Source organism: Drosophila pseudoobscura, chromosome 4 (assembly GCF_009870125.1).
Source record: "Drosophila pseudoobscura strain MV-25-SWS-2005 chromosome 4, UCI_Dpse_MV25, whole genome shotgun sequence".
Classification (NCBI taxonomy): Eukaryota; Metazoa; Arthropoda; class Insecta; order Diptera; family Drosophilidae; genus Drosophila; species Drosophila pseudoobscura.
Genome location: NC_046681.1, coordinates 4,589,540 through 4,722,500, shown reverse-complemented (window position 1 = coordinate 4,722,500; position 132,961 = coordinate 4,589,540). Strand labels below are relative to the sequence as shown.

The 132,961-nt window shown below is 41.4% G+C and overlaps 15 protein-coding genes and 4 long non-coding RNA genes across 30 annotated transcripts in view; 11 read left to right on the top strand and 8 right to left on the bottom strand.

The window, feature by feature from the left end:
- The window catches only part of beat-Ib (beaten path Ib), a 68,119-nt gene extending 61,188 nt beyond the window's left edge, over window positions 1-6,931 (bottom strand). The window contains exon 1 of the mRNA XM_001356146.4: window positions 6,244-6,931. The gene's annotated coding sequence lies outside the window, so the exon portion shown is untranslated. The remainder of the gene's footprint in view (window positions 1-6,243) is intronic.
- On the top strand, window positions 1,390-2,144 carry LOC26533268 (uncharacterized). The gene is made up of 4 exons (XR_001451420.2): window positions 1,390-1,630; window positions 1,691-1,795; window positions 1,867-1,894; window positions 1,962-2,144. It is a non-coding gene; the product is annotated as an uncharacterized lncRNA (long non-coding RNA).
- On the top strand, window positions 4,308-5,039 carry LOC26534214 (uncharacterized). The gene is made up of 4 exons (XR_001451421.2): window positions 4,308-4,510; window positions 4,571-4,675; window positions 4,747-4,774; window positions 4,842-5,039. It is a non-coding gene; the product is annotated as an uncharacterized lncRNA (long non-coding RNA).
- Window positions 6,932-17,269: 10,338 nt separating the features above from the next.
- Window positions 17,270-18,835, bottom strand: LOC6902673 (serine/threonine-protein phosphatase 2A activator). Its single transcript, XM_002133153.3, has one exon. It carries the CDS (start codon window positions 18,718-18,720, stop codon window positions 17,365-17,367), a length of 1,356 nt encoding a protein of 451 aa, XP_002133189.2. The 5' UTR covers window positions 18,721-18,835; the 3' UTR covers window positions 17,270-17,364.
- A 12,853-nt stretch (window positions 18,836-31,688) lies between these two features.
- LOC6902674 (retinoid-inducible serine carboxypeptidase-like) lies at window positions 31,689-32,597 on the bottom strand. Its single transcript, XM_033379715.1, has one exon. It carries the CDS (start codon window positions 32,595-32,597, stop codon window positions 31,689-31,691), a length of 909 nt encoding a protein of 302 aa, XP_033235606.1.
- A 6,030-nt stretch (window positions 32,598-38,627) lies between these two features.
- On the top strand, window positions 38,628-39,488 carry LOC4816478 (dynein light chain 1, axonemal). The gene is made up of 2 exons (XM_001356149.4): window positions 38,628-39,282; window positions 39,338-39,488. The coding sequence occupies exon 1, from the start codon at window positions 38,708-38,710 to the stop codon at window positions 39,254-39,256; it is 549 nt and encodes a 182-aa protein (XP_001356185.1). The 5' UTR covers window positions 38,628-38,707; the 3' UTR covers window positions 39,257-39,282; window positions 39,338-39,488.
- A 14,842-nt stretch (window positions 39,489-54,330) lies between these two features.
- LOC26532218 (uncharacterized) lies at window positions 54,331-56,610 on the top strand. Of its 3 annotated transcripts, none has more exons than XR_004469485.1 (4): window positions 54,331-54,521; window positions 55,502-55,842; window positions 55,898-56,290; window positions 56,348-56,610. It is a non-coding gene; the product is annotated as an uncharacterized lncRNA (long non-coding RNA). The 3 variants fall into 3 exon arrangements; XR_001451424.2 differs by having other exon boundaries at window positions 54,333-54,521; window positions 55,915-56,290; window positions 56,348-56,544; XR_004469484.1 differs by lacking the exon at window positions 54,331-54,521 and adding an exon at window positions 55,385-55,425 and having other exon boundaries at window positions 55,915-56,290; window positions 56,348-56,544.
- Window positions 56,611-64,367: 7,757 nt separating this feature from the next.
- Window positions 64,368-65,085, top strand: LOC6902675 (uncharacterized). Its single transcript, XM_002133155.3, has 2 exons — window positions 64,368-64,735; window positions 64,792-65,085. Exons 1-2 carry the CDS (start codon window positions 64,460-64,462, stop codon window positions 65,023-65,025), a joined length of 510 nt encoding a protein of 169 aa, XP_002133191.2. The 5' UTR covers window positions 64,368-64,459; the 3' UTR covers window positions 65,026-65,085.
- Window positions 65,086-68,709: 3,624 nt separating this feature from the next.
- Window positions 68,710-121,318, top strand: beat-Ic (beaten path Ic). 7 transcript variants are annotated; one of them, XR_001451425.2, is made up of 9 exons: window positions 68,710-70,080; window positions 86,737-87,137; window positions 110,658-110,869; window positions 112,438-112,573; window positions 112,843-112,976; window positions 115,650-115,772; window positions 115,856-116,042; window positions 117,897-119,637; window positions 119,745-121,318. XR_001451425.2 is itself a non-coding variant. In XM_033379762.1 (9 exons), the coding sequence occupies exons 3-9, from the start codon at window positions 86,942-86,944 to the stop codon at window positions 118,658-118,660; spliced, it is 1,752 nt and encodes a 583-aa protein (XP_033235653.1). In that variant the 5' UTR covers window positions 68,710-69,815; window positions 69,884-70,080; window positions 86,737-86,941; the 3' UTR covers window positions 118,661-121,318. The 7 variants fall into 7 exon arrangements, 5 of the variants coding, with proteins under 5 accessions (XP_033235653.1, XP_002133194.2, XP_015036773.2 ...); XR_004469116.1 differs by having other exon boundaries at window positions 117,897-119,977; window positions 120,043-121,318; XM_033379762.1 differs by having other exon boundaries at window positions 68,710-69,815; window positions 69,884-70,080; window positions 117,897-121,318.
- Window positions 71,337-71,961, top strand: LOC26533795 (uncharacterized). The gene is made up of 4 exons (XM_033379767.1): window positions 71,337-71,428; window positions 71,486-71,600; window positions 71,655-71,865; window positions 71,945-71,961. Coding segments are annotated over exons 1-4 (345 nt in total). The 5' UTR covers window positions 71,337-71,411; the 3' UTR covers window positions 71,947-71,961.
- On the bottom strand, window positions 72,629-73,453 carry LOC6902677 (male-specific sperm protein Mst84Db). Of its 2 annotated transcripts, XM_033379766.1 has the most exons (2): window positions 73,145-73,453; window positions 72,629-73,108 (listed from the first exon to the last, which is right to left on the bottom strand). In XM_033379766.1, the coding sequence occupies exons 1-2, from the start codon at window positions 73,193-73,195 to the stop codon at window positions 72,767-72,769; spliced, it is 393 nt and encodes a 130-aa protein (XP_033235657.1). In that variant the 5' UTR covers window positions 73,196-73,453; the 3' UTR covers window positions 72,629-72,766. The 2 variants fall into 2 exon arrangements, with proteins under 2 accessions (XP_033235657.1, XP_002133193.2); XM_002133157.3 differs by having other exon boundaries at window positions 72,629-73,452.
- Window positions 74,116-74,567, top strand: LOC26532665 (keratin-associated protein 17-1). The gene is made up of 2 exons (XM_015181289.2): window positions 74,116-74,465; window positions 74,537-74,567. The coding sequence occupies exon 1, from the start codon at window positions 74,263-74,265 to the stop codon at window positions 74,443-74,445; it is 183 nt and encodes a 60-aa protein (XP_015036775.2). The 5' UTR covers window positions 74,116-74,262; the 3' UTR covers window positions 74,446-74,465; window positions 74,537-74,567.
- On the top strand, window positions 74,537-75,039 carry LOC4816373 (uncharacterized). The gene is made up of 2 exons (XM_001356151.4): window positions 74,537-74,642; window positions 74,705-75,039. Exon 2 carries the CDS (start codon window positions 74,730-74,732, stop codon window positions 74,970-74,972), a length of 243 nt encoding a protein of 80 aa, XP_001356187.3. The 5' UTR covers window positions 74,537-74,642; window positions 74,705-74,729; the 3' UTR covers window positions 74,973-75,039.
- On the bottom strand, window positions 75,267-75,807 carry LOC4816387 (male-specific sperm protein Mst84Dc). The gene is made up of 2 exons (XM_001356150.4): window positions 75,650-75,807; window positions 75,267-75,595 (listed from the first exon to the last, which is right to left on the bottom strand). The coding sequence occupies exon 2, from the start codon at window positions 75,574-75,576 to the stop codon at window positions 75,391-75,393; it is 186 nt and encodes a 61-aa protein (XP_001356186.4). The 5' UTR covers window positions 75,577-75,595; window positions 75,650-75,807; the 3' UTR covers window positions 75,267-75,390.
- On the bottom strand, window positions 78,374-78,997 carry LOC26532618 (uncharacterized). The gene is made up of 2 exons (XR_001451428.2): window positions 78,823-78,997; window positions 78,374-78,758 (listed from the first exon to the last, which is right to left on the bottom strand). It is a non-coding gene; the product is annotated as an uncharacterized lncRNA (long non-coding RNA).
- On the bottom strand, window positions 90,365-91,286 carry LOC117183985 (thioredoxin-like protein 1). Its single transcript, XM_033379765.1, has one exon. The coding sequence runs from the start codon at window positions 91,266-91,268 to the stop codon at window positions 90,402-90,404; it is 867 nt and encodes a 288-aa protein (XP_033235656.1). The 5' UTR covers window positions 91,269-91,286; the 3' UTR covers window positions 90,365-90,401.
- LOC26533507 (uncharacterized) lies at window positions 109,660-110,296 on the bottom strand. Of its 2 annotated transcripts, none has more exons than XR_001451429.2 (4): window positions 110,271-110,288; window positions 110,145-110,215; window positions 109,878-110,076; window positions 109,660-109,825 (listed from the first exon to the last, which is right to left on the bottom strand). XR_001451429.2 is itself a non-coding variant. In XM_015181290.2 (4 exons), the coding sequence occupies exons 1-4, from the start codon at window positions 110,279-110,281 to the stop codon at window positions 109,704-109,706; spliced, it is 411 nt and encodes a 136-aa protein (XP_015036776.2). In that variant the 5' UTR covers window positions 110,282-110,296; the 3' UTR covers window positions 109,660-109,703. The 2 variants fall into 2 exon arrangements, 1 of the variants encoding a protein (XP_015036776.2); XM_015181290.2 differs by having other exon boundaries at window positions 110,145-110,223; window positions 110,271-110,296.
- A 2,940-nt stretch (window positions 121,319-124,258) lies between the features above and the next one.
- LOC26532508 (uncharacterized) lies at window positions 124,259-126,552 on the top strand. Its single transcript, XM_015181291.2, has 3 exons — window positions 124,259-124,808; window positions 125,525-125,695; window positions 126,428-126,552. The coding sequence occupies exon 2, from the start codon at window positions 125,537-125,539 to the stop codon at window positions 125,669-125,671; it is 135 nt and encodes a 44-aa protein (XP_015036777.2). The 5' UTR covers window positions 124,259-124,808; window positions 125,525-125,536; the 3' UTR covers window positions 125,672-125,695; window positions 126,428-126,552.
- A 102-nt stretch (window positions 126,553-126,654) lies between these two features.
- BicC (protein bicaudal C) lies at window positions 126,655-132,720 on the top strand. Of its 2 annotated transcripts, none has more exons than XM_001356152.4 (9): window positions 126,655-127,042; window positions 127,108-127,157; window positions 127,905-127,974; window positions 128,060-128,139; window positions 128,210-128,536; window positions 128,610-128,735; window positions 128,813-129,194; window positions 130,195-131,418; window positions 131,850-132,720. In XM_001356152.4, exons 1-9 carry the CDS (start codon window positions 126,691-126,693, stop codon window positions 132,095-132,097), a joined length of 2,859 nt encoding a protein of 952 aa, XP_001356188.2. In that variant the 5' UTR covers window positions 126,655-126,690; the 3' UTR covers window positions 132,098-132,720. The 2 variants fall into 2 exon arrangements, with proteins under 2 accessions (XP_001356188.2, XP_033235899.1); XM_033380008.1 differs by lacking the exon at window positions 131,850-132,720 and adding an exon at window positions 131,490-131,696.
- Window positions 132,721-132,961: the final 241 nt, after the last annotated feature.

The window sequence follows — 132,961 nt, the reverse complement described above, 5'->3', positions numbered from 1 at the left end:
TGTCCTTCTTGTTAATATTGCACTTTGAAACCTTACAGAATAAAAAGATTTTTTAGCTGTCAGTATTAATAGGTTGGTTTTTTTCCTTAAAGTTTTAAATTCTTGATACTGAACAGACGTTCTGTAGCGTTTCCATTTGTTATATGCTTTGTCCCTTAATGATATATTGTGTGCAATACATTGATTGAACCATGGATTTTTCTTTTGTGCAATCTTTAATTTACGCAGTGGTACGAATTTTTCATAAAGACATGTTATGTGAGCTCGTAGTTGTTCTACTTGAGAATTAACATCATCCATGTCAAATATTATATTCCAGTCATATGTATTGAATTCGTCATTAAGTTTGGTAATGTCAATGCTCTTAAAATTTCGGTACCATATGTCGTCGTTAATCTTTTTACAATTAAAATCATAAGTCAGGAAAAGTAGGTCGTGTCTGGAAAATGTTGGGACAGATAACTGATCATAAAGAACGATTTTTTCTTTATCATTGACAAAACAAAGGTCCAATAATGTACTTGCAGTGTTTGAGAAATGTGTTGGTCTACTATTATTCGAGAAGGAACAAATTAAATGGAAACTGCTATGCAACTCCTTCCACCCGCTTACTTGTTTTCTGTCTTTCTCTCACACTTTTCGTCGTGAATGTGTGTGTCCATTGGCGGAGGGGAGCCATACTGAATGAGCATCGGGTATGCAAGTTAACGGACCCAATTCTATTGTGCTCTTATACGAGTTTTAAAAAATCGTTGGCTTTCTAAGACGAAAACAATTTCAATCTTGGGCCTCCGCCTAATTGTTTTTTTCAAGATATACATAAACAATCTCAATCTTTGGCTCCCACCACAAGCTCAATATTTGGCTTCCGCCTAATTGATTTTTAAGATATACAATCTCGCACACGGCTATCTTCAGATTCTGCACTTTGAGCATTTTACAGTTCTTAATCTTTTGATGATGAAATCCAGTATTCGGGATGGCGAAATCAATCGGGATGTTTATAGACAAATTATTATCGAAAGGGATTGACGATGCAAAGATCAAAAAGTTCAATTCTGTCTTGATCCAGAAGCGAAAACGAAAAGTCGACCTAAAATCTAAGATCGTGCAAACCCTTTGTCCGGAATCCTTTGTAACCCTAAACTTAAGTCTATATCTGTCAAATTAGAAGTAAAAAAAACCTTTTTAAAAACGCAATCTGCTACCGGAGTTATTTAATTTGCATGTAAAATGTCGTGGCCCTACAACGTTCCACTCGCTTATTAGTCGGTAATCGAGAAAAAAAAACTCAGCAGGCTTTTGTTTTTACAATTTGGGTAAACGAAATACAACTTTTCAACATCAAGTAGGCACTGACATATGTTGGAATTCATTTGCACACTGTGAAGCCTGTTGAAATATTTAGTTTGTGTCGGGAGCTCAACCGGAGAGCAGCTCCGAGTGAAATTAAATTTTTCGTTTTCTTTTCGGAAAAAAATTATCAAAATTCTCTATTTTCGGCTAGAAATAAGAATAAAGTTTTAATAGAATTAAGAAAAAAGTTAAGCCATAAAAGTTTATCGAGCAGCACACCCTTTTCCCCTCGTATACCGTCCCCCTCCCCACTATTCTTTTTAAACCAACTCGAGTGAGTGTTAACCGAACGATTTTGATGTTGAATATAACTTAAAACCCTCTATACCACCAGATTTTCTACAACAAAACTACAACGAACAAATCTACTACGAGGATACACTGCATAATGCGAGATAGCGAGTACATACATACATAATACCCACTTCACCAACCGAAAGTGAGTATTAATGGAATTATATCGGCGGCAAGCCACTAAAATTATGTAATTTCTCTACTCTTATCTGAAAGCACGAGTGACGCGCTACACCAAAAGAATGTGAGTACTGATGGAATGGTTTTAGTGGCCAGCTATTAAAAATACATAATTTCTCTCCTATCTGCAGGTAAGACGCTCCTCTTAACATCCCGCAATCATAATATTGCTGGAACACGATCACAATACAAACAGGAACAGCCTTTCAACATCCTTCTGTGACTTCCTTTCCTGAAACTTTTCAACAACGCTTGCACACTTTTGTACTACATAAAAAAACTTATAAATATAAAACATTTTTACACCGAAAAAATTGTGTTTTATTCAATCTAAAGAGTTTGCTTTAGGGGTACACAAATGATGGAACATGTTAATTAACCGAAATTAACAGAAAAACAGCAAGAAAACTAACGAAATCGGGATCTAAAAATAATGCTCATGGAAATGGTGATAGAAAAAAGCCCATACATACAAAAATGAAAGCAAGTCAGAGCCAAGTTTCACATTAACTTCCGTAGCTCATTAACTCGTCGTTGGCCCAGAAAAGAAACGGGGCTGACCAGATGGAGTATTTATTTATTTAAATATCCATGTAAACTGCAAAACTTAAAGAATTTTAGAGCAGACCTGGTGAAAGATATAAAAATACACTTTTTTGTATCCAAAGATGGATCTACAAACAAGTTTAGAAACAGAATTATTCTTCTTGGTTGAAAATCAACACCTGGGAAAATATATGTTTTTTTCATCGGAAAATTTTTGGAAAAGTGCTGCCAAATATTGGACGATTTTGAAAATTAAAAGCGCACAGTCTTTTTCGATAGCTCTAGATATCTTTTGTCTATTAAAGAAGGCAACACTTTTAGTCGTCAACCTAGACCTAGTGAAAGTGGTAGTTTCTGTAACGGCCCTCTATGGTACCGAAAATAAAATGTTCTACTTATATGGTAAAAACGCCGTTTGGAGTAAAAACTTGTCAAAACCTAATGTATATAATTTATTTTTGGTACTGGAAAACTGAACTGTAGTATCATCATGGAGCCTTTGAATTATTTTACTTTTCTTTTTTAGCACCAGTGTACTTACGCCGGATGCAGAATATGGTGGATTAGTCATTCGTAACGACAATAAACGGTTAGATTCCGGCAAAACTAGCTGTAAAACACATTGAGGCCATACTTGATAATAGACCAAGATACCTGAACTATACAAGACGACGTATATTCTACGGAGCGGCTGAAGCTCCGATCAGCACAGACAGGTAAACACAGACGGAAACCGGAGAAAAGAAGTGAACGGCCATGGTCCCAGTGCAAGGACAGAAAAAAATAAATATAATATGAAAATTTAATATTCTAATGGAAGTAGCACTAAAGAACTTCAGCAGATAAAGCAATGTTTGTATACAGAGAACATTCGATTTGTCAGACCAGAAAATTAGGAATAGAAATGATCGTTTTATTGAAGAAGATGAGTCTGAAGCCTGCAGAAGATTGGAAGGTAGTTCAATTAAAGTTTCGATCACCTACAGATGATAGATGGTTTCTATAGATTAAGTCGCTTAAAACTATTATTAAATCTCATGACAGCCACAAGCACAAGCCAGAGGTTCTTTGACCCTTTCTGACCCTTTAGCCAGCCCGGTCCTGAGTGGTACCGTCGAAGCACAAAAGGATACGTTCAGTAAGAAAGTTCAACATTGGCAACAAATTAAATTTAATGATGTTTGTTGCTGGAAGCCAAAGAGCTCGTGGAACAGCAACAACAAGTAGCAGGAGCCAAATCAGCCGTCGAGAAGCAAAAATCATAAAAAGGCGAAACAGAGAAATTGCCAACTCTGGCAAATATTTGCCGACTGACGCTAATGAACTTGAGCATACAAATAGGCCACGAGCAATGGCCAAGTCTGGAGATTGGTGCAGAATAATTTTCCCAAGAAAACTCGCTCACGGTTCGGTTCTGTCACTGGCTTTGATTAAAGAGCTTTCCCTTTTTCAGCTTCCAAGAATTTCTCACGAATATGATAAAATGGGAGCGAACACCAGAAGAAATAGCAGATATAAACGAAAATTGGCTGAGTGAACCGGTAGTGCACAGTGGGGCATGGCATCGGAGGCTTGAACGTGTTTACACAAAAAATTTCTTGCCATTGATTGTAAGAGTGGGCGAAAGGTATGTCAACATTTCTCCTTTCTCGCATGTGAAGCGCTTGGGTGCCTCATTGATCGAGTATGGCCGCAAGAGTCAACAACTCCTTTGATACGCATACACCTCTTTGCTGGTCGGTTCCGAAAAGGTCTTTATTTGCCCCTGGTCCCGTTGGGGCTCGGGAAAAAAACACTTAGCAGGCTTTTGTTTTTACAATTTGGGTAAACGAAATACAACTTTTCAACATCAAGTAGGCACTGACATATTTTGGAATTCATTTGCACACTGTGAAGCCTGTTGAAATATTTAGTTTGTGTCGGGAGCTCAACCGGAGAGCAGCTCCGAGTGAAATTAAATTTTTCGTTTTCTTTTCGGAAAAAAATTATCAAAATTCTCTATTTTGGGCTAGAAATAAGAATAAAGTTTTAATAGAATTAAGAAAAAAGTTAAGCCATAAAAGTTTATTGAGCATCTCACCCTTTTCCCCTTGTATACCGTCCCCCTCCCCTTATTCTTTTTATACCAACTCGAGTGAGTGTTAACCGAACGATTTTGATGTTGAATATAACTTAAAACCCTCTATACCACCAGATTTTCTACAACAAAACTACAACGAACAAATCTACTACGAGGATACACTGCATAATGCGAGAGAGCGAGTACATACATACATAATACCCACTTCACCAACCGAAAGTGAGTATTAATGGAATTGTATCGGCGGCAAGCCACTAAAACTATGTAATTTCTCTACTCTTATCTGAAAGCTCGAGTGACGCGCTACACCAAAAGAATGTGAGTACTGATGGAATGGTTTTAGTGGCCAGCTATTAAAAATACATAATTTCTCTCCTATCTGCAGGTAAGACGCTCCTCTTAACATCCCGCAATCATAATATTGCTGGAACACGATCACAATACAAACAGGAACATCCTTTCAACATCCTTCTGTGACTTCGACTTCTGTGACTTCCTTTCCTGGAACTTTTCCACAACGCTTGCACACTTTTGTACTACATAAAAAAACTTATAAATATAAAACATTTTTACACCGAAAAAATTGTGTTTTATTCAATCTAAAGAGTTGGCTTTAGGGGTACACAAATGATGGAACATGTTAATTAACTGAAAGTAGGTCAGAAAACAACGTAATCGTGGTCTAAAAATAATGCTGGTCATGGAAAAAAAGCCCATACAGAAAGCAAAATGAACCCAAATATGCAAATAAATTTGCCGGCAAAAATGGAAGCAAGTCAGAGCCAAGTTGCACATTAACTTCCGCAGCTCATTAAGTCGCTGTCAGCCCATAGTAGACACGGGGCGGAGCAGATCGAGCTGGAGTATAGGGCTGTCGAGAGGGCGAGAGGGTTGGTGGAAAATGTATGAGAATTTATGTGACGCCAACTGGACGACAGGCAACCATGGGGCAGGCCCAACTACGTCCCTCTCAAATCCGTCTGTGCGAAAACAGAAATAAAATATTTACCCCATGTAAATTGTGGCAGACTGGCAGGGCGGCCCCCTACAGCTCTATGTATATATAAATATATATCCAAATAGATAAATCAGCAGAGGGCGCAAAAAATTGCTGAAAAGGTTCAAATGAAAGTGTCGTCGCTTTAAATGAGAGCCCGGGAAAACGTCCAAAACAAAGTCGGAATCTGCGCTCCCCCATTTGGCCTCAAAGTTTAATTAGGCCGTCAGCCTTATTTTTTTCCGCTGGTCTATATAGGAAATGCCTTGAATTTGTGTGCTGTTTTTTTTGCGGGGCGAAGGTCATGGGATGTCTTGCGGGCCATGGGGCAGGGCGGTCAAAACTAATTAGTGGCCATTTTGTGCGCGTTTTCAGTTTAATGAAATTTTAATATGAATTTAATTGAAATACTGTCGGGGGAGGTTGTCCATTCCCTTCGGGTTGTGTGACATTGAAATATTAATAAATATCTGGAAAGCTCTAAAGTTAGTATTTAAGTTTACAAAGGGAGTACATTGCTGGTACGTTTTTAGAGGATCGTAGGATGAAGAGATTTTTAGAAATACGAATAACAATCTGGGCGTATGCACATCCTTTTACTTTGATGGCCACTAAGAAAAGCGATTTGTTGATCTATTTTTAGTCTTCTTCTGTGGACCAAAAATCCCGCCGAATCTTGAAAAATTTCCATGCTTCAGTCTCTGACAACAAAGCGGGAAATAATGGATATTAAATATATCCTAACCACTTTTAGCACTTCACGAATTAAATTATAGAATTTTGTACTTACTTGCTTTGACCTAATCTTCTTCCCAGAGAAAATTGCAACCAATTTCGTGTGGTCTCTTAATGTTTCTGACTATCTGTGTATCTCTAATCTCCACACTGCACTGTCTAATTAGAGGCGAGAGTGAATTGTCAGCAACAAATACCCGATGGCAAAAAAAAAAAAAACAGCAGATTGAACGAGTTTAATTTAATTTTCAGTTTCGCTTTCTACAGTTGCTTGTGTTGCGGATGCTTATGGCAGTGCCCCTGGATGCGGCAGTATAATTAAACACACGCGCTGCGGAAAACGCCCGACGAATCGACGCAGCGCCTACGAGGAGGTGCTGAAGAGCAGGCGAAACCGAAATTTATGAAAAATGCATGAACATGGCTCATACAGTCCGTCGGTAATGCAGACACACATACACACTGACCGATTATGCCGGAAAGCTTCTTAATACTTTTTCGTTATTGTTTTCCACGAGTTTAGGGGCTGCGGGGCTGCTGCTGCGGAGGGGACAATGGTCCTGGGCTCTGAGTGTGCCTGAGATCCAATTCGTTGCACGTTATCAATGGAACTGCTGATTTTTCTCGCCATCGTCGCAAGCATCGCCTCAGAATGGGATTTTCGTATGCCCGGCTTACCGCTCGTCGTTCGTCGGCGCTCTACAAAATGATGGTCGGTTTTCTCGGTCGCTTCGCTCTCTCTCAATGGCGATGGCTCCTGCGCTCAACTTGACGAAACTGCCGAAGAGCTGAGAATATTCTGAAAGAGAGAAAGCTGCAGAGTTTCCTGGGAAATTTAACGGTTATATTTTGTTTAAATTTCGTTTGCATAGGCGCGATGTTAGGTTTAGCAGTATGTTAGCACAGCAGGAGCAGAAAGAATCAGAGTCATTTGAAAAGCATTTATCCCGTCTATTAATAATTATTTTCATTAAAATACTTTTTTTTTTATACTTTATCTGAAACAAAACGCTCGCATTTTGTAGTCTTACACAGAACAAAAATACGATTTAAAATCTCCCATAGCGATTCGACTTGCCTTCAATCAGTCCCAAAACTGTTAAAATATTGGGAATTATTTTCATAGACTTCGAGTTTAAGCTTTAGGAATTTTAGGAATTTTGATTCTTTCAAATATTATTTCATGTCAAAGTTTTACTTATTACTGAAACTCTACAAACAATATTTACTATAGAGGAGTAAATACGTTGCATATTCTATATTTAGAAAGTATGAGAATATTTTATTAACTTATTGTCAAGTTCTTACCACCAACCACCATTTTGTAATCGGGATTTTAGTATTTTTATATGAACAAAACCCGAAAACCCTACGCGTTGATCTATTTGTGTGTTTTATGAATGGGAAAAATATTATCAGTAAATACGAAAATTTGGTAAATTTGTATTAGTTTTTTTTAGTAAACAATGCCATTTGGCCGTCGTACGAATACAGCAAGAAGCATGCTTAATAGTAAAGCATGATACCGAAAATGTGCGTGTGAGCAGGTCTCAATTGCGTGAATCTCATTTACCACCAGAACCATTGAACGGCTTGTTCATGGGCACGGATCAGCTAATAAAATTCATTATAGTGTTTTTATACCGTCGGGAACCAATCAGATGGGTCCGTAGCGTAGAGGTTCACTTTATACCGTCCGCCCTGGAATGGGTATTCAATGCCCATTCCATATGATTATATGTTAATCAAGCGTAGGTGTGATGTATAATTTGGAATAGGTGGAATGTTTTACCCATCGGTCCGAAAATAAAGTACAATTGTTTTTCCAACAACAAGCATGTTTAAATAATTATAATTGATTAGCTTAGGACCTCCATACACGAATCTTTTGCCAGACACAACCCCATCCTCTGACGCCACTCTGCTCAAGACCTTTTTCCTCTCTATCTTCCACCCTATAGGGGGAGGAGTGGGATGCAGTTCAATTAATTGCTATTAATTACGAATTATACATTTAGCGCTTAAAACCGAGTCAAGGAATTAGGAACATGTAAGCCAACAACAATGGCTCCCACACACGCATTACAGGTAAGACAGGGTGGTAGAATAGACACCCACACCTATGTAAATACACCGAAAAAAATTTTTATGTGAATTAATTTGAATTATCTTTGTTAAAATTTGTCTATAGCAATCGCTTGGACAATTGAAAAATATTTATTAAAGTCTCATATCACTCATTACCTAGTGGAAATTTATATTTTTTCTGAGTGTACAAATATGAAAGATTCTTCAACGTTTCTCGCTTCATAAACACAGAGCACACATACATATACATATACCGCACACACGAACCCACGTATTTAAAGCGCTGAAAATCTTTTATGACACGTTATTAGTTAGCTCCAAGGAGAAGAGAGAAGGGGCGGAGAGAAGGGGGCGTATTCCGGATGGGGTGTACAGAGAACGGAGGGTTGGAAGGAGTACGAGTGAAGAGAAGAGACCAAGACGGAAGGCGGAAAGCGAGACGTTTAATATGCTTAATGTAATTATGAAAATCGCCTAGAAGTAACCCCCTGCCTGCATACAAATGAAAGCGTAATTCATACGAGGACTGAAGAGGTATGGGAAAAGCCTTGTCTGCCATAAAAAAATAATAATATATTCAAATGTTGTTATTGTCGCGGTACATTTTGAATGGCTTTAAAGAAAATAGAAGTCTACGAATTTATTGTATCATGCTCGGTATTTAAATACAAAAAAAATGCTCCGCAAAAAGTTAAATTATTAAATTAAACGATTGTATCTAACAGGATCCATTAAACAGCTGAGCTGAACGCCCTAGTAGCTAGTGCTCGAACAGTTTTTAAGTTAAATTACTATGCAATAAATAAAGATACAAAGTCTTCTGGGCCGATCGTTTACAGAGCCATGGCAACTCCAGACATAATAAAGTGAATCTGAGAAAATTATTGAGATACAACCAGACAGACAAATGGAGATGGTAGTGTCTCAAAAAGGTTTTGAATTCGGATTCCGCACATGTATTTTTTTTTTATTGGCTCATTTGAAGCCTCGTCAGCCTCCATCAAAATTAACTAATTGAGCATTCGTGCGGAGGGGAATTGTAAAGACTACACAAAAAATTATCAAATAAATTTAAAAGCCATATTTTTTGCATACTTTTAGACTTATAGGCACGTGCAGGCGCTAAAACTTTCCATGGAAAAATCTTCTCCATATTCATAAGTCAATTGAAATTTATGACACAACACATGCCACCAGCATCCCTATACCCACAAGCTCCGCCCAACGGAGCAAATACTTTGTTTATCTGAGGAAAAATATTTATATACGGAGTATAAGCACCCAGCCCCCTGCAGACGGGCTTGCTGTAATAATTTACAAAGCATTTTACGCTTCGCTTCGCCTGCCATCTGCATTAGCCGCAAAGTCAGTTCCGAGGAGAATTTCGGAGTGAACAAATAAATATGTTTGCATAATGTAAGCATCCTTGATCTACGGTCTGTTTTTTGTCTCCCACGTGGCTCAGGTTTGTGTGGTTCAGTGAGGTGAAAGTCTGAGCGATGGTATGGGGATCTACGACGTACAAATATGCAATTAGGATGGTCAATTAGAATGGACAATTATGAAGGAGAAGTGTCAACTTATTTTTGTGTACAAAAGTCACGGAACTGAGTATTTGGTGATAGAAGAAAATCTCATACCTTTCATCTCATTATAAATCTTACTTTTACGAACAATTTTCCTTCAAATAATTCAATCCTTATTTCACACAACAAAAACAACCATTTCTTACAGTAGATATATTTATTTATTTGTCAAATCTCTCTCCAGGCCAAAGACAATCGACAAAGTTCTAACCAAGGGCAATGCATCATTTTTATGGCGAAAACTTTAGAACTGCCTAAGCGCTTAATGTGCCCACAGCACAGAACAAAGAACTTCTTAGCCTGTGTTTCCACACACACACACACACTCGAACAATCGCGCACACACGAACAGAACACAGAGCAACGCAGTAACAATGAATACTCCGTTTCCGTGCAGAACCCCCCAAAGGATATTAACAATAATCTAACCAAATTAACCCAAAGCACTAAAGTGTAAGTGACATTAAGTTAATTTTCGTGTGCGCCACAGAGAAGAAGAAACAAGATGGTGGAAAAGTGAAACAAAATAAGTGGCAATAGCAAAACGGCAGAGCGGAGCGTCTGGGCAGAAGCGGAGTGGAGCTGAACAAAAAAATATAAGTTTTTTTTGTTGGTGTCCTTGTTGCTGTTGGTTGCATCAACTGTGCAAAATTTCCCACGAGATCAATCAGCCACAGGCTGGAACAGGACAAGCAGCATTGGAGCATTGGAGCAGAGGCAGTGGGTGGGGGGCGGCAGTTCCTGTCTCTCCTTGTTGTGGTTTTTGTTGCTATTACTGCCTTTTGCAACTTTTTCCCCTTTGTGTAACTTTGACCTGCTCTTCGTTCAGTCTTCCTTCATTCATTCTTCTTTTTGTTATATTATCTATAAGTAGCAGCAGCTTCTTCTTCCTTAACATGCCATGTACTGATATTTTTTGTCTTTCACCTTTTGGCATTGGCCTTTGGAGTGTGCACCTAATGAAGCGGGAGTTGATGAGGCAACTTGGGCTGTAGCAGTTCAGGGGCGTGCAGCTGTTTTTGTTGCAAGGAAATGGGGGCCTCCACTATTACTTATGAATAAGAGTGGGAGAGGAAAAAGAGCCTAATCGGCTTAAAAGAGAATGTGCGGAAAAGTGTGTTGAACTCTCTTCCAAACATTCAAAGGGAGTACAGATTTAAACTTTGTTTTTCTACGAGCCTTTAGATGTACTAAAATCTTTATATTTCGAGGGAATCTATGCCATCCCCTAACAGTACCCGCCACTGTATACGGCTATCCCTAAAAATCAGCCACCAAGTCGACCCCAGCCAAAGCTAGTCTTTCCATTAGCAGTCTCTCTAATTGTCTCTCTGGGAGAATGTGGGTGCGTATGAAGGCTATCTAGGGCGATGGAAAAGAAATAAGCCCGGAAAACTTACCCCACGAAAACCTTGAACCCCTGGACACCACACACACTTGATTGATTAATGGATGTCAACCGCCAGCGGAGGTGACAAGTGGCCAAGTCAAGTTGAACAGGGATTTGCCTCCACTAAATGATGTGCCAAATTAGACACGGCCTGGAGGGGCAACGTCGGGGGCTAGGCGATGACTCCAGGGCCTGGCCAAAAAAGAAATTGTTTGCAATAAACTGTCAGAATGGCGTCCGGCAAATGACAAGAAAATGGTTGCAAGTTCCATTTGGGGTTGCTCTTTTTATTTGGCTCTTTCTGCGCTGTGCTCGTTTCTCGTATGCGGAAACATTTAATTTTGCGCCCCAGTTCGAAGAACAGAAAGGAGGTGGCTGTCATTGCAAATGTAGAGTTTCTTGCACAACTTGCACTTCCGTCTACTTTTGCATTTCCGGGCAGTGTCCACCTGCCCGCCCCTCGGATGGCACCCACTCTCTATGGGGCTCAGGGTCCATTGCGGATGTCCGCGTGGCAATTTTAATGCAATTTTTATGCGCCCGTTTTTGGCTTCCGATTTTTTATTTCATTTTTTCCTTTCGGTTTCTCTACCTCTCTGCCTCTATGTCTCTTTTGCAACCATTTACTTTTTATCGTGTGCCATAATAGCAGTTTGTTTCTCTGCACGTTGTGTTTTGTGGCCAGACCGGTGGAAACCTTCGGGTGCAAACCCGGAAACGTGTGCAGGGACTATGTTCTGGTATCCTCTTTAGCGGATGTCAGGTGTGTTTGGAAGTGGGAATATTTTTCCAGCGCTGGACCCGCGTCTTGGTTATGGTATGTCGAGATGTGCAGCTTTGAAAATCACAAGGAACAAATGGATACTCGTATTCATAGGGACATTAAATGCCACCAGCAGGCTGATAATCTTCTGTACAAATTTAACTTCTTATGCGAAACAGTTTCCACCTCATGGCAATTTTAAGTGCTTATCATTAGCGGGTTCTGATCTATGTACGCGGGGCACGGCTCAGAATAAACCGAGAGAGAGAGCGGGACTTGGTGACCAGTTCCTCTTCGGCCTCTGTGATTACCGTGGGCAGCACACAGTAGGATATTCATTATGTTCATAAAGGTACATAGAATATCTTTCATACGGACTCGTACTTTTGCCCCTGCAATGTGCTCTTTGTGGGCTACTGATGTGATGTTGAATCTTTTGCCGCCTGTTTAATATCTTTACTTTCCTGATTATAGCATTGAGTGCAATCTTCAAGCTCAATTTCAACCATAATGCGTTACTGAGCAATTGTGAAATATTTCCATTCAAAACTTTCAACCTTTTGCCGAAAAATGCAAAAGAAAAGCCACCAAAAACTCTTGGAGTACATTTTTCAAAAAATAAAACCATTTTGCATGCAGCAAACCGCAAGACAATGTTGAAAACCAAGTCCAGTCTCCCCCCAATCCTTTTCTCGTGCTGCCTTTCTCAGTTTCCATCGGAAAGTTTTTCTTGTTTCCAGGGAACCGAAGGAAATTTTCTGTAAAAAGGCATAATCGACGTCAGCAAATGGCTAGAGCAGTAGAATAACAACAGCAGTACAGCAGCAGAAGCATCTATAAACAGTCTAAAATACAGTTAACAGAGGGAGTTGGCCAGAGAGAAAGAGAGGGAGACATCTAGGATAGTAGACAGCAGCAGCAGACGTCGAACTTGAAGCCATGCAGCTCCCGGCCCTCTCTGCCCTGGCAGTAAGTAAAGGGTTACTGGGTGGGATATTCTCATAAAGCAAGCCCCTACACGTCAAAGACTCCTTATTGGGTTGGACAAACAAGGCTTTGCCATGCCGCTCGCTCGCACTGCTTCGAAGGGTGCCAAACAATTTTAAAGTTTTGTGGTTACTTAAGCCCTCGCCATCGCCATCGCCCTCGCCCTCTCCTAAGCTCCTCTCGTTTATATAGGGTACTCCCGAATCCGGAACAGTCCACCAACAGCTGCCAATGGTGCAAACAAACCAAATGCTCAAGGCGGTATTTTAAAAAGCACTTTGCGAAGGCCAGCAAAATATCGTGGTGGGAAAGGGTATGGTTACGCCACAGGGGCAGGGAAGTTGCCTGGGACAAGTGTGGGCTTCACGATGAGAGGGCCAACTGTATGTGAACAAACGACATGGGTCGGGCCTGATAGTAACAAATTTGGAAAATATTGACAAGCGAAACCCCGCGACGTTGTCGGTGCATAATTTAATAAATCAATATTTTATTAGTTGCACAATATGTAGGCAGCTCTTGGCATAGCGGGGATTCGCGGAGGAACAATGGCATAGGTGAAACGATTCCGATAAATTTCTGGACATATATGGTACATCTTATAGAATACTTATACTGAATACAGATTTAAGGTCTATTTGAATAGTTTCTCGTTTTTGATACCAGGATATGTATATATATTCATCTCTACTGCAGCTGCATGTATCCTTTTACTTTCGGAGGAAAGCCTCTGTGAAAATGCTTTCAAATGTGGCCTGCAAGTTAATCGGTGGAGGAAGTGTGGGGAAAAGTGCTGGTCCTGTTTTCTTGTTGCTGTTGCTGGTGGAGCCTTACGCACTCAGCAGAAATGCTCAACTTGCTGCTTCTTTCATTACTTATTTCTTTATGACGCTAATGTCCTTAATTCGTCAGTGTTAACCTAATTTCGGAGAGAAGGAATACGCAGCGGCGAGGACAGGCAAACGGAAAATAGAAAGAATTATGCCAAGAAAGTTTTCTATTTTGTCGCAGCGGGCAAAAGTTTTGCGGCCACTGCGACGACGACTCGAATCGGCTCGGCTTGACTCGACTCTACTCGACTCTATTCTACGTATCCTGGCCAAGTCCTTTGTGCGCCACTCGCTGTTTGTCCGCCCCTCTCTAGCTCTCTGGTGGGTTTTGTGTATGTGTTTTAGTGCGCATTCCCAAAGGCCATATAAATCATAATAATTTTGCAATGTAGCAATGGCCAAAGAGCATCAGAAGAAGCTGTGTCTGAAGCTGTGGCAGCACATCCTTGTGGCATGTCTTTTATTTGCTACGTGTTGATGTCCTTTTGATGGCACTTCTCCTTCTCTGGCCCAACTGCTTTCTCTTTCTCTCTCTCTCTCTCTCTCTCTCCCCTCCTCTCCATATCCACGAAAGCCCCCGGGGGCAAATGACAGCCACGCAAACCGCCAAGCGACCGTCCGTCGTGTCGTCGATGTCCCTTCGCTCATGTCCTGTGCCTGCTTCTGGTCCTAGTCCTGGTCCTAGTCCTGGTCCTAGTTCTGGCTCTGGCTCTGCCTCTGATTGTGGGCCTCTTTCTGTGCGTGCGTGCGTGCCGCCCTGTATTTGTAATTCCTGGCAGCATGTCCAGCATAAAAATATACTTAAGTGATTTCTCTTGATTCACTTACATAGATTTGGGTTACATTTCTGTTTCTGTTTCTGTCTTCTCTCATTTTTTGTATTTCCGACGTTCTTCTTCAAAGCAAATAAATAATTTTTATGATAGGATATGTCCTATCCCTCTATCTCGGACAACCCCAACCCCTGTCTCATCTGACTGATCCTTCTGGCTGGCCTTCATTTAATTTCGCTTAAAAGCGTCAAAAGTTAAGCTGTAATCATTTAAATGATTTATTTAGCTTGATTTACCATATCCTTTAGATCTTTTGCTTGGCTTGACATTTCCTTTTTCGGGCCAAACCAGAACCCCAACCCCAACCAGTGGGATAAGCATTTTCCTTCCATTTTCCTTTTACTCCGTCATTGTCCTCTCCGGAGATTTATTTCACGTTGAGTTGGGGTTGGAGAACATTCTCAATCATAATTTGTTGTGGCGTCGAAGTGATTATAATAGATTTATATGCATATCGGATGCAAAAGGTGGAATTTTATGTTTATTTTGTGGGTCGCCTCGGTCTGGAAGACGCCGTCCGATGAGGGTCATAGGATCAGGGTGGGACTTGATTCGGCATAGGGTTGTTTAATTTATGATTGTGCAGGGGGCGAGTCGCATCTCATGATTCATGCCATGAATGGGAGACTCGTAAATAATGGAGAATTCTATTTTAAATACAATTTAATTTATATTTTGAATTTAAGGCATGTCTGACAAAGCCTTAAGATCTTAAAGGGCAGAAACAACAAGTAAACGGGTTATTATCTGTTTGCTTATTTGTGCACATATGTATATAAATATATACATACAAATATGAATTGATGTGTACCTTAGCCAATTAATTAGTTCCCAGCCCTTTTATCTGCTTACGTTTGCTTAAAAATGCAAGAATGTTATGTGAAGAATCACTTGGATTTTCGGAATACTTCGAAATATAGAATATATGGATATAGAAAACGGCTATAGCTGATCATTACTGAAGCATACATTCGTTTCATAAATACACACTAAGAAATAACATCGTCATAAAAAGAAGTGAGTCAATTGATTCCACTTCCTCTGTACGAGTTCATTATGCATTCAGTCCCATCATCGATATTCCAATTCGCATATTGAATTCCCAGATTATTCCCCGACTTCCTTCCTTCATTAATCTCAAATGGCGGAAATCACTGTTCAATAAATGTGCAAAAATATTCAACAAATGCGGAAAACAAGAGCCGAACAGCTGAACGCTTATCCTTGACCTCAGATGCGGGCTCGAAGTCATTAAGGGCCTTCTGCTCTGCTCGCAAAAATTGTTTTAATTGTTATTTACTTTTCTGTTTTTCTGTCCGACAGCAACAGAAGCGGCAGCAGTGCTAGAAAACGACGCTAATGACCAACTTTTGGCAAACGAAAAACAACAAAAAATGCATAGCATGCATTGCAGGCCCGATCCTGTGCCCGTCCCTGCCACCGCCACCGCCACACCACTGCTCCAGATCCCTCGGATGGCGCTGTTGTCGTAGTTGTAGTCGTCGAAAACACTCAAAACCCATTAGGCAACACTTTATGCTTAGTTTGAAGTTTGGGGGCACAGAACACACAAAAATACCAGCAGCAGAAAAGAAAAGAAATAAACGAAAAGAAGTAAGCCCGAGGCGACTGTAGGGCCAAGTGAATTTTGCATATTAGCAGAGGAGAGGATGCCATTGAGTGGGTTGGATGAATGGGGGAGAAATATGTTTGCTGGTGCTGGAAAAACGTTGCTCAGTTTCACAAGAGAACCTACTACTTAGCCATGCTGCCAGGATGACAGGGTGTGGCTGGGATGCATTTCAAATGCAATTGCAGTACGCGACTGCGACTGCGACAACGACAACGACGGCGGTGGCCAGCCCGCACACCCACAACACCCACCCAACGAAAAGGAGGCGGGCGGGGTATTTGAAGCAGCTGCTGTAGGCGTTTCGTTTACATTGAAAATTACCCTACTTACAGTGTTGACAAACGAGCTGACTATGAGCGCCCCAAGAAGATGATGACGACGAATGAGAGTCGGAGGGGACCTAAGCGATAGTGGGATAAACGGGGGCACCATCTCAGCTAAGTGACGAACATTGGTCATAGCCGGGGCCGGAATAAAATCTCAAATAAATAAATAAATTTCAAACATTTTATCAAAAAATACTTAGAACCAATAACTTGATTGCCGAGTAGATAGATACTCACATCTGTTTAATGTAGAAGACCACACCAACTAAAGCTTATGGAGAATAAAACAGGTATTCTGTCAGTAGGATTTCAAATATTTAACACTTTTTTAACCTTGGCCACAACCTAGTCCATGCGGAGGAATTGAACAAAACGTGCTTCCATACATAAACTTCAATATACTATATACATCATTTTATATCGAATTACGATATGATTTTCACATTGTTTCCAGTCTTACGATCTACACGGCTCGTTGCATTTAAATTATAATCAATTAAATATGAATGAAATAAAACAAAATAAAATATTATTCCGTTTAAATAAAATGTTGGAAAATACGCCACCCTTCTACAAACAGACGGTATTCTAATATCCCAACATTTTTCACACGATATTTCTCGCTCAGACGGAATACACAGCGAATGTATTTCAAAATATGATTTATTATAACAGATAGGTATGTACATGTGTAACGTATAACAAAAATATATATTAATTCCTTTGGTCGGCTAATGATTTTATTTGGCCGTACTAGAGGACGATGAGGACGATGAGGACGTTGGACCATCGTTGATAATCATCGCATCCGTAAAAAAAACTGTTGTACTCGTATCTGACTCCTCCTCCTGGTCATTGCGGCGCCGGACTATCCACAAAGGATCGTGCTCGTCATCATTGCTGTCCGCATCAGTGGACTTCTTATCGGAAAAGCCAAAGAACAAGCTGGGCTGCATGCTCACACACTTGTGGACTGGCGGTGCCAATTTCTTATTGGTATCTGGCTTCTGCTCGGAGACGTCTGCCTGCTCTTGATGGCGCATCGAACTCCGACGATCTTCAGAGTATCGATTCCCCAGATAAGCACGCGGCACCATGCTCACCGACGACACGCTTTGAAAAGACATGAGTTCACAAAAAATCGCGTTCTCAACTGTTTCGAATGAGGAGAGCACGTTCGACACGTAGGCGCGCTCGATTGCCCCGTAGACCTCCGGCCAGGTTGGTACCGACAGAATGCACCACAGCTGAAAGGCCACCTGGTTCAGCTGGAGCCCTCGAGTCTTCCGCAGGTGGTCGATGACCCCTAGCAACATGTAGTCTTGCCGATGAGCCTCCATCTCCAGCTGCATCTCGCTCTCCATCGGGGAGAACGGCGCATCCAACGAAAGCTGGGCTGATCCCCAAATATAGGGAATCACGTAGTAGTCGTCCATCGAGCACCTTGAGTCCTTTGTTAGCGACAGCGAGTAGGTCAGGATCAGGCGGCGCACCAGCCGGATGTAGCGGTGGAAGAGCAGCAGGGCCGCGGCTACCGTATCATCAGCGAATAGGATGCCAGCCCTGAACAGACCGCAAAGGAAGAACAAGAACATTAGCTCGTTGCCGGGACCAAACTCCAGGCTGCTCGAGCAGCCAAAGGAGCGCCGCAAGTACTGTCCCAGTTCGTTGATGTGCTTGCACTCCGGCTGTACTGCCTCGTCAAGGACCGAGAAAACGAACTGATGCATTAGGCGCATCCAGTTGCGGTAGGCGTTAGCATTGCCCTGCTGGGCCGTGAGCCAAGAATGAGCGCTTTCAAACTTGGGTGTATTCTCGGATAGGAGTATCTCCAGGCCGTCGAAAATATCGCACAGTCTACGAACCTTCTCCGACACTGGGAATTCGCTGCTCAATTTCTTGCCCTGTATGGCCATGCTGGTGTTGTTGATGTAAGCAATCGTATCTTTGTAGGCCTGCGAGCGAACCCAGTCGTCCATATCCTCAAGACATAGCACCTGCCTCTTCGGGCCGTTCTGCGCTAATTGGGTGGCATGCAGCACTTGGGGACTTGGGTCGCTCACATCGTACATTCGCTTGCTCGTTGCTTCCGTCATTGTGAAAATACGCACCCCTTAACTCCGGATCTGGTTTTGTTGATAGTTTTTTTAAATTTTGGAAAAACGATGCTTGTGAGCCGTATGCCATGACCAACTACAATCGCATCGAAAATGGAAATCTGTAAAATAATACTGGTCTTGGAACTTCAGGGATTTAGTTTTTGAAATAATCATTCAAAGAGAGACATCGCTGTTGAATGGTCATTCATTGAGAATGAAGTGCACACTGTTTTTACTTTTCTGTGAGAAACTCTAGAAGCCGTGATAGAAACCACCAAAAATGTCAATGTTCAGACTATCCATCTTACACATGCAGGTATATTTTATTTTCCCCTCTTCAATCCCCAGATTTTCCTCCGAATCTCTACCGTTACTAAATAAAAATCCGCGTGACTTTTGTTAGATCACCATGTTACAACGTTATTTTGATCACGAGTATCATTATTATTACTTCTGCAGCATCAGACATGCTCAACTTGGATTTCCACTCAAACAGATCGACCATTGTGCGCTGTCGGTTGTAGTGGGTTAAGTACTTCAACCGCATCGCTTTGTGGTGTCCGCCTGCCGGACCTATTAACATAAATCGAAAGGAAGGCCGCGATGACTGAAACCCAATTCGACTCTTCCCGACTCCTTTGACACTCGCAAATCACTCAACGCCGTGATAGATGTATCCAGCAAACGGCCTTGCTTCCCATTTTCCCACCTTCGGCCCTCCCTTTGCTCCATGACACGTCGGTAGCCGCAGCATCGTTTAACGCAATAGCGCCAACTATAAATTTTAAATTAATTTTGAAGTGCAGCCGGAGCCAGAGCCGAACATCCCGGAAAAGGCAACACATCAACGGAATGGGGCTGGGCTGGGATGGACTGGATTGAGGAAAGGACCCTCGAAGTGACGACACACACATGACACTCATTTTATTGCACGTCAGTCGCCTCAACTGACAGGCACGGAGCTTTCAGCTAAGGGACACGGGTCTCTCACTCCCTCTTCACCAGTCTGTCTCTGTGCGTAATATACCCTTCCAGACGGCATTGACATTGTGACCAGATGTTTGAACGCACTGATTTTACCAATTGTTCGTTTTATTCGTTTATTTTTATTTATGACTAGCATCGACTAGTTCAGGCTCTGTTCACAATTAACTGGCTGCGGCTCAGACGATTTAACATTGCTCTGCGCCATAGACTGGTTAATTTGTAGCATAATCCACTCGGTAGTCCCGTCCTGTACTGGTGGACGAACTGCTTGAGCAACGCGCCCCACAGCAGCGGCACGGACAGCGGCTCGGACAGCAGCACGCTTGGCCCTTATGCGATAGCTGCGTTGAAAAGGCATAATCTGGAGATTGCAAAAGGCTCAAAAACATTTTCATTAGAGAGAGAAGTATCGCTCACCTTAAATTTTTTCATCTCAGATTGCAGAAAATTCCTTTTCTTCCAGACTTTCTCAACTTTGTGAGACGTTAAGAAAACCTTATGAAGTGAATGCCTTTTTAGATAGCAAATACATTAACACAGTCTTGTCATAGCCTACTTTACACTAGGGTTGCGTCATGCGTCTTGCCGAAGGTGCACATTATTTTTTGCGAAATATTTGAGCATTTTCGCACTTTACAGCACATTTTTTTATATTTTGGATTATTAATGACAATAACAGCAAAAAGCAGCAGACCAAAAATAAAATTTTCGCACTAAAACATTTTTGTGAACCCGTGAGGCTATAAAGACACTGCCAGATCTATGGGAAAAACTCCCACAAACTCTAAATTTTTGTTCGTCCGTTTCCGTGTCGTCTTGAATAATTTTGTGATTTCCAAAATTTTGTTGGTTTTCTAGTCATTAAACACACAAATCAGCTATTGATATGACGAAATAATGACGCGCCTTCCAGTCGTATCGCCTATTCTGCGTGATTGCGTCAATTCCGATATCGATAGAAAACAATCGGCAGTTCAAAAATTCTATTACACTCACTTTCCAACACTGACACTCTACAACAGTACAGCTTGTCTGCAATAGAACAGTTTAAATTGAAATCAATAAAATATTGAAAGGTGTAAAAGACAGTAAAACTAAGATAAGAAATATAAAATCTCCTGCCGAAATCTCGTAATAATACCACAAATAGCGCATCGACTTTATAGGCTAGAAGAATTGTTACAAGATACACAAATATTTATTATTTATCAAATATTTATAATCATTTGGCTGTGAGACAAACTCTGCCTCTGTTTAGAACCTATGTGTGGGTACTTCAGGGATATCCTGTATTTGAAAGGGTATTGTGTGATTCGGTATCTTCGGATGACTAGGCTGTATATCTCGCTTTCCTTTTTCGGTCTTGTTTCGATGACGACTCCTGGCTTCTGGAACACTTTGTTGTCTGTCATTACAAGTGCATAAATTATTGTAACCACATTTGGAGGAGACAGAGACACAGACGGAGACAGTGGCGGCTGCCATTGAGGACGGGCGGTTGTTCTTGGCTGGCCGTTGCAACAGTTGCCAGTTTTCAGTTGCTGATGCCGCTGATGACATGACAAAATATTTTCCCAACTGACTTTTGTTCGGCGCTCTCTTTCTCACCCTCTCTCTTTTTCTCTCCGAGGCGTCTGCGTCCCGCTTCGCCGCAAATGTTGCTTTTGACTTTGATGCCAAAGCCACGCCAAATGTGTCACTCACCCACTGGCCCAGCCACTGCACTTCCCCTGTGACCTTTGTGCAGTGGATGTCAGAAGGAGTTACGGATACGACCGAGTGCGTGTGTGTGTTTGCGTGAGATGCAGTCCTCCGTCTCTCGCTTTTTGTGCATTTCATTGTAGATTCTATCATTTTCTACTCGCATGCTTCAGCGATTTTTGGAATTTTCAATTTGTTCAGAAATTTTTGCAACAACTCCCAACCCGTTCTGCTCACTCCCGTCGACCCTTGCCACCAACCAACAAGAATTTATTGAGTTTTTGTAAGAAACAGAAAGGGCTGCATGTATGTAGGTAGGAGATCTATCTGTAATCCGTGGGTGGTGAAAGCGGTCCATGGGTTACGGAACTATTTTTGATCATAACAAAAAGACTGAAAGGTTTCCAAAGAAAATGATATTTTTATATTTTTCCTTGATGACATGCCGGAGATGAAAAGCCACACTGGGAGAGAGTAAAGCGGGCACGAGCGTGATGCAGGAGAGAAATTTTCCGATCAATTTCCGCAATATCCATCATCAGCCATATGGCTCATTTAGCGTTAAAATTGCCATTAAATCTTCAAACTACTGAACAACCGATATGTATAAATTGCAAGATTCTCTGCAATGGCAAAAGTTTTGGTAGCCTCCAAAATTACCATCTGTGATTGACTTATGCTTTATAGTTCTGAATCAAATCGTTCTTACTCTCCATTCATTCAAATCTGCTGACTGTGTTACAAACGAGGACGAAGCACTAATTATCCACCTTCATTTTCACCTTGGATGGCTTACCACCGCACAATTTGCAACTGCGGGCGGGCTTGGCTGTCATTATGCTTCGAAATCTAAAAAAAAAACAAACCATACTGGTCAGTGAAGTAAATCACGCGACGATACTCGTAGGATTCCAAAGATAATGAGGGGGAACGTTCTGAGTTACTGCTGCGACCGCAACTCTAAATTTATACCCGATACATAGTCAGTATGGCTACATTAAACGACAAAGAGTGCGTGCGAGAGAGACAGAAAACAGTCTGAACGTGTCGACGGACGCTGCGTAGCCACTGCAAATTGATTTGTTACTTCTGGCTATAATAGTAACCCGATCTGATTCGGATTCGGCAAGATTCGGCAATCTGGTACATATGGGCCCCTTCGGGGGCGGAAGGCGTTGGGGCGAATTTTTGAAATAGACTTGTGCAGGTTCGATATCATAGGAATGTGGATAAAAAGTCTGGTTGGACTAGCTCTTATAGTCTCTGAGATCTAGGCGCTAGTGTTTTACGCTAAGCAAAGCCGGCTATGGTACGTGTGTCTTAGAGAGAGACAGAGCGAGAGAGAATGAAATTGTTTATTTGGTTCTGTCTATAATAATTATACGATCTGGTTCAGATTGGTCTGCGTTTTCTGTTCTCCGTATCTTTGAAATTGTAGATGGCACGGATTTGCGCCATTTGTAAGGGCGGAAGTGGGCGGGGTAAAGTTGTGAAGAGTTCTTGTAACAGTGACATACCACAGAAGTCCGGATATGAAATGTCGTTGCTATAGCTCTTATAGTCTTTGATTACTAGGCGCTGATAGGGACGGACAGACAGACAGGGCTCAATCGACTCAGCTATTGATGCTGATCAAGAATATATATACTTTATGGGGTCGGATAATGGAAACATGTTCATCACTTTTCAGTTTAAACGCCTCTAAAATCTTTAAAAATTAATCAATCTTTGAAATTTTTTCACATAAAAACAAACACAATAATTTTAATTAAAAGAGATCGGTTTGTAGCATTTTCAAAAAATTCAATACATACATTTTTAAACGGGAATCTCCCAACAACAGATTGTTGCTTTTAATTCACACCTTGATTTGCTAGCAATATAAGACAAATTGACTGCTTTTTTTTACAATATTTTTGAATTTTTCCTCGCACCTTATTCAACTCAAAGCTAAGAAAATCTTAAAAAATTTGTAAAACCAAATGTGGAAATTACCAGAAACAATCAACAATCATCTTGGTATTTGACACCGAACTCTTCTAAAATAGAAGTTCGAAAAATACGCAATTTGTACATAAGTATCCAGAACATCTAAAGAACGACCACGTCTGATTACAGACAGAGACGCTCGTGCTATGGAGCATGTAATGACCAGCAGGATGAAGTCACCACCAAAACAAGCTACAGCGGGTGTAAAAAAAGCTCTGCACATGATCGGCCTGACAGCGGCAGTTCAGCAGAAAAATAATGCCATGTCTGCAAGGAACCTGGAAGATTGGAAGTAGGTAATGTGGTCAAATGAGACCAAAATAAAAAATGTTCAGTCAGCTGGCAAGCTAAAAAAAAGCATCAGATCAAAGAAACTATGAAGCATGGAGGAGATAGTCTTATGGTGTGCGGCTTCTTTACTTTGTGGAATGTTGGCCCATTGCAATGGGCAATGAATCGGTTAAAATCGATGGAATAATTTAGAAGGAATTTTTAATTTTTATATTTTGAGAACATTTTTTTTTTTTAAATGTGACTACCCCAGATCGGTGACCACGATCCAGAAAGACGGGAACCCGAAGAACACCACTGAAATTTTACTTAATGCAGTGACTTGCGCAAAGCCCAGATCTTTCGGTTATAATCAAAAAACTGTGGACAAAATACGATTCTGAAACAAAAATTGGATGAGTTTTTTGACCGTGTGCAGACGGAGTAGCGCAAGATTTAAAAATTAGTCTAGAGTATGCCCAAACGCTTTTAGAGTGCAATAAAAGCTAAGGGCCATTGGAAAAAATACTTTAAAGAAATACTAATTTCAAAAATTGCAAACGTGCCAAAGGTAGCACATTAACTTTTTTTTGGAAGCCTAAAAACTCTTAAGGAAATTGATCTCTTTTAATAGAAAGAAATTTTTTTTTCAGTTACTAAGATTGATTTATTTTTACAGGCGTTTAAACTAAACAATGATATGTGTCCATGCACGCTAGCCACTGTACATAGTTTAGTGCAATCATGTCTTTCTGACACGTGATTATTATATATATCATTTTATTTCTCTTTGAATTATTATCCAAAGTACTAAAGATAACATTAGATTTGTATTCATTGTATCAGCTAATCTGTAATACGACATTAATTTTCTGTTAGGCGGTACACAATTCGCCGGGTTTCTTTATTTATTCTTTTATACAGTTATGGGTGCATCTCTATTAATTTTCTAAATAAATTGACCTACTATTGTCCGGTCAATTAATTCACCCACTCGAAACCTGACCTCTGACTGTTGCCAACCAAATACCAAAATCAAAACTCAATTTGGCGAATGCCAAAAATAACTTTCATACTCATTCAACCAAGCCTGAGTTCCGAGCTGAGCTCCGTTGGAAATTTATTGCCGACCCAGCAGAACATAAATTTAATCTAGATAAATAAATATTTTTTGGAAAACTTCTGTCAACTGAGATGAGGCGTCTATATTTATATCCAAGTACGAACCGAATTCGAGCCCCGCCCCCTACCATTCCAGGACTGTCAATAATAAGATGCTTGATAAATGCTTGGAAAATATACGCAGAAATACTTTACATGCGAATTAACGCCATAAATTGTGGTGTCCGAAGAAACAAAGAGCCAGACATTTGTTGGTCCTAACTCGAACACTCACACCCACACACGTACTCACGCGCAACACACACACTTACGTTTGTTGGCCTAAGGAAAAAGTTTGATTGGAAAACACATTTGTGATTTATTTGAGCAAACATTTAATAAATTGAGCTCGAAATATATTTATTTTAGGTGACTGTGTGGGCTTGTACGGTCCAAAGAATTTTGCTTTCATTTTCCCCGGAAAAATAACTTGATTAAAAAACCGCAAAAACCTATCGAGGGCTCGAAATGACCGCAGCAACTGTTCAAGGTCCAAGAAGCCAGCTTCTTCCCTTTCAACCACAATGTTATGGCCGCCGCAATCCGATGTGTAATTTAACACGAAATGGAAAGCGATTGACGAGCCTGTCTGTGTGCGTGAGACCGTGTATATTGGTTGACTAGGTGCTGGTCCGAGCAGCTGAACCACACACCTGTGCGCGCGCTAGAAGCCTCGTCCTTCTTGATGTACGTTTCCGTGCTGGGGAGCTACCGCCCCAGGGGAAGGGGACCCGCCAGCAACACTTCCAGTTGAGTTTATTGATGTAGATGGGGTTTATGGGCCAAAACCATATAATCCCCTGGGATTTGTCTTAGTTTGGGCCTGTGCGTCCAATTTTGGCAGGGAAGAAATATCTAAGAACATTTACATGTGCGTCAATACATTTCCTGACGTTGTTGATGGTATTTTCAACGCTGAAGCTGTGTAGTGATTTTTTTACAAACACATATCTCATATAGTCTTATGGTTCAGAGTCTGTGTAAGTTCCTCAATTAGCATTAGTTTTCTATACAATAAAGCCTGGTAGCATAACGTCCCTACAATAACTCCCTCTTATGTACCAGGCTCCAGTGAAATCTCAATCTGACCTCATGAAATGACTGCCACATTTTCTGCAGACATTTTCGATTAAAATGCGTTGCATACTTTCATGCGCATACTCACACAACCACACCACTCACGCACACTCAGCCAGCCCCGCAGGCACATACATACTTCCATCAAGGGCTTCCGCTTGGCCCGATCCACCAGAAGAACCCCCTTAGAGAATACAAATAATTACGTTTTTTGTCTAACTTTTTTTTGGTGTATAGTTGGTCTTGGTCCCTGTCTGTGTCTCTTGGTTCCTGCTCCTCCACACGTAACTTTTCAATGGGTAAAACTTTTTGCATTTTATGTGCTAGGCCCATCCGCCCCCAGCCCGCAGCCCGCAGCCCCCAGCCCCTAGCCCCCAGCCCCAGCCCTTAGCCATCCTTTGCCCGGACAATTCACACACAGAGAGCAGTGCATAAAATGTTTGTAAGTGACGTTGAAATTGAGACACTTGTCGCTTAATTGTTTTTCGAGCTTCCATATAAAAAACGATACCGAAGAAGGGACCTCCCCTTCCCCTTCCCCTTCCCCTGGCTTTCTCTCTATACTCGTGCTCGTTCGAGTATTTCTACCTATTCCCGTGGCTCTCTCCCTATGAAATAGACAATTGTTGTTCTTGTTGCCGTTGCCTGCTGAGACGTGCTGGGGAAATTGAAAAGGGATTTGCCTTTTGCCTTTTTTAAGGGCATCATTTACACTCCTTATTCTGGGGGCCTGGCTCCAAGTTCTGTTCTGCTCTGTCCGCTCTGGTTTCGTTCTTGCTATTTCTGTTTGCATGACTTCATAGCGTCGTGTCTGTGGGGGTGTGGCTTCGGGTCGGAATGCATTTGCTGTGGTTACTTGTCTGTAGATTATTTTAAGTAATTATCAAGCGATTTGCGTAAAGGTCTTAAGTGTTCTCAACTTCTGAAGAGGTCTCTGATGATGACGACGACGATCCTGGCGATGAGAACAACTGGCCATGAATTAAAAATGTAAATTTAAGCAGTTAAGTGGGGGACAGTTGCATGTAATTGCTATGGAATACAGCAGAAAGTGCAGAATAGGACAACTTATATATTTTTCTCAATGATGAAAGGACGCAATCAAATCGCAGCTGTAAAATGTTTTAAGAGGTGACCTAGAATCGATTTTTTATTATACCCGATACTCAAAATGAGTATTGGGGTATATTAGATTTGTGGTAAAAGTGGATGTGTGTAACGTCCAGAAGGAATCGTTTCCGACCCTATAAAGTATATATATTCTTGATCAGCATCAATAGCCGAGTCGATTGAGCCCTGTCTGTCTGTCCGTCCGTCCGTCTGTCCGTCTGTCCGTCCCCTTCAGCGCCTAATGCTCAAAGACTATAAGAGCTAGAGCAACGATGTTTTGGATCCAGACTTCTGTGATATGTCACTGCTACAAAAATATTTCAAAACTTTGCCACGCCCACTTCCGCCCCCACAAAGGGCGAAAATCTGTGGCATCCACAATTTTAAAGATACGAGAAAACTAAAAACGCAGAATCGTAGAAGATGATTATATGTTCTAGAGTGTAATATCTGAACCAGATCGTATAATTATTATAGCAGAATCAAGAAAACAATTTCATTCTTTCTCGCTCTGTCTCTCTCTAACACAGGTTTCATGGTCGGTTTTGCCAATTGCAAAATGTGAGTTCAACGATCTCAGAACCTGTAAGAGCCAGAGCAACCAAATTTGGTATCCACACTCCCAATATATCGGACCGAGACGAGTTGGTTTCAAAATTTCGCCACACCCCTTTCCGGCCCCACAAGGGATGAAAATCTGGGGATATTCACAAATCTCAGAGACTATTAAGGCTAGAGTAACCAAATTTGGTATCCGCACTCCTGTTAGAGCTCACTATAAAACGTATATCGCAAAATTTCGCCCCACCCCCGTTCCGCACCCACAAAGGACGAAAATCTGTTGCATCCACAATATTGCAGATTTGAGAAAACTAAGAACGCAGAATCATAGATAATGACCATATATATCAGATTGCTGAATCTGGATCAGATCAGATAATTTTTGTAGCCAAAAGGAACAAATCAATTTGCATTGGCTACGCAGCGCCCGACGTCACGCTCAGACTGATTTTCTGTCTCTCTCGCACGCTCTCTTTGTCGTGTCGTTTAATATTAGCGGCGTCTGCCGGAGGAGAGCCATACTGACTTAGTATCGGGTATAACCGTAGAGTTGCGGTGTCCGCAGCAACTCACAACGTTCCACCTCGTTAAATAATGCGGTTACTCTCGACTCAACTTTCCAGAGTGAAAAAACTAGTACCAGAAAAGACTGTTCCCATGCTGACGGCCGTATATGAATAGAATCTTATTATTATTGAATGCTCTTGAATATTATACACATATATTTCAAATTTTCTTGTTTACAAAATTGTTTATTTAAATGGGTAGCGTTATTAAAACCTTTTTGCTACTTGGTATTTCCATTTAATTTTTTCTTAGAACCGCTTTCGTCGGCTTTTCCCTTCAATTCCTTATATTTCCTTAGTTATAAAATGGGTAGAATCTGGTTTCAAAGGCTACCTTTCAATCGCTTTTTGCCATAATTGGTTGAAGGGATACACAGGTATAAAAAATTCTAGGAAAAACCTGTTTCCCAGAGACATTAGTAGTTTCCTACAGAGAATTCTGTGATCCTGTAACAATGCTCGAGGTTCGTGACCCTTAACTCTGTTCCCATTGTTCTTTGAGAGCACTTGCTGGAACTGTTGTATCATCAACCCACAAATAATTGTAGCATCCGAACAGGTAAACAGCGCTAGTGGTACGTCGGGATGTGATACAAGGTCAGGACTGGTCTTTGCAAGACCTAATTTCCTGCCTAAAACCTTTTGCTTTTTTTGGTCTTGCTAGAACCGTTGAGATCCTGTTCCTTTAAACCAGTTCTTAACGCTTCGCTGATCGCAGAGGATGTTGCAGGCGATCTTCTGAAACTGTTGTAATGTACACTATTTTCTGTTTCTGATAGCCTGTTCGTTTTTGTGACCTTGGTCACGCTTCATTGGCTTTCGATGATCTTCGATACACAAATCGTGGATGTGACCAGAATGGTGTTGACATGTTGAGTAGAAGAGATCTTCTTTCTAGTTCTTCAGATACTAATGGATACGATTCAATGATTTCCTCCCAACAAGAGCGTCCGCCTACCTGCCTGAATATCTGCTCTATTATATTATATTCTCTACGTGGATGATAAACTCTGCATCGATGTGCATCAGTTACCATATACTCGTAGGTAATACTGCTAACTGAAAGGTCCGCAGGCGAACCAAACTGTAATTGAATATAAATTGGGTGCACAATTTAAATAAATGATTGGCGCTAAAATGTACAGTTATTAAGGGTGTGCTTTGAGCTCAGCAGGTAATAGTTTAATGCACTATCAGGTTTGACATCACTTACTTGCGTTGGTAGTGCTTTTATTCTATTGAGGGTGCATAGTAGATACAATGCGACCAACTAAGAGGCTCTTTAGAGCGGGGGTCTAGTCGTCACGGTGAAAGAATATTATAAATTTTTTTAAAATTATTATTGGATATTTTTTGACAGCAGTGCCTTTAGGCAACAGTTAACTGAATATTTATTAATGAATATCAAAGGTATTAATAACCTTTCTTCTGTGGCTCTTTGTATACTTTTGTGCTTTATATGTAAGCCAGTATGCATTACATTTTTTTCAAATCACTCAACTCTACCTTAGGAGTATAATCACTCGTTGAACAAGGAAATTGTAAATTGGTGAAATCTACAGAGCGGTGATTGCTGACGGGTAAACGATCTATGGTCGGTTAACGATAACTTACCTAAGAACAGAAATTTGAATGAAATTTCATTCTGTTTAATTGTGACAGAGACAGAGAAAGAGAATGAGTGATTGTCAAGTTGGGGGCTCTCTGGGGTAGGGCTTGGGATCGGGTTTGACCAGGCTATGTGTGGTTTCATGTTGTATAACTTATTACGACCATAATTAACACTAAATTCCCCAAATGGCAACGGACAACTGTCAACTGCAAAATCATTTGCGGTCAGGAGCCGAAGCAGAGGCCGAATGAAACAAAATTCATGTGAATGCAGACTGCAGACTGACAGATGCTGATGCTGCTCCTACTCCAGCTCCTGTTCCTGCCACTGTTGATGTCATGTTGCAGGATTCGGTTACATGGCAGCTCAAAGAGAGTGCCGTCATCTCATCTTCGTTTCTGGCCTTCCTTCCTTCCTTCCTTCCTTCATCTCATCTCTGTACCCATTGCCCGTCGCTGCTGCTGACTTATGCGATGCGTCCTGCTGCAGCAAATTATAAAATGTTTGCCCTACTGCACTCTCCACATATCACCAGTCATGCCCTGCAGGGCCCTCAGAATCCAGTAAGCTGATGTGTCCTTATGCCGCATCCATGTCCACATCCTGCATTCGTTTTCCTTTATTTCTCCTTGTAATCAAATTAGCAAAGCCAAGAAGAATCGGGGCCACATCATGCGGCTGTAGCCGGGCGCAACCCGGGTCAGATATGGATAAAATAGTTCAGACTATGTAATATTAATTACGTTTTTCTTTTTAAAATTATATCCCCGTAACCTATCGCAATTTCTATGAAATATTCAAGGAGCATTTATTCCAAGCCGCACGAAAACAAATATACTAATTGATGGCACAAATTATGGCATGGCATGAGGACCTCTCCCTCCGAATGTCTCAGTTTCTCAGCAGAAGTCGGTTTCAATGCAGAGGCAAGCAGATCTAAGGTATCTGGCAAGTGCCCCTAAATCAATATAACATTGCTGCCGAGGAGGAGCTGCCGAGGAGGAGTAGATACCGAAATTTCATATCCCCATGGCAGTCCATTCCCGTTTCCTGCAACTCTCTCGACAGCGTCTGCATACATGCAATCGAGTTTTGAGTTACACAACCGCAAATAGACAGGGAACGGTTCCAGACGAGTCATCAGAATTCCTTGAGGGTTCTGGGTGGTCACAATATTCGACCAGCGGAGGAGTAGGAGTGTGGCAGGACAGACCGCCTCGTGTGTGGATTGTCTGACGTTTATGATTGCTGCAAACAAAAGTTACGATGACTGCACTTGAAATGGATAATTACGATGTGCAATATTTGTCTACTGTACTGGCAAACAAACAACCCACAAAGATCTTTCGCTCGGAGGGTAAGCACTATCTCAGAATAGAAATCGAACAGGAGTGATTGATTGCTCATTAAAACGTTGTCTTTAAATAATGCAATTCACTCATGAGAATCTACCGAATGAGAATCATTGCTCATTGTTTTACTGCTGCTAGAAGCCAATACCTAGCATAAATTACGGGCAAACTTAGTTTATAAATAAACCAAAAGATTTATTTTAAAAATTTTCCAATCGTACATGTTTATATCACCTCATCCAAATTGTGTCACAATCCTTAGGATCCTACTCATTGCTCTAGGATTTTCCACGGGCACACTATGACCTGCATTTTTCACATAAAACATGGTCAAATTCCCGCCTGTCTTCTGGAATCCCTCGATTCGATTCCCAAAAATGATGTCTTCCCGGGGTGCACTAAAATAGGCTTTCCTTTCGCTCCATTTCAGTTTCTTTATCCAGTGCATGGTGCCCAATGTAGAACAAATCAGATCCAGTTGACCCGAAATTATATTCACTTTGAGGGAAGTCCCGTCCAAAAGCTGGCTAACTGAATTGCAGAACAGGTTTGACATTGAAATTATCCGAATTATGATACTCAGATGATCTTACCAGTGGTCAGAGCGGGTTTCATGAAGTCGTTACTAAGCCTATCGAAGACAAAGTTGCTGGAACCCTCGAATTGGAGATTATCGCTGAGATTTAGGGCAATTCTGACTGGACCATTCATTATCTGGGCCTCACGAAGTTCTGTGCTCTCTTCAGATCGATCCATAAAGTTGTACAAACCTATTCTCTGAGCTGCTATTAGCCGCTGCACTATGAACATCTGGTTAGACGCATCGCTCCAGAGATTCCTTCTCATCAAATGAGCAACTTGGAGGGAAGCTGCATGGATTTTCTTATACATCTGTTCATCAACCGCACCGATTCTGAGAAGTATTCGGCCCCAGGACATTACCGAGTGCAGGGGGGAGATCCAAGGACTGACCAAGTTAACAGAGATCAGTTGGAAACAGATCTGCCCACGATTTTGTCCATCCTGCAGCTGGAGAGCAAATTCTGCCGCCACCTTGGCCCCGTAGCTCTGACCGAAGATGTGCAGGGGAACCTTCTGGAATGCCCTGTGTCTGCCATAGAAACCTTTCATAAAGCTGACCAGATCGCTTCCCAGTTCCCTGTTGTTCTCCGGGAATTTCGTATGCTCCTCCAAATAGCTGAAGCCAGTGCCCAGCGGCTGGTCAATGAAGAGTACGTTGAAGTGTTTTACCCAAGTCGAGTCACGCATCCGACTGTCCAAATCGATGGGACCCACTTCGGCTAGATTTCCATACGATGTGGAGGCTGAACCGGGACCGCCTTGTAGCCAGATGATCAGCGGTCGGTCAGCACAGCTCGGAACATCCCCATCTTTTGTGTAGAACAGCCAGTAGAACATGTGTCCTCCGGGCCTGACCTCGATCACGATTGAATGATTGCCATAAAGCACATACCATCGGACCTCCATGTGAAACTGGCCAACAAGAAGACGATGCAGCTCAGAGCTCTGCTCATCGTGAACTGAAATCGTTCATCTAAACTTTTGGCCACATTTGGACAAAGTTTGGCCACAGTTTGACCAAGTTATTACAAAATTATCGCGTTTCGATAATTGCACTAACACGGTTTCTATGAATATTTCGATTGTGTAATGGGCTTTTTATACCCGATACTCAAAATGAGTATTGGGGTATATTAGATTTGTGGTGAAAATGGATGTGTGTAACGTCCAGAAGGAATCGTTTCCGACCTCATAAAGTATATATATTCTTGATCAGCATCAATAGCCGAGTCGATTGAGCCCTGTCTGTCCGTCCGTCTATCCGTCCGTCCGTCTGTCCGTCCGCATCAGCGCCTAGTGCTCAAAGACTATAAGAGCTAGAGCAACGGCGTTTTATATCCGGACTTCTGTAATATGTCACTGCTAAAAGTATATTTCAAAACTTTGCACCGCCCACTTCCGCCCCCACAAAGGGCGAAAATCTGTGGCATCCACAAATTCAAAGATACGAGAAAACTGAAAACGCAGGATCGTAGAAGATGATTATATGTTCTAGAGTGTAATATCTGAACCAGATCGTATAATTATTATAGCCAGAATCAAGAGAACAATTTCATTCTTTCTCGCTCTGTCTCTCTCTAAAACACAGGTTTCATGGTCTGTTTTGCCAATTGCAAAATATGAGTTCAACGATCTCAGAACCTGTAAGAGCCAGAGCAACCAAATTTGGTATCCACACTCCCAATATATCGGACCGAGACGAGTTGGTTTCAAAATTTCGCCACACCCCCTTCCGGCCCCACAAGGGATGAAAATCTGGGGATATTCACAAATCTCAGAGACTATTAAGGCTAGAGTAACCAAATTTGGTATCCGCACTCCTGTAAGATCTCACTATAAAACGTATATCGCAAAATTTCGCCCCACCCCCGTTCCGCACCCACAAAGGACGAAAATCTGTTGCATCCACAATATTGCAGATTCAAGAAAACTAAAAACGGAGAATCATAGATAATGACCATATCTATCCGGTTGCTTAATCTGTCATATCATATTATGTTTATAGCCAACAGGAACAAATCTATTTGCAGTGGCTACGCAGCGCCCGACGTCACGCTCAGACTGATTTTCTGCCTCTCTCGCACGAACTCTTTCTCGTGTAGTTTAATATTAGCGGCGTCTGCCGGAGGAGAGCCATACTGACTAAGTATCGGGTATAAATGTAGAGGTGCGGTCTCCGCAGCAATTCACAACTTTCCCCCTCGTTCTATTTACTCTATAGGAGCGATCCGACTCGGATCGTATTTGATGTGTCGGTTTCTGTTTTGCTTTAGCTTGAACTTATGTTTTAACAACAATCTATTTATCACTTTGGGAGCGTTTAAGCGCAAATATATAAATATTGATATAACCCAAAGAAAAATTGAAAAAATGGTTCCGCTGCGAACCAAACTGACTTTTTATGATAAATCGGGAATACTCAAAATGAGTATAGGGGTATATCCGATTTGTGGTACAAGTGGATGTGAGTAACGTCCAGAAGAAAGCGTATCCGACCCCATAAAGTATATATATTCGGTATAAAAAGAACGGTCGTATTTCGAGCAACGAAGTTTTGATAAACGGCTGCACCTTAACCGTTTGCCATTCGATTTTTACAAACGATACCTTAGACGACGCCCAATTTATTTAGCTATGCCATACGAGCAAGGTATGAATTTATTTTGATTTTTCCTGAGGTTTGGAATTTGAAAGCTTAATATTTTCATGACGACAAGCGTAAGCTACAAAGTATTAAAAAAGGATTTATAGCTGAATTTATCTGCTTTGCAGAATTGTAAATATTAAAAAAAAAAAAATTATTAAACATTTTGAAGGCCCCATATCTATCATAAAAAGCCGGTTTATTTCACAGCGGAAATGTGGTGGTGCATAGAGTTATTTATACGTATAGAATGTCTAGCCACACACGCCCAGAGCCAGCTGGGGTCAACAAACAAACCACATTTTGGCACAAAACATTCAGTTTAGAGTCTGGTTAATATATGACCCGACTTGATAAGCGCTTTCCTTCTGCCAGATAACTTTTCCAGACTGCCTTGAAAACTGGAACCAGTAAACAAGCGAAAACTCTTCTACAATCTATCTTCCATCTTTTGTTATCAGACAATACCCTACCATGTTGTTTTTGCAATGGAAAAGTTTTCAATATGCAAAAGCTTCACCTACACTTTCTCACTCTGTCTCTCTCTCTCTTTCTCTTTCTATGTATCTCTCTCCCTCTCTGTGTCTGTCTATGTCCAGGTGTTTTATGGAGAAAAATATTTTCATACATTAAAGTTTTACGGAAAAGACAACAAGAATAGGAGTAGCCAACAGAAACTATGTGTCCTTGGTTCTTGGAGTCTTGTGACTTATGGAGAGTTACTAAAGGAAAAGGTACGCCATCTTGTTAAGTTTGTGTGCATTAGGTGTGACAGAGACCAACAAACATTGAAAGAGAGCGAACGAGGTGCCGGTGAAATATCTGGCAACACTTACAGGCATCCCGCAAGAGTAGGTGGCTCCGCTTTAATATTGCAAAGACAATTCATTTCTCAAATGGTCGGGCAAAAAATAGATATAAATGCATGTACGATTATATACGACATGTGCCTGGCTATTTAGGTGCTAGGATCCTGTTTGCCACCCTGTCTACGGAGCACACTCCGCTCCGCTCCTGTTAACTGAAACTAAACAGTACAAGCACGGCTGTCAACAACTGTAACATTTACCGCATGTCGTCCAGCTCGGCGCTGCATGACAGGACATGTTGTGGCTACTCGGGGCACCACACACAACTGGCATCCTTCGTCTCTCCTGCCTCGGTCCTCGTTTCATGGCAGTGATAATGCGTGTGTTCGTATGGTCGTATGGCCCTTTCCCTGGCCCTGGCCCTGGCCTGACTCAACTCCCAAAAAGGAGGACATACAGCAACACCGCTTGTCTAGCTTAATTGTTTAAATGCATTCTAAATTAGTTTGGGCTAAAATAAATGCTGGACCCTCCAAGACGTACTTGAATTACACAACAACCCAGAGGTCTAGTGGAGGATAATGAAGAGATTGCCATTTGATGGTTAACAAATTTTAATATTAATTTTTGAATGGAAAGTAAATTTCCATATCTCATTCCCACAGGAAAGTGGCAGTGCGAAGGTTTTGAAAAAGTCTGAAAAAGGCGGAAATTTCTGCAATCTGTCCCGAGATAACTAAGGTAAGTTCTCTTCATCTCCAGTGAAAGTATTCTTGACTTTTCTTTCAGTATTCCAGTATTCGCATAAGGGCTATGCGTGCAGCCTGGAGCAGTGGCGGAACGCCATCTGTGGCCCTCGCAAAGAAAGATGGAACAAACGGAGGACAGGGCCAGAGTCTCGACTACCGTTACCGCTCTCGTTAGTTAATCCGGGAACTACACTACAAGCGAGCGTTGAACTCTAGAAGAGACAAGCAAGCCTGTTGTTTAACGACCCGTCCAGTGAGTGAGGGCACATACAAAATACACACATTTAGACACTCAGATATTGCTGTTGTTGCTGTAGCCAGTTAGAAGCAGATACATACAAACATACATACACACATATCTTCTTGTATTCGTAGAACACTTGCAATCAGTTGTGCTAAAACTCTTCATATCAATACATACATAGATGCAAGCTGATCTAATTATTTATTACTGCTCTCCAGGAGAGAACGCTGAATGGTTGATTAGATCGAACCTAATTATATTCTCTTGTCTTGAATGTCTGCTTTTGGAATGGATATATTCGTTCTAGTGCAGTAGTATCTAAATCTGATATCTTCTAATATATACAATTCTTGTCTCACAAGCTTTGTTGCTAAACTCCTCCGAAATGGCTCGACCAATTTTCGTGAAATTTGGTGTGCTTATCGGTTAGGTGTGCGCATCGGCCAACATCTATTTTTTATCCCGATCAGACCACTCTTCGGGTACCTATGTCCCTTTTTTTTGGAAGGTCTTTGTTGCTAAACTCATCCGAAATTGCTATGCGCCAATCTGAGCCAATAAAACTTCGCTAATAGGGACGGACAGACGGACGGACGGACAGACAGACAGAGCTCAATCGACTCGGCTATTGATGCTGATCAAGAATGTATATACTTTATGGGGTCGGAAACGATGAATTCTGGACGTTACACACATCCACTTTAACCACAAATCTAATATACCCCAATACTTATTTTGAGTATCGGGTATAATTATCTTTGAATCATTTTGTAAAATAAACGCAGTTCATGCTTTCACGTACGTTTGTGTAAGATATTAAAAATACACTGTATTCTTAACCTATGGCTAACGAAAGCCAAAATTACTATACACATTTCGAATTTTTAAGTCTTGCTCTATACTGAATATACTTCAGAGTGTGAAACAATCATCAACCAGACAACAAGGGTTCGTTCGGACACTGATTGCTTGATTGAGCACTTGAGGGAGTAGCAAACCTCAAACCACACAGAGATATATATGTATAAGAGATAATCGAAGTATAGTTCTCTTGTAGAGCCAGTTTGGAGTCGATACGGCTCTATGGTCACGACTTTGGTTACTACGGTTCTATGCCCTTAGCGGCAGCGGCTTTTCTTTAAAAATTGGCCACGCCACCATCACTGAGAGCTTCCAATCTCCCAGTCCTAGCACCTCGTCGGGAGGCATAAGTTCGCTCTTGGCTGAATTCATAAATTAGAATTTGCATGCGATTGCAATATATGAATATGTGTATGTATTTGCTTGCTCTCTCGGTGTCGGTATATCAGTCTTTCTCTCTCCACTTGCGCCGGTTCTGCCGCTTTGAGCACGCAATTTATGGGATCAAAAAAATAACCGAAAATAGAAGAACAAAATATGTTTTTACCAATTTCTGGACGATTATCAAGAAAAATGAAAAAGTATGTTGGCCCAATTTTCAAAGTTTCTCTTCGTCGTTTTTGACCAATAAATTCTATAATTTATTGGCAGCAAATATCCTTATTTGCGATAGCAGCTGCAGCAAATATTTAATCAAAACGCTTCAGTTTAAAGGGAGCAAAAATGTTCGCTGGAAAACAAACAGAAAATTATTTGACAAACGACAGCCCCGACAGTACGCGGCTCCAGAAAAAGTGTGTGCCCTTAGGGGGCGCGGGGCGGACAGTGAAGTGTATTATCACCTCAAATATATGTAATAAAGTGCCGGAGAGGCCTCTGACACAAAGCAGATACTCCTCGCCCTCTCCACTCACTCCGATATACACACAGACAATGGCAAACATGACACAAAACGGTTGGGAAAAAGAATAGGTAGCATATGACAATGGGGGAGCAGCTTGAACCCAATCCCGAAACCGAACCAAAGCCCCAGCCTAAAGCCAGACCAGAACAAAGGCAAAAGCCAATGAAGTTATCATTGTGTGCCAGACAAGCGAACAGACGGCGCTTGGGGAGACGGCGGCACATACAAATAAATAAATTACACTTGGGCAGGAAATTCATCTACTTAGTCCCCGCAGGTGGATGACGCTATAGCCGATGTCAGTAACATATGTATGTATTAAAAGTTGAACTTGGAGATTATAAAGAAACAAAAACATGGTTTTTTGTGGGCCTTTTCGAAGGAGTACTGATACGAGATGCATGTACTTTGGTACAATAAGTTTTTATACCCGATACTCAAACTGAGTATTGGGGTATATTAGATTTGTGGTAAAAGTGGATGTGTGTAACGTCCAGAAGGAATCGTTTCCGACCCCGTAAAGTATATATATTCTTGATCAGCATCAATAGCCGAGTCGATTGAACCATGTCTGTCTGTGCTCAAAGACTATAAGAGCTAGAGCAACGATGTTTTGGATCCAGACTTCTGTGATATGTCACTGCCACAAGAATATTTCATAGTTTGATGCTCAATAGCAACATTGAGTCACAGCATAATTTTATAATTCAAGTAGACCATGTCTACAATTTCAAAAACTGTCAGACGTAGTACATTCCACACTTCACGAGAAGTATCGATAGAATAGGAAGCGGAAATCTAAACTATGTCGAAGCCAACAAGCATCAAGGACGCACTGTCCCGCTGGGAGGAGAAAAATAAACAGGAGGCCATTAGCGCCACTGATATTGGACTGCAATTCCAGTATCCGCCGATAGAGAAAATGGATCCTACCCTGAGCACTCTGGTGGCGTGCAACCGCCTGAGTCTGTCCTCGAACATGATCGAGAAGATCAGCGGGATATCGGGCATGAAGAATCTGAGGGTGTTGAGCCTGGCCCGCAACAATCTGAAGAACATCAGCGGCATCGAGTCACTGGGCGAAACCCTGGAAGAGCTCTGGGTCAGCTACAACATAATCGAAAAGATCAAGCCGCTGGAGTCGATGAAGGCTCTGCAGGTGTTCTACATTTCCCACAATCTCATCAAGGACTGGGTCGAGTTCATGCGCATTGCCGTCCCCCCGAATCTCACCGAGATCACGTTCACTGGCAATATTATCAGTGAGAACATGGAGCCGGCTGCCTTTGTAGCCGAGGCTATCCGTCGCTTGCCCAATCTGAAGAAACTAGACGGCGAACCAGTCATTCGCTAAAGACGCTTAAGGCCTCCGATGCCCAAGTGAGTGCTACATTTTCTGTGAGTCTAATTGTGAATCAATTCAACTTTTTTGCAGGAAAAGCGGTCCCAATATCGACATGGACAGAAAAAAACACATAAACAAAGAACAGAAACAGAAACAGTACAGAACACGGAGCACGGTATCCCACAAATAAGCAATGCAATCGAAAATAAAAGAGAGAACAATGTCTAACCCTTTGACCTAAGCCTGAATGTTTAAGCCGAATCTCCTCCGCCTTGTAACGCCCACAAAACAAGGCCAACGTCAGGGACCACACCACCACTGATAGCCTCTGTGTGTTGGGCATTTGTGCCAAACCATTTTTGCATTCAATTTCTTATGCTTTACAATTGAGAAGCAATGCGAGAATTTTCCAATTTTCAATGCACTTCTGCTGTAGCTGCTGATGAGCTCCATTGTTTTGCCAGCCTCCATTGATGCGTCCAAGCGAAAGGGCTTTTCTATACCCTTTTCTCCATACCCGTTGAGGGTATCTCTACTCTACTCGCTTTACTCTCATTAGCTATTTTGAAGTATTTTCTTGATTAGAAACGAGTTTCATGTAGGCGGTTCGCTCGTTCTTTTAACTGATTTCCTTGAGGAAATCGCACATTTCCTATGAGTTTGGTAGAGTGTTATTTTCATCATCATACTTGAAGTGATTCTACCGATTTTACCGAGCAAGAGAGAGACCAGGGCAAGTTCCATTTATTCAAGCTCCGGTGTACGGCATTGTTGTCTGAATATTTCCAAGTCGAAAAAGTAATGTGCCCATGGCTTTTCCTGCAACCTGCATCAAGGGGGCGTGGCCTGTAAGTTTACAGACTTTTCAGATTAAAGAGGGGGCAGAACGAGAACAGCAGTTGCTGTAATGAATTCAGTTCGAAGTTGTTGAGTTTTTATTAAATAAATAATTCAGAGTATTGGTTTTATTCAAATGCAGCAAGCATAGGCCACATAATCCATCAGCAAATAACAATAAATTTTTGATACCCAAACATAAAACCACAGATAAAAGTTCCCAAAAAGTGAAAACAATCGAAGACTCAGAAGTCGACTTGGATTTCCCTTCCGTCTGCCGTCTGCCGAACTCGTATTTATTTTCTGTGCATAAATAATCAACAAACACTGTGGAGGGAGATGGTGGACAGGGACAGACCGCCAGACAGATAGAGATTTTTGGCAAGCAAGCGACTAAACAAAATATATGAGAATGTGAGTTTTTCGTCTGCCAACCCAAAAGACACGAGATAAAAACGTTGAACAAAATCATAAAAACAGCAGCCAGGCAAAACCCAGCCAAAACACAAACCAAACCGAATCAGCCCAATTGCCAGAAACCAAAGTTTAATGATACTTTTATGTCTTTTCGATTTAACAACTTTTCTACTCGTACTATTGTTGTTGGTGGCGGTGGTGCTGCTGCTGCTGGTGCTGTTGTTATTTGATAAACAACAATATTAATGTAAACATGAAGGCCTGGCAATAGTTCGACGTTTTGGCAGACAAACAGCAAACGAGACAATTGTACAATTGAATGCACACAAAAATATTTTCGGCCAGGCGCAGACTAAACGGTTGGCTGATTAGGCCAGCAGCCGAAAAAGAGAGAGAAAGAAAGAGAGAGATTGAAATGGATTTTGAACTTAAAGTGCATCGTCATTTAAAAGGTCTCAGTTCCTAAATCGTAATATGAACCAGAGAGATAACATCAAATTTAGGGTATCATTAATTAAGTTAAAGGTTTCTTGATATCAATATATTCGATAGTACTATGAAAAGAGTACGACTATTAACTATCCCCGTATAGATGTACTTATGCAACAGACCTGAAGAATGGAATCAATGCAGTCCACTTGAAGGATGAGCTTACTTTCTTAGCGTCGGTCTTAGTTATAATTACGTTAGAGTTTCCTATAAGACGATGAATCTGCAAGACTTCAACAGTACTAGCAGGGCTCGAGGCTGGTTCTTGTTGGATTTTTTTTTGTTATTCCTTCTCATGGGATGGACTGATTCACTGATGTAATCGTTGCTATCAATGTTTCGTTATATTGGCCAAAGGCTTGCAAGATGTGATTTATATTAGAAAAATATATATGTAGATGCATTATAGTTTAAAAGAGAAATACATACATATGTTTTAATATGTTTGTCTACACAGATATCTTTGAATTCTAGAAAGACTTTGGATCCAGCTAATACTCGGATATCCAACAGATCCAACAGATACGAAATACGATCCAAAGAATGTAATTTTTCAGACTGACCGCAAGGGCAATGCACCCGATTGCTTGCCAGATAAATGGCGTCAAAGAGACCGATTAAAAAGGATCTACATATGTTTTGTTGAATTTCCTTAATAATTTTAGTTTTAATTGGACTCAATAGTTTTCATTTATTTTTTGAAGTAACAAATTCCCAAGAAAGTCTTTAATACGAGACTCGTACTAACATTTACATTATATATTGTATATTAAGAGCCGTTCTCCACATGTTCTCTTAGATTTAAAAAAATATTTTATTGCACAAATCTAAATGCCAAATGCCGAAGGGGTTGGAGTGGATGTGTTTGCGAAAGCTTATACCAAATTTACGTTACAAGTTTGTGCGGCCAGCCCCGGCTCTGGTTGTTCTTGTCCTTGTCGTTGGCAACTCTGGCCATGACAACCCCGAACCGAACTACAGCACTCGACTGCCCCAACTGTACTACCCAGCTGTACGGTACCCAGTACCACCCATGTGTGTGGGGAGTGGAGTGTGCTGGCGGGCTAGAAACTTGGAGTGGTTTTGCGCTATGGTTGCGCAATCGTCTGTGTTTGTGCTTCGGTTCTTGTGTCCGTGTCCGTGCTCTGGCCTGCTCTTGGGCTTGTTTTTTTACGTTTTGTTCACTTGCTGTGGTCAACGGTTGTGTCGGTGTTGCCAAAGTGTTGCCATATATTCTAAATATGTTGGTAAGCCCCTCCTGCTAGCCAGTTTCTTGGGAGTGGGGCTCGAGCTCGGGTTCGACTGAAAATTGCAAAACGTAAAAGTGGCCACAACGACAGTTAAACGCAAAACGGTCGAAAAAGCCACTTGGCAAACTAAACGCGTGATTTATGCCTCACCGATGATAAGAGAGAGAAAGGGTTAGAAAAGCAGGTGCAAAAAAACGAAGAGTGGAAATGGATATATGTAGATAAAGGTGTAGTCTCAGTGTCAGGCTGTTTTGAGGCGAAACGAGCTACGAAATGGTCAACGAAAAACAACTATTAATTCGTAGGTTTACTTACATTTAATTCTAGACAGACCAATTCAATATATTTGATATATTCCAGGGTATCCAAATCTTTTCATAGTTTCCGCAAGTAAATGCTCCTTCAAGGAAACCCACATACTTTCATTTGGTTTCCACACTCTGTTAGACACTTATAAATCTACACCAAGGTTACTTTGCTGGCAGTGGCATATCTTTAAGATACTTTAAGCCCAGCCATAGACACATGAAAGAGAGTGGCTCTGCCGATCTCTGGCATACGATTCCACATTCACATCTTGCGTCTGTCAAAGGAGCATAAATCTATTCAAAGTCTTTACGAAAAATCCAGACAAATGCCAGAGATTACAAAAAGATTTTGGGCAACATGATGCATGGGGCCTCTATTCTTTGAGCGGTAACATGTATGTGTGTGTGTGTGTGTGTGTGTGTGTGTCTATCCCGCACCACAAATGTAACCGGCCAACACATACAAAAACAATTAAAGCCTGATTAATAGTTGCAGCCAACAGTCGCTGGAGGTCCTACCTTTCGCCAAGTACACTCTCCCAACTGGCTCCGAGCCGTCCTGCCGCTGAGGCTGACTGAGGCTGAGTTATGACTTTTGCTGGCACTCGGCTCGGCCTGTTTAGCATACTTTTAGGCCTCAGACATTGTGGGCCCACTCTCTATTTCTCTCTCTTTTTCCCAGGTTTTGTGATGGGAGGCTCTCTCTCGCGCATAACTCAAATTGTTGTTAATTTCACAATGTTAACCCTTAAACCAAAATAGCGTCAGAGGCATAACATAAATTCATTTGCTCTCCCTACTCTCTCTCTCTTATTCTCACTCTCCATCTCCACGCACTCTGCACATCTCCATCTCCATCCCCATCTCCATCTGCATTCCACTACGGCAACATAGTATAAATCATTAAATTTTAATGCTTCCCAGGAGATCAATGAACATGACCGCAAATTATACTGAAGCGTGCTTTCAGGCGCATAAAAAGATTTCCCTGCATAAAATGCATTTCATTCAAACAAAAAAAAGGAGGAATAATAAAAAACTTTTTGGTTTGGAGTTGCATTTTGTGCGGGTGTCTGTATCTGTATCTCTGGCTCCGTCCATCGCAAAAGGGCAACAGCTCTTTAAACAGATGCAAAAAAATATAATTCGAAATGATAATATACTGGATGACTGACTGTCTAGACTTTAAGCGTTAACAGACGTGGAAAAAATATAATTTATCTAAAGTTTAAACGGAAAACATTTAAGCTTCTAATATACGAAGAAAAAATAATACATTTTTTAAAAATGTATTCTTTTATATTTGCTCAAAAAAACCTTAGACTAGAATTTGATGCAGATAGACAATAACCTCATGTTTTTATTGAATTAAATAATTGTGATAGTAGGATAAAATATATACCTTTGTATGTACATATATCTGTATAATTTCAAACGATATTTATATACAAATCTTTGTATAATTAGCAAAAATAATAAGCCCAAAATAACCTTCATAAGAGATTGCTGTTATATGTGTATATCAATTTATTAGATAGATAGATCTTTAAAAAAGTGTCATAAGAATGTTGATATGTATCTGCAAGTAGCTTGAATGGGGGTATCATGAGGAAGTATTACTATGTACTATGCATATCAGAATATCATTCAACGCGTGGCGTAACGTGTGACCCGGTCGCTGGGGCTTATATCGTGCTGCTGACGGTTCTCCGAGTACAAGTCGGCAATATCTAAATTCATTGGTTCTTCCTAATGATTTGATAGGAGCGACATGACCGATTGGATCACTTTTTGTACAGTAAGGTACAGAAAGGGTCCTCCTGTATATCCAAGCATAGGAAACCGTTGTTCTTTTGATGCGGATAGTTCTTTTGAAATTTTAAATCTAATTGAAAGTGGCCTCGCTGATGGGTGTGCCTGTAGTGCCGAGAATGGTGGCCAACCAGTGGCTGATGGCGTCCAGAACGATATTCATTTCTTTCATTTTTCGGTTCAGACGAAGGGAGGCTGCCCCGACCCGACGTGGAGATAGAGACAGCCGTTGCCCCTGCCCCAGGTCTCCGTTCTGTATCGCTTCAGCTGTGGCGATATGTTGAAGTGCACCGTCGACTGTAGACCTTGGTCGAAGTATCCGATAAACTTCAGGGTAGCGCGCTTTGTAGCAGCACTGGCAGCACGACGGTTAGTGATTTGTCGAAGAGGCATGATCTGGAAGACAGTAGAAGCTCGGAAGCTCTTGTATTGGGAGAGCATCATCGCTTACCTTTTGGTTTTTGTCCGAAGAGATTTTGAGGAGGAATCCCTTGTCACAAATAATTACATTAACATAGCGTGCTCTTACTCATGATTATAATACTCAGAGTAACAGAACGGCCTAGAATGGATCGTTTGTCAGCTACTATAAAATGCAAGGCAGTCTTTTCAGAATTTCGTAATGATATATGTATCACGGGGTATAGCGGAAGTCTCTAGAGATATTAGGCTAACCGTGTTCGACCACGGGCAGAGTGTCCCCTGCATTAAACACTACCTCATCTCTTTCGAGTTATCCCTCTGCAGATGAGTTCGGTTCTTTCGGTCGAACATATTTAATTATATTTAATCTGAAAATTCTACTAAAATTTAAGTTTGTAAAATCCAGTTGGACTTCCTTCAGCAAATGGCAGTATAAACTGCACTTCCGGCGCCTTAAAGCATGCACTACAAGATGCTACATGGCAAACAAACTCAAACATACACACAACGAGAGAGAGCACTCACACTTGTATAGTAAATCAAAAAGTTCTGGAGTGCCAAATAGAGGCGGGCGCATGGCACCCTCCCAGTCGGCCTCCACTTGTAGATACTTATTCCGACTGCATCTGCCAGACCCGCCACGCCCTCTTGCAGGAAGGCACTAGGCACTTCCACCAGCGCATTTGACATGAGAAATCATAAACAAGTTGTGCAAACTTCTGCTCGCTCGCATACATAAAACTCCATTTTGCAACAGGAAGTCGCTGACACACACACACACACACACACATACATATACACGTACACCCATACAGATGTTGCTGAAAATGTATAAATTAAAATTTTCGCATCGCGCGGCGGCCACCGAAAAGATGCGGCAAGGTTAGAAGGGGGTAGAGGAAGGGGAAGGGCCATAGGGGCAGAGGAATGCAGATTTCTGCATTTGGCTGCGGGACAGGGAGATAAAGAGAGGACGAGAGGAAATCCTGACTGACGTAGGGTGAGGGTATTCAGAGTAATTCTCTTCGTGGACTGTAAAGGAACTTCGAACTATATAAAATAAATAGGAAAATCAAAACCAAAAATCAAGAGGAAATATTTTTGAACAATAAATAAATATAATGTATTCAACAAACGTTGTTAGATTTTAGATAACCTTGGAAATAGTCTCACTGTTTTTTAAACTGGATCCCAAATAATTAGTTTTGTGAAATACATGATTCAAAACGTTTCCTTGAGATCATATCGGTATTATTTAAGAGTTATGTTTTCTTTTGCTTAGTTAATTAACTATTTTTGCAGCTATTTGTGCTTTTGAGAGCATCTCCGAGCCATCAGCATCAGCCAGCATTTCCTATTTCCTTAATTTTCATTTTGTGTTTGCTTTTCCATGTGTTTGACCAGAGTTGAGTGTGTGTTTGTGTCTTGCTTTTCCTCCTTACATAAATAGTTTTTCATATTTAAATATTAAAGTTTTTGCTTGGTTCGGTTCTTCATCATCTTGGGCAGGACTTGGCTGCTCCCTACCGATCCCCAAAGTCCGCTGCCCCACCATTAGCAACTTGTGCTATGTTTTCTGCATAACAATTAACTTCCGCTTTAAGATGGGGCGGAAGGGGCTCACAATCCTTCTGCTGCCGTATGGCGTATGTTTAATTTCCGGCATTGCGTATACTCCTTGTATACGGCATTCATGAGCGGCATTTAATTTCACACAATTTCGGATTAATTTCGAGAGGTTTTCTAAGCCTTCTCGAGGCAGCCTCTCTTTCGCAATCCAGAACTATTATTAATACTGTGATTAATTGTTGTGTCTCAGGAGCTGGCAAAAAGGACAATTTATTTTCACTGACAACAAAGTGTCACCGAGCTGATAAAGAGTCTGAAATTCGTCTTAGCCTGTGTCAATTTGATATTCTGGGCAAAGGCTTGGCCAATATTTGGATTTGGTTCTCATGGCATCAAAGCAAACACAGATCAAGAACAACCCGAACAGAGCAGGGGCCCAAAGGGGCAGGAAGATGGTTTGTCTGACAATTTGAGAATTGTGAATCTGCAGAATGCAGGCGATGGCGACGGCGAAGCCGATGGCAGCTGCTTACCACACAAATCTCTAGCAATAACAATCTTTCGGGTTATAAAATTCAATTATGCATATTCCCAGACACACGTGATACCAATGCAAACAGTATCCCTCGCACAGATACTCATACCAGTACACCACACATCTGTAGCTGTAGCTGTATGGAAACACTCATTCTACGAGTATCTAGCTCTGCCTTTGCTGGAAATCTTGTTTGCTCATTCTCCGCCTTGCGGCTCGCCTGTGTGATTAGTGGGCGAGCAGTTTGATTTGCTTTGGCCATCGAGCTTGGTCCTGTTCCGCACTTGATTTGCTTGGACATTCACTTAAGTAGTTTTCATAGCTTAGTCAAAAGGACGCCGTCCCTGCCGTCCGGACGGCAGGTTTTGAAGTAGCGAATATTATTCCACTCGTGGCTGACAGAAAGTGTTTCCATGAAATCTACCAAATTGAGGGAATGAGGCAAGGCGATAGGTATGAGAAATGGATATACATTCAACAAAAAGTCTTATCTTGATTTATCTACGTAAAATGAAAGGAAAGTAGATCAATTCTGAGTGGGTCTTTGAAGTAATGTGGTTCGGACATTACAAAATTCTTCGCTCAAGTGATTTTCGTTTCAAAGCAAGGAGATATATATGTAAGAAAAATACTCTACTTTTCATAGTTGCTTTATTATCACTAGACTCTAAGTCGGAATTACAGTTTTAATTCTTATCTCATATATGTATGTAATGTTCAATCCATCATACAGAACTCCTCTGAAATCGTATTCCGCCATCAAACACCCACTTTTCCCGTTTTTCAAACACTTAACAAATTGTTTTTCTTTCGGACTTTTCCGCTGCCTCGTTCTGATTGCTTTTTATTACCCGCTTTGTCATCTGGTTGCGGGCACCCAACCGCCTACTTCCTTGTCGCCGGGCTGTTGTGCAACTTCCTGTTTCCGCTTTTTCCCTCCCTTTTTCCTCCCCCTCCCGTACTCTTCCCTTACGCGCTTCGCTGATGTGTAAATTAATGTCATTTTGGGCGCGAGATTTTTTTTTGTGGTGTTTTGCTTTGGTTTTAATAATTCTTTTTCTGTTTTTTTGGGTTCAGGGCTTCCTGCCATTTGCTTCTGTGGCCTGATTGAATTTTTATGATGCCTTGCCTTGGTTTGGTGCTTTGCATATTGTTTAGCATTCCTCTTTTCCTGTTTTTTTTTTTTTTTTTTTGTTTTGGCTGGTGTGCGAGCGGATGCAGAAAACATAATTAAGGTGATTCTATGCAGACCTCTCCCTCTGGCACTCGATATTATTATCTGTGTTCTCTACTCTTCTGCTGCTTTAATTGTTTTTAATTAATTTTTTATGATTAAGCGCTGGGCCAAGCATTGGTCCCGAGGCATTGGCACGTGGTAATTGGTGTAGGCGAACCCCAGAAAGAAGGCAGCTGATATTTTTCTGCCTTCTTCTGAGCCTCTCGGGCTGTTCCGGTGATTATTTTGTTGGAGGTGGTACTCGTACTCTTTTTTTCGTTTACACCGCTTTCGACTCATGTTAATTGCAAAACTTTTCTGTGGCTCTCCCAAAAAATAAAACAAAAAAAAAAAAACTATCCGGGCAGGCGGGTCCACGCCCACGGCAGCCCTTAACACTTATTTTGATTGTTGTTGGGCACTCGAAAAACAATGAAATGAAATTTGTATACTAAAGTTTTACTACAGACACAGCACACACAGAACACCCGGAATGCCCAGAACAGGGCGTATATCTGCAGCAGCAGCCGCAACAGCACAAAACTCATTTAGTTAGCATAACAAAAGGCCAAGTCGAAGCTGTAGCTGAAGCTGGAGGTGAAGTTGGGGAGCGGGGCAAGAACTTAATAACCCACTACCAAACACACTAATTTGCACTTGAGCCTAATAATGAGTGTGCTGACGAGTGCCCGAGTAGAGAGATGAGTGGCTCCGTAGAGAGATCTCGAGGAGGATTGGACTGAGGCGACTGAGGCGACTGCGGCGGAGGGTGCTTTATCAAGTGCTTTGGTCTGTCTAGAAGTGGGCTCTACCAATCCTCTCTCTCTCTCTCTCTCTCTTTCTGCTCGAGTGTGTGTGTGTGTATGTGTGGACTAATTTCTAATTTGAATGCTGATTTATGCAGTTTCAACGGGCATTGCTAATATGGTTCTCTCAATGGGGGTATAAGGTTTTTGTTTTCCTGAGCTTAGCTCCAGATAGGAGCCTGAACAAGAACTTGTTGCTGCTGCTGCTGCTGCTGCTAGAACTAATTAAATTCCCACGCAAAAATGACACATAACAACAGCAACAACAGCAGAGCTTTTCAGGTTCCACCTTTGCGAATGGTTTCAACCCTTCAGAGCCATCAGATTTTGGGCTTAGCGGTGAAATTAAATGATGTACAAGCGAGTGACGTTGAAGGTTAATCTCCACTGCGGTCGTTTCTATTAAATGTCTGTTCGGGAATAAAAATAAAAATTATTAAAAAACCAAGGCAGCCCAGACCGAGCCCAAAAAAGAGGACAGAGTGCGGATGACGGCCGAGGCCCCATAATAACCATAAGCCTTCAGGAATTAGTTGCATTTTCATCATTTTCATTTCGTTTCGGTTCGCATTCTACTCTTAGGATTTCTAAAATGAAATGAAAGCGAAATGTGTTTTGTGGTTGGTTGAAAATGAAAAGGATACGGCTCAGCTCAGGTTCCCTTCTTGGTTATTCTCTTTTCTTTCCCCTACTTCCCTCTACGGTGCCCTTTTGTTGGCTCGATGCTGCTCCTGCTGCTGATGCTGGCGCTGCTTACGCTGCTGGCAGCAAAGATTTTCATGGCTAAATGAGATGGTTTTTGTGGTCGGATGAACTAAGAAATATTCTGATAAGGGGCAGTATGAAGGGGAGGCTAAGGCATGAACCTGACAGCTGTTGGCCTGGAAAAGTGGAATGTCAAAGGGCCAACCAGATATGCAGACGGGTCCAACAGCGCAAGCTGATGAAAAGTGAAACTTTTTAAAGCGAGAATAGTTCGGTCATACGTACGAGTATACATAGTTTAAGGTGTGGCTTTAAGATTACCAAGAACTAATCGGTGTCGGTGTTTTTTTCGGCTGAATTGGGGATCTAAAATATGAGTGAATATTTCTTTGGTCGAGAACTCTACCTCTAAAAGCTAGGGATAATTATAGCCACAACCTCAGGATACTTACCCTTTTCTGGGATCCCTGATCACTGTAGTGTCTACCAAGCGGAGGTCATGTCAACCAAGGAAGCTCTGCAGATCTTTTAATGAGATCTCTTCTCCAGCAATTTGCTATCAGCCTTATATGGGTCCCGGGCCACCAATACATTGAGGGTAACAGTATAGCAGACGAGTTGGCCACTTCTGGTCCTACAATCCCCCATCTCCTAATAGCCCCGATGTCGTATAACTCGGCAAACATGGTCGACCATAGACAGGAAGAGCACCTCTGTGCTCTGCAAACTTGGCATAAAGAGGTGCAGCGCAGTCCTACGTTCCCTCACATGTCATTGGTTAGTAGGCGCCCACGCAAAAGGGATGGGTGCCGCATATAAGGACTTTTCCCGAAATTGCGGAGACGAAGAATAGCAAGGGACGGTGGAACACAAGATCGGCTTCTGTCCAGCTCTCAGCAGAAGAAGGCTACAATATTTGGATTCGCCCTCCTAAACCGGCATTTCAGCAATGTCTACGCTGTACCCAAAGAAGATCGCAAGCTTTGTAAGAGCATTTGGATTGGGCCGAAACCGCCCCAAGTGTGACGTCCTGTAGAGCCTGGCAGCCGCCTCTACCTACCCTAACCGAAGTACATGACAATGATATAAATTCTAATTAGTATGGTCTTTTGCTTCAAATAAGACGAATCGGATTACATTTGGTTTTTACTACTCCTATACTAGAGAGCTACAAAATACACGAGATTTCAGAGTGCGGCTCTTTTATTGTCTTATTATTTTTAAGCGAAACTCCAAACTGAAAGGCCAATACTTCACCTTCATTAGCATCCGAAACTGATGGCTGTCAAAGCAGTTTTCCTTTACTTCCTTTCCTTGCTTCACTCCGCCCCAACTTCGAACTCATCCTAGATCCTGGGAAGCAACAATTTATCCAGAAAATTTTCGCCAAGCGGCAGAAAGTATTCTGCTTTTTCTTGGGAAACTAAACAAGCTCAACAACTATTTTAATGATAAGTTTTCCATGCAATGCCCAAACAAAGTGCAATTAAAAGTTTTGCGCAAGTCCAAAAATTTCGCCGACTGAAGCACTCCACTACCACTACCCGACGGCCCTCGATCTATTTGGTTAGTTAATGCACATTTAAATATTTATAAATATTTTTGGAAGGCGGGCGAAACGAACGAATAGCTGGTGCGATTGTTGGTGCGTGGAACCGCCGAGTGCAACCGCTGGAACCAGCGAACCGCAGAACGGGGCGGCAGCAGCAGGGATTTCGTAGAGACACGACAGGACATGTTGTTGCGCCGCGTCGCGTCGCGTGGCGTCTCTCCCCTGTGTGAATGCTTTTGTACTTTGCACTGCAATTTAGCAAATCGATTTGTTTTGCCTTGCCGCCTGTCCACCGCTAGTGCCGCCGCCATTCGATTTTTATGGCTTTCAAAAAGCCAGCAGACCCCAACAAATGACCCCGTCCAATGCGAACCACTCTGCCATCTCGCTCGCCCGCGATATGCAATCCAATAAAAAGCGCATGCGGCTGCCTACACGGCCAAAGTCCTGGCCATAAAAAATCGCTAAACGGCAATAATAAAGCTGGCGATGGCAATAAAAACTCGGATAGAGTGAATATTTTGTGTGACAACAGCGAAGGAGTTGTACTCTTTCCTGCGGAAAGCTGACTTTGATAATGTGGCTTTCGAATGAGCTTACTAATCCTTCTCAACTGTTTTTTACATCTCTACATTTCAATGTTCCGTTCTTTGGGTACCGGAAGGACTTGGTTTCTTGAATTGCACGAAATGTAAATGTGGACAGTACAGAGTGTTTGAAGAAGCTAAGCAACTGCTGGCGAAAGAACGGCTTCGATTGATTTTGTATCTTCTCGTTTTATACTGTTTGTTCCTCTGTTGGCTGGGAGATCCTTTCCCGATTTAGCCGGCTCAAATTCACTTGTTGTAAGCGTTGCCTCAAATTGAAACCTACGAACCTTGCTGAAGGATATAAAAGAGACAGTAAAACCCGGGGCATCCGTGGCCCTGGCGGTGACCGGGCAATGTTGAAATTTAAAGCGCCTTCAGACACGTACGCTTTGAAAAGTTTCGTCCTGACCCCCACCATTGGATGTAGATCAAACGGCATTAATGCGTTGGCTGGCTGTCTGCTCGGTGCTGAGAGGCGGTGCTCTAAGGTAGGGACTGTTTAGCACATTAGCGGTAACAATTTTAAGCTAATTTCGCATGTGAAACAGGTAGGAAGCGCATACGCGATGGTTTTTCACCCGTTTTCGGGGGAGCAAACGACTCGCGCAATTATTTCTCGACTATTTTATTTGATTGTGTGTGTGTGTGTATCTGTGTGAGGATACGTGGCTGGCATTTAGTTCGTTTGATCAAAGCCTCGGCATACCAATCAAACAAATTGAATTGAGATCGATTTTTGCTTGGGAACATTTTCAGTTTAGCTAAACGTTTGCAGTCTTTGGGAAAGTGTAGGTCAACAGAAATATATATTAGGATGAATATAGTGTACAATTGAGATATAAAAACATTCATTGGGTAAATCAAACGTCAATTGCTCTAAAATTTTCAAGTGTACCGAAGTCTGTTAATAGCGCAACCTTCAGGTTGATCCATTCGTCCAGTCATAATTGATAGCAAAAAGCAGCCAAAGAAATTATACTCAAAGGCGCAGTGCTGTCGTTCTTTGCAAAATATGAAAAAGGACAGAACTTAGTCAAACCATGGCCCACATTGCGGATGACATGCACCACATTGACTAACCTCATTCAGCGGACATTACTCATGTCCCACGCGCCTGTTCATATTTGCCATTTGTCGTGCCACATTCCGAGGCAGCAGCCAGAGCCGGAGCCGCAGCCGTGTTGATCATTGTCATTGCTTGGCCCAAATGCACAGTGCGCATTAATCAGAGAAGGAATCTGCTCCATCTTCTGGCAGCAAATTAGTTAAAAGCCAAATGCAAATGCCGCGCAGCAGCAGAGGAACGGTGCAGGCTGGGAAGAGATAGTTAACAAACTGACAGCTGACTTGCCTAATTAGAAGCCAAGTGAAATAAAAATATTACACATACGCCATGCATGCCATGTTTCACTTTTTAATTTACGCCCCGGCTGTGGCTATAGATGGGATAGTGGCAAGGGAAGAGGAAAGGAAGAGAAAGGGGTAGCTCGACTCGACTCTTGGCTGCATTTCAATTGACATGGCGAACGGCAGCGGGAAAAAATACTGTCGCTTGTTGCTGCCGCAGATGTTCTTGCTGCTGTTGTAATGCGCATTCGAAATGAGCACACGCATAAGAATTGGGGCCACATTAATACACACACACAAATACACGCCCGAAGTGGGTGGAGTGATAAGGGGTAGGCGGTAGGGGTAGGGGGAATGTTAATTTAGAGCCCCATCCAAAAACAGCAAAATGCAGATCCAAATGTGCATGCAAGAGTCCTGAGCCGAGCGCAGGCGACCATGCCAAACCGAGCCTGGGGAGCTGCCCGTTCAGAATCAGAACCAGAACCCAGGCCGGGATGGGCCGCGCCGGGCCAGGCCCCAAACTCGAAACTAAAACTGCAAGCCAAACCAACCACGAAAACCTGCCATGCAGGATGCTAGATGCTGGTTGTTGGATGTTGAATGCTCCATCCTATATGTTGGCTCTGACAAAGCCCCATGCCCTCTCATCCAGCTGGAGGCCTCATCAGCATCATCGTCAGCCTCGTCAGCGTCATCATTATGGGCAGCGCTGCTGTAACTCTTTTCAAATAATAATTAACAATTTATTCCCCAAACAGAGCAGAGCGCACGCTCCCACTCCCACCACCATACCACCGCCATACCACACATAGGGACACGCACATTGGAGTGTGTGAATGATGCTGTCAACGTTAGTCATATCATTAGAGGCAACGTGTTGCTAGCTTTTTGAGGCTTTTCAGGGAGAGCGAGAGCTTGAGGGAAATCATGCCTGCCAATGATGCACTGCAAGAAAATTTCTAAGAATCTCTGACACATTTTACTATGGGATTCAATTGTAACTAAATTAGATCTGAGATCTTCAGTACAGAGGAAGACCATTAGTCCCAGACTAAATGAAGTTGTTAACTGACTTTTGCCAGACGGTTCGATGATTTTGTCAGGTGTAAGAAATATATTTACACTGACATGCCTGCCACTGCCACACTCGTGCACTGCTGTCTCTACGAGTATACGTACTCGTATTCCAGCAGGCGTTTCTTTCGTGTGTTTTTTTCAGCTATCGTGGCTGACATTTTGTTTGTAGGCGCTCAAAAGTACGAAACTATATTTGTGTTTTTGCGGTTTCCCTTTGTATTTGTGCACTGCACACATCAACACACCAACACACACACACATACACTGGAACACTGACAGACTGCCATTGAGTAGAGTCAAATGCATGTGCAGAACATTCCACATCATGTCAAGCGGAAGTGAGTGTCTTTCATTTTTGTTTTCCCTCACCCTCAGCCAGCGCACTCAGCCTCTGCCCGGCCTCAGCCAGGCCGCCACGGATCCTTCCCTCCCTATGCATCCCTATCCGTCCCTGGCTGTTTCTCTAGCCCTCCATGTTTGTTCTTTATTCCGCCGCTCTTATGGCTGGGACGCTTACTGTTAATTAAAAATGGGCGCCAAGGAGCAGGCAAGGCAAGGCAGGCACGGGAAGAGGCAGAGTGTGAGAGCGAGGGCGAGGCCGCGGCCGCACAGGGCATCGCTGGGCTGGGGCTGGCAGCAACAGTAGCGCCAGATGAACGCATCGTATGAGTATTTTAATTAGTTTGCATAATTATGTTCGCTCCCTGGCCCATGCCCTCACACACCACCGCCCACCTATAGACCCTTGGTGGCCACAACACAAAGTTACAAATTCCTTTTCATTCTTTTCATTTCCTGCCGCCAGAGGAGCTCCCTCTCCAGATTCGTTTTATGAAGGTTTAACAACTTTTTGATACAAATTTGGCTGCCTTTCTTTTCGCCTGCATGCCTATGCCGGCCTGCATCTGCGAGTTTTCGTTGATTTTTGTAGTCCAAGGACACTGCATTGTGGGCGTCAATTTTTTGGCAGATGTGAGAGTTTGAGGGGCTGTAAAACCTCGCCTTTTATTGGTAAAGCCATTGAAATTTGTGATCAGTCAAATAGTCAGTGCCCGAACGAAACCTAGCTGCTAGATTCATGATTGTTTGACACTCTGGAATATTTAGTGCGACACTCGACTTGTAAAACATCAAACCGAAAAACATGATTAAAAAAATTCCAAATTCTACGTTAGTTAGGTTAGGTTAGGTTAGGTTAGGTTAGGTTAAGAATAAAGTGTATTTTTAATATCTAACGTACGAGTAAGCATAAATTGAGATTATACACGATATTCAAGACAGGAAAATATAATTAATGTGGATCTATTCAACCTGTCAGCGCCCTTTACTATAGAGCAGGTTGGGAAATCAATTCAGAATTAAATCAAAATAATATTTAGATCATCTCGCATCTATGTAACAAAGTATGTTTTGATACGAAGAGTTTTAGCACAACTGATTGAAAGTGCCACGAAGAAAAGAAGAGATGTGTGTATATCTGCTTATGGAAAATAATCTCAGCCTACAATAGTGGGCGAAGGAGGAATTGTCATAGTCTCAAACCTTGGACGACGTACACATCATGCAACTTGTCATAGTATCCGTTTAAATCTAACGCGTCATTTGAAGCTGAAGTTGTTGATCAACCCGGCTTCTATACTATATTAAGCTATGTATAAGGTAACGGCACCAAATTCACCATCGAGCGGGCGCTTTGTTACACCACATAACAAAGATCATATTTTCCTTCAGATCTTTTTCGTTCGTGATTAGACAATTGAACCAGATAAGCGCTGTGCACTGAACGTGAAATGATAGAACGATTTTAAAATCTTCTGCATGGCATAATGAATTAGACAGATTGTTCAAAACCGCATTGGATAGAATGCATTCCGATGGCCAGAGCAGACAAAAGACCCGCTGGAGGCCATGGAAGACAATTCCATGCTCCAACTATCAATGAAATCCCAGTAGTATTTGTTGACGAGAATGTGAAATCTCGCGATATTGTTCTCAGGTGCCTCGAGATGGTGGACAATTGCAACGCGTGTACGAGATTCTTCGGTTGTATCGTGTTGTGGAGAGGATGGATATCACTTCAATATAAAGATGGTCAATCCAACGACAGGTTGGTTTACAAGCCATCCCTTCTTGGACATTACAATATATCCGTGTTTTATTATAGCTCTGGAGTTGTTGCTCTGAATTGCTGCAAAACAATTAAGAGATTGCCTTAAGCAAATCTTGTTAATTTTTGGTATTCACTTTCAAAAGCATATGAGTGGTTTTCTTTTATTTTTTTGTGGTGAAAAATTAAACAAGAGGGTACTTTTTTAAAATAAAGTTCAGATAACCTTTCGACAACTCCTGCAAGTGATTAATTAAGTCTCTTATCGCCAACCATCTTGGCCGTACTTTATTAAAGCTCTGCAGAGTTTTTCAGCTGTGCAACGACAATTTAATTTGCCATGAATACCCGTTCCCATATTGTCTGATTTCCTCTCATAGATAAACAAATAAATTAAGCGCTCATTTTTTGTATGTATATTTTTAGCAAATTTTTTCTGCACTGAGAAGTGCACAAAAGCTATGAATAAGGGGGTTTCTGTAATCGGCCTGGTGGCATATTTAATAATTTCAATGGCCCGCACATTTGATATAGGAAATCTTTATAATGCATGGGCTTATTCATAAAAGCATATGCCCGCCCTCTCTTTACACATGAACTGTCAAAGTGGTGAGGAAAAAACCAAAATTAACATGGAAAAATAGAAAACAATTGACCGAAAACACATAAAATTATTATAAACAGTCAGGCACAAAGCTACAAAAGTAAGAAATTATATTAAATACTATTAAAACATTTGCAGTAACAGAATGAAAATCGAAAAAATGTAGTCTGAACATTTTAGCAATTAACATTCGCCAACAGATTACCCGATAAAGCGAGCATAAATAATTCAGATCCTGTCTGTAGGCGGAACCCGATTTGGGAGGCATGAACCGTGCTTGTGTGTATGTACCACATAATTAATAGAGCATAAAGAATGACAACAAAATGCCTTTGACAAATTATTCAAATTGCGGCTAAAATATTCGAAAAAAAAAATGCCATGCGCAATCCGAAATGAGAAAGAAATGATGGTGGAATTGTTGGTGGAAAAATAATATTAGCTGAAATGATCATCGGAAAAGGGAGCGCCTGTCCTCCTATCTCAATCAGTTGATAATTTATCAAATGTCGGAATTGATTGCCACTTCAGATAGATTTTCCCCTCTGCGCAGGGTCAAGTATTGTATATATTTACGGTCTAACAGCTACATATTCTGGTAACTTTGTTATCGAATTCGTATAAACAGGTATAAGAAGCTTTGGCTTAGATATCGATATTGTTTTTTAGTGGATCGAGTAACATGCGATAACGACAGGAGATACTTACTTTGCATATCAGTTTCTATATATTAGTCAGCTTGGCTTTCTTTTACACTTTTCAGATACAATAATTACGAAATAACTAGGGCGAATTGGCTGAAATGGCCAAAATCGACTTGTGGATTTGCCTAAAATATATGTATAAATAGTATTTATATATATAATATATTAAATGTTCGTATGTGTTAGTGGGTCTTGAATTTGTGGGAGTTAGATGCAGCTATTGCTGGTCTTCTTGTCGATAACTGTGTCGATAACTGGGCCGCTATTGAGGATGTTGGTAGGAGTCCAAAGCCTGATTTTTTTATGGAGATTGTGCTTTTTATTGATGACTCTAAGTAAGACATATTTGGGATTGATGGACTTCACAAAGTCATGCGAGAAATTAAGGCATGGTTGAGGGAATGTTGTGATTTTAGGGTGTATAATTGCAGCTTGAGCTGGAGGAATGCCCAAATGGAACAGGATCATTGAAATCCAAGTGCCATTCAATTTGGGCATAATCTGAATCCTATTCCTGTTCCAGCCAATAAAATTTCGCCAAAAATGTGTCGTGTTTGGAGTCTGGGGTTTCCCCATATGTTATTCAATTCGTCAAAAAATATTTCTTTTTTTTCTGAATTTATTATCAAAAGAACAAAATACATTTTTTGATATCAAATTCATATAATTAAAATACCTTTTTTTCCATGTCACACTTTTTCCAGGTTCATTTTATTAATTTGACCAAACAAACTGAACAATTCAGTAAAGTAATAAAAACGATTTATTCAACAAAAACTAAATAGGTTATTTTGTTTTCTTTTAACCATTATTTCAGAATTTTTGTTTAAAATTATAAAATAATTAATATCTTGTGGTATATTTGACCCTATTCTAGAAAAAATTGAATTTTCCACAATTCAACCATAGTTTTTGGCTTCCATTTTCCTTTTTTGGCAGTCATATCATTCTCTATCGGATTGAGGACTTAGGATAATTTCTTCATACTTTTTTTTTACTTACTGTACCCTTCTCATTATTAATGATTCAGTTTTATATTAAGATATGCATCCCGATATTATAATAAAAGGCGAATGCTTTATGGTGGCAATGCAAAAATTTTCGGAATAAGTATTCCCCTCTTCTGCGGCGAACTGTGCGGGAACCATCCGTTGAGATTAAATTTGGACTCAACCGAGAATATGATTCGTGACCCCTCACATTCACCCCAATTGTATTTCTTTGTTCGCCAACTTAAGCTAGCTTTCTTCATGCATCTAGAAGTGACTTTTTGGCAGGTGTCCCTGCCATACATCCCATCTCCTGTATACGATCCTGAGTCTCGTTTAATAATAAGATTGGTACCACATAATATTAATTCATTACTAATAAAAAAAAAAGTCTGAATTATATTGAATTTGGTATTAGTTTACAAGAGACAATAACTTATTGGAAATTAATGAATTTTTTGGTTCTAAAACGTTGTTTTTCTACTTAATTTAATTTGTTGGTTTGCTGGTTCAAAAATACAAAAAAAAACGTTATAAGAGTGTGATTTAAAAAATAATTTATTCTAAGTATATTACCATGATATAACAAAATTGGGATTAGCTGTTGTTTGCAATCGACTTGGCGAAAAAAAGATCAAATTACAAGAGAAGTAAATAAAAGGATATGGTTTTTCAGTGCCCCAATGTTAGTGCATAGGACACCTAGATCTTGATGAAAAGAATGCACCGACTGCTTTTAAATATAATTAAGGATGAAAGACCTGCTTTTCGCATAATGTCTCCATCTTGTCTCACCAACATTCTAATTAGTTTTACTTAAACCTGTTGGATTATGACCATAGGCAAAACATTGTCAATTTAAAAAAAAATGAGCCAACAAACCAAAATAAAAAAGAGGGGACGTTGTGAGTTGCTGCTGCGACCGCAACTCTACATTTATACCCGATGCATAGTCAGTATGGGTACATTGAACGACATCCCGTACGCACTACGGGAGATGGTATAACAACACCAGCCTTTGGCGAAAATTCGGCAAGTGTATCAACCGTAGTGAAGAAATCGTTCGATCTTTCCAATTGATTGAAATTTGACAAATTTATGGCAACAACAAATTCGTTTCCCAATACAATACAAAATTGAACGACTCACAAGATAAATGAAGTATCTAGAATAGAAAATATAAAAAAATTGAAATAGAATACGATTACCACACAACCATTTCATATTTTCTTATTTTTTGAGTACTGACAATATCAAATTCTATTGTCATTGCTGTGAGTCCGCGGATGGGTGGACGGAGAAGATGGTGGGTGATATGCGTGCTTGACACTGAAATAGTCAGCTCTTTGATCTTGATGACATCGACAGGGATGTGGATGTCGCTTTCGATGATGATGATGACATTGCGCAATTTCTCACCAGCAATTTTAACATCATCAATTTTTTGTTGTACGTCCTTTTGTTGAGAATGGTTTTTGTTGCCTAAGAACTTGCGTTACTATGTATTTGTCAACCTTGTATGGAAAATAAAAAGACAAGAAGTGGATGCATGAGAGCATCAAATAAGTGTGACTTTGCGGAAAATGGCACAGATATGAAAACTTGGAACAAAATTTAAGCAAATGTATCGAAAACTATGTCCTTTATATTTTATTCAAATGTGATCACAATTTATGAGTGGATGGGTTGATTAAAACCACTTGTTGAAATTGGGTTGTTTATATGTATGTGTCGGAGATGCATGACAATGAAGGAGAAAGAGATGTATAGCATTGAGAAACGGTAACAAAAAAGAAAGAATACGCTGTAGAGTTGGGTCTGTTATGCTTTCAATTGGTGTTTTGCTGAGAACGAGGCTGGAGAGCGAGAGAGAGTCGTCTCGGCCGAGTGTGGCGCGGTGTTGTTGCATTTGAGAGAGCGACTTCAAAAAGGAATTGCGGAAGGAGAGCAAGTGAATCTGGCAGTGCTGTTTCGAGCAATGCGAGAGCTGAGAGAAGCAGAGACAAGAATGTGCTCGGCAGTTAGCTCATGGATTTAGTAGCGAGAGACAAAACCGCGACTCACTGCGCACGAGGCTAAAACGAAATGCAAGAAGAAGAAGAGCCCCCTGTCTCTCAGCCCCGACATATGTATTAGATCAAGTGTATATTATTAATAAATATAATGAAAAAAAAATTAATGAAAACATACTTTTTTGAAGACAGTAATACTACACATGTATTCTGTTAGTATTCTATTTAGTTTCTGGGGATGGTATTCTGAGAAAAAATGGATTTTAGTGGAGATCCAACTGACTTTCCAACCATTGCTGAATCCCTTTCTTTTTTATATTTTTACCAGATACCCGATATACTTTAGATCTACTACTACTCTTTATCGTGATCGACAGGAAGGTACATCCGGTTATGTACGGGTGTTCTGAACAGTTTCCTTTCATAGTTATCAGATGCCGTATTACGAGTTTGTGCACCACCACCTTGCTGGGCCAAAGAAACTTGCCACTCGCATAAAAGTGTGCAACATATTTGCAGTTTGTTGCAAAAGGCAGCCCATGATGACGGTGAAGACGTCGACGTTTGTGCAGAGTTGCGCTGCTCTGCGCTGCGCTCTTCTGCGTTGAGTGAATAAAGCAAGATGCTGATGAAGAAGAAGCGTACTTGGTGCTGGCGAGGGGGACGGGGAGGAGGTGGAAAAGTTTCCAGTTTCGAGTTTCACTTTCGTGCCCAAGTGATTTGTGTGAAGGTGTGTGTTCGCTTGAGGTGCACATAACAGTTAAGTAATGTCTTAAAACTTTAACCATGAACAAGGTAAGAGCATCCGCGAACCAAACTGGCCCAATCATACCCCATCCTCCCACCCACACACACAACAAATGTGCAAATTATGCAGCCTCTGGGAAAATGCTTCGATGGGTGGGCGTGGGCCCAGCCTAAGCTACTTTTACCACAAACTTTATTAGCTGGCCTCACCTTTTTGGCTTTGCTTTATGCCTTTTGCACAGCCATACCCCAGACCCCACTACCATACAAAAAAGTTCCCCGACTCAACCTTTACCCCGCTTAGCGGAGCAAAGTTTAATCAATTTTCTAGCGTGGCCGCAGTGCACTTTAAATATTTTATACTCTGCATATAGTCGATGAAAATTAACCAAGGAGCAGCCTTTTTTGTGCCATCAACTTGTAATTAGCCAACAAAGTACTTAATTTTTGTCGACTTTTCTTGCTCGCTTTGAATGGAAAAAGTCCTTTTCCTTTCCTTTAGAAAAAATATTTCAATACCGAAAAACTGGAGTTTTATTTAATCATTGGCTGTACGAAAGTTTACAGACAAGATAAGAAAAGTTGTTCATTTTTGCGGGTTCATTAAAGGAAAAGAATGGAATGGCAGCGGATGCAGTTGGGCAAGGGAATGATCCTTGTCTAAGCGGTAAAACAGTTGCAGATGAACGGTTTCTTTGATCGGTAAAATATTCAACTTAAGGTGATAGAAAAGCTGATGATGAAAGCTTTTCTTTCGTCCGCTAGAGTATGACAGTTTTGAATACTATTGGATAAACACTATCTCCTGATTTATGCAATCCTGATTTTATTTCGCGTTTATTACAAGACTTTATCCTCGATGTCATTGCCATTACCAATATGAAAAACGTTGCTTCGTGAGAAAACTTTGACATAGTACAAAATCAAGTGAACCACCAAAAACATGAATTATCTCAGGTAAAAATTTTTTGGTAATCGAACCGAAAAATTGTGCTTTTTGAAATTTCTCCATTATTCCTCTTTACTCACAATAAAAAAAAAAGTATTTCTGTAATAGCTTTCACCAATTCGGCGCTAAAATTCTCAAAGTCTTACAATTTTCATGGGTATTTAAGTACCCATTGACCCTTAATGTGTTAAATAAACCAATGCGATCAGCTCATATATTATAGGGAGAATATAGAGTCGAATTTTTCTGTTACTTATTCTACTTGTTAGACGTGCACTGCTATTGTTTCGATTAAATTTGAAATTTTGGCGTTCGAAAAGGAACAAAACAATGTTCAGAAAAAGTGTTACTTTACTCACGGTTGGATGATGGCGCGACCACAGATCATTTTTATTTTCTTTCACAATTCACATTACTTTGTCATTTATCACTGGCCGCGAAATGTAAGGCATGTAAAAATACGAAAAATTTTCAAGTAGCTGGCCTCGATTTTTCAAGGAGTTATTCCCCCCTGGTAGTCCCTTTTCGCTGCGCACACAGACGAAAGAAAGTCGCAAAATGGAAAAAGGAAACAACTTTTGTTATAAAGCGTGTCCTGTGGCAAATTCCGTTCGCCTTCCACACACAGAGACACACATACACACACCCGTAATTGCAGTGTCTTCTTCTCGTTCTGTGGCATGGCTTCAGCTGTCAATTTTTTTGTTCTTTTTCCGTGTTCCGCTTTCAACGAATTAAATGGCATGAAATTAAAAGTTACTGCGAGAATTTTTGTGCTGCATTTGCAGGAAAACGTGAGAAATTATAAGTACAAAAGCGTGGGAATGAAAAGGGAAGCGCGAAAACATGCCAAGCAAAAAAAGGAATCAAAAGGGAAAAGAAAGGAATGATAAAATATGAAAGAAAGCCGGAGAACGAGCGCCAGCCCCAGCCCCAGCCCCAGCCCTAAGCCCGTGCGCGTGTCTGGGTGGGTGGATGGTGAAACAGTTGAAAGACAACAGGCAAATCTACTTAAATATCCAGGCGAATAGTAAGCCTTTCTCTTCTTTTCCATTCTTTATGAATTACTCTCGCTCTCTGTCCTCTCTGTCTTTTGGCCCCCATTCCCATTCGCTCTTCTGTTGGGATTTCCTTTGTCCCTTGGTTAAGTCCGTTTTGTATTTTGCTGGCCCCACGTTTGTACATTATGCAAGTTATTTTCGCAACCTTGTGGAAAAATATGAAATCAGCGAAATATATTTATGACTTATTTTGTTAGAAGGACAAAGGAGCGGACTCGTCCCACAGAGACAACCAGAGAAACCGAGAAAATGAAAGTTGATGGAGTTTGGCTTAGCAAATGAAAGAGATGGAGAATTCTGCGGCCAGGAGTGGAGTGGATTGCTTGAGATTAAGATACTTCAAATATTTTTTCTAACCTTCGGTCTATGAGTGAGCAAAGAGATAGAATAACTCGTATAAGATACAGCGGAAATAAATATATCAAGCAAGAGGTTTTCGGGAATGATAGGTTTTCGAGTCCATTGAAATGGGACTACAGGAACTACAGTTTCTAAATTCAAAATTTTTGTATCCTTAACAATCTTCCATCCCTTTTCCTGTTCTTTTGTTTCTTAGAACTATTAAACATTTTCTGTTTGCCTTGTCGACTGCCTTGGCTGTATGTGGAGCAACCGAAAAACAATTTATGTGTGTCAATGCGGGTCAGGGCAGTCGTGTTTTGTTTGTTGCTGTATACTTTGAGCCCGATCTTTGGCCGCTAAATGCTATCTGCCTTGGAACGTCTTTGGTTTTAATGCCTCTCATATTTCTGGAATTGGTTTTCAGCGTTCTGTTGATTCTAATACTCTCACAGTTAGGGTAGTCTTTTTTTGTGCGGAAGTTTTCAGGATTTGAGACCCCACATTGTGGCCGTGGAACCTAGGTTTGAATCCTGGTGACGGCAATACTGTAATGCAAACATGCATTGTCATCGAGTCGGGTTTTCTCTTAAATCTGTTTATTTTTTTTTTTTGTTAAATATAATTTTCCTGATGATCCAGACGAATCCTAAATGAGAACACCGAGCATTTTATTTCATTTCAAATAGTTTCGTTTCATAATTCAGATATAAAATTAGATATAGCATACACAGTTTTTGTAACTTTTTTGGCAAAAGTTAAGCATGGACTCCGGATTTACGACTAGTCATACCGAATCCGATGTATATGAAAACAAATATTCAAGAGATGAGGATAATATGGAAAAATTTTATGCAACTGTCGGGAATATATCCAGAAACATGCGTAAGGGAGATTGGACATATTTGCAACGCCATCCGGAAATTCGAGCCATAATACGTACCATAATAACTGAGGCCATTGAGAAGAAACCCAGCAATATTTTTCAATTTGCAGCTAATCTATTTCAGTGCAATAATGAATTGGAGTTAGTCCGAAAGGTTGGTTTGTCATTAATTGTTTCGATGAATTTATAATAACGTCGAGTTATTTCCAGATTAACAAACAACTGAAATTGGTTAACCAACAGTTGAGGGGGGGAAACTGGGGACCGGCTGATGGGGAAGTGTTATTTACAGAGTCCAGTGATGTTTTTACAGAATTGAAAGCCGAGTGCAAGCCCAAATTCTTGAATCAAACAGTTGAACCGCAAATGAGAGAGACCCGAGAACCCGTGGGTCCAGAAAACTTTAAGCCCAGTTGTCCGGAAAATCTGGAGACCAAATGTTAACGCTTACAAAATAATGTAACAAGCATTTCGACATTAAACCGCTCTTCTCTACCAATACTATTTGGCCGCCAGTGTTGCTAGAGCCGGTACACGGCGTGGTCCCGTTTTGCGGCCCATACCCATACCATCAGACAGTTAATTTCGCACAATATTAATTGAGCAGTGTTTAAAAACTTAAAAGTAGATATAAACATCCCCGAGTATTTTCGCTGTCGCACCCAATGTCGTAAGACGCAAGGCAACTTTAATTATAGCGAATAGTACAGTTATTCGGAGGTATGCGATATTTTGTAATACGTGAAATGTATGCAAATGGATAATATAATATGTCCCATCCACATTGGATTGATTGTCGATTCTAAAAAGGGTACTAAGAACTTCGTTCTGCGGACTCGTTCACCTCTTTTTCCACTTTTTCGATTTGCTTGTTTTGACTCTCCGTGCGTGGGAGAGAGGCTGGATACAAATTTGTTCAATCATTTACTGATAGATTTTCGTTGCTGGTAGTGGTGCTTTGCTCTACTGCCGCTGGTGTTGGTTTATTGCTGGGGGCCATGGACCTGCCATATATGTGTGTAGTTTAAAGTGTAGTAAATATTTGCGCTACAACAATGTTTGCACTCGGTTGGAAATTTGCAACCATTTTTTATGAACCCAAAACCCCCGCCGTTTTTGTGAATCCTTTGCTTGCAGCCGAAACGGAACGGGTGGAATGATTTTGATTTTTGTTGGTGGGGGTTTATTTATTATTTTATAGCTAGATTGTGACGTGGATTTAGTGGAGCGATATTTGGTTTAGCCCGCTAAACAAATACTGCATGAGAGCCGCGAATGTTTTCTGCAAAAGTAATTGCACCCAATCGCATATGGAATATTTACGATTCGAAATGTCAGAGTTAAACTTTCAGACCGACCCTGCCCCCGCCCCTGCCACGACGCACAGTGCACACAGTTTAATTGAGTTGGTCCCGGGTGGAGTGGCAAGGGGAGGAGGAGCCTCGGACCGGACTTAATTGAATTTTCGCTAATCCAATAGATTAAGGAGCAGCAGCAGCAAGACTGCTCCCACTGCTCCATCTTCTCCCTCTGCTGCAGAGCTGACCCTGCCCTGCGCCTCCGTTGGCTGTAATGCAATGCAAAAACAATAACAAAATTATGCTGGCCAACAGCAGGGGCAGCTGACAAGGCTAAGCCTCGTCCCAGCGGGTCTAGGAAGATGACCTCAAAAGTGCAGCCAAAGTATCGCCAAGAAAGGGACAAGTCCCAGAGCCACAGCCCTCTGCACTCTGTACAGGCCTGGGACCCGTCTCCAAGGATGGCAACAGTGTCTTTGCAAGGGCATAGTTTTCTTTCATCTTTCAATCCTCATTGTTTGCGGACATTTTTTTCTTGAATATTTCAGCATTCCTCGGAATTTAATTAGCCCGGCCCGGACCTGGACCCCACTAAGCATGCCATGCCCTATGCTGAATTTAAATCATGCATAAATTAGCAAATTTTCCGCACACACAATTTCCGAGCGAGTCACATTTGCTTAGCGCATTTTCGGGGGCTATAACTAATTATATGTTGACATGACATTTATTTGACTTGCATAAATTAGGCAATTAGTTGATGAACGATGAACGTTAATTAAGTTTCTGGAAAAGCGCTAAGCCAGGTGTTGAGCTGTGGGCGGGAGGAACAGCAGGATAAGTACGGTTACCATAAAGGAAAGTGCGAGGAAAATTTTGGAAAATACGAGTACTTTTATCAATGTGTTTGAGTATGTCTTTGAAAGACAATAGTGTCTCGCAAAAGGATATCCAAAGAGTTGCTCTCTTAATTGGGGTATTTAGAATACAAGAACTGTTCTCATGAAGACTACTATAATGTTATTCAATATTACAACTATGTATACATATTAGATCATAAATGTACGTTACATGAATGTAATATGTCTCTAGAATCAGTCCCCATCTGCCCCAAAGGCTCTTCTTGCCTCATTCTGCTCATCTCAGAGGATCTATCCTTCATCTGAAGGGTATCAAACCTGAAGGAATGACTCAGGGGAGACAAATGTAATTAAAGAATATACTTTTAGATAGAAATTTCGAGAGTATGAGAACGATGCAACTGTTTCGCGTACATTTTATCGTCTTCTCTCGGCCAAAAGGTGAATGACGCTGGACATAGAACATTTTCGACACATTGTGGCATCGTCTGTGGCAGGGTCCCACACTGACCTCTCTTTTTTCCGACTCTGCCGCGTGGCGTATACGCAATAAAGGAATGGTAGCCAAAAGCCCGGCCAAATGATGGGTTGAGTGCAGCCGACGGTTCCCCACTGCAGTTGGGCGACGCTTGTCATCATTAGATTAGAGTGCAACCAACAGAGAGAAAGAGAGAGCAACAGATATGTAGAATGAGAGGGAAGTTGCACACATACACAAGCGCATACAAAAGAGACAGAGACAGAGAGACAAAAATTAAACTATGGGGCGTTGCCTTGTTAGGATGTGCGTTAAATTGTAAAACAACAGAGCGGAGTTGGGAGTGGGAGTGGGGGCATGTGGGTGTGTGGGTGTGGGTGTGTCAGTGGTGGCAATGTGTACTACAGGACTGCACCCATCTGGCCAGTGTTATCCTGGCTGTCATGCTGTGGCCAGCTCTCGTTTATTTTGCGTATTAGACGCTGCTATTTTGTGCTTATTGTTCCCAGTCATTCTCCTGCCCCACCCATTCGCCGTCTATCTCTCTACCCCTATCTATGTAGCATCCCCTACCCACTGTATTGCGATTTCTCTGTCTGTCTGTCGGTTTGTCCGCTTGTCTGGATGTCGCTACTTTAGCACCCATTCCGTGTCCTGTTATTTTTCGCTTGTTTGGTTTCTTTGGTGTCCCATTGTCAGCTCATTTGTAATTTTTGGCACAACGATTTCAAATTAAGCAACCGGAAATGAGCTGACATTTTGTATTGCTGCTGCTTCTGCCGCTTCTGCTGCTCTTGCCGCTTCTGCTGCTGTTCGTTTCCATTTCGTTCCACGCTTCTGTCGTTTGCCAGCTTAAGGGCACTTTTGTGGCATATCATCATCATTGAGTTGTCCTTTAAGGACACACACACATTCACCAGCACTGAGAGAGATCTGCATTCAAGTTGTCTTGTCTATTATTATGACAATATTAATATTTACATTTTACAGTTATTGTCTAGCCAGAGCATCCTTTTCCACACACCACAAACTATCCATCTCTCGCTCTCTCTCCCTCTCGCTCTCCCTCTCTACTCCCGTCACTTCTTCTCTTTTTCCCTCACATGGTACACATGTATCCTTTCTCCGCTCTCCGCTCTACTCTATTCTATTCTGTTTTGTTTTGCCGCATGCCGTGCCTGCTGGCTCGTATGCATTTGGTGTTTTCTTGCATATTGCTCTATGCTACACCCGCTGCCATTTCTGCCTCTCTTCGCCACTCCACTTTATCGTCGTGTTTGTTCTTGTCAATATGGCTTCCATTTTGTATGTTGTGCATTACTTCCGTTGGATGTTAACCACTTTATCCCTTGTCCATTAAATCATGTTTCTTTGTGGCTTGTTCCCATCACAATTCAACTTCTGTACGTTCTCGTATCATCAGATGGCACATGACATCTTCAAAGAACAGTTCTGCAAAGTGTGGCTGTTAACAAAGCTGTTAACCTCCATCGTGTTCACATTTTTCTCATATTTCCCTCTGTTGACTTAACATTTCCCTCAGTCGCTTAACATTTCGAAGTGGAGAGCTTTTGCCTCAGTTATTCTCAGTCAGTTGCTTCGCCATGGGGTCTCTCGCTCTCCCCCAATTACAAATTTCCCAGCAACACAGCAGCACTTCGGCTCGACTTTCGTTAAGTGGCGAGTGCCCTCTCACTGGCTGCTCCACCCGATGGCAGCCGAATCCTTCGGACTCTGGCAGCCTCCTGCTGCCGGCGACATCATCGTCGTACTGCTGCTGCTGCTGCTGGGACTCCGGCTAGGGCCGACAGCTTTCTGCCGCTGAGGCTTCAGTTACGTTGATAATGTCAAATCGCTTGGTTCGCTGTGCTGCTGCCTGCGCTGCCGTTGCTGACACCCCTCACGAGGACTACGACTTCGACCAGTGCCACGACCAGTGCCAGGAGCAGGTCCAGGACGACTATTACTACGACAACAACGGTGGAGACACGGGCTTGGGCTACGAGGACGATGGCGACGACGGCCAACGAGTAAATAAATTAAGCGACGAGCAACAGCAAAGTAAATAATACGAGCAGCAGAAAACAAAGCAAACCAAATGAATTAGCAATACATAAAAAGTTAGCAATCTAAATAAGAAAAGCAAACACACAGCACACTTGCAACTGCAACTCCAACTGCCGGCTAAAACGTAAAAGGTAAAACGTAAAAGTGTCAGAATTTGTGAAAATTAATATTTCACCAGAGATTTGAGTGCTTGAGTGCAAACAAACAAAACAAACCGAAAAATACCGAACAAAAACACAGAACAAACCAAACAGCAAACAGCAAACACATAACAGAGAACAGAGAACACAGAAGCTGAAGCCAAAGCCGAAACAGGACAAACTTTTCGGTTTACAAAAGTTTTATTTTACACACTTTGTTCACCCAGTTCCCGTGCTCGCGTAAAATTATGAAAAATATGTGAAAAATGTGCAGAATCCACAAAATACTCGTACAAGAAGAGCAGCAACAAAGGCGACACAAACGGCAACAACAAGAACATTAGCTGGGAGCCCGCCCCTGACATAGGTCAAGCCACTCCGAGCCGGAGAGGTACGAGGAATTTTTTCTGGTCTGTCCCGGAATCCCCTGACGTTTCTTTTCCACTCTGTGCGCGCCAGTGCCAGTGCCGGTGTTCGTGACTGTGTGCGGGAGGAGTAGTGCGGGAGTCCCTGTAACGTGCTAAAATTAGCTAATTTATTGCTCAGACTACAACAATCACAACAATTACAACCAACCCAACAACAAGAAACCAACAGGAACAACAAACCCTTGGCAGTCATAACATTTGCCGTGGCTGCTGGTGCAGGCCCCAAAGGTAAGTGGAAATGCTACTTGGCTGAGATTCTGTTTCACTTGCAAGGAAACGTAGTTGAAAGTTTGGGGCTGAACGAGGTGAAGTGATACTGAGTGAAGTGTAATGATAGTATCTGAATCATTTGAAAAAATATACATATGAATTACGCATAGCATTACTACCCAAAGCACTAATCACTCTCAAAAGACTAAGAGAGTGTATGTCTACAGAAACATTCAGACTAATGTTGGTAAATAACTTTCTGGATATGATCACTAACCATCAATAAAACAAACAATTACGTGTGTCTGCAAGTGAACAGAGTTATTTTACTACCTACACTGATTCGTTAGCCAAATAAATAATGGAAATTATCAATAATTTGCTGTAATCTGTAAAATTAATTCGTCTTGATACCATATTGAAATTTGTTGTAATCGACACTTTCTATTTAAATTTGGGAAACTGAAATTTCACTCATTTTTGTTTTGAACCTTAGAACCTTGATTCCTTTCACAATATTCACGCCTCCCTTTCTAGACCAAGAGAAAAAAATCCTGAGCCCCGAATAGTTACACTAAGATTCTAATATTAATGCAATTATATTCGCCCAGAGAGTGGTAATATTAGAATGGAAGTGCTTTCACTTGAACTTTGATATTAATATACTTAAATTAGTTCAAATTCCTACCAATTGAATATAAAAAATTTGATAAAACGTTTTTATTTTCAGATTCAATTTTTATATTTAAGTCAAAGTGAATTCTGTTTAATTTCACTATGTTCGTATCTGAAAACCTTAAATGTCATTTGAATAAGGATGTTTTTGGCTCAGTTTATTTCTTACTTAATCCAATTGTGGCAGATTTACCCATTGCTCAATTAAATGAAGGATTCTGGCACAGGCCTTTTCACACTCTTCTAGACTGGGGTACACCTGAGGATAGCAATTGTCTCCCGGTCGTAGGGCCAAACATTTGTCATAGGCAAAATAAAATTGTTGATTTTTCACATCATAGCTGTGACAATTTTGAACTGCCGAAGCAGTCAAAGGCATAAAGCAAAAACATTCATTGCATTCGTAGAGGCCAGCAGCTGCAATTGATTGAAATCGGACTCGGAAAATTGTCAGGTACGAATTATGTTTTTCCTAAATTTACCCAATTCCAGTAGAATCAGCAGAGCTGCAGGCAGTAAAGCAGACATTGCAGGTCAGCAAATGGGAGCCAATAACGAAACGAAATTTAATTGGTAATCTCATTAGCGAAGCTGAATTGAAAGTCGTTAGTCATGCTCTAACGCTTTTCCCCATCGGACGCTTTCAATTCGGCTCTGTCTCCCAAGGCATCAAAATGGGAAAATCTATTCCGTAAGTTTTGTATATATTAGTTTTGAGCTAAGTCATTTATACTAATATGTGGTTCAGTATATTAGCTCTTCTTATTTTATGGGAGACCAGCTCTACAAATCAATTGAAGGCTGAATTTCCTTTTATGGTAAGGGGCATCGGATGTGCCCGAATCAATAAGACAGTTCCCGCTGTAAGTTATATCTTCAACACGACTAGCAGAATAATTCATGTAACTTTTGGCCAGCCCCACTTGGGCAGTGAGCTGTGGATCATTACCAGATGGATGGAAAACCAAAAAATGAAACCATTTAGATGCTTTCAGGACGATTATCCACCAGATATACCTGTAGCCACCCATCAAAGCGGTTTTCTGGGCACTGACAATGGCACTTTTGCAGTGCATTTGATTTGTTTAGACGGAGTTTCCTCGGAACAAAAAGACGACAAACATTATTGTAAGTTTCCGATGGAAGAGGAAATATTTGATTGCTCATCAAATTTTGCTTAGATTTGGCTCAAACATACTCAACAAAGAAAAAGCCTGCACAGTCCACTATGGATGCGATAAGGAAGATCCACGAGGCTCACGGTCTACCAATAAAATGGCTAAGAGGCTGCAATTAAAAGTAAATACAATTGATTTTTTTTTGAGCTGTCGTCGCCATTTGTGGCATTAATATTTAAAATATTTACCTGCAATTGAGATGGAATGTGCCGAAAGCGCCGAAAAGCGCTCCACAATCCAACTTCACCGATATGATACAAAAAACCGCGACTAATTTGAATATGTCGCTACGCTTTTCCAGCACGCCGTGTTCTAAAAAAGTGTGTTCAATTGAACTGTCGCCTTCAGCTCGCTTGTATCTAAAAACTTTAAAACCTATGACCTACATCAGTACATCGCGTAACCACAAAGATTGGAATATTTTCACACGGTTATTTTTTTGGTTTTAAAACAGTTTTTTGTAGTCTTTTCCGACGCAAAACCAAAACAAGCCATTTTCAGATTTTCCCCGCTTTCCCCCGCTTTTTTGTTGTTTTTATTCGAGCCAACCAACGTAAAGTTTTTCATGTGCACTGTTTTTTGGGTTCTGTTTTCTCGCTGGCTAACAAAAGTTCGAATGTTAAATGATTTTCAGGGCGGAACTTTGGCATCCCTGAAAATGGAACCGAGCCATTTGTTAGGCTGTCAGGCAACAAAAGAACAAGCAAAAAATTACCATCTCCGCGTGACACGTGAATTTATTGCATTCAAAAATATGAAAAGTTTCATCAAAAGTGCAACAACAGCTAGGACAACCATGACGAGCGGGCGGGGGCGGAGCAGCAGGAATTGAGTTGTCGCCTCTGCCATCCCTAGTAGAAGGGTCCAAAGCAGCCCCACTCGAAGCAGCAGCCGCACCTGTTGGGCACGAAGTAGAAGGGCGGGGCACAGCTGCCGGTGCAGCTGCCGTTGCAGTTCATGCACTTCATGCACGGCAGGACGGGTCCGACGGGACCACTGGTCAGGGCGTATGAGATCACGGCACACGGCTGTTGGCAACAGCAGCCTCCGCAGGGTCCACAGGGTCCGCATCCTGCGCAGGGTCCACAGGGTCCACAGCCACCGCAGGGTCCACAGGGTCCGCAAGGGCCGCAGGGTCCAGAGGGTCTGCAAGGGCCGCAGGGTCCACAGGGTCCGCAAGGGCCGCAGGGTCCACAGGGTCCGCAGGGTCCGCAAGGGCCGCAGGGTCCGCTACAGCAGGGCTTGCACGGAGCACAGCATTTAGGGGGCCGACAGCTCATCGCAAATGTTGAGTTTTTCAGTGACTGATAGAAGAGCCAACTGCAACCTGCTGCTTGCTCGTTTGCAAAAGACTTGGCGCAAAAAATGTGCTAAATATGCCGGGATAATTGGAAGGATTTCGGTCCGGTCTCAATGCCCCAATGTGGCAGATAAAGCACCTTTTTTTCGCTTCGTTTTTGCAAAATCCCTTCCAGAATTTATCAATAGTTTCCCAATAAGGTGTTGTGGCAAATAAAAGTGAGAAAAAAAGCAAGGCCCATTCGAGGGGAACCCAAAATTCACATCAAAACTTAGAATCAACATTGCCAGCCAGCGGAACAATTAAATTTCATTTTAAACTCTATTTACCCTGTGGTCCCATTTTTGGCTTATGCGGGATATGAATATCTTAACCAAAGCCACACGCTTCCGCCGTACCTCAGTCGTACGTACGTTTATTTGCAGTAAACGATGCGTGGCATGGTGTGGCCGGGTACTCTAGTCCCCTATCGTCCCAGCCCAGTGGTATTCGGTCACTGTGGCTAATGTAATTGATTGTCTGGGGATGGGACTGGGGCTGGGGCTGGCTGGACAGGGACTAGAGCGGAGTGTGTGGCAGATAGGAGTACGTACAGAAAAAAAAAACGTTGTTCACGGTTCGTTATGTGTGTGAGAGATATTTGCATGCCAAACAGTGGGTTACATTCGAGAGATTTGGATTTCATGGAGTCATCCAGGCACGGGATAGCCAAAGGTTTAATGAAGAAATTAAAATCGATTAATTCATCGAAGTTTATAGAAGTTCATATGCTCCCCTGTATATCGCACTGTAATTTCTGTCTCACTAATCCCCCGGCCACTTCGTTCCTCTTTTGGCCAGACCTACGAGACGTTTTCCGACCATTTTCAGAAGGGCGGCGTCGACCAGACTGTCCACAGCTGTCAAAGTGAAAGCCCCTAAAGCCTTCACTTCCCATTTCAGTTCGTTGCCTACCTCAGACCTAGTTAGACCTCAGCTCTCGATTTTGTGCTATTTCCCGGCGGTAACGCGAAAAAAATAAAGTAAAAAAAACCGTAAAGCTCCAAGATGTGTGGTGGCTGGGCCTGTTCTTCCTACGGACTTGCCTGCTGCAATGGTCCGTTGTCGACACTTCGCTTCACGGGACGGTGCCTGACCCCTACGCCTTGCGGAGCCTGCGACAGCTGTTCGGCCTGTGGCGGAGGCGGATGCTGTGGCGGCGGGTGCTGTGGAGGCGGATGCTGCTGGTAGAGTTTTCTCGGTATCGAATGGTAAGCAATTAGCATCAGAGAAATGATCCCCTGTTGGTCACTCCTATCCTAATTTCTACATGATCCAATAGGCCTTGGATATGCATTCTATCAACCATCCTATAAAAATGATGACAACGACTGATTCTCAGACACAATCCAGTCGTTGTTATCATAACATCTAGAGTCCTTTACTTGGTAAGTTTTCACAAAGTTTTCCTGTAAAAATAAATTCCACATTGAGACGTCTCTCGCCTTAGTTCCGTTCTCAACTCCATAGCCAAGATGTGTGGGGGCTGGGCCTGTGCCTCATATGATTTAGCCTGCAACAATCCGCCTCTGTCTACAGTGCGATTCACCGGCAGAGACCTAGTGCCCACACCTTGCGGGCCCTTCGACAAGTGTTGGGTGCGTGACACCAGTCGCCAGAACTCCAACAACTGCTATGTGCCACACAACATAGCTCCTCCCTGTCCCCCAGAGCAGGGAGGACCGAAAAAGGAACCGCAAATATCCGAGTGCAAGTGAAGGACTCGAGAAATAATAAATTTACGTATCCATAGCCCAAACATTATGAAATAAATTTCCAAGTACACTTTGATGTGCTTTTATTTTGGGAAAATTATCCAGTCCGATCAGGCGCATGGCCATGAGAGCGATGGAGGTTTAAGGAACTATATCCCCCATGGGGCTGTCCTTGAAGACTTGGAAAGCTTTATAGAATCACCAGGATGATTCCTGAAGACTAACGATATAGCATGTCAGATGCTTAATATCGGCACAGATACAGCTGCAGATCCAACAGAGAAAAAAAAATTGAGATATTTTTAATACATTATTGTTTATTGTAGCAGCAACAAAAACTTCGCTCCTCTAATTGTGCGAGGTGTTTCGGCAACAGTTTGATCTGAGACGAGATTCCTTCTACTCCGCTCCGCTTAGAGTCTCAGTAGTAGGGCCCAAAGCAGCCCCATTCACAGCAGCTACAGCAGCGATTGGGCGGGCAGGTCCAGGGTCCGCAGGGAGGGCAGGGGCCACAGCAGCAGTTGGTGTATTTCATTGCGGGCAGGGCGGGGCCCACTGGACCGTAGGCCAGGGCGTACGAAACCGAACCGCAGGCAGAATTACACATCTTTCAGGAACGGAGGAAACTGAAAAAAAAGATTAACTGATTCACGAATAATTTTCAGAAATGTCAAATTTACACTTTGCCGTTTGCTAGAGATCTTTCGAAAAGATTCCAAAGTTTTTGGAGCGAAGAATTTGGTTTGCTTTTGTTTTTTACACGAAAATTTAGGAGATGTGTACGGCACGAGAGACTAAACTGAAATGAGAATGTTCTACACACATCTGATGTACGTTTGTGGGATTCCATCCGAAGGCACACTTGATGTCGAAAATTTAAAATTTTAAAACAAAAAGATGATTCGGAAAAGTGGGAGCTGCCTTAAATATCGATCAAAGTCAAGTTCTTGCTGTTGTTTTTGTTTTTATTTGTTTTTGTTGTGGTTGCTGGTGCTCAGCTCATGGCGGAGTACGAATTTCACACATCAACGATTTAACATCGGAGCGACCGACAAATACAAAAAAATTGAATTTTTCTAACGACAAAACAGCAGCGCAACAGTTTCGCCCCTCTGGCAAAAATAAGAAATCATTGAAACATGTCTAAAAAGAGGGAAAAATAAGTACTGCGGAGACACCAGCAAAATGGGTGAGGAAGGGTGAACTGGATGCCAAAGGATTTTCGCAGGACCTGCTCTAAACTGGGGAAAAGTCGACGTCGAGTCGAGGCAGACATGAAAGTCTATTAGACTCAACGAAGCAACCTTAACGTCATTTTCCAGCTTCCTTCGGTTTCGTTTAGAGGGAGGTACATGTCGATGTGTGTGTGTGTGTGTGTGTGTGTGAGTGCGGGACAGGATATAGGACCTCTGCGTGTCTGTGTGGGTGCTGTGATTCACAAAAGCTGACAAGCTCATCGATCCCTGAACATTAGCTAAACATAAATTACACAGATGGCTGCACAACAATTGAGGCGTTTATTATAATGTGTGTTCACACTTGAGGCTTTCAAAAGATGCATTCGAGGCGATGGCAGGAGATGTGGAGACCTAGCAAAAGACAGAGACGAACAGACACACAAGTGAAAGAGGTGGTAGATTTATCTTTAGGAAACGAAAAATATTAATATAAATTAGGGCCTTGGCATCACGGAGCCAGCCTTCGTTCTGGCAAGAGAATTTTTGCTTAATTCTCATTTGTCTAGATAATTAATTGTAGAAATTTGAGGAGTAATACAGATAGAAATCTGTGCTGTAATTAATTGAAAGTTTGTATCAAAATCTGAATTATGTTGCATAAATTAATAACAATTAAAAGGGACAAATTGATGAAACTCAAACCTGGAATAAGGTTCTCTTTTCTATTCAAATGATGTTCTGGGTGTTCAGCGAAATATATTTAGAATCTCTTCTTGTTATTATTACCTCAGTGTTGAGAAGTTATAATGTCTCATCTACTTAATTTTTGTTTGTATAATTTGAAATGTTTGCCATGCGGTGCGCATTATTTATTCATACTACTTTCTTAAAAAGCACTACGCATCGATTTAGCGAAACACTCGACTTAACAGACCTTTTTTATCTATAAAGACAAAAGACCGGAGACCCCCGGCTAAAAACTATTGCAAAACTCATTTATAGACGAAAAAAAGGAGCGAAACTTGAAGACTGCAATTGAGTACGCCCTCTCCTGTTTCTATAAGAAACAGCACCCCACTTAAGATAATCTCATTGGTGGCATGCCAAAAAGTTTCCCCCACACCCCTCCTCCTCACTCGCACACAGCACATAAAAATGTCACCGCAAAACAAAAAAAGAAAGCGGAAGGCAAAAAGAAAAACAGCAAAGCAAACAAGCAAGTGGAGAGGCTTCAACTAAAAAAGGTATTTCCTTTTAAATCAAATACAAAAATTGCTGCTGGGATTCCATTCCTCTGCTCGGAGTTCGCTTCCACCCCTCCCTCTCCGAACCCCTCTGTCCATCCCAACCTGGCGCTCTCGCCCTGGCCTTTTTACAAGTGGACACGATGGGCACTTCATTTCACTCCAAAAACATATTGAGCCGGGGCCTCTTGAGTGTGCGCCAAGAGATAAGCGCAATTATATGGCTTCAAGTGGCAGACCAGGACACGACTGGCGCACCGCAGAGACCACGGACAGCCACGGAGGTCGCACAGTAAACTGTATAAATTAGGTGAAAAAGAAAAAGGAACGTAACGTAACTTATGTGACACGGCCTTCATTGAGACAAATGTTGGGTCTTTAAGTGCATTTTTTCCGTTTCTTCAAGCACTTTAAACTTATATATTACGGATACGTATTACGTACACATACTCGTCTCGTATTGAAAATGTATACGGTATACAAAAGATGTGGCAAATTTCTCCGAACTTTGGCATCTCACGTTTGTTCTCTCGTTCGGTCAAGTGCTCGTTATGGGCAATTTTTGTCCAACTGCTTTTTGTGGCCTTTTGTTTCGGTGGTTCCTTCTTTTTTGTTGACCACATGCTGAGTGTGGGTCTGGCCTGGCCCGTGGGCGAGGCGAGGCACCCATTGTGTGGGCCTCATTTTGAAGTGGCTTTGTGGCCGATCTCAAAAGACGAAACTTGTCAAGCATCGGTTTTTGGGGAAATGCTCACAAGTGACCATTGAAAAGTTTACACGATGAAGATGTCAATATGTAAGAAATGTCTTCGAGTGATGCTTATTATAGCTTGCGGAAACTTTTTGCGGAAATTCTGCCTAGGGGACAAAAAAGGGACGGCAGAACAAATGGAGAACAAATTGTCAGTTGTCGATATTAGGTGTTCTAGAAAAGTTTCTTCTACATTTTTAATATCCAAAGGATATTATATAGACATATGTGAACGAGTTAAAAGAAAAAGGTGTTCGGTATATTGATTCCTTTAAATATACAACTGTTATCAAGAATTTATAAAATGAAGAAACATAAAAGATAAGCACCACGGCTCTTAGACGATGATTCGGATGGACTTCTTTAGTGAGCTAAGCTGGTTTCCTTGATTTGGCCTTCCATCAACGCTTTTTCGGAGTGCCGGCTCAGGATATTTTGTAAATGACGACCCGCCGTTTGATTTTTATACCATTTTTCTGGGTAGTCGACCGCAATTTCTTCGATAATTGCTCAGCCAATTCTCTAAGCTCGTTGATGCTCGGGCCGTAAGCACTTCACAATGTTTTGCTCTAGCAATCCCTTTGGCAGGTTTCTTGTCCGCTGTAGACTGTAAAAACTACTCTTATTTATTTAATTATTTTTAGTCAGCTATTGCATAGTTGTGAACAAACATGACTCACAATACTCCGATCATTAGTACCGTTGTTTTTGCTGCACAAAATCTTAAAAAAATCGTCAGTACAAAAATTTGTTCTGATTTATTAGTTTTCCATTATGGGTGATCTTCAAAAAGACAGCAAGAAAGTCTCTTCTTTTGTATCGAAAATACAAAAATACGCCCGCACCACTAATAATGGATTCCTCAACTTTCTGAGGGAATTCAAAACAAAATACGTCGGTCTCCACCCCAACATAATGGTGCAGTATGGAGCGCTGTCATGGAGAACAATGGGTGCCAAACAAAAGCTTAAGTACAAAAATTTGATAATAACTAACAAGACTAGAGCGTCTAAGATGAAGGCTGATAGTCGCTGGTCGCTGTGTAGTATTTTTTAGAATAACAATTTTTTGTGATTGATTTTGGATTTTATTTTTGAAAACTGTTCGTCAAGTTGGCATATAATAAAAGCATACTTTCTTCGAGTGAAATGGAATCCTATCCTACTTTTGGCCTCGTCAACAATTTTGTGTTGCATCAGTTCGAATTGTCGTTCGTCCATCTCGTGCCTCTTGTGATTTAGATTTTCACAACCTCGACATGCTCACAAGCACATTTTCGTTAATGAAAGGTGAAAAATAGTTATAGCCTATGAGCATATTTAGTAGAAAAAAAAGCATCGTGACACGAGTTTTTTATGTATTAGATAATACTCATTCATTATAATGAATTAAAACGCAATATCCAGAGCAGATATAATTTTGGTCAATTCGTATTTATTTCTAAATGTCTTGTGTTTCTTTTTTTTCTTCTATATTTCAAGCACAAAGTATACAAAGTCCTCCTTTTTGTATCCCTACGAGAAAATTGTTCAACAACAACCCATATATAACCTTAGTTGACATGGCTCAACCGAATTATTGAAATGGGTAAAGAAATGCCGGATTTAGCAGCGTCTCAAATCGCACACAAACACTCTCCTCTCTCTCTTTTTTAGCCACTTAATCTCCCAGATACTCTCAGACACTCGCACGCACAGACACCCAGTGCACATGCTGTAGAGAAACTCGAGTTTTGACTCTGGGTAAAAATTATGCGTATTGCAAAAATGTCCACCCTTCTCCCAATACCAAAGCTACGTCCCCTCCATAGACTACTTCTTTTGATGCGGCTGCTTCTCTGCCAATTTAACTACCCTGTAGTCATAGATCTTTTAAGTAGGTATTTTTGCTTTCCAATTCAATTCAGAGAAAAAAACTCTTCCTTTATCATTTCGTTGGAATAGTTGAATTTATAGGGCCCATTAAAATTTACATTTCAGTACAAGGAAATTCGTCTTAGACCACAAAATGCAAACTGATGCCGCAGCATTACAGATTCGAGAATATAGAAAATATTAAAAGAAAGATATTATAACAAATATAATCAGTGTACAGTTTTTTGATTGCTGAAAATGAGAGTGGTAGGGTGTTCCATAGTCGAGATATCGCCTACACCATTCAAGTTATTTTTGCAGTCTTCGTTTTCTATTTGAAGTACAAAATATTTTTCGTTTATTTGCGCAACGTTCCCCATACCTTCGTACACACAACTTTTCTTCTCCTTCGTTTTTCCCTCCTTGTCGACTACTTGGCACTGGCGTCGTCTGCTGAATGGAGCTTCTACCACTGCTCCTTAGAGCCACTGCTTTTTGGTAAGTTCTTCTCGGTTGGGTTTTCTGGATTTCTGCTCGTGCTCGTGCAATTTTTTTCTTCTGTGCGTTCTGCCAGGCGGCGTCAAACGTCGGGCGGCGCCAGCGCCAGTCCCCATGTGCGTGGGTGCGTATGAGTGATTCTTTTCCTCCTTGTTGCCTCCTCGGCTCATTCATTCCTTCATTCATTTTGTTCGTCTTGGGTTTGGTAAATGCTGCGAAACATAAAACATCAAATGTAAATTGAAAGTCGTTCGTGTGTGAAACTGAATGTGTCATCAGTTGAAGCGTTTATCATTTTTTTACTGCTTTTCGTATTCGTTTTTAGCTTCATCTGCCGCAGACCCAGACCCAGACCCAGGCCCTGGTCCAACCCCAGCTCCAGAACCACTTTCTTAGGGGAGGCTTGCTTTAAGAAGTTTAGATTTTATTTGCAGGGGTGTCAAGTTGCCTTTAAACGATTCTGGGGGGTTCTCGGCGGGGCTAAGTTGTTTGCCAGCCAAAGGAGAGACTCCAGTTTTGGTTCGGTCTGGCTGGGGCATTGACTGCGCAATGTTTTGTAAAATCTTTTATTTCCGTCTCAAAGACACGGCACATGTGCTGGCTGGGGCATCATATTTCTCGTATTTATTGTTCGCGTTTGTTGCTTCCATGCAAATATGAATCCAAATTACGTTGGGCATGAATAACTCAACAGAACGAATAACATGAGCCCGAAGTCATAAGGAAAGAGGTACTAACATATCCCCAAGTGGTATTATTGATCCGATTGATTGGTTCAAGGGGGAACAATAGCTGAGGGCATACATTTAAAATAAGAATAGTTGAGTCAAAATTAACTCCATTGGGTCCTTGAGAGTCTTTCTTAACGAGCTTCAAACGATTGAAAGCTTAATTTGTATGCAGATTGAAGATACAGATTGCTGAAGCTACGCAAGAAAATATTCAATAAATACCCCACACAAAATGCTTCATAGCTTACATTTTATCCAACACTAAACTATTCGTCAGCGTTGCCAAACAGAAGATGTAATAATATTAAAGTTCAAGTTCAAGCTATAGTTGTGGCTTAAATTTATATTAAAAAGATTTTTACCATGCGCGACCCTTTTTAATATACTCATGGAAATATTCATTTCAAGTGGATAACACATGCTTTCCTATTTGTATTTATAGGTAAGTTCGTTAATTTAGAACTATCGTTTATTTGAATTTTAATGCGCATGTGCAACCAATTGCAGTCACCATCTAAGGGATAACCACATACACCCCCTTCCATAACTATAAAATAGCTATTCAAGACGATGTTTTTTTACAATAAAATTAGTTTAGATCCTAACAGCCACTCCAAAAGCTTCAATGAGCAGCACTTGGGTAGCATGTCTCAGAAGACAGTTTTCTCTAATAGAAAAATTATTCAAAACATTCTTGATTTTTTAGTCTAGGCATGAAATTCATATAATTAATTGATTATTTATCGGCACCAGTATCTCAGTGCTTCTTATGATTTCCCGTTTAGTATTTATATTATTTAATCTATTCCAGTAATATTTACAGCTTTACCACGTGCCGTCAATTCGATGCTATAAGCATTTAATAATTTGATTTTTTATTTATATGCATACGCAACCATGGGGAAACCCCTATTTGAGAGAAGTCCCCTCAGAGAAAAGATATCAAAATAATAAAGGAATATAAAAGTAAACTGAGCTAGTTTTTTTAGTTGTAAAACAATGTGACTAATTATTTACAATTTAATTGAAAATTACAAAATTAATGGGAGTTCTTTCTGCTTGCTTGTTGCTCCAAGTTCGGGGTTTCTCTGGGGTATTTTCTATGCAAATGTCAAGCTCAAACAGAACAATGGAGGGGAAACTGCAGCTGCAACAACATTTAGGACAACAACGACATCTGCCAGATGCCAACGAGAGAGCAGAGCTGTGGTTGCCTTCAGTCAAGTGGGGCTTGTTGTTGCTGCTGTTTTTTCGGCCGGGTGGCACTAACTTCATGTCAATCCTTTTGTGGCTTGCCAGTCGTTTAATTTGAATTTAAAATGTTATCCCGCCAAATGCAATAGACCCCCTCACTGTACCTCTATCCCTCTCAATCAAACTGTGTGGCATTCATTTTCCACTTATTTACAATTACCACATTTTATTATCCCCTTTGCTCTCCGGTCCCCTTCCCCTTCCCCACCCTCACCGCCCGACCCATCCGAATTGCATTTAACATTTCGCCATTTTATTTATACTCCCGTTTATATTTGTCACACTTTTGTGGCACACTTTGTTTTTGGCACCGTTCCCCCTTTTTCGTACAATTTTAACTGCATTTTTGTATGTCTGTCAAATCCCACACAGTTGCCCACACAGTTTTCCACCCAGTTTTTCCGACCCTCAACCTCCGAAACTCAGCTGCCCTTCACCGGTGGGCCAGACCTTGCAGATTTTGATTGTATTTTTGTTTATTTTGTTGCAATTTTAATTACTTTAATGAAAGTTTTAATTGCGAAATAGCAAAAACGCACCGAACGAGTGAGACAGCGCACGAAAAGAAAGACTCAGAGATGCTGAGAGAGAGTGAAAGAGAGGGGTACAGACCCAAGAAAGGAAGAGGAGACGAGTGGAACCTGTAATGAGTTTTTGCGGTCTAAGAAAGGTTGGCAGCTGCACGACAACGATGACATGAGAACACTGAAAACTGTTTTCAATGTTGCTGCTGCTGCTGCTTGCCTGGAAAATTTCTATTTCAGGTATGTGCCAGGAATGTTGGGAGTCCCAGAGAGGTGGGGTTACGGGTAGAAGGGAACAATGAACGGCAATGGTCTGATTGATCAATGGTAATGAGAGCTCGCATAGAGAGTCAATTTGTACAGAATCAGGAAACAAAGTCACTCGGATTATAAGGCACACTTGGTAATAAGGGAGATGCCATCACTGCATGGGAAATAATCAAAGCAGTCACAGTCTCGGGAAATTACTGGGAAGCTGGGTTGACTTTCCCAGAGTACTGTTCTATTTCTAGGCAAAGAATAGATTTCAATGATGTATGCTTCTGTGCCTTGGCAGAGAGGCAAAGCGGTTATTGAAGCATTTAAATATCTCAATAAAAGGTTTGCCCTTTTAAACGGTAGAGATCACTGTAAGCTTACCGGTATCAAAGTCACCGCAAAATAAATCACAGTAAATCACTCTGGTGACCGAAAGTCAACATCCTTAGCTTCCTGCTCATTAGCATTCGTAATCCGAGGGGAACTCTTTGATCCGGTCGTAATTGCAGTTGGTGGTTGCATTCAGACACACATTTGCATATATATATACATATACTTTGGTATATGTATACTCCTAAAGTACTTTATATGCCCCACAAGATTTCCCTCTTGACCCACAAAACGAGGCAAGCAAAACGGCACAAAAATGCATGTCATACGAGGTCTCGTTTACAACTCTATTACCAGGCACAGGCACCGGGACCGCACCGAAGTTTAAATAAAATATGCAAACAATTGAGAAGCCACAAGGTATGGGCAAAATGAAATAAGTGAGCCGTATCCAGTAGAGTAGAGTAATAGAAAAGAAAAATAGAACCGAAATAGAAATAGAATGGAAATCAGAGACGAGTTGGTAACTGGCAATGCCAATGATGCAGAGCATAAAAGATACAAATGTATCTCCTGTTAGGATAGGAAGAGGGGAACTTTTTCTCCACTTTACAATACGTTACGTATGGCATACTTCATAGAATCGTTGGTTCATATAACAAATGTAGCACATTTCACATTTCTTTTCAGAGATTACCGCAGGCTGGATACAATGTCTTCGTTCAGCTATTGATAAATCTGTCTAGCTTAAGATTATGCTTTTTGCTATTTTCTCAATTGTTTATAAACAATATATATATATATTTAGAGTGATCTTCATTGAAAATTAATAATGGCAATTGATTACGTAGCTTAATGCAATTTGTAATCTTTGAGTACCGGATGCAAAAACAGAATTAAACAAATAAATAAATAAACAGTTGCAGCGCAACTGTCTCTTTGAACGCTATTAATTCTAACTAAATGTCCTTTTAGAGAATGTTTTCTAGATGAAGTTTAAGCCCTTTGTTGATATTGAGAGCAGGGTACTTTAGTGTCGCAATGCCTCAGGTAAATTAAACATTATTGGTACTTACATACCCACAACATCCCTTCCCCTAGAAACGCTTGCCCCTGGATTCGTCCGTTAGATAATTTTGGTATAAGACATTTCCAAGTTCTTTTTCGTTCCTTTTTTTATAGTTTTTCCAGAGCATCGTTAAAAGCATTCGCTGTCGCTGTCGGCAGTGGCCCATAAAATGCATTAATGCTTTGCATGCTGTGCCCCAAAAGTCCAAGTAAATATATACATACATACAGATATATTTAAATGTACATATGTACGTATGTATGTATGTATATAGAGACGGAAAAATAAAAAGAGATACGCAAAATTGCATTTTTGGCAACAAGATTTTAATTGCATTTTGTATGTGCTCATTACCTTAAATGGAGAGTAAGAGAGAGGGCAATTCTCCTTCCAGCTTCCTTCTCTGGCTCTGCCATACTTCGCTTCCCCTCTCCCCCTGGGTCCGTGTAGCCATCTCTCTCACTGTTTGGCATTGGTAGCCGTTTTAATGCCAAACTTGGCAAACTTATTTGGAAAGCGACAACTTCCTACCGAAAAAAACCAATAAAAATGTTTCAATCGAAGATTCGACCACCAGATACCCTCTACTGATGCTGCTACTGATTGTAATTTTACAAATTAAGATGTTATAAAGAATACAACTGATATTTTCCAGTTATATCTTATTTGTTTTATTTGATGTTTAGGCCTTAAAGATCGCAACAATTTACATTTATAAACTCCCTTTTACCAACAAATTGCTGGGTATATAAAAAAAAATTCCAAAAAAAGGCACAAATTACAACCAGGCCATATTTAAATATATAAAAAAATCTGTGAGAAGGAACAACAAGAAAGAAGATTCCGCACACATCTGTGTGAGTGTTTTCACTCATGTGTGTGATGGTGTACGAATATACATACATGTGTGTGTGTTACTTTTGTTTCAAATGAGTGGCAAAGTGGCAAAACGAAATGAGAACCAAGAGCAAAGAGAATACGAGCATGGCCAAAGAGAAGAAAAGGAAAACAAAAGCAAAAGAAGAAAGAAGAAAGAAAGAAGTTTTAACGACAAAAACAAACAGGGAGAAAGGGGAATGGCTGTGGCCCATGTGTGAGTGTATCTATGTAAATGTCTGTGGGTGTGTGCTTTTTATTTAAATGAAAAATAATTAAACTGTGGATTGAAGACTCTTTTTTTTTGTTCACCCTCCTTTTTTGGGCGTAACGGAAAGACAATTAGGAAATGGTCGTTTAAGCAGTCGCAGTGGGTAGGGTGGTGGAAGGGTGGGCTAGTGGATCACTCGTTCGAGTTGGAGGGGTGGTAATGGGGCTGGAGATGGGGTTGAGTGAAATGCGTAGTTCTATCGGAGTGGAACTAAGAGTGGAACCCCTCCACCGCCACCCCAATGGACTCTGGTCGACTTGCCTCTTTACGATTATTCCTCTATCCATTCACTTATTTTCTCTGTTCATTTCGCGTCTTTCTTGGCAGTTAATACTATTATTTTTTCATCTGTGCAGTGCAACACACACGCGGATTAGTGTTGAAATTAAATCGATTTATAGTACATCCTCGTGTGTCTGTGTATGTGTTGCTATACTCGTATCTGTGTTTGAAGCCATTTTTTAATTAAAGTGCACCCGTTAATTGCATTAATCACTGTATTTGCTATGGGCGTCAGTGAGTGGAAGCGGAATCAGTGCAGAATGAAACGCATCGCTATGGAGAGGGGGAAGCGACCCTCAATAAAATATTCAAATGATGGTTGCTTTATTATTTAATGTGCCATCAGAAACCAACGAAAGTTAGTGCTGGTATTTTGTTATTCAATATAAATAAGTATATCCATGCTTGGAAAATAAAACTAAAATCAATATTAATAAAATTATATTTATATAATGACAATCGTTGCATAAAATAGTTATAAGGACTAGTATATAAAGATATATACTATTAGAGATTATGTTGTGGATACGTGAACACACGAATTCCTCTCCAAGCAGTCCATATTCCACTAAAAACCGACCCAAAAATCGAATTTCCTGTCAAACTATAGATTGTTATGCCACAATTCAAATGTTCTTATAATTACAGCTCCACTCCAGGACTCTGAGTAGCCAGAAGGACGTCACTGAAGGAGGCAGATAGAAACCAAATACAATTGACATTTATTGGCCAATATATATTTATAAGGCCCGAACGGAAGTGGCCGAAAACCCCGAAAGGAGCGAGAGAATAGCCACACAGACTGGAGACTGGCTATAAAAAAGGAGCAAAGATACGAAAAATATATATTTCAATGCTGTCGAAGCTGCATAAAAACTGTCCAGCGACAGGCCAAGGGGCAGCTCCTCCTCCACGCCACATGCAAATGTCCGCAAGGAGAGCAGCAGCGAGTGGGAAGCGGACGGCCACGATGCCGTCGCACCGACAACAAACTGGGCGGGGCTGCATCTGCTGGCTGGCCGTGATCGGACTTCTCGTGCTGGTTCCTGGTAAGTGAATTATATCCCAATCGGGAATGGGCCAAACAATGGGTCATTGGGCATGAGGCATGGAGGCATGAGGCATGGGGAATTCTAAATCTCGGCTAATTCGGATGGCACAAAGTCCATGGGTGTAATGGGCGGACAAAAACGTTGATGAAATACTATCAAAACTTGGCCAAAGCCTCAAAATATAAATGACACTGACGGCCGACGGCCGACGGCCGACGGCGACTGAGAGGCCTTGGGCCCACTCCCCACTCTTGGATGATTCCGGGCCTTGGCGATAATTAATTTTTAAGCCGCGCAAAATGAAGCGCGGACAAGTGGCAGGAACGGGTGGCAAGGAATACTGGTGGCAGGGACAAGGGACAGGGACAGGGACATGGGCGGAAGGGAAAATCAATCGTTCGTAAAATAAACAAATCTTATTTTTCCGCAAACATTATTTCTCATCAACGGAGTGGAGCGGGATGCGGGAGGCGGGCGCCGGCGCGGGGGAGACATCTGCAATAATGGTAGCAGAGCATTGATGACAACAACATTTTTCATAAATGCGCTCATTCATCTGCATGAAACGATGACCAGGAGGGGGTGGTTGTCTCCACGGGGAGGTACGGTGGGGCAATGGGCGCCTGCAGTGGGTGTTGATGCCAAGAAAGTCGTTGTATATTGCGAGGTTTGCTCAGTTAATACGGGAGAAATACGAATACAAATACATTTCATTTTTTAATTTTAAATTTCAAAAAATTCAGATACAAATTCTACAACCCTAATCTATCAATACCATAGATTCAAAACCTAAAAATATTTACGCACTAAGCAGCTTTGGAGCATCTGATTAATGGAAAATGATTGATCGGCCATCGAACAGCTCGAGCTACAAAATTGATACGAGTAGAAGGATTATATATTTAATTTCCTAGCAACTGATTGGCAAACCCTCGCCTTAGAACTCAACAGTCTCGAATCATTGCGATTTCCTTCCACTCCACTCCAATCCAGAGACAGAGACAGAGACAGAGCAGAGAGCCCTGCTCTAGCCCATTATCCACCCGAAAACGAAACCAAAATGATGATGTTGCAAAAGAAACTACGATACTAAATATCCATCCCATGCTTCAGACTGCCATTTTTGCTTTCCCATTCCTTCGAGTGATTCTGTCTGCTTTTTGCCTTTGTTTTGGCCCTGGCCAAAAGGCGCGAGCGGGACAATGTGCAAACAAGCAAAGCGAAAAGGCAACTTGGCGGGATGGGTGGGGGATGGATATTTATGTATAAATATAGATATATACTCGTATAAACAACGAAAGCAATTGCTGCCTAGAGACAGAGAATATTTCATAATTTTTTGCGTGATAAAGTCGCATTTGTTGGGATTAAATGAGATTTTCTTGCAATTACCGAATGCGTGGGCTGGCTGGCAGAACTTTTATTTATTTTGGTCTTCTCTTCTGCTCTTCAGCTCTTCAGCTCTTCCGTCTGTGTGCTATATAGTAATTTGTTCTGCAATCCCCGAGTACTCATCGAAATTACAATTTCTGTCGGTTAGCAGCTTAGCCGAAAAGCATTCTTGTTGATATTGATTCGAAACTTTGGGCCTGGGTTTCGGAATGGCAATGCGAATACGAATACGAATACGAATTGGAATTGGAAGAGTTTCGAGGCGAAAAAGTTGCCTTTTCAATTTCGCCACACAATGCGATCGATACTTTCTAATTTATGCTAAACACAAACAATGCAGATACGTATGCGGGGCCAGAGAAAGTGCTCTCCCTGACCATCCCATCCTTTTGGGAGCCGAACAATAAGCAATGCAATGCCTTGCATGTGGGGTCCCTCTAATACTCATACAAAGCCCAGCTCATCTCCTCCCAAAAAGCAAACTTTTCCATCTAACTTCGGCCTTACCCCAAAAAACATGCAACATGTTGTGTTGGCGCCCTCTCCTATCCTCTCGGCTCTCTCTTCGCTCCTACCACTTGACTTTGGCAAAACAAAAGCAAAAATTGGCTATATCCTTCAATATGGGCTGCTGCTGTTGCTGCTGCTGCCTGGAAAAAGTTTGTTCTTTGCGGGAACTTCAATCACAATGGCTGGCAGCAGCACTGGCCGAGATGCGTTTTCAATTTTCCCGAATGCGCAAAAGTCAGTTAGCCTTCTCGACTGCACCTTCCCTATCATCATTATCAACGTCATCATCATCATCATCATCATCATCATCATCATCATGTTCTTAGCCCACATCACACAAACGCCGTGGTGTGCAAGAGCTTTACATGCCTGATGCTGCTACCAGAGGGCTTCTGTTAAGCATCTCCTATACGGGTACAGACACATTCACACACTCTATCTCCCTCTTTCGCTCTCTCCCGTATTTCTTCCCTTCGCACACACTTCACTTTGCATATCACATGAACTTGCACTTTGCAATTTTTCCTTTTTTTGGGCCAAGACAGGTGGGTTGTTGGTGGCTGTGGGGTGAGTGTTGAATCGTCTTTGTCTAGCAGACATTTACCGTTTACTGTTTTGACATTCCAACTTGGCTGCAATGCAGGCAGGCGAGTGACGTGCCTTTTGTCAGCATCCAACCATTGTGTGAGGAGTGCGGTTGATGTCAGTCAGTTTGTCGAAATTCCCATGTAATGGCGCCCTAAGCAGGGTGAGAAAGTGCGACGCAGACACAGACAGAAACAGAGACGGGGACAGATAAAAGGAGTAGAAGAGAGCGAGAGATAGGTACACCAGCAGAAAATATTCTTTTAAAAGCCAGTGGCCAATATGGTTCGGTAAAGGGTTTCGTATTCCTTGCAGCAGGCTTAATTGCAAGGAGAGTGGCATGAATGAAGCCAAATGTGAAATTAACTTCAAAAAGCCAGGATTGGAGCCGAGCTACTAGTCAAGGTCGAGTCGATTTTAAGAGCGTGTTAATTGAAGTGATCGCTCAGATGATTGGATAACAACTCATTCGTTGAAAAATAAGCATTCCAATTTCATTTTTGTGCTCTGCCTATATCCAAAGTATCTTTATATCTGCACACATTTGATTAAACGGATAAGTTCCGTTGCACATATTCTATCTTAGTCTTCGCTTCGACAGTATGAAAAGATCGAGAGGGGTATACATTCTATCAAGGACTCAAAAAAATCACTCTCTGCGCTAAGTATTTTTTTTTTTTTTTTTTTTTTCATTGCTTAGTTTTAAGTCGAAAGTTTAATAAGAAATCCCAAGAAAACACTGTAAAAACGTTAAATTTTAGTATTATTTAGTTATTAGTGGCTTTCGCCCTTCTTTCCGGCCACTCGCTTAAAGTCGTTCATCTTGGTTGTCATGATTGGGGAGCCGATAAAGCCAATATAATCGATCTGCGTCACATCGCCACCCGACTGATTGTTCTTCACAAAGATCTGTATGTTTTGTACATTCTGAAATTTCACATAGCGCAGATTGACTGGTGCGCCGTTCTCCAGCTCCTTCTCAGCCAAGGTCAAATCCTGAACGCTGCTCATGGACTCTGCCATATCAAAGTCAATGGTACGCGGCTGGTTGATGAACAGCTTTACATCCTTGGGACCCAGCTGCGACGGGGCTTTGAACTTTAACGAATGGATCTTTACTGCCTGGTTAAAAGTGATGGATAAGATCAGCTGCTCATCGCAGTCGGACTGCAAGTAGCCGCCGGCTGAGGCCAGGGCATGCTTGAGATTGTGATCGTCGGCCTCATTCAAGCACTCGCACTCCTGCTTCGATATGAATGTATTCAGCTCCATCAGGCCCTGGCCGTAATCTTCTCCGGCCTCTTCGCCGCCGCTGGAGCCAATATGTTCCTGAATCTTGGCCTCCAGTCCATTGACGTCAGCGCCTTGAATTCGATCGATTTTTGTTCTGTTTCTGTAGAATATGAACGTGGGCATGGCCGACACACCCTGGCCGGCGGCCGTGTCCTGGCACTTGTCCACATCCACCTTCAGGAAAATGGCATTTGGGTACTTATTAGGAAACAGCTCGAAAATCGGTGCAATTCTTTGGCAAGGGCCGCACCAAGTGGCTGTAAAGTCCACCACCACCAGCCGGACACCAGCCTGGGCTAATTCCGCTTGGAAGTGTGATTCGTCGTTAATAACGCGAACAGCCATCATAAATTTGCTTAATTGGGAAAATCGGCACCGACAGAAGATGACTGAGCATCTGCGTGACCGCGAATTTATGTATGTGTATGTATGTAAGTATGTGTGGATCAATAAACATAATCTCTCACCCTATTTTTAAGTCCCTGGCGTAAAGACTTACTTAATTTAGAAAGTAATCCGATTTTTCATATCTCTAAATCTGCCTTTTTATGATAATCTTGCGAATATAAGGAATACTTTCGACACATGTATTCTATCGCATTCGTAAAGGCCAATTTGTAAAATCTTTTGTATAGGCTATACCCTTTACATCCAAAAGAATTCAATTAAACAGTCTGCATGTCTCACAGCAAAATGAAATCCACCGCAATTGGATAGCAGATCTCTCGTACACAATTGAAAATTAATATGCCAGCTCTCGTTTTGTAATCCCATAATATGTATCAACTATTAAGTGGCCTAGGCACGTCACACCACGCTGAGCTGCACTTAAAACGTTTTATTAAAAAATAAAAACAGAAAAAATTGTGCAAAATTTGCATTTCATTTGCAGCATATGTACGAGTATGCCCGTACAAGTGAAGAAAAATTACCTTAAAATACAATTTGATATACGTCTGTGTATGTGAATGTGTGGAGGTAGTATTTGTGAGAGGAGCGGTGGTGAGAGGATAAAGGCTTATGAAATATCATCAAAAAGATGTGAAAAACTGGCTTAAAATCTCATATAAACTGCCAGACAGACCAACAACAGCAATAACATAAAAAACAGTTGACAACAACACGCCAGCAGAAACTACAATGAAACAGCAACAAGATGGTCAATGTACCCGTATAATTGTATTGTAAATTGTATGCTTCTCTATATACTCTTTCAGAGGATATTCGTGACTTTAACCTGGTTCCGGCAGAGCAGAAAAGAAATCATTTCTGATCACATTATATTATATAGTATTAGGCAAAATCAATATATAAAATGTATGATCTTTTTGACTGAGAAATAGAGGGGGATTCAGAGAATCTGCCAGTATCGGAGTTCTTTATCAAACGGGTTCCAAATTTCTTATATAAGTGCTGAAAATATTTAAGAAAATATCTATTCAAACATCAATAATTATCATTGGATCGATGGATCTGCAAGGGTATTTAAAGGTACGGTCAACGAAACTCTCTCTGCATTCCTCGTTTTTTGGGCTATGAAATATGAGTCAAGTTTTCAATGCATGCCGGATGCATTCATTATACCGCTGACGAGACTTCCCGAGAGAAAGAGAGAGACAGTAAGAAGTGCGAGGGAGAAGCACACATGTTTGCCATTATGCAGTCCGATGTGTGTGTGTTCGGGAGGGGGATTTTCTTTGAGTTTTTTTTACATATATGACAAATGCATTGCACTCACAAAATGCACATACACCCACGGACACAGTCACAATCTTTATGATCTCATGCATATGTATGCGTTTATAAATGCCACTATACTGAGACAGATACAGATGCTATAGTCAAAAAGATAGCGAGAGAGGGAGAGAGAGAGAGAGACAGACGGATAGAGAGAGAAAGAGATAGGGACAGAGACGGAGTTAACATTACTTTAAACCAAAATGGCGGTCGCTTTTGTGTTGGGCGATAAAAATCCTGTGGACCCAACATCCTGGCGAAAAGTATATTTTATGTAGTGAAAAGTTTGTTCTCGGCCAGTGTCACAAAAAATTTGAAAAATACTAAAAATAAATACCAAAAAGGATTAAATAAAAATGAATGCACTGCTGTTGACCGTCTCGACTAGCGAACACCCTATGATACTAGTAGCTGGTGCCTTGGTTTTAATGGTTATTTCGTGGATCATGTATAAGAAATCCGAATAGACACTTAACAAAAAAGATTTCCATTATTTTCAATAAATGGAGCATAAGTAAGCATTATTTACCATCTTCAAAGCATTCCTTCTTGTAGCCCTTTCGCAATTATACCAAATGAAAATTTAAGCAGAATAGAGCATACTGTCAGGTGCACAACCGAATCAAATTGATTCTGATCTGTTTTTGATTTCCAAAAATTAAATGAGATTTGCCAGTGAAACAAATGGTATCCCATTCATTCGGGGATTGCAATAAAATAATGCATTGCATTCTCACAGGCGCGGGGATGTCGGAAATTGAAGAGCGGAAAGAGCAAAAAAAGGTGTCGACAATGCCAAGTCACGAAAGGAGAGACGGCACTTTGCAAAAAGGCGTTTGCTAATTTTCTAAGACATCAATTCGAGGGGAGCGATGGAAGTACGTGTGACAATGTCTGGCTCTGGCTCTGGCTCTGTCCCCGACCTTCCACTTCTACCACCCCCATTCGAGGCTCTTTTTTTGCGCTGATTTTAGCACGCACACATTTTGCATACTGATCAGCAATCAGTGGCAACAATTCAGGGAGTTTGGGGGCTTCAGGGCGACCTACGTAGGAAGTGTCGAGTTCAAATTAAAATTCCACTTTGGCATTTGGGGAATTCAATTATTTTTGTGTGCCACTCCCTTGACTTTAGCGTCCTCTTCTGGTCATGCAAGCTGACAGTTTGTCTTCTTCTTCCGTTGACCACGAATAACCAGGAAGTACTCGAGGCCCCCTTCCACGATTTTAACAAATAAATACCAAAGCATCTCTTACACATGCCCAGATTTATTGCCTCCCATTCCACCGATGGCGATGACGATGCCGATGTCGATGCCAATTGTCGGGCAATGCAATCAGCGTGTTTATTGATTTGGAAAATTAAATATTTTTCCTTGATTACTCAGAGCACAGATGCAAAAAAGAAGTGGAAAAGCGTTTGCCAAAAGGCGCGTCGCGGCGCGGTGCGGCCTATGCCCATAAATTACCCAATCCGATTTGCCATTGTGCCCAGTACTTCGTTGCTTTATGAAACTTCCGGATGCCCTTAGAAAACATTTTAATTAGTTCAAAGTGGAGGGGTCTTATTTATGTCAAACTAAAAGAGGTTCGTGGCCGGAGAGGGTGAGTGATGGAGGGCGTAGGTGTGTGGTGTATGGGGGCACAGCATGGCCACATTGTTATTGTTTCCGTATAGCGTTCCGCTAAAAGCAAAAACATGTCGAGACAGAGCACAGCAGAGAGGCAAAGAGGAGAGAAGACGAAAAAATATTGTAGGAATTTCGCTTGCTTAACGGAAATGTATAAATTGCATTTTGCGCCATGGCAAAGGGGCCTTAATGCGTAGCAGGTGGAGAGGGAGTGGGAGTGGGAGGAGAGGGTTGGGCTTGGCTGAAACTATAGCAGGTGCATCTGGAGGAATGTTGTGCTAAATTTTAACCACTACACACTGGCACACACAGACACAGACCTGGAGCTCCAGGATCCACGGAATTGGCGACAAAAGTGTCGCTGGCAATTTGAGTAGAAGAAGCGGTATTCAAGCGTTTTCGTTTTCAAATTGTTAACTGAAAAATATTGAAATAAACGATTTATACATATATTTAAATTGAGAATCGTATAAGTTCATTGAGTTCAAGATATTTCAGATTGAACAAAGTGCACTCTAAGAGACTGACAATTAATTTAGAATTTAATTATCTGAATTTTTTGTATCGTAGTCATTCACCTAGAAACCCTTTCCGAACTAACTTCGAAATTTCAGAGTTCTCTCAAATTTGTAATGTCGGGTGCCAGGTGGTAAACGCTATACAGTCACACACATGCAGGCAGCCACCGCATAAAGGCAAAAAAAGGAATAAAAATGAAAGAAGGAGATGTGAAAAAAGATGGAAAGTGTTAAGAGCATTTTAGCTCTTCGTCTCGCTCAGCACACAATTCGCAGACATTTTTCACCGCCATTCTCTCACATCTTTTTCGGCGGGGGAAAAGCACTTTGCACTAATGCACCTGAAAATTTAAAACATGTCATAACATAAACATTTATCCCTGCGGCAACCATCATCGGCGGCAGGAAAAGGATGTTAAATCTTGCATTAAACTTAAAGTTTCTCGATTACATCACAAATGGGTGGAAAATGCCATGAGAACTTATTAGCATTTGCAGAAGACCATTCTCGATCTGATTAGTTCGCTTTTCTCGTGGGAGGCGCACAAAAAATTCAAGACCTGGTGGCAATGAATGGAAAATCAGTGTCCTCAAGAAGAGTTGGGGGTATTTGGGGGCATGTCTTTGTCTGCTGCAATATTTGTGCTGCATATTCTCGTCCTGGTTGTAGGCCTTAAAAAACAAATTAAATATCTAAGAAAAAATACGGGTAATCCCCAACATAAATGTATTCCACTGAATGTACTTGTAAAAATACTCAGTAATCCAAACAAAGACTCGGCAACGCTCTACATTTAATAAGTAAGTAATTCTACAAATTATGCATTTGTTTCTCTATTCAAATCAGGCAAAAAGCAAAAACCGAAGGAGAGCTGCCATAAAATGCTTTCAAATTTGCGCTAATTGATTTTCCCAGCAAATAATAAACACTTCTCCCACCCCACATCCACGTCCTTAATATTGTCTCCTCCTGCTGCCTAGGCCGAAAACAAATAGAATAGAGAAAACGAAGAGCCCCCGAAATGCTCATAAATTCCCCAACGCCTCTAAAAAACAAACGAAAAATGTATCTAAGTGGCTCACAGAATGCTCTCGATTTTGGGGGCTTGTACATTGGTTTGTGTGTGTGTTTGTATGGCTGGGCAAATATTTAATTTATTTCAATTTCACTTTTAATTTAGGCACTAATCTAGGCAATTTGTACACTTACACGCCATTAAGCGAGACATGGAAGGAGAAATTAGCGGGGATCGCGGATCCAAAACCATAATTAAAATACACTTTCCATGGACATCCAGGACAATGGAAGTACTTTGGTAACAAGAAGCTATAGAAGTGAAGTTTAACATGGAAAGAAGATATAGCCGATCCATTCAACCTTTAATATATGTTTCAGTATTTATGTATTTGTGTAAAAGAACTTGGAATCCAGATATCTTAAATTTTTTGCAAACAATAAATTGAATTCTCAAATTCAAAATATTGCGTGCTAGAAAGAAAAGCCTCAGTCTTACAAATTTGATTAGCCAGCCAATGTACCCTCTGCATATTAGACGTTTATCCCCTGGAGTGGATAAATAAGCAGCAGGCCCAAAGGAGAGACAGTCGACGCCTTGCTCCATCGCCTCCCAAGAAGCGAACATCATCCCCTGGACCATAAAATGCTCACGGAATATTTATTTGTTTTCATTTATTTTCAATAATTTCGAATTTCCATTACATTAGTTTCGGTTGCTTTTTTTCTTCGCTGCTTTCCCTTATGATGTCCTTTATGCCTCCGCACGAAAACAAACAAATTTCTGGAGATTTGGGGGAGCCGCCCCACCGCATCCAGCGGCACCGTCGACAAATTCTTGCTTTGATTACTAAACTAAATTTCACCCCGAAAAAGTTGCTACAAATATAAAATAAATGCCATCGGTCTGTGCCGGTCCGTGGTGGTCCTCCCCCACAACAGGCCAGGAGGCAAAAACTTTTCTCATTTCTACATCCACGGGCCACATCGATACGCGAACAGAAGCAACGGCTGCTGGATTCTCTTCTCCCAGGAATCCTTGGCTACTTTTCGATATGTTCTGTTCGCTGCTGGCCACCAGAAATCCTCGTACACAAATCCGAGTGACATTTGGCACTTGCCCCGAACAAATTTACACATCTTTTGAGTTGTTTTCGGGTTTCGTTTCATTCTTTCGCCTTTTACAGCTTCTTCTTCTTGTTTCTTTCTTCTTCTGAGTTGCTTTTGTCGCATGGCTTCCGTTTCCTGTTCATTTGCTCACATTTGGCATGTCAGATGTGAAAATTTTTTTAATAAAACTGTCAACAGTTGATGTAGATTAAGAAATTATGGCAGTTCGCAGAAAGTTTTCTCGCATTCGGATGTTTCGGATGTTCGGTTTGTTTTTGGGGGGAAGAGAATCAATCAGCGACAAAGTTCTTGACTCAATGAACTAATAATGTGAGTGCGTCGCCATATTCGAATCATCTCTTTTTCTCCGCTTTAAGATTGTCATGCCATAAATTCAAATGAAGTTCTCTTCTGCCCGGTCTCACCTCCTGTTTTTGTCGAGATATGCCACTGGGCACAGAAAACGCAAATCTACGGGGCCACTTATTGCATTTTGATGAGAATCCGATTTGGATTTCTTTGAATTTGCCTACCAGAACAGTTCCACCTCCCAGCTCCCAGTTCCCAGTTCCCAGCTCAAAGCAGCCCAAGCTTATTGCCTCTCTATTCAGCTGCCAGGCTTCAGGATATGCCTTGTCCAGCTGCAGTTTCAGTGCCCATCCTTCCTTACCACACTGTCCGACCGTTCCTTTCCTGTCATTGCTACCTCTTCTCCACCACCTCCTCCTCTGGCTCGATTTTGCAGGCGATTGCGTCAAAATCATGCATAACTGCATTTTAAAATTACTATGAATGGGGACATGGTGTGGTCCTTCAGTGTGTGGTTAGCCTATCGTTTATCACCCTTCTGGTTGGAACCAGAGACTGGTACCAGAGAAGGTATTCGCAGGAGGAGTGCATTAGGTGGTCAACGCAAACATTGGATGAATTACGAGCCCTAGAATGTTTGCTGGCCGAACTGGCATGTGAGACATTCATTGAAATTCAAAACTCAAGTTGGTTTGTCTCTCTCCCTCTCCCCTACAACTTCTGGTTATTCCTAGTAATTAGTTTATACGAAATATCGATGCTTAATCTGACCAAATTGAAGGAGACAGGGATGTTCTGTGTAGCTGGGGTATGCTTCATTATAAATGTTACTTTTCCACTTCAATTTTGTTCAATGCCCAGCCACACTATCTCCGATTCGGCGCGATTTCCCGCTCTGCTCATCGTAATCAGATTTCCACCAAAATATGCCTAATGCCAAAATAAAGACTCGTCTGACGCGGAGCCACTCGTGGATAACAGATACCCGCCAGACGATACAGTTAAAGCTTTTCTTGCTTATCAAAACCGAATTACAAATCCCCCACGAACCAAAAGAATGGTGGGAGGACGGACAGACCCAAGGGCATAAGCCTGCAGAGAACAATGGGATGATTGAAAGGGCAAAGCCAAAGTCTTTTATCAAATGAATGTTCCATAATAAATGCGAACAAGACAAATGTGAGCAAAGAAACCGAATCGCCGAAGCCTTCTTGTTCTTGTTGACTTTAAGTTAGACAACTGTACGGGCGGACGGATAGATGGACGGATGGGTCCGAAGGACAGTGCAAATCTCAGTCACTTGAACATAATCACGGCCCAAGCTAAAGAAACAAGACAAATAACACAGAGCGGGAACAGGACCAGGATCAGGACCAGGACCAGGAACAGAAACAGAGGCAGAAAAAAACAAAGCTAACAAACTAATAGACAGAAGGACACACTTCTTGTTGTTGGCTGACTATTGATAAGCATCGAATTCATTAATTTATATGTTCGATGAGTATCAGGCGCAGAATCACACAAGCAGAAGCCGAAAGGAGTCTGCCTCCTTCGTCAGGATAGCTTTGTAATGCGAAACTAAGTGATTTGAGTCAGACATGTGTATATGTGGGAGTGTGAGGGTTAGAGGAGTATCTGTGTCTATGGTGTGATGCGGTGTGGCTTTGGTGTGTGTATGTCTTGTTGGTCTGTGCGTGTCTGTATATCTTCATTACAAATCCTAGCTGGCTTTTGCCTTGCGGATTTCAAATGAAATGTTCTGCCTGGTCTCTAAAGCTTCCATCCCATTCCCCCTTTGATAGTACAGTGGGACAATATACAGCAATAAACCCATGCTTCATATCGTAATATTCCTAACGACTTATGGACTCCTATCTGAACAAATTAGTCAAGATAATACCCTTTCACCATCCTTAGCCACATGTGGCAATTGCAATGAACCACTGTGCAGCAGCTCCCCTCTCGACAGTCTTTATGGCCAGTGCAGGGCTGCCTTAGACAGCTGCCTTTGCTTTGCTTTGGGGTCGGTCCCTCTGTAGCTTGACTTAAGTAGTAAATTCAATCAATTTGGACGAGGCACAACACACCGACACACCGACACACCGACGCACCGACACACAGGCACACATAACCCATGGCACAAGACAAAGAAAGAAATCTCCTTCCGAGGGACAGAGAACAATAAAATCTCAACTTAAATATGTCACAGCAATTAATACAAAAGCAGACCCAGAACCCAACCAAACCAGAGCCCAAAATGCCAAGAGTGTAGAACAAGGACAATGGGTGGAACTGGTGTCAAAAGGTCTTCGAAATGAAAGTGAACTACTCGTAGTACAGGAAAAAGCTGTAGGCCTGTAGGCCAATTCTCGTTGTGGTTGTCCTGTGGGATGCGCTGTGTGGGGCCGACAAATGCGTCGTATGCGTAATAATGTCCAAGCCACATTTCCTTCTTCTCAGAGAAAGGTACTCACGGCAAAGCTGTACAAAATTTTGCATTTGACAGCTCATTTGTGGATTTCTTTCTTTGAAATTTACGATTTGCTTTTTGATCAATGCGTAAATGGTCAACTCAACTTCAGCCCAAACCCCGGGGTCAGATGATATATGGCCAATCGATGATCCAAGTCAAACAAAAACCAAAGCATTTACACAATTAGAAAATAGCCTTGCCCGCCAATAAATCAACCATATTTACATATATCAACGACAGCCCAGTCCAAATAAAATGGGAATGTTATAAATCAAGTCGCTACAATCAATTAAAATGGGAAAACAAGGCAAGGCCATGCCAAGCTTGTGGTTTCTGCCGGCTCTTGGTCCTTAGCTTGGAAAAAGGATTCAGCTATGACAGAGACATGCAAAGTTTTGTGCTGAATTTTGATATGAAATGTTAATGGAATGCAAAGTGAGATGGAAATCAATATGTAGGTTATTATGAGATTAAAATTGTCTGACATATACAAAAGATAGAACTGTAGTGGAAAGTGAATGAGATTGTTCTTGCTATCGATGCTAGCTTCACATATATTCTATATCTTCATCTGATTATTCACTCTGTAACATCTGAATATCCCCAACTCATCTGTAAACTTTATAATGTTAATGTCAAACAATCAACTTCACCCAACGAGCAATCAATAATCCCAAAAGATGCTCTATTTGAGTGGCGTTAGGAAAATATACAACATGCCTGAACAAAAAAGGTATTCGAAGGTACGAGTATCGTATCTATCTATCTGTCTGTCTGTTCCTGCCCTCAACATACATTTCCCTAGATTATAGTGCCCACAGAACCGAAAGATGCCAGCATGTCAAGTAGCAGCAGAAGCAGAAGCAAAAACAATGATAGCAAGGTGCTATAAAATGGCAGACAGCATCTCAAATTGCAGCCAGAACTTGGCATTAGGAGAGGCGTAGACTTCTCCCCCCACCACTCGGCAACATTGTTTTGTAATTTATTTTGTTTCAGACAGTTTTCCATACCGAACCGAAAGCTAACCGAAATCAACTTGCTACTTATGCGTCGTCATTGCATAAACAAGACGCTCCTCTCCAGCAGCAGCAGCAGCAGCAGCAGCAGGTTTCTGGTTTCGTTTCCTGCTTCTTCGTTTCGTTTTTTTGAAAAATTGCAGCATTACGTGCCACAGGAGTTCTACAGTTCTGAGCACTGAGGTCCACTCCCACTTCGCATGCTAGGCATGCACCAATCTCCTGGGCTCTGTTCCGCTGCCGGACTAAAGATAAATTGATATTTTGGGACTCTGGCAACCTGATATTTACCTCTGTTCCAGTTTTCCTTTTTCAGCTTTTTGGTTTTTTGGTTAGGCAATACGCAAATGGGTAAACTGTCCATTAAAAAAGGAGCAGTAACAATATCGACGGGGACAAAAAGGTGGACAGCCGACAGGAAAAAGTTGCAGTCCTTTATTGTTCATTGTCGGCCATGGAGCGGAGTTCTCTATCAGAATGCCTTAATTAAGAACGCTCAGTCTGGCCAAAGAGTCAGACTTCGTTTCGATTTTTAACAGCGCAGCTGTTACCAAAAGACCAGCCCCACCCCCATCCCCATCCCCATCCGCATCCGCATCCCCATTCCAATCCCCACTTCATCCTGTCATCCTTTAGGGCTAGGGGTAGCAGAACAAAAAATGGAAGCCAACAATTTTCAGTTCACAGTTAAAAGCACAACAGAATACGATGCGACGCTACGGACAGAAGGTCCAGAAGGGAGTGCCTGGGACACGTTATTGGAAAAACACCGAAAATTGGTTTGTTTGACGTCCCAATGTCTGGGCAAGTAACAGAGCATATACCTATATGAATATATGTATATATAGCATACATCGCATATAGTTACCGTCATTGTAAAAACTCTCGGATGGCCACAGAAATGGTTCAGAAATGGAGAAAGAATCATTGACGGGAACCAGAAGAGCCACCAGAAGAGCGGGCCACCACCGATAGACAGCCAATCATGGCTTTTATACGCGCTCTTTTGTTAATAACTTTGTGGCAGTCCAGTCACAGTTTACGATTTCCATTTTCCACAATTCAGTAACGAACTCTGACACAAAATTTAAAATTTAATCAGAGGAGGGAAAACTTTTTAAGAGACAAGCGCGCAAGTTTTGGTAGCCAACTAAAAATATTTTCATGGCAATAAAAAGGTTGAAGAAGTAATAAATTTAATGCAGTCAATAAGAAGTAGTTATTATTTTTATTTTTATAATCGCAAAGGAAAAAGGAACAGACCTTAGATGCATAACCGAAAAAGATGTCATCAGTATTGACCTTTACCTTGGGTATTTTCGTTCTTTCCCTTTATCTTTTTTTTAAGAGAGATGTAGAATACTTTCATTCGAGGCATGGTTGAGTAGTTCCTATGGGTGTTTAGTGAATATTTTAAGGAGCGTTTTTAGAACTACCACGCACATACTACGCCATGTAAAAAGTACACTCAAACAAATTGATTTTGTATCATTGAAATGAAATTATTTCTGAAGATGATTTTATTACGGCCTGACATTCCTTTTTCACTAAGTAGACACACATTTGAAGCTCCAATAGCCAGTCTCCGAAAAATGTCATGCCCATGTCCAATCTCTGCAAACATTTGAAAAAGTGGTTAGCTGTTGTTGAAGCATTCATGGGATCCCACTTGCAATACGAATTCTAAAAGTGCATATAGAAGAAATCGTTTTCCGCAGCAAATATTTACAAGAAATACGAGTTTTAATTTATGCAAAAGTCGAGGGGTGTGGGTCGGGATGGGGAATGGGGGATGGGGGCCAAACAAATCGATCCATCACCTGCAATTGCAGCTGGCCATGCAAGATTTCTGGTAACGGAAACCGAGCGGGGAAAGGCAAAAAGTATATTTGTATCTATGCATTTTGCATGCGGGCTTTCAGCAACTGTTGTCTGTCAGGTGGTGGACACACTCTCGCACACACACATGGGAGCACAGTCAGAGACAGACCGTTTATGTCTATATTTGCCACGTTGCACACTCCAAGCCCTGTCCACTTGTCATCCAGACCGCTCCACTCTACTGCACTCCCCACAACAGGCGGAATAAAATGGGAGAACAAACAGAAGCATTTTTAACTGAGAACCAATTGTGTTGGGTCACCAGGGAGTGAATGGGTATACGAAAATGTCACACCAAGTCAGACTACAAAAAATATACTCGTACACGTGTCAAGAGCGATAGGAGTATCATGCACAAATGGAGATCTTGTACCAGACATAGCTATGAACTGAAATGGCTGCAGATCGTAATGAACGAATAGAATGTTTTAATATAAACATATTCCATTATATTTTGAATTATTTCGGCGATCCTCTCAGTTTCCGGCATACCCTTTCACATGCAATAGACAAAGACCTCTCAAAGTTTTACAAAAAAGTTCCCAATGACAGAAGAGCGTTAAGGCCTTCCGAAGCCATTGCCTCATCCGTAGCTCCCATCGTCCAGCGCCTGGCTCCTCGCTCGCTCATTGCATATCAATGGAAATGAGTTTTTCCCGAAAGTTCTTTGCGACCGATGAAGTGCTCCTGGGGGTGGGGGGTCGAACTTTGGGTCTTGTTGTTGCCATCTGCGATGGTGCTTCTGGCGACGCTTTGGCGGTCGCCTACAAATACAGGCACACTCGGAGGGCGACACACAGACACTCATGCAAAACCCAAATGAATGCCATGCACAGAGTCCTTACGTCTATACCCTGGCCTGCTTTTGTAGTCGCTCGCTCCAAACACCCGACCACCCAACCACCCAACCACCCATCCATCCATCCGCTCCGTGGCCGCCCTCTTGCTCTGGTCCTGGAGATGACATGTCAAATGCATGACCAAATAGTCTTTGAATTTTTCTTTTGCTCTCTCTTTGTTTGACAGGCTTTCCCTGAATTTCCTTTTATCATATTTTTCAACACATCATATCGTAGATATAGATTTCTTTCTGATTTGTCATTAAAGATCTTTTATTCTGCTGTTTCTCTTTCAGTTTTTCTTTACACTCGCATTATGATAAGTTGTTGGCCTGGTTTTCGTTGTTTGTGGTTTGATAAATGGGAAAATAATGAAGCATCCAGCCACATGGGGAAAATATACGTCATAAGGAGGAATATTACTTTTAATAAATTCATACACATAGGTATTACTAAATAATTTTAAGCTAAGCTTAGCTCAGGAGCCTTAAGTGGACTTCGAACTAAAAGATATAACTGACTTAATTATCAATAAATAGAAGAGCTGATATTATCGCATTTTTATAGTCCCTACAAACGAAATTTTTCAACATGCCAGTATTCATGTGGGATTGGTTCAAATCCCTATCCGCATTTAAAACAACCAATTTGTAATATTAAAACATTTACAATTTCAGGAAGTATCTTTGACATAGATGATCCAATATCTCCCAACATATCCTTTCCGTTCACACATTCAATCCTGTTGTACGGGTATTTTCCAGTACCGAAACACTCCCTCCTATGATTGCCCCAAATGCATAAAGGAAAAACATGACAACGAACAAGTGTCATGAGAAAAATTGCACAGATTTTCATTTAACATAATTCCAAAAAAAAAAATATAGGCAAACCTGAATAGCGAAAACCAAGCAAAATACAACAAAAAACGTATTTTGGTTCGAAAAAACCAGACCAAACACAACAAAAAATGGCATTTTGGAGGGCTGGAAAAGAGCGGGTACTGTCAGGGCTCGAATTCAATACAATAATAATAAAATTTGTATGCAAAATAGGCGTTGAATGCATGCAAAGATTGCAGGGGAGGACACGGTCCCGATACAATGGTTCTGTGGGTTGGTGGCAACGACTGATGCCGATTTACATATACAAATATGCAGGAGAGAGAGTGCTGCTGTTATTGGGGGTTGGTGGTGCAGGGGTGCAGGCGTGCAGGCGTGCGGGTCGGGGTGATGCCTCCCCTTGTTGAAAAATCGTAATCAAAAATTGCGCAATAATTTGCATGTTTATTTAATAGCCCCAGCACAGAGCGGTTCGCCTGCGCCCACCCAAAAACACACATCCCCCATTTTGAAAAGCACCACAAAGTGCCATTTTCCTTTGTGTGTGTGTGAGTGAATTGCATGTGTGAGTATCTGTGTTAGTGCTTCGCAGTGCAGTGACAAACATTTTTGGGCATGCAGCAAACTGCGAAACTCTGTTTTGTTTTCCCTGCATGGGAGTGTAGGTGGCTGGGTCGCCTATTTTCGGCTACCCTCATCTCTAAGCCTTGCCCTCGTCCTCGCCCTCGCCCTGGCCCTCGCCCTTGGCTTCACCCGCCCTCTCTGGATACTCATTATGTGAGTGTTTTTTCCAACTTTATTCCATAATGAAATCGTCTGCGGGCTCAGCTTTTGCATCTGTGTTTGTTTTTGCATTGCGGCGCAGAGACCGAAAAGTTTGCGGCACAGTTTTATGACACTCCAAAAACAAAATACATACAACCATAACATTAAAACAAAAGCCAAAACCAAAAATAAAAGAAAAGCCCAAATTAGCGGACAATTTTCAAGTTGGCGGTTCTGCGTTTTGGGAGTTTTTGATTTTGATTTTGGTTCTGAATATCATATTATCAAATTCGCTTTAAATGTGCGACTCTCTTAGGATGCTCCGAAAGAGGGGAGGTGGTTAAAATGTAGTGTTTTTTTTAATAGCATAGCGGATTATTATTATTTTTGCATAAACATGAACATTATTTGTCTGAAGATTATAAATTTCAATAATTTATGACACAGTTTCAATTAATAATCTGGAACAAACCCAAATTAGAAATGCCAATTATTTATCTATTAAAGCCGAATTAACAATGAATGATTTTATTTTAAAATTCCCCATTCTCTAAATAGAAATTAAACAAAAAATTTTTCCATAGAAAACACTCCCTCCCAACCTCATAAAAGTGTTCAAAAAATCGAAATCCGAGACCCCCTGCTCTATTCAAAAAATGAAAGAAAATATTGGCCCATAGTCATATACGAGCTCGCACACACTAGAGCTGGGCAAACAGAGCACAATATTTTGACTGTTTCGTAATTTATTTGACATATTTATGAGGTTCATAAATACAGATACATATAAAAATGCGTTTATTTCTATTTGGCGATTTTTTAGTTTTTATGGCAAGCAAATAAAAAAAGGAACAAACAAAAAGCAGCAAAAAGTCAGCATCAAAAATGTATTTATACGTGCAAGTTTGGACTACTTCCAAGCCCAGGGAGCGTGTTACACAACAGCACCAGCAACACACAGAGTAGACTCCTCTTTCTGGCTGTTGCCTGGTCAAAGTTCCAATATCGAAACATAAAACATTTTATGTAATGATTTCCCTCTCTCACCATCGCTGCTTTCTGGCTGCTCCTTTTGGCGGGTCAGCTGCCCGAACTATTGACAGCTGATGATAAAAAATGGTTTAAAAATAAACCAAAAATATGGAAAAACATGGCCAGAAAGAGGGCGGGAGAAATGGGCCCCAACCAGAGTGTGGTTCCAGTGGGAGGGCAGAAAAATGGTTAGTTACGTTTGGTTTCAAAAAAATAAGACTTACACTGCCTTCATTTTGTGACTAGACTTTGACAAGTGGCTATTGGACCCATCGAAAGTGACTTTGGGCTAAGGTTCAATGGACCTAAGAGTGTATACAGATAACTTAACCAATCTCCCTTGCATTTTGATGATCATACCTATCTTTATAAACGCAAGAAATCCATCACCCAATATGGTACATCGGTTCTCGGGTTTGATCATCATTCGTATGGCGTATCCATTTATAAAGATTTCTCAAAATCTCCTCCCAGTTCTTGCTTTGGAAGCAACAGTCCCGCATTCAATATACCGAATTTATTCTCAATTGGCCCATTACAGCCCCTCCAGCCGATCCCTTCCATTTGAGTCCATCCCGACACATCCACTCACGCATTAAACATTTTTCGCCTTTACACTTTTAATTTATGTATTTACTTTTGGATTATTTGCTTTTCCTGCCGTTCTCCGCCTTGCAGACTGTGTACTGTGTTTTCGTATGCCTACCACCTGCGGCATTTTCGCTCGCCGAGACAGAGGCTCTTATTGAAATTCCAAAGTTGAAATGACTGCAAAACGAGAAAGGCATGGGAAAGGTGGTGATGGTGATGGTGATGGTCGAGGTCTGGCTACATGTTGACAGCCATGTCAGTTACAACTCCCATCGTCGTCATCGTCATCGCCATCGTCATCAGTTGGTTGCTGCCTTCCCGTTCTGCCTCCCTTTCTGGTCGAGTTCTGTGGTCGCGTCTTGGTCTGGAGTCTGCTTTGAGTCTACCCTCTGCATATACATATATTTATATACATTTTTTGAAGGGCCTCGGTTTAAGCGTGGCAATGGACCACTTACGAGGCAACTTGGTGGAGACCTTCTTTTGACACCCTTCCATTCCCAATTCCCAGCTCCAGCTACAATCCCTACTGAATGTTTATCTGGGATGTCTGCCCAGGCACTTTGTTTGGCTGCTTAACTTTTGATCAGTTTTTAATATAACTTAATGCGCACAAATTAAATGCATTTTGTCTGAAAAGTTTTATTGCAAATATTTACTCTGGCGTAGGTCAGTGGCTTCGCCAAAAACGAAATCGAAACAACGAAATAATGCCAGTAAATCAGAGCATTAGATATTCAAATATGCAGGCATTAAACTGGATAAAAATCCGAAATTCAGAACACTAACTAGTAGAAATGAACACTATGTTGGTATTGTTATTTTCGCTCACAGAAAATACAATTTTAATTAAAACAAAAATCCATTTTAGTGAACACACAAGTGATTTCCAATAATTATCCAAAACTCAAACTGATTTTAATAGAAATTCGCAAATTAAGAAATTATCCTACATCAATCTAGAAAAAACCAGCCAGAACGTTGGCGTTGAGGAATACTTACACGACATATGGGGTATTTTACTAGAATCAGAGTCAGCCCTGAAGGAAGAGAATCGAAGAGAGGGGGAGCGATAAGCACGGATAAGCTTCTCTTTGTGAGAGAGTTGTGCTGGTCCACGAATCTATGTACTTTAAAACAAATACTGACTCCCCGAATGCATCGTGAATAGAAAATGTTGCTATGATTTACATATCTTGAAAGATAAAGTTATATTTAACCTAGAAATATTCGGAGGAGATCTTAAAATACTTTAACATCGATATAGAGAGAGATACTTAAACTCCAAGAACTGTAGGGGCTATACAAGAGCAACAAACTCCTAATCTTCGCTTGCTGGCGGCATTACTGTGACTTATCAAAGTCATGGCAACGTTTTTGCCGTATGAAAGAAATACAAATGAAAAGTGCAACAAGGTTACGAAAAGCTTTCGATGCAGGGACAGGGAGAGCAACAAAAAAATGAGAGAAACCTATCCTTACCTACAATATAACTTAACTGCCAGGCAAGGGAGTATGCGTATGATAAGACTGGTCATTCCCATCGCCCATGGCCAGACTGTGGTGACCCTTTCTCTCACCCTTTGCCCAATAGACTCCACTTTATGTCAGTTCTGTTGGGGTTGGGGTTGGGGTTGGGCATCCCTCTAGCTAAATGGTGAACCATTAAAAGTGGACATTTGTAAACATAAACTGACAGATAAATACCGAAAGCAGACATGGAACTTTACCTGGCCGCAGCACCTCCTCACCTCCCGGATCACTGGGATGGTGAATAATACGAAGAGTTTCCCCTGCTACTGCTATTTTCATTTTCAGTGGCTTACATTACACTCGCAGTGGGGACGGGACACACATCTATGTATGTACGTGGAGAAAACCGTTAAAATACTTATCAAACGTAGATTGTAAAAGTTTTTTATAACAAAATAAAATGCCATGGACATGGTTGTTGTTCTTGCTGGGGTTCTTTGCTGGAATGGAATGGAGTGTAGGGCTTCGAATTGGGAGGTCAACAACAATGCTAAACAACAATGTGCAGCTGAAGGACAATTTTTTTCCACCTTCTGGTCCCTAGTCCTTCGCATCATTGCGATAAATGCAGCCACATCGAGTGGGCCAGGAGCAGGGGCAGAAAATGTACAACAAAATGCTCGCTCGTTATATGGGTCAATAAGGGAAACAAGAGCATTGGGCAAAGGTAGAATCAGAAAAACAAAATGCAACAAAACCTGAAAAAATCATGGCATTGAAGAAAATTTCAGCAAAAAATAGTTTCAAAGAATCTTGGGGGTTCGATGGCGAACTTACCTATAAACGGAATTCGAAAGAACCGATAAGAATCTTCAAAAATCAAATAGTTTTTGGGAATGCAAGAAAGAGTGAATAAAACGTTTAAGTGCTCCTGGATCGAATCAATGCAACCTTGATGCCAGTCGAAACGGCTTTCAAATTAATCAAAGATCGCACACTAAACGATTATAACAACCAAATACATTTTTTTATCGAGATATTGCTTCATCATGCCGAGCTCAAACACCCTGAGCGGAGCATCCGAATGAGAGGTGAAAACCCAGAGAAAAACAAAAGGAAAAACGAGAATTAGAGGGAACTAGATGACCAGTTCGGCTGGCACTTTGTTGCAACATTTTGTGTTGTCATATGAAGCATTGGCGAACAGAACGGAACGGGGCACAACAACGGAAGCCGGCGGTCGGGTCAGATGCTTGCTCGCTTTTCAAAGGCATGGTTGGAATAGTAGTTAGCATCCAATTGGATTCATGTGGAGGTAGAGGTGGATGTAAAGGCGGACAGGTTGGGTGGGAGAAGGTGGGGTAGTGGTGGCGGTGGAGAAAGGTCAATTTTCTAATCAGGACAGTAGCTGCGGTCTCTCGCTCTCCCCTTCGGTTAAGGTCAACTTTGTTATTGTACCATCACGAAATTGGTTCGGTAGAAAATAATAAAAATACGCCACTAATTGAAATGTGGAATGTTTTGTCCAGTGGAGATTTACGATTTTATTTACTCTACCTGACAATACCACATTTTGGAATAGTCCAAGCCGACTGCAGAGTGAATTTTCACAATTTCCTTGATGACGGAATGCCTAAGACTCTGCTTTTTTGTATACACCACAGTCTCAACTGAAAAATTGTGTCTTTGATTACTGAACTGAGCAGGGAGATGTCCACCTACTTCTGGGGTACTTTCCGGTATCGAGGCATATATATTCCACCACATAGTTCTTGTCGTCAGTTCCAATAATTACCGAAAGCCTGTGCCTGTTCGACCTTCGTTTGATCGTGTCTGGATATTGGGACTTCTGACATACCCCCAGGTGGATGGGCACTGGATACCAAACGGCATACGTCACCAAGTTGCCTTTCAATTTCGTCTGCACGGATGGGGAAAATAATGGTTTTGGTTTACGAATTTCTTCAGCCGACTTGGTTGCAAACCTACACTGGGAATGGTTTTATTTGGCGTGCGGCAGATGGCTTCATTGCTTGGAAGAGCTAGGAGGATTATAACTGCTGCAAAACTGATTAAAATGGTTGAAGTATTAGAAAATTTATTTGAACCACCTACTTGAGCGTCATTACTGTTTGTCCCTTAGGGAAAAAAAATCTGTCATAATATAGGAAAAGGTATTCTAATTTTCTATGGAAATTGAGGGGAAACAAATGGAAAATTCAGCTTGAAATTAAATTCTCATGCTGTCCAGCCTTGCTTTGACAATATTTAATCTTATGTATAGAGTAGCTTCCCTGTGTGCCCGTACGCTCGTCTCAGTTCGTCGCGTTGCCAGCGGAGGACGGCGAGGACCCAAAACTCTTTTATGTAGTGGAGAGATTCTACGATTTGTAAAATTGTGTTTAAGAAACGATAGTTTCATCTTTTTAAAGCATCACAAGAATCATCTGCCTTATAAGTACGAGTGTCTTTAACTTGCAGTGTAACTCATTTTATTTGCAGATTTTATTGCGGCACTCAAGGATGTCTCCGTAATGATACCACAGGCAGTGAAACGTGGCAGTAATGCCTTGTTCACGTGTAATTACGATATGGAAAACGATACTCTATATTCGGTGAAATGGTATAAGGGTAAGCGTGAGTTTTATCGCTACACGCCCAAGGAGAATCCGGCCATGAAGGTCTTCGCCATGACAAGTGGTCTCAATGTTGAGGTGAGTACCACATGGAACACATCCCCCATGCATCCCTCTCTATCTCCATAAAGAGCACATGTTACTGCAGATGCGTGTAAATTATATCCATAATGGCTGATTGCCAGTCAACTGCCTCTCCCACCCTCGCACCCACTGCTATAACAGCATTTTCCCTTACTTTTTGCCCACTGCTCGCTGTAATTATGCCAGTCCATCCGTAGACGAATCCGTTAAAAGTTGTTGGGCGTGGCCAATTAGTCGCGCTTGCAATTGACTTGCGGCTCATTAAAAAACAATATATACAGATTGCATAAAGGACCAGCGACAAATATGGAAGAAGACCAAGAAGAGAGGGCTAAAAGATCCCACTTCAAGATACCCTGGCAGATTTGTGAAATGAACTCTTTTTTCAAGTGTTGAGTTGGAAGAAGATTAATATTATCAACTTCGGAAACCCTTCCGCACAATTCCCCTATATTCAGCATTTTAATTGTGAGTTGATTGATAAATATTCATATATATTTTATAGACTCAGATATTCATTATGTCATGTTGTGTGCGCTACCCTCTGCTAGGGTATAATGAGAGAGTTTTTAAGTTTAATTATTATTATTACGTGGAAATGCACACGAGCCAATTAGGTATCGGTGCCAGCAAATTGGGTTAAACAGCCGAACGAACTTCAGGGAGTGATCCCGCTCCCGCTCCGCCCACACTAGCTGCTCTCCTGCAAGTGTGACATATATGCCGGCATATTAAACCCCCTGTTAAATGCAATTTATTAAATTTGATTTTTATTAAGTGAATTGCCATATGAGGTTTCATCATTTTCCACGGCAAAGATTAAACTCCAAGTACGAAATATTCCAATTGAGTATATGAGCAACTATTCCAGGGCTCAAGTGGAAGAGGATTAAGCCCAACACAAATTGTGGACAAGCGCATAATCAAAATGGATATGATAATGGCTTGGGGTCAAGTGAGGAATGTAAGGAATATTTAAAATAGTTTTACGAGAAAGAATCACCTTCTGCAAAAGGTTCGATCTTCTTCTATCAATTAATCTATTTGTTGGGATACATTTTTCGTAAGTGTTAGATGGAAGAGCCATTCGAAATGTAAAATAACATTTTCTGAAGAGGAATAAGCCCTTCGACCGTGAGATAGCCCCACTCATGACCACGAGTCAAATCACTTTGAGTCAAAGCAAATCTTAATCAAAGGCAGACGACCCCTTCAGCCTTAAATTCAACTCTTCACCTTTATACCCTCAATTTGCAGTCACTTTTCATCAGCCAGGCAGCACCTCTCCTCCTCCCTGCCCCTCCTACTCGCTGTTCACTTCGCCATTCATAACCAAGACGAAATTCTTTTTTCTTTCGTTCCTTTTCACTTTTGCCTTGGCAGGTGGGTTATATTCAATTTCTATGCACCGCGTCCAGCCAATTTTCGCCCAACTAATTTTTATTACGTTCTTCATTTCCTTTCACGTACCTTTCTTTGCCATACCTCCACCACTTTCTTTGACCCTTCTTTCTCTCTCTCTCTCTCTCTCTCTCTCCCTCTTACTCTCTTTTCCCATACAGCGCAACCTTTCGAATCAAAGTCATGTCGTGCTGCAGTCGGTGCCGTTGAATATTTCGGGCAAATTTACATGCGAAATATCCGTTGAGGCGCCCACATTCCAAACCGCCATGGTGTCCGGCGAAATGGAGGTGGTTGGTAAGTAAAAAAAAGCCCCTTCCCATACACCCATAAAGGGATATGCAATCAAAATATGTATAGGGTTAAAAAGTGCAAAAAGGAGCCAGAAAGAGAAGGGAACCAGAAATTGCGGCCGTGGCAAGCAAATTAATTAGAACAAACGTGTTGGAACCTGGCACAGGGTGGCTTCGGTTTCGGTTCTCTCCTCTTTTGGCGCCAAAAGCAAATTTTACATTTCCGTTCCTTGTCTCACTCCCCACTCTCTCGAACACTCTTGCAACTTGCAGAGCTACCGGAAGAGCACACCGTGGTCACCGGGATACAGGCGCGCTATCGCATTGGCGATTTGGTCGATGGCAATTGCTCAATTAAATACTCGAAACCGGCTGCTAATTTGACATGGACTATTAATGGTATTGTGGTAAGTTTTGGTTTCGTTTACCACTGCTATCCGGACGGCTAGCTGGACACGCCTATTTCGCCCATTCTCTTCAATTAGACGGCAAAGGAAAGTGAGCGTGCGGGCGGGCGAACGGGTTGATCGGTTTCAATTGATAGCTGGCAGTTTTTCAATTAGTCATTGGCCAAAGAGGGGGCCAAATTGCTGTGTGCCGACACTTTGGTTGGATTTCGCATTCGATTTTGGTATGAATTTACGGGTAAAACTCGTTAAACAGTACTTGCATGTAAGACAGTGTGAAAGATGGATGGACTGAACGGGAGGTTACTGGAATGTGTAACTGAACTATATATTTGTAATGTATTATTGTGACGTAAAATGTGGTTAAAAGTTTACCTTAATTTATTAATGAAAATATTCTATGAATAACTATATTAAACCGGGGGAAGTTCTAGCACTTAAAGACATGATTGTTCTTCTTTCTAATAAAAGTATTAAATACTAGGCGACAAGCACTCGTTTAGCTTGATAAGTTTTGATATATTCGTCCTTTGATCCCTTGCGAATTTTGTTCGGCTCAATCCACTTGTATTCCTCACGAATTAACTCGATCATCAATCGATCAATTTCAAGAAGCCTGAAAAATGTACTTACATGAAAGTTGGAGCATTGCTTTCCCCATCTTCTAGCGTTTAGTGTGCGATTTTTCATTTCTCGTTTGTTGCACACTTTTTGGCACCTGTGTGAGTGTGTGTTTGTGGGTGTTCTAATTCTTCCTCCTCGTCTTCTGCAACTTTTTCATTTGCCTAGACTCAAGCCCCTCTCTCTGCCGCCCTCTAGCTGTCTCTCCACACTCAGATATATATATTTTTTGATAGGCCGTCAGTTTTTATGCCTTTCGCCTTTGGTGCGCTGGATGTTTTATGGCCGCAACCACAGCCGTCGACTCCAAACGGAGGTCACACTGCCTCCTGCCAGTCCTCGCCCAGCTGCTGTCAGGCCGCTTCGCATGATTGCGCACAGGTGTCCGCAGAGGAGAGGAGTGTCCATGGAGTGGCTGTTGCTGGGGCTGGGGCTGGGGCTCGGGGAGCCTGGGGCAGAAAAGGCTGACATGTCCCGGCATTTTGCGTTTGGTTTTTCAAGAAACGTTTAGGTTGTCAGCTAGTTTTTCCTTTGCGTTTCGTTTCGTTTTTATGGGACAGAGCTGTGAAGTTCCTCCACCGGGGGCATTACGAGCTCCCCAGACTTTCGGCTGCGGGAAGTGTTATTGTTGCCCCTACTGGGTGGAAGAGGGAGAGGAACGACGAGGGTTGGCTGGCAGCTGGAGTATAGTAAATGCGTTGTCAATGTCAAGACCCCACCTTCAGTCATAACTCATATTTGTGGCCTCTCTCTGTGTGTGTTTTTGGAGAGTTTGGGTGAGTTTTTGGTGTTGTAAGTTGGTTGGGCTTGCCCATTGGGTCGAACGACTCGATAGAAAATGACGATCTGAGTTCAAGATCTGAGGCCGTAAACAAAGTATTCTAGTCGAACAAATTTGCATTTGATTGAGTTGAGTAATTTAATTGATTAATTTAATTGATTAATTTAATTGATTAATTAATTAATTAATTGAATAATTTTTATTTAATTATTGATTTATGTATGAATCAATTTAAGTGTCAGACAGAAGAGCATATAGGCATATTTTCTAAAACATAGTATTTTCTGTGTACGACAGTCTCCTAGAACTAGGCGCCCACCAAGATGGAATACTCTGCTTATTATGGTTTCTTCACAAAATTAAAAAAATAATGTATATATTTTTTTTTGTTTGAGCCAAAACCCCTGTTTACCAAACATTTTAGACTATTTTTGTTAGCCATGGAAGCGAATACTCGCAAATATTTTAGTTAGAAACGTCAAAAACGTCTCAACTTCAATTTAAGATTTAATCATTATCAAAACAAGCAGTCAGCTAAAAAATAGATATACAAACATATGTATGTACATGATAAAAATGCAGAGAAAACTAACACAAACAACACTTAAGTGTTTCCTACACCATGCAGTGGGTGCGGCCACTTGATCTTTTAGCTAACGAGCGCATTTCAACAGGAGCACCACTCTCCCCTCTACCCACTCTCCGTTCCCTCGTCACCAACAGGCCATCATGTGTGCTGTCAGTTGTGGGTGGATGGTTGGGTGGATAGATGGGTGGATGGATGGCTAGGTGGCTGGTCGGGTCAGGCAACGGTATCTGCAGAGGCACTTCTAACTAAACTCACCGCAAACAAAGTGGCCTCGTCTTCAGCACAGCTCTGCCATGTCCTTTGGCGCCTTCCCATCATGGTGTATCACGCCATCATCATCATCGTCCTTCCATCGCCATAGTTCTGGGCTCTCTGCTCTAGTTAATCACTCAAGCGTAAATCTATTCATCATTCATAAGTTATAAATTTGCCTGTGCTGTGGCATGGTTCCCTTTCCTTTTTGGGCGGGAGGAATGAGTAGAAGTGTCAGCTTTTGGGATAGTTATTCCTTTCATATTGTGGGGTACAGCACACTTCATTGGCGGTCGGTCGCACTATCGAAGAGGCGGCTGCAGCTGTCCCATTGATAAATATTTATAAATTGATTTTGTTGGAAATTGGAGCATCTGCACGTTTGAATCGCACTTGACATTCTTCTCCTTGCGCTTGTGCTTTCACATAGGTGCCACCGCATCACATCAAGACGTATCAGATTGAGAAACAGGAGAATACCACACTGGAATCGGTTACAAGTGCCATACATTTCATGGTCACCACTCAGCATTTTCTCAAGGGCCAGATGAGGGTAAGAGCGAGACCCACGCAAGACACATTCCCCAATTGGTTCTGTTCAGACTCTAATAAAGTTTCTTCCTCTCTGGTTGTTAGCTCAAGTGCACGGCCAATATCTTTGACATCTTCAAGGAGGAAATGGAGAGTGTTATTGAGGAGGACAGACCCAGGATAATGGCCTCCGGCAGGTCGTACGATATCAACAACTATCCGCTCGATGAGCATACGAATGGCGAGAGAGGCTTCGAGGATCACAATGAATCATATTTGACATACTATTCGGGTAAGTAGTCGAATAATTAACAATAATTGATCCAACTAAATAATAACCTATACGAGTAAATGTCCTTTGACTAAAATCAATAATTTACTCATTTTCCATGCAATTTGGCTTGAAAGAGATTCCTTTGTGGCCTATCTTTTAGTTATTACGTTTGACTGGAATTGAATATGATTTTATTTTACGATCTAGTGATTTAACTTCAGAAGAAGTACGAAGAAGTTGTTCAAACTTTCGGCCAGATTCGTGAAACCTTGGGGACTATCTTTTATCTAAATAGATCATAGATGGCATAAACCAATTCATATGTAAATACTTTGTAAGCATTTTGAAAGTTTGTGTTATTTATTCCCCAGCTTCTAAGACGAAGTTGCGAAATCATTATTATAACAGGTGCAATGCTGTCTCATCCTCACAACAGGCATGCTAAATCGGCCAATTGTCCTTTTTGTTTGCAGCAGAAAATGGAGATTTCTCTAGTTTTTTAAATATTTTGAGTTTTAAGATTTAAAATCAGAAGATATCCGATGAATATATTTTTTCCCCGTGCGCCTTAATCTCTTTCATCGAACGTTTCCATTACACGAGAGTCTTTGCACTGCTGAATTTCACCAAATTTCAGTAGTAAACATTGAGAATACATCGCAAATTCAGTTGCACCACAAAAAAGCAGGACAGCCTCAAGTATTCACCCAGACGGTGGCTCGAGTGGGTTCGTGTGTGTGAGTGTATTTGTGTGTTTAAAATGCATTTGCATAAAGTTCGGAACGGAGTACAAACTGGAACCGGGACATCCAATCTCCCCACTGCATCTGCTTCGGTGCTCCGCTCTGGCTCTGGAGTTCTGTTCGGGCGCTGCGTTTCAAAGAATTTTGCACACTCGCTTGCGCCCCGAGTCCATGGCGCTGCCATCAGTCGCAAACTGAACTCAATTTTAAATACAATTTTCAGCTCAATGCGTTTACATTCATGTTATTCTTGGTGTTGATGCTTGGTGTTAAGTAAATGTTGCCTCAAGTAAGTGGCAACACTTCTCCCAGCCTCTGCAAGGGAAACCGCAAAGGAAAAATGCGGAAAAACAGGAAGAGCGGAAAAATCCTTCGGTGCACATCCGCACATCTGTGCCGCGGGCCCCAATCATCAGTTCCGTCCCGCACAGTCTGCCACAATTCCGCGACAATCTTTCATGTCTAAACTTAGTTTATACCAATTTGATTTGCCCACCATTTGATTCGATAAGCCTGCTCCGCCTCAGTGGCTTCCTCCGGTGCGGTGGCAGCCCGCAAAATGTTTATGCTGCACAATTTTATTTACATAATTTATATTGTGTGCCCTACAACGACAAAATGCAGGCACTCCACCAAGTTGGAGATCGTCCCATGGATTTGCGTGCGAATCGCAGCCAGAGGGGACTGCCCGACTGCCACCAATAAAACCATTTTTAAAATCTAATCAATCGATTTTTCAGGAAAATACATATAAATACGATTAAGGAATTTTGAGTTACAATCCGTAAAGCTACCCAAACAATGTTAATTTTACTTAGAACCTAATACAAAGAAGTACCAATCCCAGCTAGAATTGAAAATTATATTTCATCTGTATCGGACATACAGGACCGATATGACCGTAAGAAAAAGCAGTCACTAAAAAACGTCCATTCATTAGGGTAGCCGTAGCCCTCTATCAAGTAATTGTAGCCCTGGAAAACTGTAAATCCCTCTTATTACTTTACTTTTCACAAAGGAATCGAAAGAGAACGAACCAATAACGTTCTAAACCATCACCATCTATGTCTGTCTCTCTCTCATTCTGTCTATCCATCCCTCTTATAGCTGTCTGTCTGTCTCTTTTTAGCGGATAATAGTGCATCAGGCGCTTCGACAGCTGCACATGAAATCTTTTGGCACGTCTGGCCATCGAAGCTCGGGGCAGCACTTCGGATCAGACTCCACATCAACAGGCAGCTGGTGGGGGCGTGGCCGTGGGACGCACTCGGTGCCTGGATTACGCAAGCAGCGGATCCAGGAGCAGCTACAGCTCTTTTGTGTCTGCTAGGGCTGCTGGCCCATCAAATTATCAACTGTCAATACACAAAGAAATCGACAGCGACAGCAACAGCGACAGCGACAGGAACATCGATGGGGCAGCAGCAGCAGCAGCAGCAACCGTTGCCAGTCGAAGCGGAGGCTGTGACAATGTCAAAGGCGGCCAAATCCGCAGCTAGAGCGAGCGTCAAATGCTTTTATAATTGTCAAATGGCAATGGCAATGGCAACATACAATCCCCATCCCCACATGAAAATCCAGGAGGAGAAGGATGATGTGAATGGAACTGGGACTGAGACTGAGACTGGGACCGTGGAGGGAGACGATGATGATGCGAATGTTGCAAGTGTGGCAAATGCCGGCGATGATTTAACTGCAACTGCAGCGGGAATGGCAAAGGCTAAGGGCAAAGAAAGGGGAGCTGCAACAGTGCCATCTGGAGTTGCCGTTAAGCGACTGTCAGCGACACTTGTGGGCGTGGCACGGCCCTGGCTGGATCAACGATTATTGATGACTCGACGACGGAAGATGTGGAAGCCTGTTCTGGGGGACTCCGACTGCCTCTCGTGCTGATGCCGAATTGATGATGAAATCCATTTCCAAAAGTAGCTTAAGGTGTTTGCCCACTTGTGCTACAGTGAAGCCTCTCTCTCCTCTTCTCCCTGTCTTCCTATCCCCACCCTACCATCATTTTCATGCCCGGCAAAGTGAAAAGTTGGAGGAAATAATTAATATATATGAATATTAATTGGAATCGCCAGCTGGATGGCTGGATGCCTGGGACGCTGTAGTTCGTAAGTGTTATGCATAAGGTCAGGGCCGAAGAAGGAGCGAGAATAATTAAATATAGCCAGAAAGGGAAGACCTTCGAGGAATCATTGAATAATAACAGGAAATATAGTCTTATACGAGCATGTATTGTATTGTATTGTAAGATGATGAAAAGGTATATGAAATATGCATATAACTAGATGATAAAATCGGTAAAATAGTGTAAACATCGACCCTGGCACAACCCTACGGTTTGAGAGAAATGCGTGTGTGAATTAGTATTTTGTTGTTGCTGAAATTCAATTCAGAAAAAATACACAATGGTAACAGTCAGTCCCTTCAATCATTGATGGTATGTTACTCTTCGTGAAAGGCAACATTAATATGATTTGTTTGGAAGTAATATGTGGGATTGCTTACGAATGATGACACCCTTTCATGGATTTGTATTCTGCAAATTGCAGTGATTCAAATGTACATATTCTACTCCGTTTGAGATTCAGTGTATTCAGAATTCAGCTGCATTCTTATAAGCAAATACAGCTTGCAACAAAGCTTTTAAAGCTTGAGTTCCGAAGGGAGACAGAGCAAGAATAGTCAAACCAACAACAACAACAACCAAAACAAACAAACCTTGCTAATCGAAGCAACATCAACAACATTTACAGTTCTTTATGGTTTTGTGTGACGATCTTCAGTCACATATTAAGCTTGCATATTCAAAGAACAACAACGCTACAGTCGAATCTCGCTAACTTGATCTTGGCTAATGCAATTTGGTAAGAGTACATTATTTCGTCGAATGAGAAACCAGTTTATCATTAATCGACCTGTAAACGAATTACCTAGAAAATAATATTTCTTCACTTGTACATTCATCTGAAAGGTGGTTCCACGTAGCCAAGTTTGACTGTAAAAAGAAGAATAGCAATACGAAGAAGAGTGAAAACGAAACCTATACGATGTACAGCAAGTTGATTTTTGGACTGCACTTCGTAAGCTTCTTAGGCCAATTAGGCAATGCTGTTGAAGACTGTGTGACACTTCAGACTCCAGCTACTGACTGGCTACATAAACCTAATGGGAAAGCGACGTACTTAGAAGGAGATTAAACTATTGGTGAGATGGGTTTATACATCAAAATTGCTAAATTTTAAATGAATGGAATTAAATTAATTTAATAGGAAAGGATTACTGCTGATACAGACCATTTTCCAAGAGAGAAAATTAATTATCTCCCCGTCGTTCAGTAGAATCGAAAGTAGGTGTCACACAGGCCTAGAAAAACAAACCAAACTGTTTTTTTATTCGTGATTATTCATTATGTAAATATAGTTTTAGAAACTCCAGACATTGAAATTATTAACCTAAATATGATACATATGATATAATAGAAGCACTGTATAGAAAGGAACTTTTTACGGGTTTGGAAAAAAGCGAAATTAATTATGAAAACAATTGACATTGATTTGTAGAAGACAGAAAATAGAACACAAGAATACTAAAATAAAATTGATTTTCAACTTATTATTTGTCAATATATAAAATCAAAGAAATATGAAGATTATTTAAAAATTTTTGGCCAACAAAAATCCAGCGGTAAATAGTTCCTTTGCCTTGAAAATAAATCAATGTTAATGTAATTGGTAAACAAAAAAAAAGAGTACCGAAAATGTTGTAAATTGAATGGAAACCCCTAAGGGAAGCAAATATAAATTAAAGTATAACAAATAAAATAATAATTAATTAAAGCTAAGCCTACATTTGTACATAGTAACCGAGAGTATGGAGTACTCTTGAGAGGAACTTCAGGATATGTAAATGTTAAAATAAAAATAAAATATACATATTTATGTGGAATGCATGCGCTCAGATTTTTCTAATCAAAACGTGTTGTGAAAAATGTCTTCCCTAATTTACATTCTCTGCTCAATAAATTGTTGGTAAATTCCATTTTTACCCTAAGTTCTCATATGGTTTCGGTTATGTTATGGTACATAATCATAAAAGAGGAGACATAAAAGATTGTAACAAAAAATTCATTTAGTGTACATAGAAATACGATTATTGCTGCAATAAATGTATCTTCATTTCGATTGTTTTTCAAGCGAAAGAAAAATGCAGCCAAAAATAAATGTTGTTAGCTGATAAGACCGCAAAACTAGTTCTAGATTTGTAATGGTAACCAAGTGTAAGTAAATGGTAAAGCAAATGTGTTTTCCATTGAATATACAATATTCATATCCCAATCAATAACCGAACACGTGTAAAGCCAACATAGATCTAGAGACGCCCTAGAGCCGTAAGTAATCATACGAATAACAGTGATGCAGGAACGCAGAAATGAAATAAAATAGACCCTAATCAATAAAGCAGGCATATGATGTAATAATTTAAAAAAAAGAATTATTGTAAAAAGTAATTTGAACGCAGAATTGGAATATACTAATAGTACTTATGTATGTATGGCATTTGTTTGAACAATAAGCAGGCGAATTATTTATATATAAATATATATAAATAAACAACAATAAATATTGAATAAAGTGGTGTGGGGTGTGATTACTTTACATTTTCACTGTTCTTCCAAAAGGTTGCAGCGCCATCAGGCGGAGTAGCGGCGTACTTACCGCTGAAAAGCTTTACTCCACCAAGTTCTCATGAGAAAGCTTTCTCTCATTTTCCTGTAAGAATCATATAGAATGCCATTTTCTGGTGTCTCCGACGACTTGTCGAATACCAATTCATAATCTGCATTAGAGCGATATATTTTGTGGCCATAAGATAATTAAAATTTATTAATTCTCTAAGGTCTATGGAGAAATTTGAGAAAATTCTTACCGAAAGCTCCTCTCGGCTCTCTTTGACGACAGGTGCCGCCGTTACCATTTCATCTCTGTGTAGGTGCCATGTAGCACAATGAAACAATGCAATTTTTCATGTATAACTTTATTGTGAACAATTTTTTTTTTATCAATACATAATTAAAATTCTTTTTTAAAAACGAACAAATCTTTTAGAAAATGTATTAATTTATCATATAAAAAAGTACATATTTTTTGCACATCAAATGTACAACACTTATTTATATCGATCGTAAATCCCTCAAAAATGCCGACTTTAAATATTTTTCTTAAAAATTAAATATCTAAAAATATTTTATAAATTATATGTGTCTACGTATTACGTACTTCAATATATATTTATGCATATTTAATAGTGGATAAACTGCGCGTTACGTTTGCTGATATCTGTAACCCGTCACACTGGAGTATCTGCCCGGAGCAAGAAAAAAAGTTGGTGATAAGGGCTTGTGCAAAAAATATTAATCCGAATGGTACTCCTTTGATCCATCCATTTGTGACACCCTGGATGATTCTATTCGTCGTAGTAATATTAAAAGATATTCTATATATTTTCCGTTATATTATTATTTCCGTTTTTTTTATTTTTTATTTGTATGTTTATATAAATATAAAATGTATATTTATCTACATTTCTACACGGTACGCAATTAGTAAGTGTGCGTTTCTCTCTCGTTTTGCTCCATTGGATCACGCACACTGCACGACGAAGAGTGTGTGAGAAGGAGTGAGTAAGCGCGTGGAAGTCGTTTTGTAGCCACTGAATTCACGTTTGTTCTTTATGGCTATAATAACGATCCGATCGGATCCAGATTTGGTTATTTGCTAGATATGGTCCTTAGCTATGACTCTGAGTTTTCTTGCATTTTCGAAACTGTGGATGTGGTCTGCAAGTACGGAGGGGTGGGTACTTGTGCATTGCAGCCGATTTTCAAGCCGAAAACATTTGTATGAAATCTTTTCTTCTTCGAAAATTCTATTTCGTTTGATTGGTCGGATAATAAAATATTGTAAATATATTATCTGCATTCATGTTTAGTTTCTTAGTAACATTTACTAATTTAAATATGTATATAATACCAGCTTGAATTCGCAAAATTGTTTTCGATCCCCCATCACAATTTCATAATAAATCGTCATAATAAAATAAATGTGCCCACGTACATTTCCAAATACATGCATGCATATTTACTTCAAAAATCTTACCTTCTTGAAGTCATGTATGAAATACATAATTATTTTTATATTTTTTTTTTATATTAAACAAAATTAGCAAAAAAAGGATATGGAATAAGGAAATGTCTTCAAGTGTCGTAGTCTATAATGAACAGTCTCTAATGCACACACCAATGTACTTCGACAGAGGCGTTGTGAAAACCAACAGCCTGGAGCCAGCTCTTAAATTAAGCAGAAATTATGGCGTTACTTATCTTACGATGTATTTATTGTCTTGCCTATAAATATTTTTGTTGCTATCCGAATTATAGTCAAATCTATATTATTTGTTTAAGGTGTTTAACATATACATATATGCATGTGAGAGCGTTAGAGTTATTTTTTTACATAGGCAATAACAACACAATTATGGGCATTCTTCAGCGTTCAAGTACAATTATGGACATATAAATAGGGAAAGTGAGAATATGAATGAATGTGAAAATATACAGGAGTAAGACAGGTGTCTAATTTCTCAATACTGGTTAAGATTCAATCTATTGTTTTTTTTTTTTAGCTTGTATCAACTTAAACTTCACTTATACCGAAAACGAGAGTCCAATAAAACAAGAGCCAACAGAACAACGCTATCTAGTGAATTGTTTTTGGGAAGAGCGACCCTGACCTTTGACCAGACAACCAAACAATACCCAGACGCATTCAGTTAGATGACCCCAGTAGAAATAAAACGCATACTTTTTGCAATATTTTACTGGACCATTCCCCTTCCCCCTTAAAATTTTATATATTATTATTATTTATTTTTCGTATGTATAACTTTTATTTGCGCTTAATTGAACACACAGCATAATAATGCGAAAACTTCAATATTTTATTGCCCTCTAGAATCAGCAGAATATCAGCAGCAAAGCATAGAAAGCCAAAACTCTGTTGTTTTTGATGGATGAAGTGCAGCTGCTTATCTCTCTTCTATCTGATTACCGTTCAAGCGCGCATAAGAGCTGTTGGGCTTTTACTCATCTAAGTACTTCCCAAACGAGACTTAACCATTTTTGGAATGGCTAAATTTATAGGTCAGCGTCTATTGAAACAACTTATAAGTATATCTGTTCGGTCATGTTTTGCAACTGAATACTGACTAGGAAATGCAGCACCATACATGCATATCCATATGTACATACTATATAGTAGGTATATGCAATGATCGTTTAGGAAGTACTTACATGCATACTTAAGAAAAAGCTTTCGCCAGAGCCGTTATGATATCCGACAAAGCACACGCTGCTAATGGATCGAGAACCGCTCTGGCCGCCAACTCTCTCTTCTGCTCCGCGCAGGTGAGCTTTCACGTGAAGGTCAGTTGGGACGTGGACCAAGACTGAGCTTCAGTCAACGCGCTTCAATGACGACCACAGCACGCCCCGCACTTACTAGGAGACTCCGTCGCATTGCCTGAATAATACTTGAAAATCTATGGAATATACTACCAATTACTAAAGCGCGTTGCACAATTCCCTGACTTGACCTTCGGACCGACCACCACCTGGACAAAAATTCATTTTCGCTTTTCATTCAATTTGCATTCCCTTTTTCTTTTGTGTTTTTCGCACACGTGTTTCTGTTCCTTCCCACACATACACACACAGACATCACTTCGGCAGTGACTTTTTTTTTGGGTTACATTGAAAAAAAGTACTTCGACTGCCAACAAAATCCCATTACGACCCGACCTCTAATTTGACCAATTGACGGAAAATTAATTGCGCTTAAAATTAATTAACAAAACTATGCATATTTTTTTAACGTGAAACGAGCGTGTTATTTGTCCATCTGATTTTATAGTTGATTGTGTTTAAGTAAATTAATTGAGCTATTTATGTTTTTGTGCTTCGATCCAAATTCAATTTGCGGTAAGTCGTGTGTTTTTGGCGGGAAGCAGACTCCCAATTTCGTTCTCTCTCTTTCCTTCTTTTGGCGCCAAAATGAATGAAAATGTTGGGAAACATTTCGGGCGGACTGTAAAGGGACCGCGCTAGTAGCGCCTGTTAACCTGTGCTGCGCCTGTTCAATGGGAAGAGAGCTAACATACTTTACTGTTAACGTCTCTGTTAACAGATGTGTGCTCGAATGCGGAAGGAAGAGAAGAGAACTTACATATGTTTACATATTCTATGCTGGCAACAATCCAGCAACGTTCGGAAAAAGTACGATTTGTCGGCCTCACTGGCTCTGCCACTGTCGCTCTCTCACGCTCTCACTCTTTTGCGATCCAAGTTTTGTTTTGTTTTTGTGTCTCTCCTCTCGGTTCATTGACCCAGCAACAACAACGCTCGGGAGATAATCTCCCACTCGCATTCATCGCGACTACAGTTAGGATTTCCAGTGGTCATTCCAGGTCCCTAATGGGGGACCAGTCCGTTTTGCCCTCCCGACAGCCGCGTTCAGTTGCCTTCGAGAAGTCATACTTAAAAGTGGTAGCCCCGAGGAAAGCTTAAGTTTCGCACGATCTAGTCTGACGCAACCCCGTCCACTACCACACACACACACACGCACACACACAAGCAAACACGAAACAATTTGATACTGATATATAAACTGATATATACACCTTCGATCCACTGTGTAGATCACAATTTAAATGCCTTTCGTCGAGAGATTTCAACAAATACGAAATTTTGTTATGAACGTCTGTCTCGTGGAGGCCATCCAATTCGTCCAGGACTTAACGCATGCCATTTGCTTGGACTTTCAGGGATTGTTCAACCTAAAGTAGAGATCCCCGAGCGATCTCTCATCGGTAAGTCTCGCCGCAAAAAGTGAAAGTGACGGAAGAAGTGACAAAGACAGTGAAATTACTGTTTCTGTTCGTTCTTTGCCTCTTCTACGACTCTGTCCGTCTGCCTACTTTACATCATTTTCGTTTTATATGATCTCGCTGAAGGAAATGGTGCGACGAACGAGGCAAACCTCATGGCAGGTTAAAGCCTGCCACAATCGTCTTGAGAGGTTAGGTTCTACAAAATTAGGAGCAACAGAAAAAAGCGAAATTGAAACAAAGGTTATAAATTATGATAGAAATAATATACTGTGTGTTTTTCTTAATATTTAAAACAAAGGTGTACTACTAAAGAATTAGGAGATAAGATATTTATGAAAAGTAAATGAGGAGGGAACAGAATATAAGAAAAGTTGAGTTTTACATTCAATCTGCAATCGAAAGAAATAATTTGGATTTAAAATACCATTTATTTAGAGCGTTAATGAAGTTTTTTGTTTGATAGGGTATTAAAAAAACATATAGTTTTGTATAAAAATTTTTCAATCAAAATCAAAATGAAAATTAAATTTTTTAAGAAATATTATATGACTCAAAAAATTAGTCTAATTTGCACTACCCTTTAAAAATCTTTACATTTATTCAACTCGTTCTAAGTAGCTTTAAATCTGCATATCTGTGTGTACCAATCAAACTGGATAATATCGATATAGGTCTCCATAGTCTTCATTGCCTTTCAAATTTCCTTCGCAGCTCTCTTCATCAGTACACCTGTAAGCAATATTAACACATTACGCACCCCCTCGCACGCATCGCACATCGCTGACCAGGAACGCATCGACCAACTGGAGAAAGCCCACTAGAACCACCCCTGAGACGGACATTTTGATTGGTTTTAAAAACTAAACGACTTTTCGAAACACCTACACCCACACGCACACCCTCAACTATTGACCTCTGACCCTCGAATCTTTGGTAGAGCCCCGACCACCGACAAGCAACCGCCGACAAGCACGATGCTCTCCTGTGCCTCATTCAACAAACTGATCTACCCCTCGGCCGCGGATGTGTCCGCCGTGGCCAGTGGCAAGTCGTCCACCGTGGCCGTGGATGGCGGTGTAGGTGCTGGCTCTGGCGGCGGGGTCAATCCTGTCGGCATCGGGTCCCTGGCCAGTCTCCAGGCCCTGCCATCGGGTACCTTGGCCGGAAGCGGGGCCCCCAGCGAGACCCAGAGCGAGATCTCGTCCGTGGACAGCGATTGGAGTGACATACGTGCCATTGCACTGAAGCTGGGCGTACAAAATCCAGACGATCTGCACACGGAACGTTTCAAGGTTGATCGACAGAAACTGGAGCAGTTGATAAAGGGTAAGACTGCTGCGAAAACTGCCTAATCCCAACTCCTGCTAATTGTAATTATAATTTCTTTCCAGCGGACAGCGCCATCGAGGGCATGAATGGGGCTGAGTATTTCTTTCATGATGTAAGTGGAGACTCTATATTACGATGTAATGTTATAAAGATACAATAAGATCCTGAAAAGAGATCTTTGAGAATAGAAAATTAATATAAGCTATCAAATGTACTTTTTTAAATGGAAAATGTAGTTTAGCTTCTGAAATCTTTTTCCATAAGCCTTGTAAACTGTACAACTCAATCAATCAATACTCAATCATCATTTTCATCCTCTTCCACACATTCTCTATTGATTTCTGTTAGCTTTCCTAGAATCTTTATAAAAATACCCCTATTCTCCAGCTCTTATGTTAGTATATTGTGTGGTAGTGCCCCCATTTAGGTTTATTGGATTTGATTAATTATACAATTTGAACATGTATTTATTGCATTTCGTAGTACATCATTCATATTTAAAGTCTTTTAGATTTATTTTAGATTGCAATGATTCCAAAATTAGTTGTAGTATTTTTACCTACATCATTAATTTAATTGCTTTCGCATTATTATTTAGGATTTATTGGAAGAAAAAATACATTATAGAGTTCATTGAAAAGGATTTGCTTTAGATGTCATATTATGACTTTAGCTTCACTTAAATCTAAAACCTTTATCGTGCGAACAAAATTTTCAGTATCAATGGTTGTTTTTTTGGTAAATCGACAGTTTATAGCATACATTTTCAGTGAATAACGCAAAATTTTTAGTACCTTATGATTAAGGGAGAGAAAACTGATTACTGACGGACGATTCAAATTGTAATTATTTTTATTAGATCATGAACACGACAGATACGTATGTAAGCTGGCCTTGCAGGCTCAAGATCGGCGCCAAGAGCAAGAAGGGTAAGAATATTACATAACTATACAGAACTATTGAATGTCATCATTACGTATGTACATGATTATATCTCTTCTCTTTTTTGGGCAGATCCCCATGTACGGATTGTGGGCAAAGTGGAGCAAGTGCAGCGTGCCAAGGAGCGCATACTGAGCAGCCTTGACTCGAGGGTAAGATAAAGCGTAAACGATGAGGCACTACGTAAACCATCTAAATGTTGTATTTGATGGGTATTTGCAGGGCACTCGTGTGATCATGAAGATGGACGTCAGCTACACGGACCACTCCTACATAATTGGACGCGGCGGAAACAATATCAAGCGCATCATGGACGACACTCACACCCATATCCACTTTCCGGACTCGAACCGTTCGAATCCCACTGAGAAGTCCAATCAGGTGTCGCTGTGCGGCAGTCTAGAAGGAGTCGAGCGGGCCCGTGCCTTGGTCCGTCTATCCACCCCATTGCTCATCTCGTTCGAGATGCCCGTGATGGGTCCTAGCAAGCAGCAGCCGGATCATGATACGCCCTACATCAAGATGATTGAGAGCAAGTTCAATGTGCAGGTGTGTCCATCACTAGATACATACATACTTCTCATTGTGCACTTCATTCTCCGATCACTGATCTCTCCTCTAGGTCATATTCTCAACACGTCCGAAGTTGCACACCTCGCTGGTCCTGGTGAAGGGCTCCGAGAAAGAGTCGGCCCAGGTCCGTGATGCCACCCAGCTGCTGATCAACTTTGCCTGTGAGAGCATCGCGGTAGGTTTTACCCACTTTGCAACTGATCTTGAAAAATGTGGAGCGTGGTGAGTGATTCTCCTTCTTGATTGTTGCAGAGCCAAATCCTCGTCAATGTCCAGATGGAGATCTCTCCGCAACATCATGAGATCGTCAAGGGGAAGAACAACGTGAATCTGTTGAGCATCATGGAACGCACGCAGACCAAGATCATATTTCCCGATCTTAGCGACATGAACGTAAAGCCGCTGAAGAAGTCGCAGGTGACGATCAGCGGACGCATCGACGACGTCTACAAGGCGCGACAACAATTGCTTGGCAATTTGCCCGTAGCATTGATATTTGACTTTCCCGACAACCAGAACGATGCCTCCGAAATAATGAGCCTCAATACCAAGTACGGTGTCTACATCACGCTGCGACAGAAGCAGCGCCAAAGCACACTGGCCATCGTGGTCAAGGGCGTCGAGAAGTTTATAGGTAAACGAATGTCAATTGACTTCGAAATACGGGTAGTAACTAAATTATTGCTTCCTAACTTACGTGCATGTATGGGGTTTCTAGAAGAATATTTTTTTTAAAGGGTTTCAAGTATATTGCTTGATAATTGTATTTTGTTATAAATTAGACCTCCGTTTATGTCTTATTACCATCGCCGTGTTGGCTTCAATCACATTCTCCGCCATTTTCATAACGATAGTTTCTTACTCGATATGTGCTATTGATATCTGTCATGAATAACATCGATAAGGAGGGAGATACCTCCTTGTTCACACATTGTTCACACTCTCGATCTTGCTTAAATGTTTCTACTGCTACTACATCACATTTTTCCCGTCCTTTCCTGTCCGTTTTTAAGCTGATTTTATGAGCTATGATTTCTCACCTTAGGACTGACGACAGCATTCATATTCATTTATAAGATTAGGCAGCAGTTTATATTCACTAACCAATCATAGAGCACAAATGACAAGAATGTTTGAATTTCCACTTCGATCAGCAAATTTACGTGAAATAATATCTGTCTAAATTTCTTAGACCGTTATATAAATATATTAAGATACTTGAAATATTGAATTATTGTGTGAAATACTACGAACGAAGGAAATGTAATACGAACGAGTAGCAGTTTGTCTTACTTACTTCTTTCAGATCTGTTATCGTTACTTTATTGACTTCTATCTGATGAGATCCTAAAAATCTTTGACAGGAAAACTTCTTTATTTGATTTCCCATTTATGACCCAATTATGATTCTGTGGTCTTTTAATTACCTATTTATCCAGAATACGTATCAAATACTGCATCCATTAAAATGGATTAATTTAAGTGTGATCCACTACATTTTAGTATCGAAAAGTCGTGGGTAGATCCATCTGGCTATCATATGTATTATAGTTCCATTACTAACATTGTAATCTTTGATCATCGTTTGTTATCAACATCAGATCCTTATAATTCCCTTTTGTTGCTCTTCGCAGACAAGATATATGAGGCTCGCCAAGAGATCCTTCGCCTGGCCACGCCCGCTATCAAGCCAGAAGTCCCCGATCACTACTTCATGCCCAAGGACAAGGACCTAAATCTGGCCTATCGCACACAGCTGACGGCTCTTCTCGCCGGCTACGTGGATAGTCCCAAGACTCCGTCGCTGCTGCCGCCAGCACTCGCGGGACAACTGACGCCGTACGCCAACAACAACCATCTGCTGCTCAACGCGAATGCGGCGGTGGGTGGCCTGGCCACGCCCACCGGCATCTGTGCGCCCACCCAGAAGTACATGCAGCTGCATAACAGCGCTTTTCAGCACCAGCAGCTTCAGGGACAGGGGCAGGTGCAGGGACCGGGCCAAGGACGTCCTGGTCCTGTGCCCAACCACAACAACAACTATCTGCAGGTTCCTGGCACGGCTAATGCGGGTGCGGGGGTTGGGGCTGGAGCGGGCATGCTTAAGCCACCTCCTCCGCCCTCGTCGGGCGTCGGCGGCGGAATGAATGTCTCGCCGAGGAACAGCTGCAGCCAGAATACGAGCGGCTACCAGAGCTTCAGCAGCAGCACGACCTCCTTGGAACAGTCGTATCCACCGTACGCCCAGCTCCAGGGAGCGGTGTCGTCCACCTCGTCGACGGGCTGCGGCAGCCGGGCCCACTACTCGCCGGACTCCACCTACAGCAGCGAGGCGGGCAGCATTGGCGGGGCCGCTCGTCTCGGACGGCGCCTCAGCGACGGAGTTCTTCTGGGCCTGGGCAACTCCGGAGGCGGCGGAGCCCACCTGCTGCCCGGTAGTGCAGAGAGCTATCGCAGCCTGCACTACGACCTGGCAGGAGGCGGCGGAGGTGCTAAGCACCACCACCAGCATGCCACGCATCGCGCTTTCGACTTTGACATGAAGCGCGCCCTGGGCTTCAAAGCCATGGAGCGGACTCCGGTGGCGGGAGAGCTTCGCACCCCCACCCCGGCCTGGATGGGCATGGGGTTGAGCTGCACCTCTCCGGCTCCGATCGAGACGGTGGACGACAACGGGGCTGCTGGCGGCGGTCAGGGTTGGCGTATGCCCCCACCGCCGCCAGGACTCAGCTCTCCGTACGGACTGAGTGCCACCACAGGACTGCTGGATGCCACACCCGTGAACCGCCGGATGCAGTTGTCGCAGCACAAGGACATTCAGACACTGCTCACAAGTCTCGGCCTGGAGCATTACATCAGTGAGTAAATAGGAAATACATGGGATATTGGAGAAGTACGATTAGTAAAGTACCGTTTTGATACACACTAGGCACTGGTTGGGAAAATTAAACTCAGTTTTCAGGAGAGATATTTAAGTTAAAGCTTGACAAACAGGTGTCGCAAATGCGATGTGTACTGGATTCGTATGATCGGATCCCCATGTCAGTCACTAAGAGTCAAGAAGTGCAGAATTATCCTCAGATGAATTTACAACTCCATTCTCTCAAATCAGATAAACTTTTTTCAAGATGGGTTTAGAAACAATAGAAATACTCCCTTGATAATATTTATCTATATTAGTTAAGATCTATTATTCATCCCTCGGTAAGATAATTCAGTTTCGAGTTACATTGGAATGAAATATGGAATCAATGTGTTTCTATAATACAATCCCCATTTTTACCTGCAGAGATCTTTGTGCTCAACGAAATCGATCTGGAAATGTTCACCACGCTGACCGAGGAGAATCTAATGGAGTTGGGTATCACGGCATTTGGAGCCCGAAAGAAGCTGCTGGCGGCCATACACACGCTGCTGGCCAACGAAGCGGCCTGCAGCAGCATGCCCAGCAGCAGCTCCTCACAGAACTCCACATCGCCGCGGTTCTCCGGCAGTGCGGCCCCAGGCGCTGAGCGCCGTCCCTCCAACCAGTGGTGATCGGCGATCGGTCATCGACTCCCGGAGAACACACGTTTATTTATTATTCAATCGCACCCTATCATCCCTTAGTCATATTATTCTTAAAATACTTTTTTTCTGCATGCAAAACTATTCGTTTTTTGGTAATTCTAGACTAAGCAAAAAAGATGGGAAACCATTCCGGAAAATGTTAAAAAAAATTTGAATACTTGTCAGAACCTTCCCTTAATTACGCCTGTGAGAAAAGATCACTTACACACACACTCACACACAGAGAGAGAAACTCACACACAAATGCACACAGATTGGCCATGACCTTGACTTATACTCGTTTTTGTACTCAAATTCTAAGTAACAAAGTGCGCAGAGGGCTAAGGGCTAGGGGCGGGACGAGTATTCAGTATCCCATAATTACCTATTTTTAAGCGATTTATTTATTCCGAAACCAACTATTTATAGAAAACCCTCCCAAACAAAAACATATTGTGAATTATTTATGAAATCTAACTAAACGAAGTCCCGCTATTGTAAGAAATGAATTTATGTAAATTAACTGAAAACGAAAGAAACCAATACCATACGAAAAGAAGCAACGGAAACAGCCACACATTTGATATGAATAAATTGATGTCATGGAAAAGCTATCAGCTGTTTGTTTCCTTTCATCGAGGATGAAAAAAGGCGGGACTTTCTACAAGACTATGTATGGTATGGTATCAAAATGTATAGTTAATTGTGAAAGTTTGTGTATTAGGTTGCTCTATTCTGCGTATGCTCTTCCAGAGGAAATTATGATCGAACCATAGTAACTATATGTAGATCTGCAAGAGTATCAAATGTTTCAACCCCGAAGCAAGGCTTTCTTTTTTTGCTGAAATTGTT

What these genes read in the sequence shown, in the direction of transcription:
- LOC6902673 (XM_002133153.3), bottom strand. Translation starts at nt 18,720, where the DNA reads ATGACGGAAGCAACGAGCAAGCGAATGTACGATGTGAGCGACCCAAGT.
- LOC6902674 (XM_033379715.1), bottom strand. Translation starts at nt 32,597, where the DNA reads ATGGAGGTCCGATGGTATGTGCTTTATGGCAATCATTCAATCGTGATC.
- LOC4816478 (XM_001356149.4), top strand. Translation starts at nt 38,708, where the DNA reads ATGTCGAAGCCAACAAGCATCAAGGACGCACTGTCCCGCTGGGAGGAG.
- LOC6902675 (XM_002133155.3), top strand. Translation starts at nt 64,460, where the DNA reads ATGGACTCCGGATTTACGACTAGTCATACCGAATCCGATGTATATGAA. An exon ending in AATTGGAGTTAGTCCGAAAG is followed by an intron (nt 64,736 to 64,791) that starts GTTGGTTTGTCA and finishes AGTTATTTCCAG; the next exon opens with ATTAACAAACAACTGAAATT.
- LOC26533795 (XM_033379767.1), top strand. An exon ending in TCAATAAGACAGTTCCCGCT is followed by an intron (nt 71,601 to 71,654) that starts GTAAGTTATATC and finishes ACTTTTGGCCAG; the next exon opens with CCCCACTTGGGCAGTGAGCT.
- LOC6902677 (XM_002133157.3), bottom strand. Translation starts at nt 73,195, where the DNA reads ATGAGCTGTCGGCCCCCTAAATGCTGTGCTCCGTGCAAGCCCTGCTGT.
- LOC26532665 (XM_015181289.2), top strand. Translation starts at nt 74,263, where the DNA reads ATGTGTGGTGGCTGGGCCTGTTCTTCCTACGGACTTGCCTGCTGCAAT.
- LOC4816373 (XM_001356151.4), top strand. Translation starts at nt 74,730, where the DNA reads ATGTGTGGGGGCTGGGCCTGTGCCTCATATGATTTAGCCTGCAACAAT.
- LOC4816387 (XM_001356150.4), bottom strand. Translation starts at nt 75,576, where the DNA reads ATGTGTAATTCTGCCTGCGGTTCGGTTTCGTACGCCCTGGCCTACGGT.
- beat-Ic (XM_033379762.1), top strand. Translation starts at nt 86,942, where the DNA reads ATGCTGTCGAAGCTGCATAAAAACTGTCCAGCGACAGGCCAAGGGGCA. An exon ending in CGGCGAAATGGAGGTGGTTG is followed by an intron (nt 112,574 to 112,842) that starts GTAAGTAAAAAA and finishes TGCAACTTGCAG; the next exon opens with AGCTACCGGAAGAGCACACC. An exon ending in TTCTCAAGGGCCAGATGAGG is followed by an intron (nt 115,773 to 115,855) that starts GTAAGAGCGAGA and finishes TCTGGTTGTTAG; the next exon opens with CTCAAGTGCACGGCCAATAT.
- LOC117183985 (XM_033379765.1), bottom strand. Translation starts at nt 91,268, where the DNA reads ATGATGGCTGTTCGCGTTATTAACGACGAATCACACTTCCAAGCGGAA.
- LOC26533507 (XM_015181290.2), bottom strand. An exon ending in CAAATAAAACCATTCCCAGT is followed by an intron (nt 110,077 to 110,144) that starts GTAGGTTTGCAA and finishes CCATCCGTGCAG; the next exon opens with ACGAAATTGAAAGGCAACTT. An exon ending in TACCGGAAAGTACCCCAGAA is followed by an intron (nt 109,826 to 109,877) that starts GTAGGTGGACAT and finishes ACAATTTTTCAG; the next exon opens with TTGAGACTGTGGTGTATACA.
- LOC26532508 (XM_015181291.2), top strand. Translation starts at nt 125,537, where the DNA reads ATGCCTTTCGTCGAGAGATTTCAACAAATACGAAATTTTGTTATGAAC.
- BicC (XM_001356152.4), top strand. Translation starts at nt 126,691, where the DNA reads ATGCTCTCCTGTGCCTCATTCAACAAACTGATCTACCCCTCGGCCGCG. An exon ending in CGGCGCCAAGAGCAAGAAGG is followed by an intron (nt 127,975 to 128,059) that starts GTAAGAATATTA and finishes TTTTTTGGGCAG; the next exon opens with ATCCCCATGTACGGATTGTG. An exon ending in TTGCCTGTGAGAGCATCGCG is followed by an intron (nt 128,736 to 128,812) that starts GTAGGTTTTACC and finishes TGATTGTTGCAG; the next exon opens with AGCCAAATCCTCGTCAATGT.